General features: G+C 50.5%; 3 protein-coding genes across 6 annotated transcripts; 1 reads left to right on the forward strand and 2 right to left on the reverse strand.

Moving 5' to 3' along the window:
* The first annotated feature begins 26540 nt into the window (after positions 1-26540).
* CTBP2 (C-terminal binding protein 2) lies at positions 26541-43653 on the forward strand. The gene is made up of 9 exons (XM_016210495.2): positions 26541-28637; positions 35719-35873; positions 36057-36201; positions 37639-37845; positions 39025-39239; positions 39691-39821; positions 40070-40197; positions 40596-40713; positions 42086-43653. Exons 1-9 carry the CDS (start codon positions 27002-27004, stop codon positions 42264-42266), a joined length of 2916 nt encoding a protein of 971 aa, XP_016065981.2. The 5' UTR covers positions 26541-27001; the 3' UTR covers positions 42267-43653.
* A 15-nt stretch (positions 43654-43668) lies between these two features.
* Positions 43669-84638, reverse strand: ZRANB1 (zinc finger RANBP2-type containing 1). 4 transcript variants are annotated; one of them, XM_087824036.1, is made up of 11 exons: positions 74862-74876; positions 70788-70959; positions 68745-69595; positions 57234-57421; positions 55012-55165; positions 53460-53531; positions 52718-52916; positions 48722-48842; positions 47750-47879; positions 47424-47653; positions 43669-46597 (listed from the first exon to the last, which is right to left on the reverse strand). In XM_087824036.1, the coding sequence occupies exons 2-11, from the start codon at positions 70826-70828 to the stop codon at positions 46379-46381; spliced, it is 2205 nt and encodes a 734-aa protein (XP_087680162.1). In that variant the 5' UTR covers positions 70829-70959; positions 74862-74876; the 3' UTR covers positions 43669-46378. The 4 variants fall into 4 exon arrangements, with proteins under 4 accessions (XP_087680162.1, XP_087680163.1, XP_016065976.2 ...); XM_087824037.1 differs by lacking the exons at positions 70788-70959; positions 74862-74876 and adding an exon at positions 84557-84638; XM_016210490.2 differs by lacking the exon at positions 74862-74876 and having other exon boundaries at positions 70788-71331.
* Positions 84639-101315: 16677 nt separating this feature from the next.
* ABRAXAS2 (abraxas 2, BRISC complex subunit) lies at positions 101316-121062 on the reverse strand. Its single transcript, XM_016210488.2, has 9 exons — positions 120916-121062; positions 118512-118602; positions 113882-113918; positions 111784-111850; positions 108283-108473; positions 107499-107618; positions 106993-107077; positions 105452-105566; positions 101316-103447 (listed from the first exon to the last, which is right to left on the reverse strand). Exons 1-9 carry the CDS (start codon positions 121060-121062, stop codon positions 102978-102980), a joined length of 1323 nt encoding a protein of 440 aa, XP_016065974.2. The 3' UTR covers positions 101316-102977.
* Between the last annotated feature and the right edge of the window lie 834 nt (positions 121063-121896).

Below are 121896 nucleotides of genomic sequence, written 5' to 3' on the forward strand. Positions count from 1 at the left end.
CATGTGAATTCTGTGTGTGTTGCCACGGGGCCCTGGTTCCTGCCAGCCGGTGAATTGGTGAGACCTCTGGGTGTTCTCTGAAATGGTCTGGTAGAGCCACAGTGTCTGTAGAGAACAGGTTCCCGACCCAGGGCAGGGGGACAGTTCTATGTATTCTTAGTACAGACCTTTTGTCACCAACTCAGAGCTGTTTCCCATGTTCAGAGCATTTGATGTTCTCGAGTTGTGGTTACCTGTGGGAGTTTTAGATAACCATTAGAGAATATTCTCTGCTCATTAGGTAGTGAAACCAGTGAGGTAGGGAGACTCGTGAAACGAAAACCCTAAATATGCAAAACTTGGCCAAGGCGTAAGAAGGGAACAAAACCAGCTTTGAGCTAAGTAACCAAACCAGAAAGGTTTCATTCTCAGCCTTCCTGTGACCTTGACCACAAACCTCGGCCTGTGTCCCCACTTCCTCACCCCCGGGCGAGGAGGGGCCAGACTGGGAAATAACAGGCTGGATACTGGACCCTCTGAGTGGCGGGAAACCAGCCTGACTTTTGCTTCCAATTCTCCTGAAGAAATTAAACGGGATTCGGAGCATCTACTTTGAATATAATCAGATAGAAAACGAGGCAGACTCGCGCATGGATTGTGCTGCTGCTGTTTTTTAACGTAACTGAAATTCTTGATTCTAAGTGGGGGTGCTTGTCCCTTGGGAGTTAGAGCTGTTACCCTTTGAAGAATGATCTGTGGCTGTGGCACTGTTCTCTTCGAGATGCCCTGCCCCCAAGCGTGACTCCAAAGTGGTTTTTTTCCTCCAGACGCCTGGCTTGGGGAATTTGGAAGGAGAGCTTGTCCACTGATTCCGGACACTGGCAGGGAGCGCCCCTGTTTGTGCCTGGCCCAATTCCGATGGGAAAAAGACCAGCCCATTGCTGCCCAACAGGTGTGGGGCTGGGGTGAGGAATAGTAGCCCCAGGAGTGCTGGGGCCCCAGACTCCTAGGCCGATGCCTCCCGCCCTGAAAAGCATGGCGTCTCCTCTGTCTCTCTCACTTGGCTTTCTCAGGGTTGCTCTCCATCCAATTGTCTGCTGCGCCATATAAGCTATTTATAAATTCATTACCTTGGATGAAAATAAAAAAGCAATCGGCAGCGATTTATTTTTTAATGCATTTTAAATAACTGCATTCCTACAGGAAGGTGGAGTTGGGTAATTAAATTACAGTGGGCTCTCAAGGCCAGGGTGCCGAGGTTTCAGGGTGCCTGGGAGGGCAGTGGTGCCACGCATGCAGGTGGACACCTGGGGTCCCCACCCCACGCCTGTCCTCGCAGACACCTCCGGCTTTGAGAACCCGGACACAGCTGCGGGGGAGCTGTCTGCTCCGTGCCTTTGTTTACTCTGGAAGTTTGTCCTGTGTGAGTGGATTTGTAAAACTCATTCCCAGGAACGCTGTCAGCGATACAAAACGCAGCAGTAACTCAGGTGATGGAGCTCAACCACTATCGAGTTTGCGCCATCCGTGGGTTGATAAATCGTAGAGATTAATTTGGTAAGAATCAGCAACTTTATGTGGCAGTTAATTTTTACTGCTGGCGGGGAGCCAGAGGCCTAGAGTGTTACCCCGGTTTCTGTGTGTGGAGAGGAATGTAGCAGTGTTGCCACAGCCAGCAAGGATTCTGCGTAAGGCTGCCCAGTGCGCGGGCGGGTTGGGGCGCTGTTGTGCCGTGTCCTCGCCGTCTCGCGTAGGTTCCTCACGTGACCAAAGCCAGGCTGTGAGCAAACGTTTGCACCTCGTTGGGGCGTGATGGGCCCGTGGTGGGCCTCACGGCAGGCCTCATGACGTGTGTGACACGCATGCACGTGGCTAACAGGTGAACAAATGATCGGAGGAACATGCGATTAGCTTTCCAGGTCTCTCTCTAAGGACGGTATGAGCACTGGCTCACTCTTCTGTCTTGGTTTGGCCAACGTTGGCTGCTCCGTACAGTTCGTGGAGGAGAGTCCAGGTGGGGCGGGTGCTGGTGTGGAGTACTCAGCATCGCTGCTGGAGGCGTCCAGGCCCAGCTGCCTTCCTGCAGGGGCCCGGTCTGCTTTCTGGAATCCCAGAACCGTCATCCAAGCCCAGGTGTCTGATCACTGTGCCGCCCGAGGGGCCACAGGGCAGTGCAGTTGCTCAGAGTCCCTTATATCTAGTAACAACCACAGTAGCAGGGGCTGCCTTTGTCCAGCTCCACTGTGTGCCCAGAGTGTGCCATCCACGATCCCCACAGCTCTACAAAGTGGTGACTGTCCCCATTTTACAGAAGAGCTTTAATAAAATAAATAACTACAGAAAATGTTAGATAAACAGAAGCGGAGAAGATGGTACACTGAACAGCCATGTGCCACAAGCGTTAGCCACTGGTGGTCTCTGCATGTGCACCCCCCACACTCCCCACCAGGCTGTTTAAAGCAAATCCCAACGCCATTCATTGCACTGGTAAGTATTTCAGTTTACATTCCTGAAAGATGAGCACTCCATTTAAGAGTATAGCAAAAGTATTATTGCACCTACCGGAGAGAACCATTCAGGACCTCCATGAGCCGCTCCCACGGGGCTCCCCTTTCTTGCTCAGAGGGCCCTTCTTTCTGATGATCAGAGCTGAGGGGTGTGGGCACCTGCAGAGGCTAGTGGGTGACGGGAGCAGGAGGCACCGCCTGGGTCAGGGTCCAGCTCTGCCCCCGCTGTGCCTCCTTCCCCCCAGTCATTTCCTGCTCTGGGCCTCGGCTTTGTCATTTTAAATGATGCTGAACCGTCCCTGTCTCCTGACTGTTGGGAAGGGCGGTTAGTACATGCAGTGCTCTTAGAACACAGCCCGGGACTCTCACACTTGGGTGCATTGTTATTGCAGCAGCTGCCACTCCCGCTAGTGCCACTGAGGGTTGTAGTGGCCATGAGGGGCCGATGACCTCACAGGTGTGCCGGGACCGGGTGTGCAGCCTTGTCATTGCCTGGGCTTTGCTTGTATAGACTCCATTCTCCGCCCCCACGCCTCATGTCCCCTGGTGGCTGAGTCCCAGGCTACCCTAGTAAGGATGGGGGAGGGGTCCTCTAGCAGAGCAGAGGAGAACTGGTGTTCGGTTTCCAGCAGGGCCTGTGCCTTGGAGCTGGGGGCAGGGAGGAGAGGGAACCCCCCCCTCCTTGTTTCTTCCCCGGGCTGCCCCCGAAGCAGAAACCACCCCAAAGGAGTGTGTGGGTGCCCCTCACTCCGCGCCCGGAGCTTCCTCCCGGAACGGTGTGGGTGCCCGCGGCTCCACCAGAGGGGGCACTTCCACTGACAGTCCCGCCAGGAAGTGTTTGCGCAGAGCTTGGCCTGCCCAGGAGATGGAAGGAAGATGTTGGCTTTAGCGATTCGCTTGGTCCTAGGAACATCCCTAGGCTGTGAGCGCCAAGGCCGCAGCTGAAAGCTTTGTGCTCAGGAAGCATGATACCAGGGCAGTTCGCCTCCTCAGGGGACCCTTGAGGGTTCAGGATTGCAAGGACCACGGGGAGCTGGCTCTAAGGGGCTGGCTGCGGGGTGACCTCGGGCACACCTGGGCCAGGCTGGAAGATTCTAAAACAGGACAAAACACTGACAGGTGTGAGGAGGCTGCATTCCCCCCCCCACGCCCTTTCACCAAGCGCCCCTGGCCCAGACTCCCTGTCCTCTAGGGTGGGTGTGGGGAGTGTCTCTCAGGGGAGTGGCCGTTCCCTGGCTGTGAGACACTCCTTCGTCCATCTGAAGTCTCCCCTTGGCTCCTGGCGTTCCTCGGTCACAGCTCTGCCCACACAGAATGCCCGCAGTCTTGCCCTGCGCGTAATTACAGCAGAGGTCGGAGCTCCAGAACTTTCCTTTCCAGGCCCGAGCACCACCACTTCCTTCCACAGCAGCTTCAAGTTGGTCCCTTGCTCAGAACCAGAGTTGCAGGTGAGCTGTTAGACAGACAGACACACACACACACACACACACACACACACAGTGGGGGAGGGGCATCACAGCCAGCCCCGGCGAGTTACAAAAATTATATTTCCATTTAAAAGCCACTTGAGACCTTTTCTTTAAAAACAAAACTTGAACTCAGATAATTCAAATGACTTGCTCGATGGTGTCTCCCGAGACGGGGTAGTGAGGGGCGACGGTCTGTGAGTGGAGGTGGGAAGCCGGGAGGCAGGGTGGCCGCGGCCCACTTGTTTTCCCTCGTGGATTCCCTCAGCGGTGCCGGGGGAGGGTAAAAATAGCTCTCAGCGCCTGGAAATAAACGTCCGTGTGGAATGCGTGTGCTCCTCGGCTGCTGGCTGCCGCATATGTTCAGACTCCGTGTTGATCACTCTTGAAGAGTGACTTGGGTTCGTGGTTCCCAGCAGCCGAGTGCTCTGCAGTTATGGGGGGGGGGGGGGCGGCAGTGGGCATGTTCACGGGGTGACAGCCTCTGGGTGGATCCTGAACCCCATCTCACCCTGCACAGACTCCCTGACCCACCCTTTCCTGGCTCTCTGGCTCCCAGTGAGCCCCGTCGAGCAGGGCCGTGGGCAGGGCTGGCGGGTTCCTCTCCAGCCCCTGTAAGCCTTTTGCAGGGTTTGATTCGGCGCTGGTGCCTGGGACGGCTGCTCTGGGGCAGCGTTACCGTGACGTAGGGTCTGGGCTGTGGACGGCTCGCTGGGCAGTGTGCTGGCTGCGGGCTGAGGCCTTTTCCGGGACAGCTGGGAATCAGGGTGGGCCCAGGATGGCCGATCTTGGGGCCAAGCTAAGTCTCATCTAAACCATGTGACTTTTCGAACTCATGCAGCCTGTTTTCTCCATTTCTCACTACGGTTGTCCACATGCCTGAATTTGTATTTTTATTTTTATTTTTTAAATGAAATCACATGCCTCCTACTCTTTGTAGGACAGGAGCAGCAACAACCCCCCCCCCCCCCATCCTGAAACGGCAGCATTTTCTACTTAAGCCTGGACTTTTTTATTATTATTATTACCTTGGTGTCAACAACTGCATTAGGATAGTTACTCAACGCAATATGCCAGACGGTGCGCAGAAACCTGCCTTCCCCAGTGTCAGAAAGACGTCCTGCGGGACATAGGAGACCCTGGGCCCGTGGAATGTGGACATGGGTGGTGGTGGTGTCTCCAAGATCTTGGCCTGCTCAAACCTTCCATCTTTCAAGTGCACCGTGTGGCTGTGCGTTTTAATAAGGGTATAGTTACGACGCATACCCCAGATGCGTCATTAACACCCCCTCCCGGTGCCCGTGGTTGGTGAGGAAGAAGCAGAATTAGAGGGAAGGGGTGGCGTTAGCACAAGGGGTGCCCCAGAGGAGCCCTAGACTGCCCTGTGCACACGGTGGTCCCAGGGGCAGCTCTGTCCGTCGGAGAACTTCCTGTAACATCTCTCACTTGCCCATGCTCTGTAAAGGGGGCGCCTTTGGGAAGATTGGAAACTGGAAATTCCTGGCTGCTTTCCCACCCGGTCTTGACAGAGAAAGGGGCTCATTCTCCAGGCATGGGTGACGCCCGCACCCTGCTTCAGGTGACAGCCGGGAGTTCCGGCCCCATGGTCAGGCTTCTGTAAAGCTCTGTGGCTGTCCATGAAGAACAAACTCGGTCCAGACGGCCTGAGTTTTGTGGGGCTCTGATGAGAAGCCTGGAGCAGCCCCGGGGGGGGCGAAGAGCACAGGGCCTGATACCCGCCGCCACCCGCGTGTGGGGGCTGGCTCATCTGGAGACCCCTGGGGGGCTTGTGGACCGGAGGCCCGCCAGACCCCGCCAGGCCCCAGGCCTGTGGCCTGTGTCAGAGCCGTGACAAAGACCAGGCCAGCCTGTCGCCTGAGGGAACAGGATGCGTTCCTGCAGAACTAAAAGGTATGTTGGATCTTGGACAAATCAGGCCCAACGGGCTTCAGAAAAGGCCAGGGTTTTGTCAACAAATGAACTTGGCCCTATTTTAAGCCGCGCGTGTTATGTACCAGGACTTCCTGTTTTTCCAAAGAAACCACTTTTTCGGTTTTTGTGATGATGGATTTATTGAAACATTTGCTGTTCAAGTGACCCCAGTTGTTTTCCAACCAGAAAGTAGAACTGGAGGTTTTGTGACCTGGCGAGGCCCCACGTGTGCGCAGGAGCAGGGACGTTGTCCACGGGCTGCTCATTCAGGGACATTCCGGCCCGTGGGCTGATGGGCGAATGAACAGAGAGCTAATTGCCCGCCGGGGTCCCAGACCGATTTCATAGCTCAGCCTGGCTTGTGTGAGGGAGGCAGGGCTGCTTGGAGGACAATTGAAAGGGTTTTTGTTGTTCTCTGGGCTAAGTCAAGCCATGTGCGGCTCTTTCTAGGAGCACCGGTCTGGCCAATCAGCTGCGTAAATCCCACCCACTTCCTGCCGACCTTTCGACACCAACAGATGTTTTTTCTTACAAGTGTCATTAGGCCCCTCTGCTCGCTGACCTCATCAGATTGTACTGGGGCCATTTTCATAACTTTTGTGTCTAAAAACCCGTTTAACCCTCCCGAGTTTCCCTCCGAGCCTAAGGTCTCCCGCCCCCTGTGTCTGCCCATCTCTCTTGTTGCCCCCGGGACCCGGGGGTGCGGGGGCTGAGCCCTCCCAGATCTGGTGTCCACAGAGCCGCAGGAACCCACAGCCGGAAGCTGCCTGTGCCTGGTGAACAGAGGGAAGCTGGAGACTCCCCAGCACCTCCCATGAGGGAACCTTCGAGAACCTGCAGGCATTGCATGTGGACATGTGCCAGGATCGTGGCTCACCGAATGCTGGGGGCCCTGGGTGCGACTGGGAGGTGGGTCCCTAGTAGGCACGGCTCAGGGCGCCTGTGTGACCTGGACATGCCATTGCCCAGAGTGGGGCTGGGAGTGATCGAGTGGGAGGTCCTCAGCCTGTGGGAGTTTCTGGAGCCGACTCTCCTGGTCCAGGAGAGCAGCCCGCCATCCGGCCGGAGGCCGTGCGTTCCGGGGCGGGCGGGCGGGCGGGCGGGTGGCAGTGCCGCAGCTTCCCACGCAGAGCGCAGCCGGGAGCGCGGCGGGCACTGGAGGGAACCAGTTCTGAGCCAGCGCCTGCCTCTGGGTTGGGATGTTAGCTGAAGGATCTGGACTCCCTCCTGGCTCGCTCTCTTGAAAAGGTGGGGCTGCACCTCTTTCCTCCGAGCACCCGGGAGGCCGGGGACTTGCCTGGGGCCTCACCCAGAACGGGTTCGATACCTGAGCTGGGCGATCGCGCTGGTCGTGTTCTCCGCGTTTAGACACCTTCCTCACTGGATCCGGGGCCACCTGTGCCGGTGCCGGCCGGGTTAGTGCTCAGCACCTGCCCGGCCTGCCCGCTGCGCTGCACAAGCACTAGTTGTTAGTGACATGTGTGGGTAAGAACATTCCAGACACTCAGGAGCCCTGCCCAGTGGTCCCCTCCTCAGGGAGCCCTGCCAGTGGCCCCCGACGTTCCTACCTGGACTTCGTTTTCTTAGTGAGATCGCGACTCACTTTCCCTCCCTTTGTTTTGCTGACCTGCCTCCTAGGTTACCAGTGTGAGTCTTCCCTCTCTCAGGTCTGGCGAGCTCCACCTTTGGGGGGGGGTGTTAGTTGGGGTTCAGGGACTGTGGGTGTGGCTGGCACATTTTCCACCTGGCCGGGGTGGCTGGGGATGGCGGGGGAGTCCTCGGGGGTGAGCAGAAGCAGGCGAGGAGTAACCTGCAGTTGTTGAGTCTCCAGTGCTCAGTCCGTGAGGGCAGCAGTTTGGATTTGGTAACTTCTCAAGGTCTCAGAATGTTCCAGAAATGCCATGATTCCAAGAAGCCATCGAGGGCCACACAAGCATGTGTGCATCTGCGCGCACACGTTCGGTTTTGGGTGCACGCACCCACAGCTACACCCCGGGCGCCTTCTGCCCCTTGGCTTCCCGGCAGGGTTGCTGGCCTCTCGGCTCCCATCTGTCATGTGGGTTCACGTCGCAGGAAGGGCTGTTTATCTGAAACTCTGAGCGGGCCACCTTTCATGTTACCTGCTGCCTTTTTTCTCTGACTCGGAGGGCTCAGCGTTGATCGTCGCTGCAGTTCAGGGGCCACGTCTGAGAGTAAGAAACCAAGTTTATCCAGCGGGTCTCCAGGCGGAGGGCGGCCTAGAGGGCCCTGTTCTTACCGTGTGGCCTGGTCCCTGGTAGCTTAGATCTCTGTAACGTCCCCGGATTTATGGGCGTGCTTGGGTCCGAGGGAGGACCCCAGGTGCCTTCATTTAGTCTGCGTGTTGAGACAGCCCTGGAATGTATTTAAGTGTCAGGGGTAAGTGAACATCACCTCGGAGGGTCCTTCCTCCAGGCCTGTGGGGATGCTTGATGTTCGGGGAATAGTTTCCTGGGAGTTTACAGAGCCAGATGCATCACAGGCCTGGTGTCCCTGGGTGGCTGAGGACTCACGGCATTTTCGCGGCTCATGTTAGCATCCTCTGTCCTGTAGGTGATGCAGACTCCGTGCCAGTGTTACAGATGGATTCTCACTTATGTCTCTTCTGTTCAGCTGGACCATCTCAGTGGCCAGAGTGAAGCTGACAGGTTGGGTCAGTGGCCCCCTTTTCAAAATTCACGTTACGGCACTTACCCTGCTTTTACGAAAGACCCGCGTTAGTACCTGCTTTTGCTGATGAAAGAAACCTGAAGAGGGTTTTTGCTTTTACCAAAAAAGGTTAAAAAGTGAAGATAGCATTTGTATTGTGAGCCTTTGTGACATCGGCGCCCGAGCAGCGAGGGCCACCCTGCCTTGTGAGTGTCAGTTTGGGCTTACGTGCCGCTCGGTATGGTTTGGTTGGTAGGTTACTTTGGGATGTGGGAATGCTCGAGATTTTTTCCACGTAGATTAATCGTTGCCTCTGCTTTACTCCCTGCGTGCATACGGGAGTTTTCGTGGGAACGCTGTACTTCAGACAGCGGGACCCTCTGTTCGTTGTCTTTCCATACCCTGTGCCATCCTCACATACTGTCCCGTCCGGGGACCTGAACGGTGTCCGTGTACCCTGACTCCTCGGGGCCTCCTTCCCACCTGCTCCTGTCTGCGGGGGCTCCCATGTGTGCGGTATCCCAATAAATAAGCTCAGCAGGTTTTTCAATGGCCATCACCTCGTCGGGAGTTCATTAGGGTTTCGTATAAAATTTGGTCTTTGGGTGTTAGCACACGGTGAGCTGTAATATCCAGCAGGTGGTGTAGTCACACACACCCCATCCATCCCACCCATGCCCCAGTGTTTGCCCTGTCCCCCAAGGACCCGGCTCATCGTGACCAGGGTTCCCGCCACCTCTCCCGTTCCAACAGCCTCTGACACCAAGCAGTAATTTAGCTGTAGCTCGGAAAACGGGTGAAGTCATTCAGAAGACTGATTAGCCCCAGGAACACCCTGGAACAGGAGAACACATTCAGTGACTCCCGTCTTCTCGAATTGATGAGCTAAGACGACTCTGTGTGACACCGGGCGTCACCCACCTCTCCCCCATGTGACTGGTTGCAGTCGTGGGTACACACCAAGCCTGCCTTCCCCCTGGGTTTGCCTGATGCTCTGTCCTCCGTATTAAAACCGAGTTCAGCCAAAGGAATGGCCCCCCACAGTTTTATTTCATGTTGTCAGGTCGCTGTTAACATTAAGATTTTCCTTTTTGTGACTCAGGTTGAAAAGATAAGGTCTGGGAAGGGGGGACAGCTCTTCAGTCAGACTACAGGAGTTGGGATGTCTGGCTCCTGCCTCACATTTCCAAGAGACTCGTGCATGGGATCGGGATGAACCCGCGCTCTGTCCTGCGTGTCCCTTTGTGCAAACACCTTGTTTGAAATAAAGGGGCTGCCCCAGGCACAAGGAACACTTCTGATTTGTGGCCTTAAAAAAGTTGGTCCCTCAGACGCGGGAGGGTGAGCCGAGCTGTGCGGGGCGGGCAGGGCTCTCCTGGCTGCGCCAGGCTGGGCTGCGGGTTTTGGACAGTTGCTCCAGGAGTGTCTGGTTTGGACCTCGCCTGGTTGCTCTGATCCTCCGGCACTGAATTTCGGACCAAGGCTGGGTCCCTGCTGCGTCAGGCAGGTGGGTGGGTTTGGAGTGAGCTCTTCTGTTTGCGTGTGAGGTAATCATTGCAGACACCTGCTTTCTAAAAACGGACAGAGAGCCCCAGCCATCCATCATTTTGCCTGATAACTTTATCTCGACCACACCAGCTTGAAGGCCCTCTCCCGGCAGCCTCTAAGCCCAGGCCCGGCCTGTAGGCTTCCCTCAGCCTCTCCCCGGCCCACCAGGTGGCCCACATGCCTCACCGGCTTGTCTGCCCTGAAGTGGGCTGTGAACAGAGTACCCGCCTCCAAGAGGTCAAAGTGAGTCCCACCTGTGTGGTTTAGAACAAGGTGGGGAGGGACTTGTGATGTCAGAGCAGAAAGGGCAAAGAGAGGCTTATCCAGGGGGGCTTCCTGGAGAAGGCAGAATCGGAGCTCAGGTGGGACACAGATCTCCACATGTGGGTCCTTTCAAAGGCATCACCTGCCAAGTCAGTCCTAGAGCAAGCCATATCCTTGGTAGCATCTGTTGCTATGGCAGCCTTGGCTTTGCATGTTGGTGAGTGACGGAACATGTGTCCCCTGCTTCAGCACTGGTGGACTAACCCAGCCCGTCCTTTCCATCTCCGGCCTGAACCATGTGGGTGCCCTGTGGGGGTGGGGAGGCTGATGTGCCGTGTCTGTGAGTCGATTTCTTAGAACTTGGTTATCAGGAAAGACCCGAGAGGTCGGCCCTCGCTCTGCTGTGGTCAGCCTGGCCGGTGGAGGGCCCCAGCCATAACGGTGCAAGGTCCAGGTTAAAGGGCCCAGAGAAAAAGCCCTCCCTCTGGGCTGTCCCTCCCGGCCAGAATCAGCTCCTAGCGCCGTTGGGAAAATCCACTTTTTCCCACCTCCCTCTCCAAGTGAGTGTCCTAGTAGAGAGAGAGGCCGTGTAGCAAACACCCGGGGTGAGGGGACTGAGCAGTCACCAGTTAGCTAGGTGTGCATGGCGCCCTGGGAGCTGCGGTTTGTCGGGGGACTCCAGCCGGGCTTGTACCCAGTCCCACCTCAGCCCTTTCCTTGTAAATCACGTCTCTGCCAAGTTCTCATTCCTCATCCCTGTGGCTCATTCCTTGTCGGTATCTTTAAACAAGATGCCCAGGCATAATGGGAAGTCATTCTTCAGGGTGGCCTCTGCCCTTCCTGCATCAGGGACCCTGAGCCTGGGGCAGTGAGCCTCGCCGCTCCATGTCCCACCTCCAGGGCCCGGCCTCCAGCGAGCTCAGCTCTGAAATGGGACCTCAGCTGCCAGCCCGGGAGGTATATGGGGCCGCCACTGTGTTCCCTTCCTCTGGCTGGCATCTTCCTAAACCCTAAAACATGTTTTCTGTAAGGGTGATTGGAGGTGTCTGTCCCTTTTGCATCTGAGACTGAGGGGAAATGCCTGTATCATCCTGAAACCACCCCAGACATTTTCTTCCAGGGTCTCTGGTCTCTTGCTGCAGGTCCTTGTAGAGGGGCCAAGTTGGGATGGAAACAGCTGGGCGAGTACTGGCCGGGCACCCTCCTGCAGTCTCGGAGGGTGCGCAGCGCCCTCTGCCGGCCGAAGGGCCCCATGTCTGGGTGCCAGGCCTCCTGGGTGGCCCGCCCCAGGAAGGGCTGGAACAGAAGGGGGGCTCCACACAGTCGGGGAGCCAGCCGAGGCTGCAGAGAGCACGCCCTGAGTGTGGATTCTGCCTCTCGTGGTGTTGGGAGACCAGCGGGCTGGGATCTCGCAAGGGCAGCGAAGCAGCTGTGTCCCCAAGGAAGGTGGGTGCCCCGAGGAGGTAGCCGAGTATTCTGGGCATCCCTGTGGCAAGAAATCAAGAGGCAGACATGTTCAGAATCTAACATTAAGATTTCTGAAAGTTTAAGATCCTGTCCTGGCTATTTGTTTGATAACCAACTAATTCCTTGTCTTTATTAGACATTTAAATACAAGCGCAATTCATATATGTTAGAATAAGCCATATAATCCAAAGTTGCCTTAAAAATGTTAACTCTTTCCTAATCCCCACCCCACAACCCCATTCCTTAGACTACACATTTAAGTTTGGCACAAGCTCAGCAGTGGCGTCCAGAAAGCTGCCCCCTGGTGACTCCTGCCTGTTTGGCCCCCAGGCCAAGCCCTTAGTGGCCATCGGTTATCTTCATCTGTGGTTTTAACGCCGCACTGGACCACACGACAGAGGCATGTGGCCACACGATCGTATCACAGGCTGCAGGAAGCGCCCTCGGTGACCTTTGGGCCCTGGAGCGACCCGCTGTGGTAGAGGCCCTCCCGCGGCCATTTCCTGAGAACTTTCTAACATTCTGGGTGCTTTCTCCGAACGGCGTTCACTTTCCTTGCGGGGATGTGGACATTGTGCTGCGGCTTTGTGCTCTCGGTATGTGACAGCGTAACACACGATGCGCTGTCGGGGTCGAACTTTTGTCCACCTGGAACCCGAGGTTGCCCCACGCAGCCAGGCTTCCCGGCCGCTTGTCACTCGGAAGGGGAGGAAAGGGTCAGAAAACTGGGACAGGAAAAGGGAACCCGTGTTTCCGGTTCCTCGGTCTAAACAGCGTGAACGAAAGGGGCCGTTTACCCCATTTGCCTGTGTCCTTTGTGTTTCATTCTGTTTGGCTTGTATTTTTAACAGATGCTTTGTTTAAACGATATTTATTTCTAAAGCATATTTGTAAGTCAAGAGCTTTAAAAATGCGTGGGGATTCTCAGCACAGGAGGGCCTTGCTCGCTTCGGCACTGGAAGACCCACGACACAAACAGAACAACCACTTAGGAAAATCCCGAATCCCCCTGCTCAGGGCCCCTGCTCGGGACGATAGCTTGTAGCAAGGGGACACTTAGGACCCCGAGTTTCCAGTTTGACACCGGGCAGCGTGTGTCCCAGTGCTGGGAGCCCTGAGCGGGTGGGCCTCGCTGGGCCGCACTGGCCGAGAGCACGGTCTGGGCAGAAGCTGTTTCTTTGTTTGCGCCCTCCCGTGACCTCTCTGGGCCTCCCTTTTAGACCTGCTCTCTCTGTTTTCTCTGACGTGACAAGCTCTGGGTAGACTACTGGGCCCTCGCATCTCTTTCTTTGTCTCCTTCAAAGCCCCAAAGGATATTTTGGTGGGAGTTAGATGCAAAAAGTAGGATCCCAGCCCACCCTTCCTTACCTAGCACCCACACTGTAAGAAGCTCTGAGAACTCCAATTCTTTCGTAACCCACTTGTGGCAGGTTTGGACTTGGCCTGAGTAGTTGAGGTTGTTTGTTATATTCCGTGTATTAATCCGGTAGGGTGAGCATGTTCCTGTGTCCTGGTTCAGAAATGTTAGTGGTTGGTGTGGGGGTTCCCCACAATGCGGTGTAAAGGCCATACTGGCTCTTTAAATCCGCATGCAGCTGAGTTCCGCAGCGGGCCTGGTGCTGGGTGTGGAAAGGGTGGTGGACTGTGCTGATCGGACTTGAGCCGTCTGGGACAATTGTTGCATCAGGCCCCGGAGGCCAGATGATGGGGCCCACGGAGCAGATTGAGCACATGTGACCAGGGTGTGACCTTGCCACCCGGGGGCTGGGCAGCTGCTGGGCCTTCCCTGGGAAAGATAAACAGCTGTGCTCCCAGGACTTGAGTGGAGGCCAGACCGGGCTCTAGGAACCGGGGGGAAGCCTCAGTGTTTGGTTAAGGGTCCTGCAGGTCACCTCCGAGCAGGTGGTGGGAGCTGTGGGGGTGAGAGTAGCACCTTTTAGTGCTCGTTGGTGTCTGAGCATGTTTTTCACCTTGCCCAAAATAAACAAATAAACGTGCCCACAGGCTACTGAGTAAGTAACCAAGGAGCAGCGGTCGCTCCTGGGCATTTCCAGAGTTGACGTCAGTAAGCTCGTCTCCCACAAAAGTCCCGTTCCGCCAAAGTTTCCTTCAAGAGCCCGTCTAATAATTTTGTTACTGTGGTGTTAAGTCGACTAACCCCAGGCCAGGCCAGCATTTTTCTCACTGATCCCTGACCCCATGGAACGCTGGTTTTGCTGTGTCTGGATTTCAGTTGGTTCTTCAGAGCCGGTTTGCAGAACGAAGCCAGAGCACCTGCCGCAGGATTCCCCGGCCAGCTGTTCTCCTAGGGACGGAACCTGTTGTTCCTGTTTGGCTTCTGGGGCCGTGGGACAGGTTCTTTCGAGGGAGCCTGAGGACCCAAGGCTGTGTTTGGGACTAGATGAGGAGTCGGAGTTTTGGGGCAGTCGTCGTGGGTGGCCCGCATTCTCCAGGCCCTGTTAAAATGTGCCGACCCTGCAGGATGCTGGACGACACCCCGCCTGCAGGCTCCTGGCCTGTGCTCAGCGCTTTTACCACTCTGCTGGGTCCCTCATAGGTTGGTAAATGAACCTGTGACACATCGGAGAGGCTTGTGGGCAGTGGTATCGCCCCTCTAGGGGTCCCAGGCTTGGGAAGGGGGGACCCTGTGCCCCAGGCCTGCTGAGGCCTTTGCACTGCTGTTGGGTCATCTCCACCTCCCACACTAAACCTGCCCCTTGCAGGTGTAACAGGGCTACATTCTGAGGGCTCCAGGGGTTCACTTGCTCAACTGTGATGATAATAATTATGTGTTCGCGTATCGTAAAGCTTGGCTTCTCTTTATTAACATAACAGTCACGTGGGTTTCCTTAGAACTGAGGCTACCATCACGTTTAACTGGTTTTAGCAGAATTCTCATTTCGAAAGACGTCGGTGACTTTGTGTGAACTTCACTGTCTCTTTTGTGTGAGGACCGGGAACTAGAAACTTGGGAAACTTACTCAAGATACAAGAGCGCAGTTCCCGAGCCCGGTGCGGTCCTCCCCGCAGGCGGGGCAGCCGGGGGTCGTCCTCAGTCAGATTCGCTGCCCAGGGTCCAGACCTTATCGGATGAAGGGAAACCTCCAGGTTCTCCTGCCCTCGCTTCTGGGCGTTTCTGTTTTGTGTTTGATAGCCAAGCAAGTGGTTGTAAAACAAAGTGTTTTCCTTCCTTTTGTTCCCCCTTTTCTCAAATCTCAGGCTTCCCTTTGAAACCCACGCGGAACAGAGGTTTCCATACCCGTAGCCTCTTTCTGGCAGCAAACGAGGACCCGGTGTTCCGGGCCAGGCGCCTCCCCCTCAGATATGTTGAACTGACCCAGACCTTGCAGGCCCCGACCGCAGCCTCCCCAGACCTTTCTGAGGGAGAAGGCTGTGTTGTTGGTGGTTTTTTGTAAGGTTTGGTGTGGATGCACTGTTCCTACTCATGAAAAAACCTGACTTGGCTTTTGGCCTTTCTTCACCTCCCGGGCGAAGCCAGAGGGAGTGACAGTCTATGGGTGGGGCCTGTGTCCTAAGGGGGCGTCTGTCCCAAGGAAGGCACGAGCGGTTCTTGAAGCTCTGCTGTTTTGCACCAAATGTTTCCATGTGTCGAGGAGAGAAAAATTGCCTTCCTTCCTTCTGGGTTCTTTGGCCAGTCTTAATGATTAAATTGACATGAGACAAATTAACTGGGGAAAGACAAATTTTTTATTTTGTATGTACAGGAACCCCATAAAAACATGGGACCCAAGGGGAAGTCGGGCAGTTGAGGCTTATACCCCGTCCTGAACCAAGGAATGGGACAGGCCTGGGGCCTCCAAGGGGCGGAGGGTAATTCACAGAAAGAGCGAATGTTTGGTGATTAGATTCTTTTAGGCAGTTAAGGGAAAACTGAAAGTTTTCCTTCAGCCGGCTGGTTCCGCTTAGAATAACCCACATGCCCAGGTGGCACCTTGGGGGGTGCCATGGCCTCCTTTCGCACGCACATGTGTTCTCATCTGACCCTCACGGCCACGTGGGACGTAGGTGACACAATCCCTCTGCTGCAGACACGGGGCCTGCTTAGCCACAGTCGTTCTGCAGGGAGGCTCCAGAACTCAGCTGCCTCCTGCAAAGCCACCACTGCCGTGGCTGGGCGGTCTCCAGGTTCAGCAAGAGGGGGGAGCGTGGCTCAGTCCCCACTTTCTTCCCCGTGTGGGCCTTTGTTTACTTGTTCATCAGTGACTGTCGTGTCAGGGGATGAGTTCAGTGGTAGAAAGGTTCTTGATTTACGAGTGTAGAGCAGCATAAAGTAAGAGTAGAGGTTGGCACTGCCACGGGAGCCCAGGGCCAGCATGGGTGAAGGGTGCTGGTGTTCTCGGCATGGACACAGCGGAGACTGCTGCTCCCAGCTCAGCTCCGAGGACGGCTGTCCCTGTCACTGGAAGAGGGTTATGTTAATTAAGTCCTTGAAAATAGCTCGCTCCTTCAGAAGACAGAAATGTCACACTTCATACATTCTTGCTGCAAAAGAAGTGCTGCGGGAGGGGATCAAGGCGACATGAATCGATGGTCCCTGCCACGGAATCCAGGCCACACTCGGCCTGGTGGCCACCCGTGTCCAAACTTGCCGTCCAAGTGACCACCTGAAACACAGGTGGGTGCCGCAGCTGGAGGGGGCCCTGCAGAAGGACCAGCCACGGGGAGTCTCCCCGCACCCTCCAAAAAGCCAGGCACAGAAGCCAGTTGCTTTTTAAAAAAAATTTTTTTAAATAATAAGACACAGACGATTTGTGTAAGCTGATTCCTGATCTTTCCTTTGATTGCATAATCGAGATTCTACTTATCAATTTTTCAGGAAGCCATCTAATTATACAAATTAAAATTCAAAGGAAAGCAAAAAGAATGATTAGGCCTCACTCGGGGAATTGCAGGAGGAGGGTGTGAAATCCATCTCGCCTCAGACGGTAATGCTGTCGTTTTTTATCTCAGAGGCACTTCACAAATATTAACCAATTAATTCTCTCACCCCTCTGCTGAGGCTGCCAGTGTGGGGTTCTGGCTGCACCACGGGGTCCAGGAGGGGCCACGCTGCACCCCGATCAGGGCTTGGACCTGAGCAAACGGAAATCGCCTGCCAAGCTCTGGGCCAGCCTCGAGTCCAGGGGTCCTGCCCTCTGTTACTCTCCTCTCAAGTTGACCGGAATGAGCCCTCCCCCCTTGCACAATTACCCTTCCACAAAGTCCAGCAAAAGCAAAACCAGAATTTTAAAAATGCGTCCACTACATCTTCACGCACCCAGGTCTTCAGGTTGGTGGCCCGGCTTGATTTGGGGACGACCTCCATCTCAGTAATCCAACACAGTGGGCGCCTCCAGGTGTGGGGAACTCCTCAGGTTTGGAGGACTGTGGTATCTCTTGGATGTTGCATTAATTATTTAGGTTGTCAGAAATTGTGCTTTTGCCTAGCTCTTTTTTTAAAAAATCACATAATTCTTGCCATAAATCTTTGGGGTGCTTTTTCAGCCTTGTTGCCAGGAAATCGGACATTAACTACCCAGAAGTTGCCTACCTTTCCCTAGTCAGGCCCGCTTCTGACTTGTGATGGAGGAACACCGAGGGTTTTGCATAATTGACAACCATTCATCACAGTCCTCACTATCAGCCCTGGAGCCTCACTTTTGTCCCCTGTCCTCCCTCATTTGCTGGGTAACTGAGGGCATCTCTTTTTGTCTGTGTGTGTTACTGTCCAAATGTGACTGGAGCAGTGAGTTTAAAGCTAGGGCTCGGGGGGTGCAGATAACCTGTGGCCTCAGCTGGCGCGTTGGCCGAGCGGGTAGTGAGGGTCGGAGCCTCCCCGAGCACGCAGCCGCGGACTCCCCCAGCCTCGGGCACGTGGGTTTCCGTCTGGACACTCCTCCATACCCCAACCCAAGTGGGAGACCTTCTGCCTTCTGCAGTGGCGGGTAAGGGGGTTATGTTGTGCTCAGCAGCGCCCCGACCCCTGACCCCGGATGGGCAGTTTTGGGAAGTTCCGTAAACCACGCGGCGGAAGGAGGACCTTGAGAGCCTCGTGTTGAGCGCCAGGTGGGTGTCTGCATCTCAGTGCCAGTGCACCTGGGCGCAGCTCCCAGGTGGTCCTGGTGGCCTGTGAGCACTCCCTGTGGTTCTGCCCCCTGGGTCACAGAAGTACAGGGCAGGCCTAGCCGGCTGTCCCTTGGTCTTTGGCATTGATTGATTATTTCTACTCAGGTTGGTTGGTAATTGGTATTCACAGCCCTGAAGTTAAAAGCAGGAGACCCAGAAGCTGCCATCTAGTGATGTGGGGACAAAGGACCGTGGTCCTGAGTGTGTTCGTGAACACGACAGAGGCAGGAGATTGGCCAGTGGGCTCGGAGCAGCTCCATCTCCTCCCCAGCTGGGGGCGGAGGGCGAGCGCCCCCGTGGCAGGTCCCCTTGCAGAGAGCGGCAGCCGAGTCCTGAATGACCTGTTGTCCCCGTGCCCCAGGGTGTCCAGAGAGTAAGGATTCTTTTCTCCTTGTTTCAGGGTTCATAGTGGCGTAATGCCCGCAGACTCCTGCGAGTTCCCCTAAGTTCTTAGAGGACCGCTTTGCCTTTTGAATCAGAGTTGCAAAGTCCGCTAAAGAATGGCCCTTGTGGATAAACACAAAGTCAAGCGACAGCGATTGGACAGAATTTGTGAAGGTAAGAGCCAGCGCGTTGGCGGTTTCAACCAAGACGCGTAGTCCCGCCCTCGATCCTGACCCGCTCACCTGTCACCTGTCTCACCTGCTGGGAACTGGTTTCCTGGTCAGACTGTGCGCACCACACCCCACGCCCTAGCCGAGGCCCTCAGACCCTGGCTCCTCTCACCATCCGGCACCTCCGGCCTTGGCCTTTTGGTCAGGAGGCCTGACTTTTGCATAGGGTGAGGCCTGGCTTCCTCACGGTGTGGGCCAGGAGGAAAGCTGGGGAGAAGTAGGCCTCAGGGTCCTTTTTTTATTTTTTATTTTTCACTTACCTAAGATCACTTTGCATATGAAAGACGCTGCATATTAGGACCATCTTTTTTACTTCCTGAAGTTTCCGGACTTGCTCTGTTTCGAATTAAGATATTTACAGGGATGAATTACAAGATGATTCCGAAGAGCCCAGCATTGCCCTTCTGATGTGCTCACATCCCTGGTGTCCTTGAGAATGTCTGGAAGTGCTTTATTCATGAAAGGAAAAAATAAACATAATTAAAATCTAATGGAAACCTGGGGACAAAACTCTAAAATGGTGATTAAGCACCATCCTCTCCTAATTAGGGAGTGGCAGGAAGTCCAGAGCCCCGGGACCTGGGCTTTGAATGCAGCGCTCCCTGCCGGCCCTGCTGGCGGCCTCCGTGGTGCCCGCCGGGCTCAGGGTGGTTACTGGTGACCTCACCACAGGGCTTGTCACTGAGGTGATGGAGGGGAGCCCGCTGCAGACCCCTCTGAGCGCTCACACACTGGTTAGCCTGCTAACTCCGGGACAGGAGTGCGTATTCCACTAGCTGTCCACGTGGAACTGTTTGTTCTCTGAGTGGTCGTGGCCCGAGCCACACGAGGTGGAGGCATCAGAGCCGTGTTCTGCCATGTGGCTGCGCATCCCGCAAGACCTCCGTGCCACCAGAATGTAAAAGCCCAACTGTCCCCCACTTTCCTGGGGTCTGCTGCAGGGTACAGAGGTTGGGGTTTAAGCATTTTCTAAAAATCAACATTTAAAAATGTTCCAACCTGCAGACAGATTGATAGACTAGTACAGGGGACAGTGATACTCCCTTCAGCTGTCCCTCCCACTTGGTAAGCGTGCTTGTCGCTTGCTTGCTTTTTGTAGATACATAGATAGAAGTGTTCACGGGTGGGTGGGTGGGTGGACTTTCCCAGACCCTCGGAGAGAAAGCTGAACGTGCAGCAGTTTGCCCTGAAGGGCCTACGGCACAGGTCTCCTTTTAGGCTCCTTTCCTGTGTAAACCCAGCACCACACTCACCCCCAGGAACTGGGCCTTGTTCCAGTTGCATCTGATGCAGAGACTTCACATCCACCTGTTCTCAGCTCTTCCGCCTGCCTTGCAGATACCAGCCCAGGGACACGGCGCATTTGGCCACCCTGTCTCTCCTGTCTCCTTCATCTCAGATAGTTCCCTGGCCTCTTGACGTCGTGGACACCCCCAGGCCAGCTGGTCTGTGCAGCGCCCCATCGCTTAGGTTTACCTGGTTGTGTGGGAATTTTTAAGATTTACTCTTGACCTGCAGTGGAAAGGAGCTGCGATTTAGGTTACTGTTCCCCATTCCAGAAAGCTCTAGGATCAGTGCTCCAAGGCTGGTGTCAGGGATGCCCGTGAGCTCATCCCACCACCGCAAGCCCGGGATTTATCCAGTCCTAGGGGATGGGATCGGAGCCAGGAAGGGGTTTAAAGAGTTGCCGACAAAACCACTGACCATCTCTCAGACCCTCCCTTCCAAGCACGAGCCACCAACCTCCTGCCTGGTTCTTCTGACAGAAGTTTCCGTATCACCTTCATCCATGAACAGTGTCCTGAGACAGCAGCAGTTATATGTTTTTAAATTTCTCCATAGCCACTCGCAGATAAACATCACAAAAATAACTCACTCTGCTGTAACTTCTAATCCACGGCCCGAAACATTTGTTTAATAAGTGTAACTGCTGTTCCAAGATGCCTCCTGGGCGCTCTTTGTATTATAAGGTGATTGAGCAACTTTCGTGGCATAGGAAGTGCCCTTCGCCCAGGCGCCCAGGCGGTTGGAGCCGAGAGGTGGGCTCCCTGCCGCTTTGCCTGCCCAGGCCCCGCTCCGGGCTGTGCCTTCAACCCAGGACGTTGCCGCTTGGGGGTTACGCCCGGCGCAGGGTACAGCTTGCTGCTCACCAGCCAGTCTTGGGGCTCCATCCAAACCAGTTGGAATAATGGTCTTTCGAGATTACTTAAAGCCCGATGGTAATTTTTTTTTAAAGCAACCCTTCTGTTTTGATATGTGTAATCTGTTCTCTGCTCTTTCTTGATGCCTAATATCAAGCCTTTGTTCTTGTGGGAGGGTTACCATGGAGCAGACCGCTCAGAACCTCGGCAGGCTCCTTTTTGACGTGTAACTAGGTCTTGGTCCCCTCTGCTTAGTTTGTTTGCTGGCATAATGGGCCTGTTGCATCGGTGAATTGCAGCAGTCGGGGAGTTTTAACCCCTCACTGGCCCCGGGTGCCTGCTGGTCCGAGGAGAGGGCCTTTTGTCACCGGGCTGCGGAGGTGCCCAGAGAAGCCTCGGGGTGTGGGACTGCAGTGTCCCACAGTGGCTTCACTGATGGCTTTTTGTTAGAGCGTCTTATTGTGGGTTACGGTGAGATAAAACCCAACACCAGCCTTTCCCTTGGTCGTTGAGAGCATAATGTGAGAAAGTGGAGATTGCATTTTACTTCATTTTGTTCGAATGTCTCGCGCACGTGGGAAAGAAACAGCCCCGGGGGTTGTATCAGCCGACCTGGAACGGAACCAGGGGAAGACTTTTCCTGTGCGTGTAGTAAGTGCAAACGGAGCCGGTACCAACAGTCTCCACTGCTGGGCGGTTCTGACGCAGAGAATGGGAGCAGGTGAGAAAGCGGCTTGGATGGGCGGAAAGTGGGGGCCTGCTGGTGTCCGTTACGCGGCTGTAAATTCGGGGCGTCTTTCTGTACGTCAGCTTTGTCACCGGGGTGGACTGGAAGTGTTGTAGAAACTGCAGGGTGAGGTGGTAGACACTCTGCCCAGCGTCGTCTTTGGGATGAGCCTGTCGCCAGTGTGTCTCAGCGCAACCTTCGTGGCCCCAGAATGTTCAAGGGCTTCCAGGTGCCCAAGGCGGCCGCAGGGGGTGCGGGACCCTCGTGGGAGCCCACAGAGCGGATTGGCCTGTGTTGCCCAATGGGAAGGGCACGGTCTGCAGACTCAGGCCCGAGTCATTTTGGCTTTTATTTCTAAGCTATTTTGCTTCCCCTCTCTTACAAAAATCACTGCTTGTTTTGTTTTTTAGAGCACTTTGTAAAGAAACAGTGTTGGAGCTGGCCATCTATAGGTAGCCCACAACAATCATTTGTAATAAATATCTCTAAATAGTTCCAAAATGTGGATTTTTAAAATGGGATTCATAATGTTGCTATACATTATAATTATATGTTCGGATCAGGCAATTATCCACATTTCCAGTAATTATGTGATTAGTGATAATTACCTTAGCTGTGTAAATATACAATAGTCAACTAGACAAGTCTTAAAACTCTGTAGCATAAATGAATCTTCTGGAACAAAGTGCTGATGTCAGAGATCAGAGATGGGATGAAGCTTCACAGAAGTTACTTGCAAGGGGTGAAATGCATTTGCCTCACCGGGGCCCCTGCCTTCCCTGGTCACCTGGTCACGGCTTTCAGATCAGTTTGGAGGCACAGAGCCTCACTTTCTACAGAATACAGTCGGATCGAATGTTTCATTAATTCTCTGTTGGTTCGCACCTGTAAAATGCCGACTTAAGCACCCCAGGGCCCTGGGTGCCACGTCCATCCTTCAGCGACAGGTGGTATCTCGACAGCCTCCTGTCTTCCCTTGGTGCTCATATCGCGCAGACAGAGGCTGCCTCGCACCTGCCACCTGCCCGTTTGCTACTGTACAGGGCACGTGGGGGGCTCCCACCTGATGTGGATCACCCGCATGAGTTACTTCAGTGGGGGACACTGGAGGGACAGAAGGAAAGATTTAAAGACAGAAGCTGTTTTTAAGTGTAAATTCTGAAACACTTGACAGAAACAAACCAGCCGCCTGTACACACTGAAAAGTAGGAAGTGGGACTCCTGGGCCTGTTTTTGGCCATCTCTGCCGGAAGACAGTGTAACCCACTAACCTCGGCACCGTCCCCGGAGACAGTGCCTGTGGCGGCCAAGGGGTGGCCACTGTATCCTGGGCTCCATGCAGGGCACCCCGGGAGTTTCTTATTTCCGCCTTGGCTCTCGGGGCTGGCGACGAGATGCCCTAAAGTTGGCCTGGCTATACCCTGAGAAGACGACATAGCCCAGCCGTCGGGACAGACAGTGAGGCCCAGCGGCCTTCGTGTGAATCCAGCCTTTAGATTGGCCAATTTCACCATATACCCAATTTTATTTATTTTTTCTTAAGAAAAGAAGTGAGGGTTTGACCCCAGAGGTACACTTCTATTTTCCATTCTTTCCGAGGGGTTTCCCGTCATTGGTTTGACTAGAGCTCGGGGGCAGTTTGTCTGAGGACTGGCTGCTCCATGGAGGGCTCCGCGGTCACCCCTCCCTGAGGTTCCTTGCTCCTGGAACCAGCTGGATCCACTGCAGAGTTTTCAGGAATCGGTGCCTTATGTTGCACGGGAATCAAAGAATTGGCTTCGAGAGGGTGTCGCTTCTAACCCCAAGGTCACCGTTCCGATAATTGCGCCTGATCAGCTCTATCTTGGGGTTGTCTGCAAACGAACCCCCTTTTTTTTTAATTTGTTCCTGTTTTATTACCCTGTTTTATTATGTTAGCACAATGAGAAGGCTTTTATCTTTATTATTATTTTTTAAATATATTTTTTCTTGATTTCTGAAGGAGAGGGAGAGAGAGAAAAAAGCATCAGTGATGAGAGTCATTGATCGACTGCCTCCTGCACGCTCTCTACTGGGGATCAAGCCCACAACCAGGGCAGGTGCCTTGATGGGGAATCGAACTTCTATCTCCTGGATCCTAGGTCGATGCTCAACCACTGAGCCACGCTGGCTGGGCCAGAAGATGGCTTTTTACTTTATACAGCTTTCTGTAGTGAGGGTCTTTGCAGAATTGAAAGTTAAGCCTCTGAGACTCTCCTGTTTCAGAAGTTGGCCCCTCTTGCTTTATTAGGTCAACATGAGGTTTTCAGAGAAGCGGTCCTTTCCAAAGAACTCCAATGAGCCGAAAAATCTGCCCGTGTGAACAGTGTGGGTCCAGTCACAGGTGTTTTTTACCGAACATGGGAAAAGCCTGCCATCATCTTTGGCGGGCTGCAGGGCCCAGGCCACATGAGTTTGGGTGGCTGCCAGGGGGGCCGGGTTGGGAATGGGTGGATCCGGAACCCGGGCCTCCTGAGCTGGTCAGCCGCCCTGGCACCACTCCTCCAGGCCAGCTCAGAACCTGTCTCTGCTTTCCTTCCGATTACTGGGTGCACATCCTTCTGAGTAGCCCTGCTTCAGAGCTTGAACTGAGGTCTAGGATTCCGGAGGCTGGGTGAGTCACCACCAGACAGTTCTCGCTGTCACACGTCTCTGAAGGGGCCTGTCTGAGCTGAGAGTGGGGTGTCTTAGCATGATTGCCACCTGCTGTTAGGTTTTTTTATTACAAGAAGAAAGGAGAAGGAACCGGAGTCAGGGCTGATACTGAGGCTTAGGCACTGCCATCCATTAGCAAAGGCCAGGGGCCCGGGTCGGACAGGAGCTCAGGGCACCCCATCTTGAGGGCTTGGAGCAGTCGTGTCTTTAGCAGTTACTGGAGCCCCATTCAGCTCAGAATTCTGGGAAGCAGGGTGCTGGCTTTGGAGCTTGGCTGGGTCCCCTGCCCTGTGGCCCTGGGCAAGGCCCCTAGCCCTGCCCTCCCCAGCATCTGGGATGTGACGTAATCATACCTTCCTATTGAGCCAGAACACCTACCTCGGGGCCTGGCACCTAGACATCCAGTACATGTTGACTCCTCACATAAACACCCTGTGAGACAGACGCCGTTTGTGGGCACCTCTGCGGGCAGGGCTGCTACTGTGCGTCCTGCACAGCAGCCACGTTCTCTGGCCAGTGGAGGAAGGGAGGTGGCAGCGGAGTCCCCCACCTAGGGCCTAAATAAGAGGCCCGAAACTGGGAGAGGGGAGGTGAGAAGATGTGAGCTGGGGGTGCCCGGGCCCCTCCAGGCTGTGTCCTAACTGATACCCCAGGCTTGTCTCCAGGTAGACCCCTCTCGTGCTCATCCTTGGAGGGGCGGGACCGCCCGTCTCTGCGGCCCTTGGCCCCGGGAGGGGAGGAACCCTGTGAGCCGGGTCCAGGAGACAGAAGCCGTTGGAGGCTGGGCCTGCTCACCACCAGCTCCCCGCCGCCCAGCGGTGCCAGGAAGGTCTGCTGTAACCAGATAGTGCTGTTTCCATTTAGTCAGGGCTCTGTTACGTTTCCCTGCCTTTTTAGATGTATCTTCTAAGTGAACACATCCTCGGGCTGTTGGGGAGATGTGTAAATATTGTCTCGTGTGTGGCCCGGCCTTTCGGCTGTGATTGCGAGGGTGCCAGCAGCGGAATGGCAGGACTGGCGCCAGCGGCTCCCTTTGTACATGGAAACCCCGCGTTTCCCTGGGCGCTCGCCCTACCCTTTTCCTGCAGCCTCAGCGGTGGAGGGGCTCGGGAGAGAACTGGGGCCTATGTGCTGCCTGCCAGCCCGTTTTATCAGATAACTTGAGGCCTTGTTGGCATTTTGGGTCAGAAATGGGGGCCAGTGTTCAAATAACGGACTGGGTTCCCTGGGTCACGTCCCCAAACAGGACCTGGGCCAATTCCTCAACAGTCGGTCGGTGGTCACAGAGCTCCGGCTTTGGGAGACCGGCCCATTTTAGGGGAATAGTGTTGGTTTTAAAGAGATTTTGTTCCAGATTATACTATGTATTGATCTGGGAGACAGGCAGGGCACTGCCCTTTAAAACCATCTTGCGGTACCGTGTGCCTCCAGTTCCTGGAAATAGATCTGTGCCCGCTTCCCCCGTCAGGAAGTCTTCAGTATTTCTTACATCAAAAAGTGTCTGAGTGACTGGCACTGTCTGAAGATTCCAGCTGGGTCTTAGACTGAGAGACGCGGGTGAAGGCGGAACGCTCCGAGGTGTAACGGCCTCAGATGTGCGTGTTATCTCCTATTGAAGTGGAACAGCGCAGCCGTCTCGCTTCCCGACGCCCAGCTTTTGTTTGTATCGACACCTTGGTCATGGAGACCCTGCGGTGGGAGGAGCAGACCCATGTGGGGTGTTGCTTCTCGGGGACCCTGTTATAGGGAAGGTCTCTAGGCTCCTCTTTGGGGTGGTTCTTAGGCATTATTCGACCTAAGTCCTGAGTGGGCTGTGAGATCTTGATCCCTAGGACCTGGAAAATGTCCCTGAGGCCTAAGCCAGGCCTGCGGCTGGAGTTATGCTCCCCTTTCAGACAGACTGAGAGGGAGACACTTCAGAGGCAGCCGCTCCGTACCGGCCGGATTTAGCTCTTGGCCTCTGCCGCAGTCTTAGATGGTGAATTCCAGGCCGCGCACAGGTGGTTGTGTTGTGTATTCTGGTGGTTTTTCCCCCGGAGGTGGGAAGGGATGGTTTTTATGATAATGTAGAGGCTCCCTTTGGACTCAAACATGTAACTCATCGGATTCATCGCCAAGGGGGCACCTCAGGGCCAGGTTTTGGGGTTGGCGAAGCTTCGACTGCAGGCCGGGCTGTGTCTCGGGGCACCTCGTGCTCTAGGACTGCGTAAGATTTGGTCTTTTCATCCTGCCTGGCTGTTCACGTTTAATTTGTCCTTAGCTGTGTGCAGTGGATTAACATTTCATCAGGGTGGATTAAGATTGGATGGACATTAAAGCTGTCTTTTCCTATTTTCCTTCTGTCACTTTTAGGCGATCGGAGGCAGGGGTGGGGACAGGCCTCTTCATGGTGGGAGGGGCTGCTCAGCCAGAAAGCACCCTGGTGAGGCCGAGGGAGATAAGCCAGAGCCTCAGTGTGGAAATAATTCCCACTGGCAGGTTGGGAGGCCTGGACGGAGCCACAGCGGCTTCTTCAATCTGGATGTGTCACATGGAACAAAAGCTATAGGGGTTTTATTTAGCTCCTAATCCGCTGAGCGAGCCTCAGCCCAGGGCCATGTGAGCTCAGCAGGCGGGGCTGCGGACTGGGGCAGTCTCCTCTCTGGAACTGAAAAGAAAGGACCTGTCCACCACTGCTGGGGAGGGAGGCAAAGGTCCCGTGAGTACTGTGTGTTGCCCTCTAAGGTTTCGAGGATTAATAATTTAGGCTGTCCTTTGCAATAGGAAACCCGCAGTCGGTTGTTCCTGCCAGCTTGAGAGGGCTCGACACAGCCGCTCGGTTTTTTGATGTATGTAATTGAAGATTTGTACGTAGAGACCTCCTCTGCCTGGGCCGCGTTGCTCTGTGCCCATGCCCGTGCCCAGCAGGCATGTCGGCATCGGCCGTTCTCAGAGCTGGGATGCTGGCAGCTGGTACGAGGGCCCCTGGGAGATGGCTGAGGCTCCGGGCCGGAGCAGCTCCCTGACGGATGGAGGCAGAGAGGGGCCCTGGTACGAGGCCGCGCCCGACCTGTGCCGCGAGGCCTTCTACAGTGCGGTTGCTGGCAGGAAGAGCTCCGTCCCCGACTTCACCTTTTACGACAGCAGGCAGGCGGTGATGTCTGCGAGGGCTGCCCTTCTGCCGCGGGATCACTACGGCGACCCTCCTGGAGCCGCCCAGGTGCCTAGGGAGCTGCGCCACCACAGGGACCCCGGAGCTGGCCGCTCGCTGCCCGGCTATGGTGTGCTCGGCAACAGGGTGACTTGGGAGCAAGTGCAAGGCCGGGCCCCTGCCCCTCAGGACACAGCTCACCTGTACCGGGATCCCGCAGGTAAAATGATCTCTCTGGGGCAACGGACACAGAGCAGGGCGCCATCGCCCGCGCGCTATGCCGGGGAGCTGGCCCACGGCAGGTACGGGGCGGAGGCGCCCAGCTACCCCACTGGCCAGGTCTACAACGAAGTCGGTGAGAGGCCTGTGGACCCTGCCCCCCCCAGGCAGGCGGCACCCACGTGCCTGGTCGTGGACCCCGCTGGGGCTACTGCCTCTGAAGGAGGCCCAGGGGCGGCCCTGGGCACCCTAAATCGAGGCTACGGGCAGGAGAGCATTCCCTCCAAGATGACTTATGAGAATTGTGAGGCCGACCTGACCTTCCAGGGGCCCGCAGGCAAGAGGAACGCGCCGCCCGAGTTCCTGGCCCTGCTCCGGGCCGAGGGGGTGGCGGAGACCACGCTGGGGGCCCTGCTCCAGCAAGGCTTTGACTGCCCGGCCGTCCTGGCCACGATGGAGGACGCCGACATCAAGTGTGTCGCCCCCAACCTGGGCCAGGCCCGCGTCCTGAGCCGCCTGGCCAGCAACTGCAGGACCGAGATGCAGCTGCGGAGGCAGGCCCAGGGGGGGCCCCTGCCCCGGACACGCTCCAGCAGCTTCAGCCACCGCAGTGAACTCTACGGCGACCTGTCTTCTCTGGGCGCCACTGGCCTACAGCCCCAGCCTGTGGGTCCCCTGCAGGCAGCCCCCCCTCGAGCTGGAGACCCGGCTCGCCGCCCCTCCAGTGCGCCCTCCCAGCACCTTCTAGAGACAGCAGCCACTTACTCTGCCGGGGTGGCCGCCCAAGCCTCCCACTTCCCCTCCAACTCCGGGTACAGCTCTCCCACCCCTTGTGCCCTGACGGCGCGGCTGGGCCCCACGTACCCCCCGCAGGCAGGAATGGCCTTGACGAACCCGGGCCCCGGGCCCCCCCTTCACCCAGGCCCCAGAACAGCCTACTCCACGGCGTACACGGTGCCCATGGAGCTGCTGAAGCGGGAGCGGAGCATGGCCGTGTCGCCCCTGCCCAGCCCCCACGGCGGCGCCCAGCTCCTGCGGAAGCCTGGCGTCCCCCTGGAGCCGTCCACCCTGTCACCAGCCAACCAGAGCCTCCACATGCCTCACTCGCCCTACCAGAAGGTGGCCCGGCGGACGGGGGCCCCCATCATCGTATCTACCATGCTGGCTCCAGAACCAAGTAACGCACCCTCCCCGCACTCCCTTAGGGACGTTGAAGGGACAGTGGGGCAGGGGTCTGAGCACAGGACAGTGGGCCCTGGCGTGCTTGCCGCTCTCAGGCCAAGCCCGGAGAGGCCACACACACAGACACACCGCACACACGCTACACACGCAACACACACCACGGCCAGCTCCCCGCCTGGCTGGCTGACACGGGGACTCACTGGGACCACGCTGCCTTCCATCGTCTAGCCGAGCTCAGGTTGATTTGTGGGGTTGGTGCGGTGGTGAAACATGACTTTCTGGGAGAAACTCAGAAATCATTCAGAACAGACCGAAACCAGCCGCTCCTGAGGGCGGCTTTGGAGAGGGGGCTGCTGTCCGTTGCCTTCCGTAAACTGTGCGTCATTCGTCTGCCACGAGACTTGACTGTCCTGTGGAACCGCCCCTCTGAAGGGCTACACTGTATCCGCGCAAAGGGCTACACTGTATCCGCGCAAAGGGCTACACTGTATCCGGGGCGGTGTATGTTAAACAGCCAGGTGTTGAAATCCCCTAGAACTCCGTTTAAAAGCAGGGGCGGCTTGGAGGAGACCGTGGGGACCCGCTTTCTCGTAGGGAAACCATTTCCAAGCCTAGGACAGAGACGAATCCTTGGGTGGTTCTCAGCCACACGCCAGACAAGTGTAATGTGTTGCGTGGGTTTCCCTGGGCGTTGTGGGTAAGCTTCCAGGTGGACACTTAAAATTTTTATTTTTAACTCTTAAATCTTTACCATCAGCTTCAGCTGTAAATGTTTTCCTTTCTCCCCTCTGGCCTCCCCAATATAATTTTGAAAAATTGAATCCTTTCTAAATGAATTTTTTTTTTTTCTGAATATTATTAGAAGGTGAAGATAGTGGCGTGAAAATCAGGGTAAAAATCCCCCTTAAACAGCGGTGGTGGGTCCTGGGAGCCTGACCCGGCGGCCCTGAGCTCCTGCGTTAGGCTCCGCTCTCAGAGGAGAGGGTGGAACTGGTGGTGTTTTGGCCGCAAACAGACTGAAGTGCTGAGGGTCGGGGCCGGTGCAGCTCCCGGCTCTTCTCGTTTCGGGGGGAGACTGAGGGACTGGCTGGATTTTTCCGTTGTCTCTCACTATAGATTCTGGTGTTTGTCTCATGTATGGGTTTCTTTTTTTAAGTCCGATCAGACCGTTTTCTTGCCTTTTTAAAAGAAAGAACCCATGTGTGACAGGAGAGAAGTCAGATAATTTTTCCTCGGGCCTGTGCAGCCTCCCTCCCGGTCAGACATTCTTTCTTTGCAACCAACTCATTTGCATGGCGATGACATTTGTTGCTCCAGTAATTTCATCTGATAATGGCCGGGCTTGCGAAGCGGGTCTGAAAACATAGTCCTTAATTATGCGTTGCTAAGCAACGGGAGGGTCTGGTCATCATCCCAGGAAGAGGATCGCCGAAGTCCTGGAAAGGTTTTGCTGAAGGGGGACCTGCGGACTAGCCCCGTTTTCTTCTTTCCTGCTAATTTTGCTCGGCCTCCTAGCACAGTCCCTGTTCGGCTGTGGGGTGCAGGGTGCTGTTTATTTGTCGGGCAGGTGATGGTCAGCACGCTGTTTTTCGGACGAGCGGATATTGATTGTATCGTCTTCATGGCAGCGAGCCGGTGCCAAGGGAGCCGGAAGTCGGCCAGCAAATGTCTGTCAGACGCTCTGTCCTGGAGCCGTCGCTGTCCTTCTGTGTGTCGTCACGACCCTCCCCATACTCAGGCCGCCCCAGGAGCTCTCAGCCTGTGCAGAGGGCGTGTTGCGGGGCTGGTGCGGAATCAGCAGCCAGGTCTGGGTCTCTTGGGACCTGCCCTGCTCCTAGCGAGTCCTTTTGCCCCCAAGAGGACACTTACACTGAAGGGAAGCACCCCAGGCCTCAGGTCCAGAAACCTGAAGCCGGGCCGGCAGCCCCACCCCGCGGCGGAGCCCAGCCAGCTGAGCTGGAATGGGAGGCCGCAATCTAAATCTAGATCTGGCCACCGGGGTCACTGGGGGCACAACCAGCATGAGAGGCTTCACCTTGGTCTTCACCTGACTCACCTGTTTCCTCCGCATCGGGAGGGGCAGGAAGCCGAGGAGGCGGAGGCTGCTCTCCCTCTGGAGTGGAGGCATCTGTGTGTTTACGGCGGGTGCTGGCTCGTGTACCTGCCTGGTTGTAGCCGCTCGCGAGTTGGGGGTGTTCACCTGAACTACCTGCTTTGCCCTGGTTGGCTTTCTTGGTGTAAATAATGGGCTTCTGTTTGCTAGAGCGTGGGTTGGGCAGCTCAGGGTGGCCGAGTGACAGCCCAGGTGGCTCTCGCCGGCGATGCCACGGAGCCCTCCCTGTGACGAAGCAGCAGGCATAGCCTGTGCACAGCAGTGCTGAGGCCTTTTTCATACTTTTGCCCCCAAACCCAGCCAAGCACAGGCCACCGAGGGCTCAGCCAAGGAGCAGCTCCAACGCTCCGAGTTTCAGATCCTGGAACTGCAGCCCCAGCCCACTCTCTCGCTGCAGTCTCCTCTTTCCTTCCAGCCATTTCTCTGGGTGCCGCTGGATTCATGGGGTGCAGCTTTGACCCCCATCTAGTCACCAGGGATGCTGCCCAAGGACCCCTGGGCAGGGCAGGCGGTGGTTTGCAGCTCCTTACGTTGGGGCTTTGGACCCAGAGCTCGGCTCCAGAACCACCAGGCAACCGTAGACGGTGTGGTTAGGCCTGGGGGGGGGCAGGGCACTGCTTCTCTGGGACTCTCTGGGGCACTGCCCAGGTGTTTTCCTGCAGAGTGGCATTTACTTCCAAGGTCAAGAAATTCCAGCCTCATGGAACAGGAAGGGGACTCCCCCAGGGCCACCCAGTGGGACTGTCCGCCTGGCCTGGCTGTTTCCTGCAAAGCCTCCCTCCTCCCTCCCACGCTGAGCTCAGGAGAAGCTGTGTGCTTCCAGGGTGCCTACGGCTCAGCCTTTCCAAGCAAAACACCTGAAACGCATCTGGCGTCAGGAAAATCAACAGGCCTCCGTGTTGCTTTTGTGCTGGGTCACTGAGCCTGTGTTTGGAGTCAGACGTTGCTCTTTGGTTCATTGTTTTCTGAAGTCAGGGTGCCCCCTGACTCCCCCTGCCCCTGGCCTTCGCGGTCAAGGCCCTGGATATGGCTGTACCCCGCCGCTTCGGGCCCCCATGATTCCTGCCCCCTGTGGGGGCCCACGGGCTCGATCTCATTAAACCCGCGTCGCAGCTGCTGCCTGTTTCCCGGGGTGGGGGTGACCGTCTCCCACCCTCTGTGCCCGGAAGGTTGCACCTGGGTCGTTTCCTCCTACACGCTGACCTCAGAGCCTGGCCTTGGTGTTGCCCCTGGTTCTTGTAGCTGGTTTCACTGGGCTGACTTCTGAGCTCCTTGGTTCCCTCACTGGGCTCCTGGACCCACAAAGTAGTTGAATGTGAGACTCGGAAGCAAACAATCTGCTGCTGTGCCGACTTGTCAGGTTTGGGTGGGTGGGCCTTCTGCAGCTGACTGTGACTTCCTTTCGGGGGTGCCTGCCCTTCGGGAGGGATCCCCAAGTCCAAGAGGAGGTGGTGATTCTTGCCAGTTGAAGGGGGTTCTGCCTGGGGAGTTGAATGCTGTGCCCAGCAGCCGGGCAGGGGCCGGGCAGTTCTCCCTCCAGCCACAGTGCTTACAGCTGACCCCTCCACCCCGCCAGCTCCCCCGGGGCTGTTCTGTTCTGTGCTCTTTATCTGAAGGAACGAGGGGACTTTGTGATGGGTTTGCTGTTTCCCTGTGAGCCGGGCTCTGAGCCTGCAGTGCTTTAGGAGTCGTTGGATTTCAAGCAAAAGTTACAGAGGCAAAGAACAGGGAGGGGACGTCGGACCAGCTGTTGTACTTGGAAAATCGGCTTCCGGCTCCTCTGGGGCCCGAGGGCGGCACACTTGGCTGCCAGCCACCGGACAGCAAGCCTGTCAAAGGGTCCTTAAGAATCACTTTTCTTCTTGGTTTTAGGGCCACGGGAAAACTGAGCCTGCTAAAAGCCTTGGGCTTGTTCTGTCTCCATCCCGGCCTCAGTGGCAGGGCAGGATTTTGTGTTTCTGGGTCTGCCCCGGAGCCTTCGGGGGGAGGGCTTGCTGTCTGTTCCTCGGGGCACCCATGGCCTTGGTCCCCCTAATCCCAGGAGACCAGCCCGGGCTCCCGGTGGCAAGTCCTGGGTCCCAGCAGGACCTTGGTGAGACTCACCTGCAGGGAGGGGCAGGGTGGTTCCTGGCTGCTCTGGTTCTTGGGACAGCCAGGCCTCTGCCCTGCTGGCTGCTGCTTCCTGTGCTTCGCAAGAGTGGGGGTGTCCTCAGCCTGTCAGGGACTCTTCCAAGGGCTTCCGTGGCCCCACTGTACCCAAACAATTCACCGCCTCCATCCCCCTAGACCGCACCAAAGTCCCCGCTGGGCGTGAGGACCCTCTAAACCCATGTGTAGGGGGTCAGGGTAGGCGAGTCTGGCGTTAGTGGGCTGACTGTGGGTCCCAGGGTCCCTTTGAAGTCCCGTCAGTCCTGCAGGAGCCGGGAACACGGCCGGTCAGTGGGCTTGCGGCGTCTGCCTCAGCCAGGTCCCTCTGGCATCTTCCTTCTCATCTTTATTTCATTTCGTTTTTCTCAAACATCCCCTGTGTTGGCTCTGGCCAAGCAGCAGTGGGTTCCCTTGACTGGCTGAGCCCTGGCTTTGCAGGCAGGGTCCTCTCAGCCAGCAGCCTGGGGGCCCCCTTTAGTCCTCAGTAAGTTCGTACTTGATTAGCTGTAGTCTGGCCGAGTCCTCCACACAGGCTTGGAGGAGCTGCCCTGGAAGAAGGGTGTGGGGGTGTCATCTGAGCCCCTTGGTAAAAGGAAGTGCGGCTGGTATGTGTTCCAGCCGGAAGGGGCAACTGAGGTGGTCCCCAGCCCATGCATAGGATACCGATCACCATCCCTCCGGGGACTGTCCCCCAAGCTGAGAGTCGTTAGCCTCACCTGGAGGGGAAGCCAGCGGGACCCCACACCTTGGGACCAGCTGTTCCCAGCCCAGCGGCCGCATCCCTCCTGTGTTCCAAGACCACCCACGTGAGGCCGGGCCTTTGGGGAAGTAACATTTTACCATAAATAGAAGCAGAACCTGGGTCCTTGGCTGCTCTGCGGCAGAATGTGCTCAGTTTGGTGACCTCCTTTGTGGCTTGTTCCTGCTGGTCAGCCTGGACGGCCTTTCATGCTGTGTTTGAGTGGGTGCTGGTCCGCCTGCCCCTGGTGGGAGGAGAGCACCTGCTCCCCGGAGCATCCGGTGCTTCTCCAGGGCAGAGGGACTGACCAGGCCACAGGAGGCTCCCTGGGTGGAGGCCAGACGCTCAAAACCAGGAGCCACCTGGGAAGGCAGCGGCCAGTGTGCGTGTCTAAAGGAACGATTGCAAGCCAGTGACAAGTGGTCCTTGGTTTTAAGTTCTGTTGGGAAAAGGAGACGTTTCTGTCCCTTCTCTCCGTTTGAGGTTCCCATGTGGTGTGGACTCTGCGAGGTCCAGGCCGGGGAGCAGCTCCCAGGCGGCTCCAAGGAGCCAGGTAAACGCGCAGTGAGTGCTTGTGTTTCTGGAGGCGCAGAGGTTCTGCTGCCCTGGACACGCGGTTCCCACCAGTCTAGACTCTGTTTCCTCTTGGCCGGCTCTCTGTCCACCTGTTACCTGAGCTACAAAGCAGGCGGCCTGAGAGCCTCTTGCTGGGTGACCGTGACTCATTCAGACCCATGTTTTACTTAAGAAGCTAACCTACTTATCAAGGCCTTCCTTCCAGTAGCCATGTCCCAACTGAGCCTCCAGCTGACTTTGCAGAGAATACGAAAATCAGAGCTGGGGAGTGGCTTAAACCAGGCTCGCTGAGGGCACACCCAGCCTCCTGGGGGGCCTCTTAGTGTGGGTCACCCCAGTAGCCCATCCCCTGGGTGCTCAGTGGGCCTGGCAAGGCCAGATTTCCCCCAGTGGCTTGACTGACATGTACCATGCAGTGGGCATTAGTATACCCACAGCTCAGGAGAAGAGCCTGACCTTGGGAGACCAGACTGCTGGCTTGAATTTGACTGGATCACAGTGCGTAGGTGGACGGGGCCCTCTTGGGCTGGGGGGAGGGGCATGTGGCTCCTGTCCCTTTCTTCATACAAGCAGACCTGGGCGGTGGCCCAACTAAGCTTTATCTTATCCCCAGTGCTGGGGGTCTCTTGTGGCCCCCTAAGAGCTTGGTCCTCAGCAGCCCTCCACTGGGCTCCCCATAGCTCATGCAGGACACATGACTCCCGCCCACTCCCATCTGTCCCCGCTCAGCATCCTTCCCCACCAAGCCCCTCTGAGCAGCACACCTTCACCCCGTGCATCTCCGTTTCCTGCCTTACGTCCAGTATCGGAGGCTGGGGCCTCAGTTGGGAAGCCCGTGGTGTCGTGGACCAGCCCCAGCTGCCTTCTTGCCTGGCCTGGACAAGGGCACAACCTGAGTTTCACCAAAGAGAAAGGTGACCCAAGTCGGGAGGGAGGCGATCGCTAGGCAACCTGGAGTTTGTTTCCTGGGTAACGGGATGCATACACTGACGCTGTGGATGGATGGACATCTTGTGGTGCCAGCCCCTCAGCCTCTCCAGATGCCTGCCTGGTGCCCGCTGTTGTTGTGTGGTTGCTTTCTAATTAACAACTTGGATTTCTTATCATGATTGTGAACTCAGCAAACATGATCCGATTAACCTTCTTTCCAGTGCCCCAGGAAGTCACGTTGGAGTGCTCCTCCCCTTGCGGGAGGGACCCCCTTAGCCGAGTGAGCTCATCTGTCCACAGGTCTAGGACCACGTGCCCCATGGGAGCTGGACCCTGGGCATTGTGCCTGGGAGGGAGGAAGAACCTGGTGGGAGGGAGGAAGAACCTGGTAGGGAGCCCCCGTCCCGCCGGGCGCAGGGATGTTGGGGCCCATCTACACTCTGGAATCTGCTTTGGGCCTCGGGATCCTGTGGAGGCAGGTGGAAGAGCCCTCAGCACTGGTCACATTGATCACATCGTGTGGGACAGGCCACATTGCCCGCCCACCAAGCCCTCCCCGGCTCCTCGCAGGTATCCGCCCTCAGATCATGAACGGCCCCCTGCACCCCCGCCCCCTGGTGGCACTGCTGGATGGCAGAGACTGCACTGTGGAGATGCCCATCCTGAAGGACCTGGCCACTGTGGCTTTCTGTGATGCACAGTCCACACAGGAGATCCACGAGAAGGTGGGTTTCCTCCCACTCCCGCCTCAGGTCTCCCGTCCTGTCCCTCTCATCTCCCCCCAAACATCGCCCCCCCCCCCCCCCGTGTGACCCGAGTCACCCGCAGGCTCCTCGTTGGGAGCAGCTGGCGCGCTCAGACCGGGCTCGGCCTGCTGCGGGCTCAGCCCTCGCTCCCCGCCCCGGCAGGTGCTGAACGAGGCCGTGGGCGCCATGATGTACCACACCATCACCCTCACCAGGGAGGACCTGGAGAAGTTCAAGGCCCTGCGCGTGATCGTGCGGATAGGCAGCGGCTACGACAACGTCGACATCAAGGCTGCCGGCGAGCTGGGTGAGCGCACGGCCCCGGGGCCGTCCCCGCGCCGAGCCCGGGCGGCCGCTCCGAGCGAGCGTTCCCGCTGGACCCGGTGCCTGTGCCGGCCGGGCAGCGCTGCCCGTCGCGGGAGGGGCCCTGCCCTGCAGAAAGGAGCACGGGCCTGGTCACCTGCCAGTGTTTCCCCGGCCAGGACCCCTCGCCCTGGAAGACCCGTGCTGGGTGCGCAGCTCGGGACTCGGGGGGAGGCCCTGCTGCTGGCTCTCCTTCAGCCCCGGTGAAGCCGTCTTTCCCGGGGACCCGCCCGGGCTCAGGGCCGCGGGGCCAGGCGCGGTGGGGCCTGAGTGGTGCGTCTGGCCCGATCCCTCACGGTGCTGCTGGGTGTTCTGCTGAGCGTTCGGTTGTCCAGGAGTGTGGCCGGTGAAGCCGGAGGAGACACGAGGCGGCTCATTCCCCCGTAGATGCCGTCCCTCCGCTCGCCCATCTGGGAAGTGAGCTGTGGCAGATGGTTTTTCTGGGTCCCCGCTGGCCGGGCTCCATGGGACAGTTTGGCCGTGCACAGAGGAGAAGGTGTTACATCGGACTGTGGACCCCTCACTGGGCCTGGGAGGTGCTGGCTCCCACCTGCCCGAGCGCCTGCTTCTGGCCTTCAGGTCTCTAAGTCCCTCTGTTGCAACAAAGGAACTTGGGAGGCTGGGAGCCTTCAGAGGCGTGTCTGATAGAAACTAGAATGTTCTGTTTTCCTTGGCACCAAGAGGAATATTGTTTGGAAACAGACGTTCTGTGCTCTCAGTACAGCTGAAACCCCAGGTTCGAGAGCAGCAGGTTAGTTTCCCGCACCGAGCGAGGTTGTCCTCAAGTGCTTTCCCTTCACACACCGGCCCATTCCCGCTGCACGCCTGCGCCTCGGAGCAGCTCCTGGCCTTGCGTCCTCTGAGATGACAGGCTTCCAGCTCCTTGCGGGAAGCCTGCCGGCCTAGGTCTCATTAACTGTCCCTTTTCCGTCGCAGTGGCCAGGCGGGCGGGTGGGAAGATGTGCTCATTGGTGCTTTCAGGCTTCCTGTCCCAGGGCGTCGGTCACTGAGACCCTGGACCTCCAGGCAGCCCTCCCGGTGTAGTAGAAAGGGCAGTCCTGTTTCCTGTCCCCTGGAGCCACGGTTGCCATGGCACTCTGCTCCCATCCCTCAGCTTGAGTAGCTAAAGCTGGGCTTCTTACAGCTGGCCCAGCCCTGTGTCCCTAGGTGCCCCTCCTGTGGTCCCTAATTGGCATTGAGAAGGGGCCCTTTGAGCTCGGCCTCCATGCTTCCCTGGCAGCTCTGCCCCTCAGAGAGCTGCCTGACTGGCCTCTGAGCCCCCACCCCAGGGCCCCAGCCTCTGCCGTGGCCCTAGGGCTGCATCTAGGCCTGCTAGGCGGCAGGGAGGGGGGTTCTCACCCCAGGCCCGTGTCCTTTTCAGGGATCGCTGTGTGCAACATCCCGTCGGCAGCGGTGGAAGAGACGGCCGACTCCACCATCTGCCACATCCTGAACCTGTACCGGAGGAACACGTGGCTGTACCAGGCGCTGAGGGAAGGCACACGAGTGCAGAGTGTCGAGCAGATCCGGGAGGTCGCCTCGGGAGCTGCCCGCATTCGCGGGGAGACGCTGGGCCTCATCGGCTTCGGTACGTGCATCTGCTCTGCCCCATCCCCCTCCTCTGGGGTGGCCCTTCCCTGGGAGCTGGGGGCCCTGCAGTGCCTGTGACAGGAGCTTGCTGTCCACCAGAGGAGGGCCAGCACCCCACCGTGGGGTGGGGTCAGGGAGCTCACCCGGAAGGAGGGTCTGGGCTGCTTCTGGAAGAACGGATCTGAAGTGGCCGGTAGAGGGCTCGGCGGGAGTGGACTGACACCAGGTGGCTGCCTTGTAGGACTGGGAGCAGGCAGAACAAGCATGTGGGGGTGCTGGGCCTGCCTTTCAGAAGGTTCCCAGGCTGACCTTCAGCCCTTAGCTCTGAGCTCTGTCCAGGTACCTGAGGGTCAGGGCCTCGGGTGCCTGGGGTCCAGCTGGGACGAGGTGGGAGGAGCCTGCACACCTTCCAGCTCCAGGTCTGAGTGTTAGGGGCGCTCGCTCTCAGGAAGTCTTGCTCCGTTTTCCCGGAGTGGACAGGCGCCCGGCCTGGAAGGAGGGCGTGCAGGTGTGCTGAGGGCTGCGGCGCCCTCTGCTGGGCCCTCGCGTTTCCTGATGCCCTGGGAGCCAGGCAGCGGTCATGTCCTCTTGGGTGGTGTCAGTTTGTAACCTGCTGGAGGCCCAGGCTGGAGGCTGGAGGGGCAGGAGGCTCCACCTGGGGGTCAGGGCCCGGCCTACACACCTGGGAGTTCCCGTGCCCCCTCCCCTAAACCAGAGTGGTTTTCCATGGCGATGGGCACTCAGGCGGGACTGCGGGAGTTAGTCTGATCACCTGGCTCCTTCCATGTGCAAACCCGGTGGGGGTCAGGCAGAATGTCCTGTTAGACGCTGAGAGCAATAAGGAAGCAAAGCCCAGGGTAAGAAGCCCGCTGTGTGGACAGCAGGGAAATGGGCGTGGGAGAGACTAGCAGCCGGGGCTGGGGCTGGGGCGGAGTACGTGGAGTGGCACCCTCTCCCGGGGAGCTGGCCCCAGTGAGACCTGGAGAGCAGCGCTGGTCTCGGGCACCAAGCCTCGGGCTCACAGTCCTTCTGGCAGCAGCTTCTGGTTGGTCCAGTTGCCCAGAGAGATGGCAGAGCTGGGTCTGGGGCGCCATGCAAACTCCCCCACACACACCGGGAGCCGGGGCAGCAGGAGGGGCCTCGGACTCGCTCACCTGGATACTCTCTTTCTGCGCAGGTCGCACTGGGCAGGCGGTCGCTGTTCGAGCCAAGGCCTTTGGATTCAGCGTCATCTTTTATGACCCCTACTTGCAGGATGGGATAGAGCGGTCCCTGGGCGTGCAGAGGGTCTACACCCTACAGGACTTACTCTATCAGAGTGACTGCGTCTCCTTGCACTGTAACCTCAACGAGCATAACCACCACCTCATCAATGACTTTACCATAAAGCAGGTAATTTGCGACAGACGCCCTTGGACCTGGCAACTTCTCTCAGAACAAAGACGGGATGGGAAATGGTGTACGGACACACAAAGTGAGCAGGCAAGAAAGCCCCCGAGATGGATCGGTGGGAAGCCTAGTGAGGTCTCCTCCATGGGGTGGGCCCTGCTGAGCAGGGAGGGCCCAGAGCTGGCCCAGGACCCGGCAGGGCCTGCCCTGTGTAGGCCTGGCCTCCGAGAAGAGACAGGCCCAGCCTTCCCACCTGTGTGCCTCTCTTGGATCAGCGGAAACTGGCCTGGCCTCCAGCTGTCCCCGAGACTCCGCACTCGCCCCCAATCTGCCGCACACGCGTTAACAGCCAGACCTGCAGAACTCCCGGGCTGCTGCTACCTTCTTCAGCCTCCGCACGAGCGCCTCCTGCTGCCTCGGCCTCCTGTTGACCAGCTTTTCCTTCCCCCCACAGATGAGGCAAGGGGCGTTCCTGGTGAACGCGGCCCGCGGCGGGCTGGTGGACGAGAAAGCCTTGGCCCAGGCTCTCAAGGAGGGCAGGATACGAGGGGCGGCCCTCGACGTGCACGAATCGGAGCCGTTCAGGTGGGTCTGGCTGGCGGCCACACGGTTTGTAGCCCGAGCTCCCGGCTTCACACCTGACCCCACACTGTCTGGGGCACTTAACCGGACAAACACGTCCTGGGTAGGAAACAAGACAAAGTTCTCTCTCTTGTAAAGGGGCCAGAAGATCCCCCAAAGGTAATCAGGAAAGGGCGAGGCAGGAAAGTGGGGGGTGGGTTAGGTCTGCAGACATAAGGCTCCATCTCATTACTGTTTGTACATTCATCCAGCTTTGCTCAGGGGCCCTTGAAAGACGCACCGAATCTCATCTGTACGCCCCACACAGCCTGGTATAGTGAACAAGCCTCACTAGAGATGAGGGAAGCCGCGGCCACCGAGATCCGCCGGGCAATCACAGGTGAGCCCCTCAGCGCCCAGAGCAGCCGCCCCTCGTCCTGGTGACAGGCGCGCAGAGGGGTAACAGGCGTGGGGGTTATGGGTCTAGCTATGGGCGGACATCGGTCTTCAGGTTGGTTGGGTTTTTAATGCGCTGTACCCTGTGCATGTCCCCAACTGGATCCCAGAGGAAGGGGCCAGTGCAGCCTGCAAACCAGGAGGGCGACCGTCCCCGCAGGAGCAGGAGGCTGAAGTCGTGTTGAGCTCAGTGCTGGGCTCTGAAACACTCCACGTTCCAGTCAGGTTTCTCTCCTTGCAAATGGTGGAGGCCGTGTCCCCAGAAGCAGCTACTGAGTCTAGTATTGAACTCACTGCCACCTTAGAAAATACATACGATTAACTTGAATCCTCTTACTCCAGGTCGCATCCCTGAAAGCCTAAGAAACTGTGTGAACAAGGAATTCTTCGTCACAACAGCTCCCTGGTCAGTAATAGACCAGCAGGCGATTCATCCAGAGCTCAATGGTGCCACTTACAGGTGGGGAGGGGACCGAGGAGCGGGGAGGGGGTGGGCACCTGGGAGCTCGCCCAGCCTGGGCTGAAGAAAGCTCCTCCCTCTCTGGGAGGCCCGCACACTGTCCGAGTTCTTCCTGTGCCTTCAGGGTCCCGCCTAGAATTGAGTTCCTGTCCTAAGAGGGCAGGTGGGGGTGCGTCGCCCAGTGGGTCCGAGCATCGCGAGGAAACACCCTTCATTGTGAAGCCTCTTCAAAGCTGGGCCTCTAGTGGAAACCACTGAGCCTGTTGAGACCGGTGCACTAGCCCAGGGAGAGAGCGGTCAGCAGTGTGGCTGAGTCGATGCAGGAGACACGAGCGGGGGTTTCTCTTCCCCCAGCGCTACTGGGTTCCAGGCAAATAGACCCTCCCCCATCGGGGAGCAGCTACGGCCTTAAGCCCCGGAAGGAAATGGACACTCAAGGACGGCCTGACCGTTCTGCCCTGGGGGCCTGGCCTCCACGCAGTCATTACTTTACACCAAGGGTGGGCAAAGTCCGCCCTGCCAAGACCACCACAGGCAGGACTCGAAATTCAATAAATCTAGGAGCTTTTTTTCATAGCTAATTTTTAAGTTGATAATTTTGTATGGCCCTCAAATGTTATAAATAGCCAAATGGCCCTTGGCAGAAAAAAGGTTCCCCACCCCCTGCTTTTAAACAGACCAGGGCGCCTTGGCCTCCTGGAACACAGCTGTGCTCACGGGATCCTAGCCAAGCCCTCGGCCCGGCCGCCCCGTGTCAGCACTGAAAAGCCGTGGAACACGCCACCCCTTTTACCGCCCTCGTAAAGGGTTTGGTAACAATAGTTCTCAGTCGCCTGCCTCGTGTGACACACTGGGTCTCACTGCACGAGAACCTTGTGGTCTGCAGGTGGCTACAGGCCACCTGTCCTCCCACGCAGCAAACCGCCTCCAGTTGCAAGTCAGGCCCCTCCAGGTGTCCTCGGGGCGGGCGCCAGCTCACATTCCCCGCTGCCCTGCCGCTCGCGCCAGGCCGGGAGCACACCCCGCAGCTGCCTAGGAGGCCACGTCTAGGCCAAGAGGACTCAGCTCTCTGCTGGGAAGTCATTAAACCTGGCAACAGAACTAACGGCTGCTTTGTACAAAATGTTTCCCGGATGTGGGACAGCCCACAGACAGCGTCAGCAGGGGCTACTCCGACGGCCTGAGCTACAGAATTAGCAGCCCAGTGTTTTGATAGGTTTTATTGTTCATGAATTATGTTTACACAGGTTCCTCCTTGCTTCGGGGGTAGGATGACAGATTAGCCCATAAAAGACCAGAAGTAGGTACAGCCAAGAGCGTGGCACCTCCTACCCTGGACTTACCTGGCCCCTTCCTTCTCTCTGCTCCGTAGATACCCGCCGGGCATCGTGGGCGTGGCCCCGGGCGGGCTTCCTGCTGCCATGGAAGGGATCATCCCCGGAGGCATCCCGGTGACTCACAACCTCCCCACAGTGGCACACCCTTCCCAAGCGCCCTCTCCCAACCAGCCCACAAAACACGGGGACAATCGAGAGCACCCCAACGAGCAATAGCAGAGGATGACAAAGGGTCGGATGAACCTGGGACCAAGGACAGTGGAAAACAGATGAACTAAGAGAGGAACGTGGCGTCTTTTTAACTGGCCTGGACAAGCGCACCATGGACACTGCAGTGCTAAGACTACGAGAGCACGAGGCCGAAAACGTGGGAGGGAAGATGCCTCTCGCGGAGGCCCGGAGACACGGACGTGATTTATTAACGACCAACTTCTGTTATTGTGTGTTAAGTTTTTCATCTGTGCATCAAATCACAAAGAATAAATAGATCTTTTTCCTTTATCAGTCCCTTGGGCACAGCAGGTCCTGAACACCTTGCTATAGAATGTTGCGTCGAGAGTCCCAAACGTCAAAATAAAAAATATTGAGAGGCAATCCCCATCCTGTGACTCTAGTCCCTTTGGTCCACGGGGCTGGTTACCTCTTTTGCTAATAGGAAGATTACCGCAAAAACGGGGAGAGAACTGTGTGCCTGTGTAAACTGCAAGCACAGGATGGAAGACAGTCCGGCTCCTGTACAGAGAAGCCTCCCATCTGAACTGCCTACTGGGCGGGCGAGTTGGTTGTGAGTTAAGTGATACCCTCAAATGATGCAAAAAAAGAAAAAAAAAGTATTACGTTTCACAAGCTGTTTGTACTCAAATATATTTTCTCAGTTCAGATCCTCAGCTATTTTATTGAGTGGAAGTCTTGAGCTGAAAGGCTCGAGAATGATGTCGCATTTCCTTATGTCTCAGGAAACACTTTTTATGGTAACTTGTCAGATTGTCTATGAACAAACCCACTTTTTTAGACATTGATAAATTCTTTTCTTCACGTGATATTTTATACAAGAACACTTCAGGTGTGTTATTAGATGTGACTGATTTTAACAAATCCAATTAGATTTGTATCCACTAGTTACATGTTATACTCATAGTCTTTTGTGAATCATCGCCTTTGTTTGGAAGATGGCCTATTTTGAGCCTTTGTATAGGTACATTCCTGTTTTTGTGACAAAAACCTTTAAAACTGTCCCAAACAGAAAAATAATGGCTATCAGAAATGTTCTGTTTTAGTGTGAGTTACCGTTACTGTATTTGTTTATTGTAAAGGTGGACATTTAGCGTTCAGTGCAGTTTTCAATAAAAAGTAATAAAAAGTTCTGTTCTGAAATTCACGTACATCTCACCAACGTAAAAGTTCTCTGAGATGTTTATGGGCAGCTGCATTTCCAATCAGCCAATTTTCAGAAACAGTACTTCTCGGTCTGCCTGTTCCGTAACCAGACGCAAGAGTGCGGACAGTGACCTCGCAAATAGCGTTTAGTTGAAAAGTCAAAACCGCACACGTGTAGTCATCGAATCACGCCATTCTTAATAAGACGAAACCAGTGAGAACTAAGTCAAGAAACAAAATTGGTCAAGAGAGTTTTGATTTTAATTGACCCAAAAGCAAAATCACCTGGCTCGAGCATTAATGCAGGAAGGAAGGTGAACCTCAAAATTCTTCCTTTAAAACGGTATTTACAAAAAAATATTACAAAATAATTAACATCAGCCGTTTCTGTATGTTAAGAATTCGCAGTTGGCTTGCTCTCCCTTGTTAAATTAAGCCCCTTAGTACTCGCTAGGTATCGCCACGTGAATCAAATCCAACAACTCCAGGCGCCACTCCTTTCACCCTTCCCTACCCATTTAAAAAAAAGACTGTCGTGGCATCTAAACCCATCAACCTGGCACATTTCAAGGTAGTCGTCCCATCGCAGCTCTGCCATGAAAGGTCACACCGAAGCCTCCTCACAGGACAGGAACGGAGCACTCGGTCCAGGAGTAGAACATGGTCCACAATCGTCTTCGTGACCATTTCTGAAACAGGCCATCGATGCAGGCTGACAGGTGCAGGAGATGGAGGCCCAGCCGCCCAGGAACAGCTGACCTCCCCGAACAGACCAGTCAGACCAGTGAGCGCGAGCCGACCAGAAAGTCAGCGCACCTGGGTTCCAGTTAGAACAGAACACACTGCTCGCCCTGGGAAAACCACCGTGCACGTAAGGCCACACAGGTAAGGTGTTGCTGTCCCGTCAGCCAGAAGACACACGTCTGTCACCCAGCCACATACTCGTACCCTTTGGGGAAGGACTACATACTCTCTCAGGAAAACAAATATGGCTGTTTAATAGTTCAAGAGCTTAACATAACATTGATTCACCCAACCTGCTGTGAGACCACTTCCGCCCCACCTGCGTCGGGCCTGGGATCCTGGAATCTACAATTCTTCCCACAGGGAAGGGCTGCACCTGCTAAGCTGTGGTCAGGGTCACGGGTCAATAAATAGAGGCACCTCGGGGGGGACGACACTCAGAGACCACAGCACACAGGCTAACACCGGGCCTGGGACCCTCTGGACAGCACTGACCGCAGTGTGGACGTAGTGACCAGATGCTCTAACCTCAGACATCTCTTTGGCTTCGATTGGGAGGGTAGTTTTTGCTTACAGCAACTACAACAGAAGTTTCGAGAGGCTCCACGCCAAGTAGTCAGAATGGCAGCCTGCTAAAAATTGATTACTGACCAAAATGAAAGCAAACCACAGCAAATGTGTAAAAAGTGTTAGCCACTTGGAACGGTAACAGTCACCATTCTTATACTGAAGCCTGTTTCTACGGAGTCCGGCTGCACGCAGAGCGGCTCTCTTGTCCTGGGCACACCTGATGCGTATGCAGAGGGGGAGAAAGAACTGGACACAGGACAGCTGCTGGGCATTCTTCTGCGTTTAGTACCCAAACCCAACCCCAAGGCTGTGCACATTTCAATGCCATCTCAAAAGAACTTAGAAGAAAACCAGAAGCAAACATTTGAAGGTGTTTGTCCATCAGAGGGAAGTGTGTGTGTGTATCCTGGGGCTTCTTTCCAAGTTCTCTGCCACGTCAACAGTCTACAAAGTGCTCATCAGGACACGAACTCTGTGCTCCTGAGACAGGTGTGAAATCTTTGACCCACCTTGAATGTTTACCTGAAGTGGTAAAATAATACTTCTTATAAAAAGTCTTTCTTACCGAAGAGTATACTTTTAACTTTAAATAAGAATGGCCACAATTAACCAACATGCAAAAATTCTCAACTACCCACTGAGAAATTCATTAATACAATGCACTTACCACCTTACTGCATTTTAAATCTTTATTCTGTGCTGAACTGACATCCCAGTTAGCCCCGGCAAAGGCATGCCTTGCTAGCACGGTTTGCTTAGCAGAGCTGATGACAAAAGACACCAGAATCCCACGGGGCCGTGTGGAAAGCAGCGCTGCCCAGAGTCCAGTGAGCGGAGGCCCCAGCTCCGTCTCGAGCACACCCTGACTGCATCCGGGAAGAGCCGCTCACGCAGGGGCTGTTGCCCAGAGTCTGGCAAAAGAACCCTGGTTTTAAGGGCTCTCCTCTTTTCCAAACAAATAAATACCTAAACACTGAAAGGGGCGTGTCAGAAACAACAAAATAATAGAAACCAAAACAAGGGAACGGACTGTCTACATGAAGTTCACTCAATAAAAATTCTTCCCTTCCTTGCAGCTTGTTCCTTAAAGATCTGATTTTATTGGGCACAACAGGAACTAAAATGTTAATAAAATAAGCTTGTTTTTATTTTTATGTTTTGCTGTGGACAATTTGTACAAAAAGTTCCTAATTCTCTAGAGCTCTGGTGAGACTCAATGTAAAGTGTGTCTGTAAGATGGAAACAGAAAGCCAGGTTCTACTTAAAAATATCTCAGAGGAACAAAGCCGTCTGCCGTGAGCTTTGGGAGGTGCCCATGCTGGGAGAGCTTCTCAGTGACAGGAAGATGCTGGTACAACTTTTCCTATTACACCACTTCTCACACAACCACATGCGGTACATTTACAGACAGAGTTACGATGAGAGGAAGGAGTTCTGTCTTAATGAAATTAGTTTACAAACTGGAGTCCAAACGAAGCTGGGTCCTCGGCAGACGCCACCTCCACGGGGTGCGGCTCAGACCCCTCCGGGCGGGCAGGCCCTGCGGGCTCGCTGGGTCCAGGCCATGCACTCTGCTTGGAGCACCACGCGCTGCGAGGCTGCCAGAGCCCATCCTTGTCTCCTGCTCGGTGGCCTGTTCATTCGTCTTCATCATCTTCATCTTCCTCCCCATCAGACAGGGACGTACAAGGCCGGATGTGCCGGTAGCGGTCAAGCCACTTCTCAACCATCTGGGTGACCAGGGGGTGGTTTCGCCGCCGGGAGCTTTTCTGCATGGCCACGAGGACGCCCCCCTCGGTCACGCAGCAGTCCAGCCACTCCCGGAGCAGTTTTTCCTGCTGTTCCTCGTTACCGAGCTTTTAGAGCAAACGCAACAACAGATCAGACTTAGCAGGATGACTTAATAGACCCACAGCTGGTGTGATTACCAACAAAGAGGCCAAAGCAACAAACTTCTAACAGTTTCAACCTCGCTGTTTTATAATTAACCCAGTTTCCTGTGTCAAACAGAAAAACATCAGGGAAATTTGCACAAACACCTCGAGGGACAAGCAGCCTAATAATCCTCTGTCTAACACAACAGCAAAGGCATGTGTTCTCTAATAAACTAATGCTGGCAGAAGCGGCTAAGAACAGCCACGGCCTTAAACACAAGGCTAATAAGTCTGCTCAGAAACTCACGTACATTGAATAAAAGAGCAATAATGTGTAAGAGCTCCCTGGATCTGCACGGTCCCCTACCTGGAGTCCTGCTCACGCCACTGCCCTGGTCCCTAGTCTCAACCAAGCTGCCAGGGCTCCTCCGCTGGGCAGACTGGCCGCTGGAGTCCCCGCTTTCCCGGAGTAAAGCTAGAGCTTTACGAGGCCGTGGGGAACCCCACCCCTCAGTTTTGTGCCCCCTTCCCACCTCCTCCGGGTTCTGCAAGAGTCACCCCTTCCAGCTCCCGATCCGTGTTGCCTCCTGAGTGCCGCGTCCCCTCCGTCTCCCGCCCCCCCCACGCCGTCTTTTTACTTTTCCTCCCGGCGCTCGGCACCATCTGAGGGCAGGGGTTTCGTCCTCCCTGCTGTGTCCCCCACAACCCATCCTCACTGCAGCTCTGACCGGCATGGGAAAGCGACAATCGCAACCGGAGTCCAAACCGGACGGCCCGGGCACCTGGGGGCCGGCGGGCGAGCGCTCACCTCCTGGGCGGAGAGGAAGTGCACATGCAGCAGCTTCCGCTCGCTGTCCACCAGGGGCAGGAAGGTGATGGTGACGTCGTCGTCGGTGTTCAGGTTGGCACCCGCGCCCCGGCCTCCGTAGCCATCATTCTCCATGGCAACCAGCGCGGAGAAGTGGCCCCTGGTATAGCCCAGAGCAATGGGGCTTTTCCAACAAAAACTCTGTTCCCACAACAAAGGCAAATACACACCTGGGAAGAGGGAGATCCGTCAGACACGCAGGGCGGGCTGCAAAGTGCGTCAACCACCCACCGCAGACCCAGACACGCCCTTGGTTAACGGCTCACCTTGAAACCGAGTGTACCCTAAAGTCTCTCCCCGGAAGCTTTTATAATACTTCACTCCGTAAACGATAATCGGGCGTCTGAGGATATGTGCAAGTACAAAAATGTGCGTCTGCTCCAGACTCGCTCCCGGCTGCAGAGAACAGAAGGAAGGAGTGATTTCTCCAGAACATTCATTACCACACCCTGGGAAATGCACAAAACAACACTACCCTCCTCCGGTGCACTACCGCGAGGCATTTAAAGAAAAACCAAAACCCAACACTGTCAAACTAGTGTTTGACTCTTCAAATAGCCAAGTCCGACCAAGCGGAAAGAAACCTGCCGTCCTGCAGGAGCCAATCTAAAACCAACAGATCTGGGCCAATACTGATCTCGGAACCAGGGGTTCAGACAGTGAGGGATGCTCGATTCGTGACTGCCCCTGGTTAAGTTCCCTGTGAAAGCACTGCCTGAGGTCCTCCTGCAGCAAAAAGATGGGCTCTGTTATTTCCTACAAACTAAACGGCAGCATCACCTAATTCAAGACGACAAAACAGGTCTACCTTCCCTGGCACGATTCTGACCACACATTTCCAGGAGGCACATGTCGAGATGTAAAGCGGCCCCCCCGGCCCCCGCCCGCGCGCACAGCAGCTTGTTCCCGTTGATCAGAAATCACTGGTCTGTGGCACCTTCTCCTTGGCCTCTGTCACACGGTGAGCGCCACACCCCTGGGGGGCCTTATGAAGACCTTGGCTCATCTCAGCGCAGGCAGCTCAGCTCGAGAGTGCCCACCACTAGCTCAGTGCCCGTGGGGAAGTCTCCCCTCAGACCGAACGGGAGCTGACCTGTCGGCAGGTAAAATGGGCACAAAGCCACCCTTCTCTCCCTGTTCCGCAGAGGACTGGCTACGGTCACACGGGTGATGTAAACTGAGGGGTCAGCCACACGGCTCACTCTGCTCACAGGAGCAGCAGCCCCGAGCAGTCTCACCTGGCTGGCGAGGGACAGAATAAATGCCCAGTCTTCTTGCCACTGCTCCTCCCTCAAGGAAAAGTGTAAACCGAAGCTCTGCGAGTACCACGACTCCCAATCTTTCCAACGGGTATAAAACCTAAAAGCAAGACAGTAAAAATAAGCCACCTAGAACAGAACGTTTAATGTTCCAATCATTTATTAAATGTAGTCTTTAAGCAATTTGTGTGAAAAGATTAATAATTTTATTAATTTTGCCTGGCTTACAATATATTTTTCAAATTAAAAATGCTTCCACTCTGCTAGCAGCCATCTTTAACATATCCTCAGAATAATTTCTCATCAAAACTTCACACTAGTGATGAGAAGAGTTCATTTCAATGGTCTACAAATTCAAAAAAACAAATACCACTCAAAATAACCTGAGACATTGAATACAACCAAAGACACTAAGTTTCTCCATTAACGTATGGTAGTCACCCCCTGGTCATTGTGTCAACAACAGACAAAACAGCCCACGTGTTCATGAGGACACCAAAGTCACTTCCCTGAGATTTCTTGCATTAAATAAAAGTATTTCTCTATGATTATCTACAAAAACAATTCCTTCTTTATATTTAATACCCTCCTAAATACTTCAACCTAATTATGAAGATCTGAAAATCAAACTGGGTCATTGGTTGACCAAATTACTAAAAACAAAATCTACTATTGTTCTTTACATTTGCACAAAATTAAGCAAAACCAGATATAATTATGCTCAAAATTGTGACTCACTGTCTCACAAAACAAGCCAGCAAAGACCCCCGAAGTAAAGACAGGAATTTAAGCTGTAACATCACATTTCTCTCTCTCTCTTAGAGAACTAAAAACCCCTGTATTTGAATTCTAGGTAAAAGATAAAACATTCTGTCACTCTTGTTGAAAAGTTCCAGCACCAAAAAAAAAAGTTAAATGTAGCAGTTACACATTTCTTCAGTAACTCAAAGGAGGGCTCTGTAAACCGTAAACTAGTGCACTTTAGATTTTCTAAAAGGACAGAATGCTACAGAGGGTTAACTCTTGGTTGATTAGAAAACAATTTTCCTGTTCCAGGTAATCAAGGTGTTTTTCTCAGGAGCGCAAGTTTCAATGTGAAATGTTTTAAAAATAAAATATGGATATCCCTCTTTCAAAATACCGAAGAAACACGGAAGTATATTTGAATGCGCAGATGAAAAAATACAGTTCTGAAATGTTCAAGAAGAAACATCACAAAACACAGAAAGTTATTACAAACCGAAAGACATGCCGTTAGGAGTTTCTAGGTCAGTGCCCAGAATCATTTTATAAATGAGATCGCTATGTCTCCCAGAAATTTAGTGATGGAGGGGTACTCAAAACTCCTCAAAAACTGCAGAGCAAGGAAGTTAAAAAATACATACTTTAAAAATAAGCGTGTTCAAATAACCGTACCCACCACACCAAAGACCTAAATTCTGAAACTACCTGGCTCGTTAAGAACAGAAAACCAAACCAAATCCAGGAACCAGGGGAGTGTTTGGTTTAACATTCAAAAATCAACTCCAGGTTCGTGGATTGTAAGACTCGTATCATCAGCCTGATGACACTCCCCAACTTAATCTACAGAGTCGGTGCAATCTCCATCAAAGTTCCAGAGGACTTTTTTTTGCAGAAATTGATAATATGGATCCTAAAATTTATATGGAAATCTAAAGGACTCAGAAGAGCAAAAATAATATTGAAAAAAAGTACAGCCCGGCCGGGCGTGGCTCAGCGGTTGAGCATCGACCTAGGATCCAGGAGATCACGGTTCAACTCCCAGTTGGGGCCCATGCCCGGGTTGCGGGCTCGATCCCCAGTGGGGGCCGTGCAGGAGGCAGCCGATCAATGTCTCTCATCACTGATGTTCCTCTCTCTCCCCTTCTCCTTTCCTCTCTCTGAAATCAATAAAGGCATATTTTTTTAAAAGTACAAAGTTGAAAGACATCCTGATCTGGAAACTTAGCACAAAGCTACAAATCATCAACATAGTCTGATGTTGGCTAAAGACAGACATACAGATCAACAGGAAAAAAACAGTCCAGACACAAACCTTTACTTTATGGTCAAATAATTTTCAAGTGTCAGGGCAACTCAATGGGGGAAAAAACAGTCTCTTCAATCAGTGGTACTGGGACAATCAGATATCCACAGGCAAAGGAATGGTTTCATTACCTCACACCTTAAATAAACATTAGCTCCAAACAGATCATAGACTATAAATGCAAAAGCTAAACTATAATATTCTCAGACAAAAACATGGGAGTAATGTTTTAATGGACAAACGGATGGTGCAACTGGAGACTGAAATCCTAGAAAGGACCAAAAGAAACGCTAGAGATCAAAAGTCACAGACAGAAAGACTGCCTCGACGGGCCCGTCAGATTAACCCGGCCGAGGAAAGGCTCCTGGAGCTACAGGCTGTGACAACAGAAACTTCCAGCACTGAGGAGGAGGGGAATACGGGTGGGAGAAGAAAAAATTTCAAAGAACTGGGACGACAGAGGGTAAGAATTACTTCTGACTCAGCCTCAGAAACACGCACACGAGAAAGTGGAGAGAAACACCAACCTAGAGTTCATTCCCTCTCCTGTAAAATTACCCTTCAAAAGTGAAGGGTAACTAAAGACTTTCTCAGACAAACAAAAACTGAAAGAATTTGTTGCCATATACCTGCCTCACGAGTAATGCGGAAAGTTCTTTAAAAATATATATATATGTCTTTATTGATTTCAGAGAGAGGAAGGGAGAGGGAGAGAGAGGAACATCAATGATGAGAGAACTGCCTCCTGCGCGCCCCACTCTGGGGGGTCGAGCCCGCAACCTGGGCACGTGCCCTGCCTGGGAGTCGAACCACGACCTCTCCTGGGTCATAGGTCGATGCTCAACCGCTGAGCCACGCCAGCTGGACTGGACAGTTCTTTAGAGAGAAAATATATATAAATCAGAAACTCTGAGCTACATAAACAGCATCAAAGTGAGTGAAGGTAAAACACAACCATCTGTTCTGAAGGACGCACCCTTTCTTTAGCTATGATACGTCCATCAGGTCACCTAGTTCAGGCTTCCCAGCCAGGGAGCTTTTTCATGTGTCTACAAATTTTTACTATATTGCATTATGCTTTGAGCTATAATTTAGCTCGCAAGAATGTAATCATATTGCTCTCATTTTCAAATACTAGAGAGTACTTTCCTTCAATAAGTATTTACTGCATACTTACTATTTGTCAGGCTACTGAAGGCACTAGAACTTCCACAATGAAAGACGACAAAACCTCTCATGGAGCTTACAGTCTAACGGACTTCATGTAACCCCTAAATACTAACAGAAAACTTACAACTAGTAAGTAAGTGCTCAAAAGGTACCTAAAGATACTAAGGCAATAGTTATCTGGAGTAGACCACTACCATTCTTGTGTAATCATTCAATCAGGTGTAAGAGGAAAAACGCACATTTTGATACGAATGCAGGAAAAATAGTACGTTTTTTAATGACTCCGGCTACTTCCTAACTTCGACGATGCTGAGTTTAAGTTAGCCTCTTTCAGCCTCCACTTTCTCATTTATAACTAAGTGACAATGTGTGTGCAGAACCAAGAAAACAGCCCAAGTCAAACAAACGTAAAGACCAAACTACTGACTCACAAATGGGCATCGTTTCCAGTGACTGATCCTCAACGGTAAATTCACAGCTCAAGACTAGTCGTGTATTTTATTAGATGCTGTCCCGTGAAACAAAAAATGTGGTCTAAAAAGCACCTGCACCTCGAGAGGAAAAGGAACTCACAGTACAGTGTCAGCTAACCTCTCAACGCTGAATGAAAATATGAAATCTAAGCCACTTAAAACAGTATCTAGAACCAAAGCTGCTGCTTCCCCAGCTGCAGACAATACAACAGATGAGCAGTGTCCCGCCACTCCTGGGGACAGGCTGGGCAGGGCTCGGGGACTTGAACAGCAGGGCCAGCTCACCAGTGTGAACAGTCGTGCAGGCTGTCGTGCAGGGCTTTCCGCAGCACCGAGTCCTTGTCATAAATGCCCCAGGTCGCCTGCAGCACCGAGTCAAGCAGGCAGTCTCCTGCTGTCCGGTTCCAAAGGGCATAGAGCCGACTGTCCAAGCGCGTAGCCAATTCCAAGGACCAGTTTATAATTGGAGACTCCTCTTCTAACTCTGCAGGAGGGATTTAAGCGGCATGTTCATTTCCACACCGATGCAATTAAGAAAGGTCCCGGGGAGGAAAGAACCTATTCTCTAGATGGTAACAGGCTGGTGTGTAATCTACCGATAAACGCCTAAATAGAGTTGTCAATTGCAATATAAACCTTCTGAACAGCCAGAACACCTGTGGCTCTAGGATAATTTACTCAACTTTTAAATTCTTTAAAATTTATTTTCTAAAAATGTTTAATATGGAAATACACAGAGTCTGGAATAGGAAGCAGAAAAATCAGTTTAGCAACTTCTACACCTTTACTTGTTCACTCCATCACAGTTAAGAGCTGTGAATGTGCATTTCCCCCAGTTTACTGAAATACAATCAACAGAACGAGCATTTTTAACAGCACAATATGGCATTGTTCTTAAGGACTTTACATACATTTTTAAAGTAAAAATAAAACATGCTGACCATACACTAAACTGTAAACCAAGCTAAACTGCAAAACACTTACTGACATCGACGAAGGGGAAGTGACTCTCGAATCCCCGGCCTACCTTTTTGAACATCTCTGTCAAGCACCTCATCAAATAACTTTTCTTGGACTGTTGGAGGCAAGTCTTCAATATCTACAAAGAAAAAGAGCCAGATCTCTATATGCCTCAGATCACACCACCACGATGGCACTTTAAACATCTGATCATTTGTGTCAATCCTGCCTCAGTAACGATGAAGTAAAAGGGCAAGACTCTGGTATCCAAGTTCAAACAATACTAATTACATGCAGATTTTCATCAGTTCTCTCCCCCCTCTCAGCCTCCGCTCAGGCCGCTCCTCCCAGACATCAGAATCTTCCTATTGAGTTCCTGGGCTTCGCCCTTTGGCACACAGCAGTCGGTTTTTATCACTTTCCTCCAGTTCTCTAGCACCATTCAGTTCACTATTTGAGTAAAATCCATTATCCTTAAGAAAATGCTTTTAATGTTTTAAGTTATTTTCAATGCAAAATAAAAATCTAATCTAGCCCGGCCAGGTGTGGCTCAGCGGTTGAGCATCAACCTAGGATCCAGGAGATGGAGGTTCGATTCCTGGTCAGGGCACATGCCCGGGTTGTGGGCTCCATCCCCAGTGGGGGGCGTGCAGGAGGCAGCTGAGCAATGACACTCATCAGTTATGTTTCTGTCTCTCTCTCCCTCTCCTTTCCTCTGTCTGAAATCAATAAAGAAATATTAAAAAAAAAAATCTAATCATCACATAAGGTAAAAGCTTAAATACAGAGGTAGGCAAAAGCAGCTGAACTTACCAGCCATCATTACCTAAAAGATAAATCATAAATAAGGACACTAAATAATAACAATAATAAGAAATAACAAATTTAAAATACAATCAAAACAACAATACGAGAATAAACTGTTCTGAGTACTCACAACTGTAAACCCACTTTTGCCCACCCTGTAGACAGAGGGTGTATTTCAAATGCAACCTGCCTGCCTTTAAAAGGCTTGGTTCTTAGCTCCTACACTTACAAATGCTCCTGTTCACATGTGAATGTAAAAGCTCAAAACACTCAGAACCAAGATGGAATTTATTTTAGACACTTCTGGTGTCTGGTGCATTTATTAAAGGCCAGCTAACAAAACCATCTAAGACATTTCCCAACGATCACTGAACTGAAAATGGAAAGTGCTTCACAGACACAGCAGAATCAGTGGAACGAGTAAACTAAGAAATGACACGTTCAAAAGAGTGTCAGCATCTTTCATTCGAACAATCTGATTCCTAATTTCAAAGTGACAGGCATGAAAAGAAAAAAAGTAGACTGATAATATTTTTAAATAAAACCAAAGGGAAAAATAAGTGAGTTAGGCAGATTTTTATAAATATTTGAGGCCCACAAAGAAGTCCATCCCCAGCAGCTGTCCTCCTCCCAGACCCACTTAAATTCACAAGTTGCTCTTGCACTGGTCACTTTCAATATACACAGGAGCGTCAAGTAATTTAAGATGCACATATAACAGCTAAGCCATCTGCTTTCTAACAGAAACATTTCCTAGGCATAAAAAAATAATTGTAAGTGGAAATTTCTTTCCCACTGAGATCTGGAGTTACCTGCGGGCAATGTGAACGTGACCAGGTCGGTTAGGAAGTAGCACGCGAAGTCCCCCTTCCGCTGATGGAGCGAGGCAGCTACCTCTCGCCGGATCTGCTCCGTCAGCTCCGGACACACCATCGCTGGAATACACTTGGCGGCTTGCTGAGACACCTTCAACACAAAAAGAAACGATCCTCTGTGTCCCACTTATCATCAGCAGGAGCAGAAAACAGTATTTTAAAAAGAAATTACCAGCATTTCCCAGTAACTCAAGGTGGTGGTGTGTGTTTTTGAAATTTTTAAATATACTAGGAATGGGTGTAATTTCCTTACCAGTGGAAGGAAGCGTCAGTACAGCATCCCAGGAAAACAGCCATTTTAGCCTCTGACTCAGTAATTCTACTTCAAGAATTTATGCCCAAGGAGATATACAAAGATGCCCACGAAACTTATGTAAAACAGTGTTGTTCCCAAAGGTTCATCATAGGAGGGGAGGGAGAATAGTTAACAGCCCACATAAGACTAACCACCAGGCCCCCAATAAAAACATTCTTAAAACAGGGAATTCTAGCTCATGGAGGAAGAGTACAAACACTGCCCTCCAGCTCCGTTAAGAGTATTTCAAGTACCCTGACCTGTAATAAAGAAAACACAATGTTTTAAAGGGTTAGTTCCTGCTGACTTCAAATCCCTCCCAGTTTTTATAATTCTGGACTTCTGACAAAGCGCTGGGCTTCCCCGAGTGTAGAACAGTTAGGAATGAACCGCGAGCACTGGTGCAGGGAACACCACTGGTGCAGGAGAGCGCAGGCCAGGACAGGGCTAGAACTTCTCTTCAAATGACCAACAGCAACAAGTGATGCAAAGGTCCTAGTCTACATTTAAGCTGTACTCCTTTTGTGGAGCTCAAGAAATCTGTGTACAGACAATGCTGAGTCAAGGGTGAGAACACTAGAGAGGAAATGAGCCGAGTCTGGTGTGACCGTGGGCAAGCCAGTGAGCTGTCACTACAGACGCAGCCAAAAACCAGACAGACGTCCCGAAGGGAGGCTTCTCGTCACACGGGACTTGGAGCAAACCTTCCAATCAGGCACTCACAGAATAAGCTCCACAGACCATGTCAACGACATAACACATGTGGACAACTCAACTGTAACTGCTGTTAGGGAAGTAAACTGTTTCAAAACCCTGCACACCCAGCAGTCATCGGCCATGTCATCTCCAACTCCCACCTGGAAACTCGGTTCTACTAACCTTCACTGGCCACGATTACCAGTAACAATGAAATTCTCACTGCATCTGAACTCCAGGAATCCAATCTTTGAGTGACACTCAAATTATAGACAGCCAACTATTTATTACCTATTTTCAGATTACAACTGCCTATTTCACACCAGTGTTAAAATGGATCTGAAAAGTAAATTGGAAATTAGCTTATTACAAGCTACTAACCTACAGCCCCTTTCCAAAAACCTGCGAAAGTTTTTCCAAAAACAACTTGGACTGAAAACCAAACACTGAAACACTCCGAGAGAAACCTCGCAGCTGGCGAATGGCCTCCAAGCAGTCCTGCGTCCACCGCCACCGTAAGCATGGCATGTCCCTGAAGCCTGCCTCTTGCCTTCTGCCTTTTCAACCTTAGGACTCTCAAACATCTCCTTAGGCCAGTAGTTCTTAACTTAGGGTCTGTGACCTTGGGAATGGGCCATAAACTTGAATAGCAATTTTAATTAAATTTAAATCCTTCATTTTTACTAACCTCTTGCCTATATTTAAAATGCATTCATATGTTAGATTTAACATTTTGATAAGTCTATTTCAATATACAGTTTACCCTTGAACGATGCGGGTTTGAACTGTGAGGGTCCACTTATATGCGGGGTTTTTTCAATAAGTATTGTAAATATATATCTATACAATCATACCCCTTTTTTTAGCACAGCGCTTGGCACATTGTGGGTACTCAATAAATATTTGTTGGTGGAATGAATAACTGATACATCCCAGTTTTTAAGTCAAACACAATTCAAATATTGTAGCAAAATGTCCTGTTTTAAGAGCACACACCCTTAAAAATTATATACTATTGAAGTCTCTCAAGTTTAATATAACTTTTTTAAGGGGAAGAAAGAATCTAAAACATTTAAGAACTGTTTGGAGAAAAATCATAACATCAAAATTAAAAACAAAAGAAGACATTTCCACTGTGTGAAAGCACGCCTAACCAACGCCCACTCACCTCCGTGAGCAGTATGGCGAGCATGTCCTGCCTCTGGAAGCGGATGGCAAGGTGCACCAGGGTGTAGCCAACGTCGAAGGCGGAGGGGCGGTTCAGCAGGCGCACTTCGTCGGCACTGAGCTGGCGGGCAATGTCCCCCCCTGATGACTTGTAGGCTTCTATAGCAGCTAGATCACCTTCTACAACCCCTGGAACAAGCATCGAGATAGAAAAGAATTTAATTCCATTTTTCTTCAAAAAGCGTCAGCCTATAGCGTTCACTTTAAACTCTAAATGTTTCTCTGTGCTTTCTGGATCCTGGGCATCACTTAAATGCCCGACAGAATCTAAATTAGTGTATCCCCCCTTTAACTTCTTTCCAGAACGCGAACTGCCCTATCAGGCACAGGTACAGGCACTTACCTTCACATCACTGCTGGCTCCGTGCTCTCGTAGGGGTACAGGACTTATCAGAACTCTAACTGGATCAGAGGCAAGAAATGCAGTGTGGAAACCAGACTTCACAGAGGCTCTAAGCTCCTGTTCTGGTCCTGACTGCAGAAGCCAAGGACACAGAGACGTGCTTCCCTCTGGCACTGGGCACTTTTGCCCTTTATGCTACATTTTTATAAAAAAATTTAATGTTTTTTATTGATTTCAAAGACAGGAAGGGAGAAGAAGAGAGAGCTAGAAACATCAATGATGAGAGTGTCATGGATCAGCCGCCTCCTGCACGTCCATAGTGGGATCGAGCCCGAAACTCGGGCATGTGCCCTGACCGGGAATCACATCAGGACCTCCTGGTTCACAGGTTATTGCTCAACCGCTGAGCCACGCTGACCGGCCTATGCTGCATTTTTAAAGCTGAATCAAAACAAATGCTGAGCCTTCCACTCTGCAGTAGCTTTGAAACAATTTAGAGCAATTAAAACCATTTTCAATGTTAAGTGAAAGTTAGCAATATTTTGATTTCAGAATCTCTCATAGCCAAGACTTTCTTACACCCATTCAGAATTATTAACATGGTAAAACTTGACCAGATGATTCTGAACAAAACTGTGCTAAAACAAAACATTAAAAAGCAGGTGGAGAGATAAAACAAGTATTATCTTTTCCAAATCCACAAAGAACTTTCCATTCCCACTGAGTCGAGTTATTAATCTTAACACAAATCAACATTAGGTGAAGACACGGAGCTGTTGGTGAGCTTCACGTACCACAAAGAGTGTTAAAAACAAAACAAAACACCAAGAGTGTAGGACCAATCAAATAATTTTAAGTGCTTCCCAAGTTACATCAGTAAAAATTTGTTTGTTGGGTAAAATACTAACACTAATAAAAAAGATTCTTAGTGTATTTTTTAAGTGTTTTCCTTGCTCTCTTGAATTAGGCATTAGATAAATATGAGCTATTCCTTGGAGTCTGAGATTGGTACAATGCAACAATTTCCCCGTTATTAAAAGTAAGAAAACTTTAAAATGGCTGCTCAGCCCCACGGCACTGGATGCCCGTGACGCCAGGGCCCCACGCTAGGCAACGTGAGAACCCAAAGAGGAAAAACGTGATTCCTAAAGGCAAACAGTCCTTCTCATCACACTCGTAAGCCATGAAACCAGCAGCAAATGCTTTCAAACTCTGGGGTTAAAAGTCCTTCCTGGAAATCTAGATTCTGTCCCCAGAAAAGTGACCCCCTGCTCCAGCCACACGTTTCAGGCCAAGTCCGTGGCGTCAAGCCAGTGCCTTCTAAAGGGGAGATTCACGTTCCTCACCATAAACGCCGAGTACAGCTGGAACCCCGCCCCCAATACAGGAAAAACGCAAATTTAAGTATAGATACAAAATAATACTTAAAAGCATTTTATTATCTAATGTTTTGGGAGTATTAACCATAATTAAAAACGCACAGCTCAGTTACTGGTGAGTTTCCAGCTAGAGGCGAGTGGGTTTGCTAAGGCCCCACCTCCCGAGCGTCTGGGAGCCGCCCGCGCCTCTGGCCCCACCTCCCCACGCACGTCTCGGGAGAGCTGCAGGGGGACGGTTTCCTGACAGGTGGGGTTCACTGTACGCCTGGGGTTCGAGATGGTCTGGCCCAAAGTTTTAGCTACCACGTGTTTTCTACTGGGGGGGGCATTACACGCAGAACAACGGACAGAGCGCCTTAGGGCTCTCTGGGTAGCTCTGCGCTTCCACCACCGTCTGGGTCAGGCACGAAAGGAGAGGGAGGTGGGGAGCTGGCAGGTGGCGGGACACAGCGAGCGAGCGTCAGCGGCGAACCTCAGTTAACGCGGGAGAACAGGAGAGGCCAGGGAAGTCCCGGCAGACGAGACGGAGACGTCTGCCCGCTCTCCCGGCTGCCGACGCCCGCATGCCTCTGAGTGACGGGAGCGCGGTTCTCCAGCCAATGCTTCTCCACGAACCGCCCGCGCACAGCCGCGCCGCGAAGGCCACGGGAGGCGGCCGCGGGCTCCGAGATCACGGAGACGGCGAGCCCGCAGCTGCACCCTGCGCGCAGAGCCGACCGGTGACACACGGCTGGCTGAGTGGCGGTTACAGGCAAAGAAAGTGTTAGTGTACTTCCAAAACCATGAAGACCTGAGAGTAAGTGAAAGATCCTACGTTATGTATTACATTACATACCCTAAGCCTGTAAAAAACACAGCAGAAACGGGCATCATTGTTGCGCAGGCCGGGCCAGAGCTTAACATAAAGGGTGGGCAAAAGCAGGTTTACCGTGTGAGTATGGGGAACAGTTTATTCTTGTGTTATTATTTCTTAATTACTGTATTTTCAATATGAACAGCGGTAAGTCTGCTTTTGCCACACCCTGTGTTTTGAAGCCACAGGTCAGGCCTCACTGGGGACTTCACAGCTACTATGGAACTCCGTTGGTCAGAACAGGGAGCTGGCTTAGAGATGTTTAGAAAACAGACTTATTTTTTTTCCCCCATATATGGCACAGTTTTCAAAGTTTTGCCTTATTTTCTTTTATGACATAAAATCATGATGATAGTTAACTAACTTTGAAAAGAATGCCAAATGGTTAAAAAAAAAAGCCAGGACTTACCTGAGCCCACCTGGGCAGCCCAACACTACCCTGGAGTTCCATGGCAGCTGTGACCGCACAGCATGCTTACGCTGTGGCTCAGGGCGCACCCGGAGTCAGCTGCACACTTTCAGGAGCCCTTAAAGAGAAAAGTTAGCTTTCAGTGGCCATGCTCGGAACGCCCTGCACCGTGGTCAGCGGAGGGAGCGTCTGGGTCCTCTTTTCCTACCTAGGTTTAACTCCGGGCACTGGTTTTGCATATTAAAAGGAAACGGCACCACCCTGTAATACCTTTTCTTTATACTCCTAACCATTTGGCTATAGTTCAATCATGAACTTGGTTTAGTTACAGCATCTCTTTCAATACTTAAATATGAGCTGCTTTTTAAATAAAATGACCAGTATTTTTAAGTGTATCTTCAAGTAGACACAAGTTCTGTGGCAATCCCAAAAATAGTTTGAGCAGATAAAAACAAATCACCTGTAGATGTGTTTTTCACATTAAAGTTAAAATCTACCATTTCTATTCCTAGGAGAGTGCTGGAAAACAATAACCTTTTCAAAAAGCCAAGAGATGAAAATCACAACCAGAAATAAATCCTTAAATTTAGTCTAATCTATACTGTATCAAAGATGAGCTTCTATTCAACTCATTCAATAAACTCACTCCATTATGAAAAGATCCTTTTTAGAAAAATAAGACACAATGACAGGGAAGTCAAAATAGTCTCTAATTAAGGCTTGTAAATGTTCTATTATTAATCATGAGAACTTGCCAAACACAGCTTGTCCTCTGGAGATCTTACCTCTTTATCTTTGATCAGACTGTTAACAACCCACCTGCTGTGGAACTATAAACTCCCCAAGTCATGGAAAACGGTACCTGAGCCGCTGGGTCCCTTCCTAGGAAAGATGTCCCTGCGCAGGAGGAACTAGTGCTGACGGCACACGGAAGGACTCAAAGGAACGTCTCACCTGTTAGCTTTGGGAAGGGACCGGACGTGAGGATACGTTAATGGGTCAGAGAAGATGAACCCAAGTTAAAAATACAAAGGTCACTTAAAATATTGCTGAGAGCCAACTGAGGGGGTGCTGGGGTTCTTGCAACCCAGGGCTCTAGTCCTTTAAAAGATGGTCCATCAGTCCCCAAGTTCCTCTGGCCTCAAGTAAAAACGTCTTGTGCGGCGCTGCCAGCTACCCCAGCTGAATCGGAAGGCAAACTTTAGATGTTTAGAAGTGTACTATTTTGGGGAGGCCTGGAGGGACAGAAGAGTCTAGCCCTCTCTCTTCCCAGTGAGAAAACTAGAGGGTAAAGAAAATTTAAAGGCAGGTGTGTGGGGGGGGGTCAATAAAAGGAAAACCTCTCATGACAGAGCATCACTTTATTCTGTTCATATTAAATCCATTAACTCTTCTTCCAGCCAAAATACTCTGACAGAATTAAGACAGGGAATCATCAAATTGGAAGAATGTTTAAAAGCACCTTGATGAGGTCCCCAGGCATAAGCACAATACCAGCAAGTCCGTATAATTCGCCACTGTGAGAGGAGGTCCCACAGCTTCCGTAAACTCACGGCCTCACAGTATCCAAACAAGCCGAGTGGTAGATTTTCCCCAGAAGTTTCAGGTCTGTCCATCTAACCACCCACGAGACGACATGTCTAAAAGTGAACTTCACTGTTTCCAACGTTTACTATCCAGCCAAAGAGTCCAAACCAGGAACCTGGGCAGTCTTTCCTGATGCCGCTCCTCAGCCCCAACATCAATTCTGTCGAGTCTCGTGGACCCTGCTTTGAAGGCTCCGTCCGTCTCCCCCTGGTCCAGCCTGCACGCTCTCCCCGGATTAATGTGATCTCTGCCTAAAGGGTCTGCTGGCTGCCTCCACTGCTGCCCCCCAAACTGACCAGGCCACAGCCCGCTGAGGGCCGGCTGACTGCACAGGCTCGGGAGCACGCGCAGTGAACATCTGCGTGCACAAGTGACAGCGGTCAGTCAGGGAAAGCGCAGAAACTAAGAGTTCTGAAAAGCAATGGGAGGGCGGCCTTAGCAAGTTTTTAAATATCTAGCCCGGCCGGGAGTGGCTCGGCGGTTGAGCGTTGACCTGGGATCCAGACGATCGGGTTCGTATTCCCAGTCAGGGCACAAGCCTGGGTTGCGGGCTCGGCAGCCGATCAATGGCTCTCTCATCACTAACGTTTCTCTCTCTCTCCCTTCTCCTTTCCTCTCTCTGAAATCAATAAAGATGTATTCAAAAAAAAAATGACACAAGGACATTATTCAGAGATATTAGAAATGCTGTTCAAATAATATCGGGTATGTAGCATTCCTTCCCCCCCCAAAAAACATAAAATGTTTAAATTTTTTGTAACCATATCCAAGTTGAAGATCATTCTGTAAAATAAATGGCCTAGACTGTGAAAATACTCATGTCTTGAAAGAGTAAATAAGAAAATGACAAAGCTACCTGAGGCAACTAGGAAACTAAAACGATAAAACAGCGAAGAAACATGTATAATCCTTGACTGAACGGGCTGCCGCAGTAGCTGTCAGTGTAACTATTGGTGAAAATGAACACGGACCTTGAATATTAAATTTTTCTTGCTAACTATAGCGTATGGTTTGTGGATAAAATGTCTTTGTTTTGAGGACAGACATGCTGAAGTACTTAGAGGCAAAATGTCAAGACACCTGCAGCTGGCTCTCAGAGGGCTCAGGCCGCCTGGGAAGGGAGGGAGCGGACGGGGCAGAGCAGCGACAAACCCAGGCCGCAGGCCCGCGGTGCTGTGTGCCGTGCTTGTCACTTTCCCACAGGTTTGAAGCTTCTCGGAATAAAAGGTTGGTGGGAAAAGTGGTCGTCTCTCAGAGCAGGGCTGAAGGTGGAGAAAACACACTTGCTTTTCTTATAAACTCTTCTATCTATACTGCTTGACTTTCAGCCACGTGCATACTTCAGTAAATGTTTAAAATCGAAGTTATTTTGTGGTAAACAGTAAAGCCCGCCACAGTCTACCCATCTTTTCATATTTATTATTTAAATGATGCATCTGGATTTCATAATTCAAAGTGTTCGTGTAATACAGTGCTTTCAAAAAGCGAAAGCCTTTACTATAGAATGACGCATGTTCAAACGTCAGTATCACACAACCAGGAATCACCCGTCACACTCCCTTCCTCAGCACCAGGAGACACACCATTAGCTGGCAGGCCTGTGTGGGCCATCATTTCTTTGTTTTTTTTATATATGTCCTTATTGATTTCAGAGAGAGGAAAGGAGAGGGAGAGAGAGAGAGAAACATCAGTGATGAGAGGGTCATTGATCGGCTGCCTCCTGCACGCCCACCCCCAACTGGGGATCGAGCCCGCAACCCAGGCCTGTGCCCTGACTGGGAATCGAACCCCGATCGCCTGGATCCTAGGCCGACGCTCAACCGCTAAGCCACACCTGGCCGGGCTCATCTTTTCTAAGAGCCAGGAGCTGTGTCTCAGACAGATGACAGGCAACCAGAAGACTGCTAGCCTTTCATTTCTGCCACCGCCGTCCAACTGCCTTGACACACCCATTCCTGGAAGCGTCTTGTTAGCTCAGGAGCCTCAGCACTTTCAAAAGCCAAACTGAACTGGCCTCGGGAAAGAAAGTGTGTGGGTAATTCCCTCGATCCAAATCCTTATACTGCTGAGAATTACCACAATCCATTTAAAAATCATGACATAAAATGCTATCTTATATCTAGAGTTACAAAATCACATGAGGAAATCCTCAGAAACCAAAAAGTATCTGAAGATAATACTCCTTTCATGATGCTAAAAATAACTCTATTACCTGTAACATCAACTACCTTGGCCAGGAAGGAGATCCATCAGCAAGGGTGGCTATGGACTGAAAAGACCTGAGTTTGCTGTTTTTCTGTTTTTAATCCTCACTTGAGGATATGTTTTTATTGATTTCAGATGTGAGAAACGTCAACAGGTTGCCTCCCATCCACACCCCGACTGGGGAATGGACCCCCCAACCTTTTTTGGTGTACCAGACGACAATCCAACCGAGCCACCTGTCCAGGGCAAGACCTGAGTTTTTATAGCTACACACACATCCCAGGTAAGAGTATCACACACAGTTAACCAAGGACATACAAGGCATGGCCAGCACGCTAGCACTTTGCTTTCCTTTTATGGATGCAGTGCCCAAGATTTGCTGCAGGAGTCTGTGTATATTTTGGATTCTACTAAAAGCTTTTTATAGAATATTTTAACTCAAACCATTTTTGTTTTTAAAAAAATGTTATTTAAAAATCTAATCATTTTAAATATCTAAGACTCAAGACCTTTCCTCAGGCTCTGCCTTTATTCATAAGTAAAGCAACATGTTAAGGGAAAAGGGGCACTAAACAGAAGAGTATCTTTCAGGAGGACACCCAGCTAAGTTCACAATCAAACAAAATGGCCATTAGCATCTTAGAATAAATCCAGCACTTAAAAAAATAACGGTAACTTAGCCAGATGGGTCCTGGAAGTATCAGGGAGAACACTTTGTAAAATATACAACTGTCTAACCACCACGCTGTACACCTGAAACTAACACAAAATAATACTGAATGTAAACTGTCATTAACTTAAATCCATCAGAACAGTGAACAACTGCATTAGCTTTCTCTCTAAATTCCCAAAAGATGACCTCCAAAAATTAAATATTAGAACACAGATCTGCTATGGGGCTAGCAACTCAGAAATGGTAATTACTACAAAGCAGTTCCATAGGGCAGAAAAAATGCTAAAGATGGAAAATTGGTTGTACAAACAGCTGTGATATACCAACTTGAAAACAGGCAAACACAAGCAAAGAAAACAGGCCAAATACTACAGAAATGCCACACGAAAAAATCAAGTTCAAATATCGTGGCCTACCCATGGAACGCTGGGAAACACGGACTGGCTCGGGCATAGCCATCGGCTTCATGGAGGCACATTCATCTAGCTGACTTGGGGAAAAGACAGGACTGAAAACATTAATATCCACAGGTATCAAATGTTATTACCAAGTTCAAGTAACAGCACTCCTTTCACTTATGTGAAACTCACACCCAGCAGCCCTATAGAAGGTCCTGGCTCAGACTGGGGAGGCTCTCGTCCCTTCTGCCTTCTCAACACCCAACCTTCCTCATTGCTGTGTTACCAGCTACAAAGCTGGCCTGAGGGTGAGTTTTTGTTTTCCAATTTCATATTTCTCACATTTGATACTTAGTGTAAGCTTTATAATAAGTATCTCAGTGTATATAATTTGGAGATTTTATTTAGTATATGTGCTGCCAAAGCAAGTGTTGAAATGATTTTTTTTTAATGCATAACATCCACAAGCCGTAATACAACATACCTAATGAAACCTGGAGAACGTAAGGCAGGTAGAAAAGGAGATTAATTTTCAATAAATGTGGACTTGTGTTAATTAACCCAACAAAATATAAACACAGAAAAACATCTTTTACCATATTGAGAGATCAGGACATGACCACCTAATAAAAACAGGGCCGTAATCTTCCATACAACAGTTTGAAACCAAATTGTGTAGTGAGCAGTAAAAAACACTTCCAGATAGAAAAGACAGAACCCACATTCCCAAGAACCAAGTACAACCAATCCTTGTCCCTAAGAACCTAGAAACTCTGCCGGGGGGGGGGGGGGGGGGGGGGGGGGGGGGGGCAGGAACTTAAAGTCAAAGGAACTGATTTGTAAATAAAAGAAGACCAGGTGCAATATTGGTGCCCCTGGTAGGAGTTTCTGTTCCACCTTTAAAATGAACTCACAGCTCTTAGAACTTGAAGAGGTACACGGATGGTTGTTCAAAAGAAGAATATGTGGAAAGAAAAGCTAGCAGCCAGAAGACCAGCAGTCACGAGGACAAGACAAGGTACTGCCGACTGGGCTAGCTTGCGTCTCAAGGAGAGAAAGCATTTCGAAGCAGGAGCTCTCATCCCGAGGCCCACTAACTTGAAACAATGAGCCTGTTCCTAAAGAATTCTGACCCAAAGGGGGTTAAGAATCATGGCCGCGTAGCTCATTTCCATCTACAGCCCACGTGCACTGTAACACCACCTTGTAGCAAACACCCGCACATACACTACTGCCTGCAGATGGTTTTGAAAGGGTCCTGGAAGGCGTACAGCTAAATTAAAAGACGATCGTGCCTAGGTGCAGAAGGTCACATCAGGTCAGATTCCATGTATATGGAATCTCCATAACAGGCAAATCCAGAGACAGAAAGCAGACTGCTGGTTGTGGGGGGATATGAAGTAACTGCTTAATGGGACAGGGTTTCCTTCTGGGGTGGTGGAAGTATTTCAGAACCAGATAAAGGTGGTGCTGGTACAACACTGTGAATGCACCAAATGCCACTGAACTGTTCCCTTTCAAAATGAATTTTGTTCTGTGAACTTGACCTCAGTTAAAAAATTAATAAATAAAAACCTTCTGTATGTCCTTATAAAAAGAAAAAAAGACAACCACCCCCTAAGTGTTACCCCAATTTAGGAAGGAGAGCGGGAACGTGGGATGAAATGAAACAACACAGAGAGGAGGTGGCTGAGGGCACGCTCATCTCGAGCCCTCAGGACAGGTGTCGAGTGGAACCTAGTTACTAAGAGCCTCCTGGGTTTGGTATTCAGAGGGCCCACCCATCTACTGAGACATTCTTTTTTCATGGCAAAACTAAAATAGAAAACTCCGACGTTTTCTGAAATTTCCTCTTAGGACTTGCATGTTCATATAGTCACGCCCTCCATATTCTTGGGGCTATACTCAGCGGGATAAACAAAATAAATTAATACCGGGGCCCGGCTGGAGTGGCTCAGTGGATTGAGAGTCGTCCTGTGTACCAAGAGGTCATTGGTTCGATTCCCAGTCAGAGCACAGGCCCAGGCTGTGGGCTCAATCCTCAGTAGAGGGATGTGCAGGAGGCAACTGATCAATGACTCCCTCTCATCATTGATGTCTCTCTCCCTCTCCATTCCCCTCTCTCTAAAAATCAATAAAATGTATATTTTTTTAAAAAAGAAATACTGGGGAAAAACATATAGGGTGTCCCAAAAAACATTTTAACAGCTGATAACTCAATTTTCACTCCTTTTCAGGTTTAACTGATTTGAAATAATGGGTGAAGCCAGACTAAGCTTTGAACAAAGAAAATTTATCCTAAAGTGGCACCAGACATTTTTTATGGGGACACATAAAAGATAAAGTTTACGGCACAAAACTGGCAACAGTTGATGCACTGAAGGCACACAAATACCAAACGGAATGATCCTTGATGTCTGTGATTCCAGTATTTCCCGTTATCAGCAAGGCCTGGACCAGAACGGTCAACAGTTTGAAACGCGTTGACAAAAAAAATTACTCATTTTCTTAGATTCTTTTAAATTTTGAAAATGAACTGAATGCTAATAAACATTGATTTTATAATCATTCAAAGTGTGTATACATATTTTGGGGACACCCCGTATATACAGCTAAGCCATGTTTAAAGCTTAACTACTGCTCCACAAGGCATTTACCTTTAGTAGGCACTCAACACTTCCTTTACAAAACTGAATGTCACAGTAAGCACCACATCCAAATAATCAGAATCAAATTCAAATAACTAACCTATTTAAAAATAAAAAAATAAAAAGCAGAGAAATACGGGCCCTCACCAAAAAAGTTGTGGGTTCAATCCCCAGTCGGGGTGCACACAGCAGACAACTGATCAATGTTCCTCTCTCACATCAATGTTTCTTTCGCTCTCTAAAAATCAACAAACGTATCCTCAGGTGAGAATCAAAAAAAGAAAAAGAAAATATGGAAGAGTCAAATAACCGCTTTTGTGAATTACATCACCAACGATTAACTCACAACATGCCTGTCCTTCCACAGCTGAGCGAGTGGCTGGGACCAATACCCAGAACTTCCTCAGAAAAGCACTAGACCACAAAACAGGCAGAGCACAGCCGACTATGGAGTCAGCTGGCCTTGAGCAACCAGTTTCATAAAGTGTGCACGTATTTACTACGTGGCATTCCTGTTAATTAACGTCAGTATTTTCAAGGTCAAGATTATGTTTGTCCGACTTCTTGGAGTCACACATTTTTGTGATATTTTTAACATCTGACTAAAGCTCCCACCATCACAAGGTGCTCGCCCTGTTTACAAACCCGCAGCAGCAGCTGACGTCCCTCAGTCACATCTTGTTAGCAGTTTTAAACCCAGGCATGTATTTTACTACTGACGTGTATAAATCTTTGCTTTAACTTAGAAGTTTTCCTCCCTACTGATGAAGACACACACACAACGAAATGGAGGCAACTTAGGATGAAGCTGTAACAAGACCTGACTCTTTTGAGTGCACACTGAGAGTGTGTGATCACGCTGAGTGAACTAAGTGCTAAGTAACACTGACCTTGCTTGTCTTGGGTGTTATTTTCACTGTTTTTCCCCATCCCATTCAATAAAATGCAGACACTTACCCACACAGGCATTGAGGAAGAGCCAATCAGTCTTTTTCATCCTGTTTTTAATTTGCTTTAGTTTTTTAAAGTCCACTTCAAGTTCCTCCTTGCTGCCTACAGCACCCGCCAGTTCAATCCTCTGAAAATCCATCTTCATCTCCGAGTCCCGTTTCGTAGAAGGAGGTGATCTTCTTTGGCTGTTACTACTGCTGCAGCTTCCCCTCCATCGAGCTCTGTCTTGCTCGTTTATTATTGAGGAAGCCTCTTCAGTCTCCGCCAACTCAATGGCTTCAATATTATTAGGTCTGGGATGATCGCAAACAACACATTTCTTAGCCTTGGCCCAGTTTTCATATGTGCAAATAGAGCAAGTCCAATGCTGGGTCCTCGTGTTCAGTTTATTCCGGTCGTTGTACTCCTCACAAGGATCAACAGAAAAAGCAACTGGTCTTGAGCCAGACCCTGAGGATTGAGGAGACTCTGTGGGACTCCTGGTCCTACGCTGGGATAAGCACTGGGTACACCTGATTGCTCGCGGCCAGTTCAAGTACGTGCACATGTGGCACGACCATTTGTTTGCATTTTCCACGCTGTACGAAGACTTAACCCTTGGCCTCGCACTCGAGTCTGGGCATATCAAAGGACTACTTCCGCCTTCAGTGCTGGAAGGGTCCCAATCTCGACCAACGTCGCTTGAACCACTTTTAAATGGATCTTCTGTGATAATAGTTCCACTAGGTCTTGGGGCGCGACACATGGTGCACTTGATTGCAGACGGCCAGTTTTCATACGTGCAATATTCACAGGCCCACTTAATTCCACGTTCTGACATCGTGCACTTCTTGAAGTGAGTTATGTCAAGCAGGAAGCTATAAATAATTAGGACATGGTTATTAAAACACTGACTACGTAATTCCACCTCTGAAAATACGCCCCCAAAATAACAGTATGCTTTCACTTACAAAATGTAAATTTTTCAAAAGATGCATTAAGATTTCATATTGAACTACCCTTATTTTTTTTCCTTTCACAGACACTGGAGATAAATTCCCAAAGAAAAACCTCAGATCTCCTGGGAGTCAATGCCAACTGTGTTCCAGAATGCGAGAGAGGTCTGCTGCACCGCGGAAGGGGCTTAAAGCAGGGAAGCCGCTAACAGAAACCCTTCACTTCAGCCAGTCATCACCATCAATGTAGAAAAAGAGCCAACATTTAAAAGACTCAACGGGAAGGAAAAGAACACATGCTAAATGTCTTAAACACACAACCATTCTAGATTATGAACAGCACAGGCGAGCCTGCCGTCGAGGACAGCGTCATGACGCTCGACGTACTGGAGAATTTAGATCAAGTCCATCCGATCGTTCCCGCTCAGAGACAAGCAGCCCGACAGTGCTAACCACCCACTGCTCTGAACAAGCGCGGGGGAGAAAGGAAGGTGCCGAGGAGTAATCCTTACACTTTAACACAGTGACACCGAGAGAAAGGCCGCCAGCCAGCGCATACATCCTCGCAGGCTAGTTCTGGCCAAAGCTGCAAATCACCTCTACCTGGGACAACAGGATCGATGGACAGTCCCTGAGATCGCTACTAGCGCATCCCTCCACTGCAGCTGTGAATATTCAGACTCACAATAGGCAATATTTAAAATATACTCAATATTCAATTTATATTAAAAACATGGTCACTATTTAAGTTTCCTGGGGTTCTACACTGGGCTTACTAACACTAATGAAGACATTATTTAATAACAAGTAATTTATAAATGAAACAACTTACACGGCAAATTCAATGATGACTTTAATGGTCTGAATTTAGGCACTGGTAACTAAAGCCAGCCTCTCCGTTTCCTTAAATCCCTTCTCAGCTGAATTAATATCGCCTCCACCTATCTTTAAGCAGAAAAGTAAAAGAAATCCTAGACAGAGGAAAGCGGCCCCTCGGGGATGATACGTGTGTCCCTGCGCCCAGCCGCACTCCATCTGCAGCGTGAACTGTTAAGGGGACAAACTCACGGTCGGAAAAGCTGCTACTTAACAGCTAAAATAAAAATCACTTAACTAAGATTTTGGTTTCCATGGTAGGACCTCCACTTTGCACATGATTAGAATAAAAGTTTGGTTTATAAATCAAGACCAAACACAAGATTCAGTCTTCATGCTGGTTCAGAGTCTGCCTTCCTCAGGAGATCCTGCAAAACGTGTAAGTCGTCTGACTGTGAATAGCTCTATCCCTGTAAAGGAAACCAAGACTGAATTTCACTTGGACCCTGCTACTTTATCCAAAAATATTTTTTAAAGGCTGTATTTTAATCAATTCTCTATTTTAATCCTACTCATTTATTTAAATAATGTACTATATTTAGTATTTTAATATAACACAGCAATAAAAGTAGCTGACTGGGCTGCTGAAATTACACAATGGAAAGGCATTTCTCTATGAAACCTTAAACACGTGTGCACGAATAAGCACGTTACTATTAACTTAGTAGTGCTAAGTCAGCTCCCACCTGCGCTGCTCGTTATTACTGAAGGGGGAAGGCTGCTATAGACCAAGTAAGTTAAAACAAACAAACAAAAATTTGTTTATACTTAGTTTTTTGTTGGTTTTTAGAAATATATATCTTTACTGATTTCAGAGAGAGGAGGGAGTGGGGGAGAGAGAGACATCAATGATGGGAGAGTCACTGATCTGCCCCCTCTGCATGCCCCTGACCGGGGAGCGACCAAAATCTGCTGGATCCTAGGTCGATGATCCACTGCTGAACCACGCCGGGCGGGCTGTATTTAGTTTTAAGTCTTTTTCTTCTTCAACAACTATGATTTTTTCCTGACCCAGCTAACTTATATTAACCTTCTTAGAGTTTTAAATTTAGTTTGCACACTGATTACACACAATGTGAAAAGTGTATTGACGGTCAGGGAACTATAATCATGAGAGCATCCCTAAAATGGACAAATCGAGATTTAATGGCAGTTTTCATATTAATTAGGCAGTTTCTTCCTTTAGTTTCTCAGGAATAAAATAAACTGCTGCTCATGCTACTGGAAATTAAAGTGAACAAGTAGAAACTTGCAATGACAAGAGCAAATGACCTAAGAAACATATCCATGGCTACTATAAGTAATTTCAATATTTACAATATTCACATTCAAAAATCCAAGCGTCCTTTGACTATATCTCACTGTGATGTCTGTAGGCTCAACTAAACAGAGCCTTACATTATCTTAGCTAACCTCCAGGGAACAAGTGTGCCAGCATAACATATTCAAATGTCCATGTCTGACAAAACACAAAAGAGTATGGCACAGAAAATGAGGAATCCCTGTCACATGTGTCTAGTAAATAGCTGATCCCTCCCCAAAATCCAAGGACGGGATCTCAAAACCAAGCTCACAGGGTTAAGGCAGGGCATTCTATTAGATAATGATGTACACAGTATCCTCGATGGGAAACTGGAACTTTGTAGCAGTACTGCTTTGTGGTGACGGAAAGCTAAAATCCACTGGGGAGGACTACTTGAGAGAGCCATTTATACGGGTGGTAATCAGTAAATGGAACGTAAGAGTAAAGACGACAACAGCTCAACTATGTGGTTTTGCATTATTGAGATGAAATTAGCACTAAGTACACTTTTTCTTCCAGATGTCAAACATCGCTAAAAGGACATAAAATCTGTTTTTTAACCCTCACCCGAGGACATTTTTTCCATTGTTTTTCAGAGAGTGGAAGTGGGGGAGAGAGAGACACATCAATTGGTTGCCTCCTGAACTCACCCTGACGGGGGCCAGGGACTGAGCCTGCAACCCAGATATGTGCCCTTGGCCAAAATCGAACCCGAGACCCTTTAGTCCACTGGCCGACACTCTAACCACTGAGCCAAACCAGCCAGGGCCATAAAATCATCTTTAATAGCAACCAGCTCTATTAGTATTGCACACTGGGAAAAAAAAAACACAACACACACACAAACACGTTACTAGGTATCTTTTAAATTAAGATATATTCATATGCCAGAGTAAATTTAATTTACAAGTCTGATCTTACATTAACACAGATTCCCAATTCTATCCAATGAATCATACTTCAATTAATTGGTACAATAAAGCAACAGTAAAATCTGCACAATCTGTACCTTATTTAAGGGGAACCGACACAACTGCTACTCTTAAAAAACATACTATTCCAACAGCTCCCATCCTGTAAAGCAAAGCCGAGTCCATGTGTGCATCAAGCTCTGCCGCAAACAGACGGAATGACGTCTCCAAGCACACCAACCATTTTCCAGGATTAAATTCCCAACTGCTTTGGATTATATCCCTCCCAGCTCAAATAATAATAAAAGCACAAAGTATTATGGGCATACGGATTAATGGGTGGGGGAACGGGAGGGGCTAGTCACTGAACATCTTTTATATTGTCATGCTTAATAATGAATTAATTAGACCATATTTGTGAAGCATTACTAAACACTGTATAAGATATATACCTATACTGAAGTCTATTCCCCAAAGTAGTAGCTGTACTACAAGTTCCCCCCACCGCCTACTAAAACCCGGAGAGAACTGGAGAAGTGAAGGACCCTCAAGTGCAAACTCCAACAGATACAAGCTGAAAGAGCTCAGCTGCCAGTTCCACAGGGCAAGTTATCCAAAGAAAGGACTATTATCAGTCCTTAAGGTTCTAAACTAGCTTTACTAATATAAGTCTATATTTAGTAATATGAATATTAATATAATTGTTGATGTAAGTATTAATGCAATTCTGTAGAGATTTATAAATGCTCGAAAAGCACCTCAGGGGAATATAGATGAAGCTAAAAACTAAAAGAATATTCCAAACATGTTGAATTTTCAGGTTCTGTTAAAACATTAAAAGGTAATTCATTCTGAATTATAATATTTATATAAATATAAAGTACTACTTAACTCTTAAGCCAAAATCCCAGCCATTTCCTCTTTTCTCTGCAGCATCTTTCTACATCACTGCCTTCCTAACAAGTCAACAGAAAAAACAACTGGTCTCAACCGAGGCCCTGAAGACGGATGATATGGTGAACCCTCCATCTACAATCTGACCTCCCTTCAGGCCCCAACGGCTTATCACATCCTATACTAAACCCTTATCTTCCTCTCACAACAAACCCCCATCCTGACCTCTCGTTTCCATTAAGAAGACCATGAACCCCCCTGCCCCCAGCTTAAACTCACAATCATCCTGAACTCTGCCTCCTCCCCACAGGCCGTCTCTAGCAGCCTCTGTCCAATCAGCTCTTCCCATTCCAACAGCAGGCCACCCAGTCCCGGCCAGGTTAGAATCCAGTAATAGCCACCTAAGCGCCTTCCCTCCTAAATCCACCCAGGCCATGGTTCTCAGAATCATTCTAACAGGCGCTCTTTCTGAAGCTCTTCAGAAGCAGCCTGAATTCAACTCCTCTCCCCCAACACACACACACAGCCCAAACAGAACATACACACCCCAGACACGCGCACCACCCTCAACAGCATCCACATGAGGCCATACCTGAGAAACACATACTACTTCTGGTGAATCCTACCCACCCCGTAAGGCTCCGTTCAAGTCTCATCTCTCATGAAGTTTTTTTCAAGTCACTTCAAGTCCAAGCAACCACTGACACTTGACACTCACTGTATGCCCTCCTGGAGCAAGCTGAGTTCTGAAAACTGTTTTCCCTGTATCATTCTCTCCCCTCAGTTTTCAATCAGGTAGCCAAGCTTTCAAAAACTTTGGCTCAGGGGTTCCAGTGGCATGAAATGTGAGCCAGCCCCGAGTTTAGGAAAACCCATTGAAGAGGCCACACTGAGCGACCTGAAAAAAGGAGTGGAGCTTTGAGTATCTCAGTCAAAAGAAATTCTAAAGGATGGGATCCACTCCCGTGTAAACCTCAGTAGAAAGCCAGAGGCACTCATGATGTGGTTAACTATGCAAGCCCTGTAATGTAAAGAGCACAAGCATAAAAACTTTTACAATCATGAAATATCCTCTGAAAGTACTAAATCTATGCAAAATTATGTGTATATAATCAAGAATGAGGCCCTAACCGGTTTGCCAGTGGTTAGAGCATCGGCCTGTGGACGGAAGGGTCCGGGTTCTATTCCCATCAAGGGCACATACCTCGGTTGCAGGCTGGATCCCGGGCCAGATCTCGGCACATACAGGAGGCAACCAATCAGATGTGTCTCTCTATGTTTCCTCTCTCCCCGCCTCCACTCTCTCTGAAAAGCAATGGAAAAAACATCCTTGGGTGAGGGTTTAGAAAAACAAACTAACAAGAAATTGTTAATTAAAAAAAAATTTGAGAACTTCCTCCTGTACAGAGGTGACTGTCATCTGTATTTAACAAGTAGATCTGAACTAAACAAGCATGCTAAAAGCCCCTTCTCAGGAAGCTGCCCACAAGCTGAACAAAGTAAAGTTAGTTAAAATAACAAAGGCCAAGGTCACATCATGGTGACCTTGAAACAAAAGCATAAAGAAAATTAAGCTTATGCTGTAATAGGTCAACACTGTATTTTTTAAAAAGCTGTGATAAAAGTTACAATTCTAATGGTTTGTTCTTTGAAACCACTAGACAATGACCAACCCATTGATTAGAAAACCTACAGACACAATTAATTTAGTGTCAAATCTCGCAGGAAACCATCTTCTGGTCATTTTGGGAAGAATCCTACATCTTCACATGCTAGGGCTTTACCTGTAATTTTGCCAACTTCCTTTACTTCAACTCCCTCAACCTCTCCAGTTCTTAGGTAGTAACAACAAAGGAAGGAGGAGTAATCCATCCGTCCATCCGTCCATAGTACAGATCTTGAGCTCCTGTAGAACCTATCTTAGCACGGTTCCTTTACAGTTTTGGAGACAGGTCCATCACACATCCCCAAATTATAATCCCAAACAAAACTAATTTTATGTAACAACTTAGTTACCAAAGATCTACTATGCACTCAGAAATGTTGAGAAATAAGCCCTGGCCGGTGTGTCTCAGTTGGCTGGGCGTCATCCTGTGCACTGCAAGTCTGCCAGTTCGATTCCTGGTCAGGGCACATGGCGGGGTTGCAGGCTCGATCCTCAGCGGGGGGGTGCAGGAGGCAGCTGATCAATGTTGCTTTCTCTATCTCCCTCTCCCCCGTTCCTGTCCTCTCTATGAAATCAATAAAAACGTATTTAACTTTAAAAAAGTGAAATAACCCATTCCATTATTAAAATAATAGATTTATTAAAAGTAATAATAAAATCTATCAGGAAGGTAACAAATGCTGTCCCAGACTGAAAATTAAGGCGTAGAAGCAGTATACCGTATATTGTTAAGACTGCTAGCTGGAATGCTGTTTGAAAAGCAATGTTAAAACGTTCGGAAAACTTAAAAACATAGCTTCTTGCCCAGCTGGGCATGGCTCAGTGGTTGAGTATTGACCTAGGATCCAGGAGATCGTGGTTCAATTCCTGGTCAGGGCACATGCAGGGTTGTGGGCTCGATTCCTAGTCAGGGGCGTGCAGGAGGCAGCTGATCAATGAGGACTCTCATCAATGATGTTTCTCGCGCCCTCTCCCTTCCTCTCTCTAAAGTCAATAAAGATATATTTAAAAGAAAAAAAAGAATATAACTTCTTTCACCAACTCATGCGTACAGTTCACAAAAGAGAGGAAGTATGTCAAAATATGAACCAAAGTTTCTTTCACCCTAAACTTGCACAGGTGAATCACACTTCAGAAAACTAAAACAGACTTAAACTGACGTGATAAACATCTCTCTTTGCAATGTCTCTCATAAACACAGATACAAAAATCCTCAACAAAATACTAGTAAACCTAACCCCACAATGTATAAAAAGAATTATACACCACAACCAAGTAGAGTTTATCCCAGATATGCAAGGCTCATTAATGTTCAAATATTAATAATGTAATCCATCATATCAGCAAGCTACCAAAAACAAACACAAAAAACTCACACATGACCACATGCAGAAAAGGCATTTGACAAAATCCAACACTCATTCATGATTTAAAAAAACAAACAAAAAACTCTCAGCAAACTAGGAATACAGGGGAACTTCCTCAACTTGATAAAGTGCATATACAAAAAAAACTACACCTATCATCATACTTAACGGTGAGAAACTAGAAACTTTCCCTCTAAGGCAAGGATGTCCCCTCTCACTACTCCTTTTCAACATTAAACTGGAAATTCTAGCTAATACTATAAGACAAGAAAATAAAAATTTTAAAAATTCCTAGAGCTAATAGGTGATTACAAGGTTACAGGGTACAAGGTTAATATACAAAAGTTAATTACCTTCCTATATACCAGCAATGGAATTTGAAATTAAAAACAGGGGTGGCTCAGTGGTTGAGCATCCACCTATGAACCAGGAGATCATGGTTCGATTCCTAGTCAGGGCACATGCCCATGCTGCATGCGTGCAGGAGGCAGCCGATCAATGACTCTCTCACTATTGATGTTTCTATCTTGCTCTCCCTCTCCCTTCCTCTCTCTGAAATCAATAAAACATATTTTTAAGAAAAAACATCAATATCGAGAAAAACAAAGACTTTACTGTTCCAATTAAAGGGACTTACTAAAACCATGGTAATTGACTGCAACACATTATCTGAGATTTTCTGTCTTTATAGAAAACATTAATGGGACAACTGACAAAATCTGAGTAAGATCTGTAGAAACTCATTCTTATTAAGGGTTACATAACAGTATTATACAATGTTAATTTCCTGATTTTGATCATTGTATTGTGGTTATGTAAGAGAAAGCCCTTGTTCTCACGAAATACACACTGAAATACTAAGGAATATCAAGTCTGCAAACAACTTTCAGACAGTTCTAGGGGAAAATGTGTGTGTGTGTGTGTGTGTGTGTACATGTGTGTATACAGACACAAATATATATACACACACATCCACATCACACAATAAATCTAACAATTTACAAAATGCTTTCAAAGCCTTACAGAGAAGCTAGAGGAATCCTGAGAAATGTGAAGCAAGCTACAACGCACGGACCTGAAACCAAATCCTCTAATGGCTTCCCAATCCACTCAGAATAAAATTAAAATTCTCTAGTCTTCCTTGTAAATCTTTATATAAAAGTAGGTTTCATTCTGTTCCTTATGCAGCAAATTCATTCTCACCTTGAGAGTTGTCTCCTCTGCCTAGAATGCTCTTTCCACAGATTCTGACACGGCCAGCTGTCACTGGGACCTAGGTTTAAACAGCACCTCCTCAGAAAGACTCTCCCTGACCACTCCAGTCGTCCTGCACTACATCACCACCTGGCTTTTCTTCCTTTGCTCTTCTTATTTCCTCCTTGACTGTCTCTCCACACGACAATGTAAAAACAAGTAACAGACTGTCTTGTTCACAGGGTTATCTCAACATCTAGTAGGCATTTTCTCAAATGCTTAAAGCTGACCAGGTCATAACTAAATGTTTTAACTTCAGTAACCTTTGTAACAGGTTTTTGTAAAGTACTTTTTGAAAATCCTAAACAACCTCAGATCACATAGTAGGTACCCAATAATTATTAACTTACTTTGCTGAATGGAAGTCTATAAAATATATGGACTCCGATTTTCAACTTAATACAACAAATACCCCCAACATATGCACACACGGGGGGGGGGGCTCTTCCCTCTTCCCATCTGTAAAGATGATCCATACTAAGGACCACTCCTCCTTTCTCATTTCCAGCCCCTTGACAGTACTAGCTGTGGGGGGAAATGAGGATCAGGGACTGGAGAAGGGCAAGGCCACCACAGCCAGGTGCCAGCAGTGCTTTTCCAACTTCACCCACCTACATTAGCCACCTGTGTGGGTCCTTAAACATGACATGCCACCTCGCTCTCCAGGCCTTCACTCATGGTTGCTTCCACACAGGATGCTCTCCCACTCTATTTCTTAGCACATGCTAGCCTGGATTGCAATTTATCTTTTTATGCCTTTATTCTACTTCCCTATTAGGTTTTCAAGACATCTGAGAAATGGGTCTGAACCCTAAACCCTGTATCTGTACAGACTATACGTCATACATTCAGCACAGAAAAGATGCACACCTAGTCTGACCAAATATTTTTGGTCATAGAGGCATTCGAGGATATGCAGTTTGTACTCTTCTAAGTATTGGGGTTTCTGGGACTTTGATGACTAACGAGACAAAATATTTGAAATTATGGCTGTCTCTAAAAAATTGTGGGGGGAGGGTCTGTATGTTTATACCTCATACTGCATTAAAAACAATTTAGAATTCTTACAGACCTACATATAAGAGCTGAAATTCTTAGAAACAGATGCGCATCTCCTTGACCATGGATTTGGCAATGGCTTCTTAGAGATGACAACAAAAGCATCACTGACTAAAGAAGACAGATAAACTGGAGGACATGAAAATTAAAACCTTTTGTGCTTCAAACGCCACCATCAAGAAAGTGAAAAAACAACCCACAGAACAGGAGAAAATATTTGCAAATCATTTACCTGACTTGTATCCAGAATATATAGAGAACTCTTACAACTCAACAATAAAAAGATAAGTAACCCAACTGAAATCTGGGCACAGGATTAGAACAGACTCTTCTCTAAATATATATACAAATAGCCAATAAGAACATGAAAAGATGCTCAATACCATAAAGAAAACCCAAATAAAAACTAGGAGATACCACCTCACTGCAACAGCTACAATAAAAAAGACTCACAATAGCATGTAGATGCAGAGAAATGGGCCCCTCACTCACTGCTGGTAGAAATGTAAAACAGCGCAACCCCGTTGGAACACAGTCTGGCAGTTCCTCAAAGGTTAAACATAGTGACCACACGACCCAGCAAAATGAAAACATATGTCCACACACACTTGTACACGAATTTCATAATAGACAAAAAGTGGAAACCACTGACATGTCCATCCATCAATAAAAAGATAAACATACAATGGAGTATTAACTATCGGGCCATAAAAAGGAATGAAGCACTGATACATGCCACAAAAGGAATACTCCCCGATAACATTACGCCAAGTCATCAAAGCCAGACATAAAAGGTCCATAAGTTGTACGACTCCACATATAGGAAGTGTACAGAAAAGGCAAATCTAGAGACAGAAAGTAGGTTCGTGGTTGCCAGGAGCTCGGGCAGAGGAAGAGATGACTGCTGATGGGCACAGGGTCTCTTTAAGGGGATGACACTGTTCTGCACAGTGGTGCTGCTCGCACAACTCTGTGAATACACTAAAAACCAATGAAGTGCATACTTTAAAAGGGTAAATTTCATGGTATATGAAATAAGCCTCAATGAAGCTGTTATTTTTAAACAATATGAAAAAGTAGAAAGATGCTGTGGGGCCCAGAACGGAGCCCCACAACGTGCCTCACTCAGCGGCATGCAGATTACTGGGAGCTAAAAGCATTTTAGCTTCAGGCTCAAGAGAAATGTCTGCTCCCCGCCCCCTTAGCTACCTAGAAGATTTGAATCAGAGGTCTTGCCCATAAGAAATTATCAGAGGTAGCTTCTCTGGACCTATGCATGGGGCTGGGCAAACTTCTACTTACCAGAGTCGGCTCCTCATCCCGCAGCGACCTTCTGAAGGCCCTGCAGCACCCTGCTCAGCCCAGCTCAGGATGTGAGAGGCCTCAGCCACCCCTTCTACCTCTGGACCTCTCATGCATGTGGGGTTCCCATGCAAATGAGATTATGTCTGACTTTCTATTGTCAACCTGCCTCCAGCTGATTTGCTTGTTTGGCCAGTCAAAAGAACCAGAGGGAGGAAGGAAACTTCCCCCTTCCCCACAATACACAACTGATTCCCAGTAATGCCTTATCTGCTCAAATATTTAATGTTTTTAAATTGATTTGAGAGAGGAAAGGAGAGTAAGAGAGAAACATTGATGACAAAAACATCAATGAGAGAGAAAAATATTGATCGGCCGCCTCCTGCACACCCCCTACTGGGGATCAGGCCAGGAACCGGGCATGTGCCCTGACCAGGAATCAACTGGCGACCTCTCAGCACACAGGACAACGCCCAACCAACTGAACCACACTGGGCAGAGCCAAATATTTTTTACTTATGGGAATTCAATCCACATAAAAATCTGACTTGCCAAAGGATGAAAAAAAAATTTATGTTGTGTTGGTTGAGGAGGAGGTGGGACAGTTTGCCCTCAATACATGAACTATAAAAATACAGAAAATTAGTTTTTTCATTACTAAAAAGTTCAATTTCACTGGGCAGCTGAAAAATCATCAACTTTCTATTCAATTTACCAGAACAACCTCCATTTTAAAATTCAAACTGATGGCTCTTGTCAAAAATTTCAAAATACCTCCTGGCCGGGCATGGTTCAGCAACTGAGCATGGACCTAGGATCCAGGAGATCGAGGTTCGATTCCCAGACAGGGCACATGCCCGGGTTGCGGGCTCAATCCTCAGGCAGGGGTGTGGAGGAGGCAGCCGCTCCATGACGACTCTCTCATCACTGATGTTTCTATATCTCTTCCTTCTCCCTTCCTCTCTCAGAAATCAATAAAAAGATATATATAAAAAAAATTTTTTCACAATACCACCCTCCCAGAAAGCACGGAATGCTAACTGATCCTGATTTCTCAAGAGGTAAAATTACTGGTGTAATTCTACAAAAGTACTGTTTACAAATGCAAGTAATATATGTAAAAATGTCTTAGCATTTCTGGAAAGTTTATTAACAGACTAATTTTAGCTTCAATTGTGATAAAAAGGTTTCTGAAGCTTAAAAAGTTATGTAAACTACTTCCTAAAAATCAGTCAATTTCAAGGGAAAAAATAGTTTGATGAACTGGAGGAAGAGCACAAGTTTCCAGCAGATGCATCCAGACGGTCTACTGCTGAGACTCTGTATCCATAAAATGTATCCATAAAATGCCAGGCCTTTTACTCACACACAACAGAAACACACACACCTGTTTTCCGACTACATCAGCATCCACCCATGGGCTCCGTAATTACATGTATCACCCATGTACACAAAAGCACCCCGGACCAGCTTGTTTGTGTTTTCCTCACAGTGCTGACAGGTAGCAGTGAATCACATATTCTCCTGCGTCTCATCTGCCTTGTGATCAATGACACATGCTGCCAACTTCTGAGGCTCAGGATGTAAACTGAGACTAGGTTATCTGCTCTTTCCCGTGAGGCTAAATGTTAGCCACCCACTACAACTGTGGAATGCCCACCCTGAGTGTCACTGGTGTCAAACTCAGGGAAGTTACTGCCCTAGACTCAAATATGAAGTAAACTACGGAACTGTGGCACTTATTTTTATTTGAGTAAGACACAACCATTATCAAAATGTTGAGCGTCCTCTATAGAAAGAAAACTGTGCTGATAATGGATATAAACACAATGACCCTCCCCAAGATTTTTAGAGACAGCAGTAATTTCAAATATTTTGTCTCATTAATCATCAAATTCCCAGAAACCCCAATACATCTGAGTACAAACTGCATATCCTCGAATGCCTCTATAACCAAAAATATTTGGTGAGACTAGGTGTGCATCTTTTCTGTGCTGAATGTATGACACACGGTCTCTGTAGACACAGGGTTTAAGGATCATACCCATTTCTCAGGTCGTAAAAATCTAATAAGGGCCCTGGCTGGTTTGGCTCAGTGGTTAGAGCGTCAGCCCACAGACTGAGGGTCCGGGTTCGATTCCAGCCAAGGGCACATACCTCGGTTGCAGGATCGATCCCCAGCCCCAATTGGGTGCATGTGGGAGGCAACCAATTGATTTCTCTCTCCTATCAATGTCTCTCTCTCCTTTCCACTCTCTCTGAAAAACAACGGAAGAAATATCCTCAGGTGAGAATGAAAAAAATAAAAATCTAATAGGGAAGCAGAACAAAGACATAAAAAGATAAACTGAAATCCAGGCCTGCACGTGCTGAGGAGGAAAAGAGGAGAGTCCTACACAAGAGAGGGGTGAATGGGTCCCTTGGGGTTGAGTAGCCAGAAAAGTCCCGGGAGACAGGGATCAGCTGAGCCCAGAGTAAGGAATACCCAGGGGTACAAGCAGGAGAGGGCTTAGGGCAGAGAGACGGGCATGAAGAAAGGCCAGCCGGGGACTGTACAGCAGCAAGTGACTTCACGGGCTGGACCTAAGGGTTCACAGAGGGAACAGTCAGGTCTGAACAATGGGTCAGGGCCAGACCAGAGAAGCCTGCCCACCATGCCAAGGGTAAACCTGACTCTGCGTGTAACACGGAGCGTTCTGGGAGTTTTTATGACGTGAGGAAGCGAGAATGTTAAGATGTGTGAGACCATATTTACCCAAAGCCTGAGCAGAACACAAACATTCCAAAGGAAACAGCACAACACTGGGGAAAACAGGTTCAAGGCCCAGGTAGAGAGGCCCTGACTGGAGGGGCGGAGCATGAGCAGCAATCCTCAGAAACACCAGCGCGCCGCGAGTGAGTTCCAGGGGTCCCCTCGCAGCTCCCCTTACTGAAAGTTTCCACTTATGATCAAAGCAAAGCAAGTAGAAAGCATGTTAAACAGCTCTCACTGCGTCAATTACACATAAGGAGACAACGCACCCCAACTGCTGACAGCTAGACTGTGACCCCAAACCAGCCGACCCTCCGGCTCCAGGTGGGACCCGCCGGGACCCTCATCACTAGGAGCTTCGAGCCCGTGTGAACCTGGGCGCCTTCTTCAAGGGCAAGCAGATGGGCGTCCCGATGCGCTGATCAAGTGCTGGAACACCCCGAAACAGAAATCCCTCACGGCAACAGGACCCCCCAAGATTAAGGTATGACTGTCCTCAGTCCCCGAAACAGGCGTGTTATGAAATTTTAGTGTGAGGAGGTGACTGACCACATAGCTTGTTACAAGATCCAAAAATCAAGGAAAACAAGGTTCCAAATTTCCTTAAAATCACCTCACTTAACAATAACGAGGAGAGACCCAGCTCTGCTTCTCACAAACGCAGCTTAGGCGCCTTTCCCAGGACCCACGGCACCGGCCAGGATCAGAGCTCCCTGCTCCCTGGCCTACGGTTTGTGCACTGAGTCACCCGCGTTTTACCCAAAGGGGTCCCCGGAGGTCGCCCAGTGACAGTCAGCCTGGGGGGCTCCCGGGCGGGCCGGCCCCGCCCCACGCAGCGCGCCGGGGCTGCGCCCCTCGAGCCCCGACCCGGCGCGGACCCTGCAGGCGATCGCGGGGCGCCCCGCCCGCACCCAGCCCTCCCGACGGGCTCTCGGACGCGGCGTCGCGGAGGGAGGGCCGGTCGCGCCTCCCGCCGGCCCGGCCCGCGCGTCACGCGAGTTCGCTGCGGCCCTTTCGTCTGCGCAGGGCCCGCGGGAGCTGCCCCGGACCCGCCGCCGCCCCGCAGCCGCCCGCAGCCGCCCGCCGTCCTCCAGACAACCGGGCGGCGGCCGTGCGGGCGGGGGACGCGCCGGGGGACCCGAGGCCGAGTTTGGAGACCAGCGGCGACCGGCGACGGCGAACCCGGCGCTCCAGGGCCTAGCAGGGCGCCCCGCGCCCCCCCGCGCATCCCCCGGGCCCCCGCGCCCCCGCCCGGGGCGGCGGAGCGCGCGCGGGGGGAGGGGCGCCCGGCGGAAGAGAGGCGGCGCGTCCCGCCGCAGCCGATCGACGGTCGGTAAACAAGCGCGGCGGGCCCGCCCTCCCAGCCCGCCGGCCCCGCACCCGGCAGCCAGGTCCCGAGCGCGGCGGCCAGGCCAGGCCCGTCCCGCCTCCCGCCTGCTGGGGCGCGGGCGGGAGGCCTCAGGCCGCGGGGTGCGCGGGCCCGCCCGAGGCCCGGTTACCTGGCGGCGGCTCCTCCAGCTCCTGCTGCTCCTGCCCGTGCGAACCTCGGCGCCCGGCGGCGACTCCCCGCGCAGCCCGCGGCGCCCCCCGCGCCGCCCCGCTCCGCCTCCCCGCGCCGCCGCCGCCCCCTCAGTCAGGACATGGTCCCCGCGGGCCCGCGCGCGGCTCCCGACCGCCGGAGGCGGGGACAGAGGGGCGCAGAGCGGGCGGCGGGGCGCCGGGGGGAGGGGCGGCGAAGCGGGGGCACGACCTCGGGCGCTGCGGGATCGTAATGGCGGCGGTGCGGGGCCCGGGAGCCAAATAAACCCCACGGCGAGCAGCACAACGTCAAGGCAGGACCCCGCCGCTCGCCGCGCTGTCATTGGCCCCGAGGCCGCCGCCGGCGCAGCCAATGGGCGGCCGCTTCTTTCCGGGCGCAGGAGGCGGGCCCGGAGCAGTGACGTCACGTCGGCGCCCGGCCCTGATTGTGAGGCGGCCTGCGAGCTGCGGCTGCGGACCGCGGGCGGCGTGCGGGAGACGCCGGGAGCGTGGGGAGCGTGGGGAGCGTCGGGAGTGCGGGGCGGGGGCCTGGAGCGTTGGGAGGGCGGGGCCTGGAGGGGCGGGGCGGGGCGTCGGGAGGGCGGGGCGGGGCCGGGAGGGTGGGCAGGGGGCGGGGCCGGGGAGCGTCGGGAGGGCGGGGCCGGGAGGGGCGGGGCCTGGAGCGTCGGGGGCGGGGCGGGATCGGGAGGGTGGGCAGGGGGCGGGGCCGGGGAGCGTCGGGAGGGCGGGGGGGCCTGGAGCGTCGGGAGGGCGGGGCCGCGAGGGGCGGGGCCTGGAGGGGCGGGGGCGGGGCGGGATCGGGAGCGTCAGGGGCGGGGCGGGGCACGCCGACGGCGCAGCCCGGAGGGCGCCTTCTCTGCCCCAGACTCACCTGGGTGACGTCAGCCTCCGAGTCTCACGTCTCTAGTGACCAATTACTAGCACAGTCCGCTTCACTCTTTCTCAATTTCAAACACCAGGGAGAGAAATGTTTAAGTTTTTGAAATAGCTTAATTTTTCTATATTTGTTTACATATCTATCTTTTTTACAATGTCTGTTTTTTACCTTCCAGGCGGAGTGTGTATATTTATAATGTGTATTACGTGTATATGTACATATATGCGTGATGAAAAACCATGGAGTTACGTTCCAATTGTATCTCAATAAAGATTTTTTAAAAAAAGCTCTTTTGTACTCTTTCCTAACTTGGAGATGGTTACCTTTCTGTAAACTGTAAATTTAAAGCAGAGAATAAATTAATTCCCAGAGCGCAAATTCTAAAGGGAATATGTTATCTGGTGGAGTATTTTGTATGTTTCTTTCATTTCTGTAAATATGGCCAGAGAGTCCGTCATTTGGCCATTTGCTAAAACCCCACTGGTATGCCAAATTTTTCCACCCGGAGAGCTTTGTCTTTTCCCAGTGGGATGTCCCCTTGCATTTTTCATACCTCAAATTTTATTTCAAGAATCTGAAAGGCATTAATACATATCAACTCTTTAAAAGTCATAAAGTTTTTTAAAAGTTACCTATTAAAGAACTATAGCAATGTCAAAGGGCATTTAGCAGTTGTACTGGAGACCTCAACTTCAATGGGAAGACTGTTTAATTGGATTTTTAAAACTTGGAGACTTTTTAGTAAAACTATTCATAGTATTATTGAGTCTCTCTGCATAAACATGTCAGGGTGTGTACACAGCTTCACTATGGGCACTGTAATATCTTTTTATATATATATATATATATTATTGATTTCAGAGGAAGGGAGAGGGAAAAACATCAATAAGTCATTGATTGGCTGCCTCCTGCGCGCCCCCTACTGGGCATCCAGCCCAAAAGCCCAGCATGTGCCCTGACTGGGAATTGAACCACCATCTCCTGGATCCTGGGTCAGTGCTCAACCTCTGAGCCATGTTGGCCGGGCAAGAGTAATACCTTATGTAGCTTCCCCTCACCAACAACCTCTTTCATAATTGCTGATATATTGTATCCTTGCAGCTGTTCCTGTGATAGAAATTTTCAGTAATCCCCATCTTCCCATAGCAACATTATTTGCTCAAGAACTCAATAAATCCAGTTTAAATTGTAACAGTCACTTGCCTATAAAACTTAACACACATTCTAACACATAATTAACACAATTGTAGATACAATTAAATACCACCTTATTATGTAAGAATAATGGTTCAACCAACATTTCACTTTGAAAATATTTTAAGAGTTTCCGAGCACTTCAGCTTCTCTTCCCGGACCTCAGCTACAAAGCGCCTCACCTGTAAGTTAACGAGAACCACGGAATCAGGTGTTTGCGTTTAGTTTGGGTTGAAGTTGATTTTGGTAAGAGCATTTTGCCCGGGTAAGGCTTCTTCCCTTCCCTCAATTCCACACGCCTAGAGTCAGTCCCCGTGCGAGGGAACAAGAAGCTTAAGCGTGCGCTTGGGGAGCCTACAGGGCAGGAAAGGGCCCGACGGAAATAACCAGGACTGTAGTATGAGGCGCAACGTGCGAAGTACATTCAAATGAAAACTATCTTGTAATCAAGAGGAAGAGCAAATCCCAAAATGACTTGGCTTAAGCTGAGAAGGCGCCGATACCAGTCCAGTGGCTCTCAGCCCTGGCTACGCGTTAGAATTACCGGAGGAACTTTTCAAAATACCAAGATCAGGACCCCACCGCAGACCTACCGAAACCATCCCAGGAGGAGAGCCTGGGCCCGCTACGTTTAAACTCACTCCCCAGGTGCCTGTAATACGCAGCCAACTCCTGACAGGCCCAGCCCCGCAGCTGGCAGATGTGGATGCTAATGCCTAGAGACTTTAAGAGGCTCACAAAAGCCAGGCCGTCTAGGTCCGGGATGAGAAAACAAAGCTCTTGATTTCCCAGTCAAGTCTTCTTTCCATTGCACCATATTTGAGAGAAAAAAAAATAAGTCAGTGAATACAGCAGGTAGCATTTCATTTGGATGTACTAAGGAGCTGACTTGTGCTGTTCGTCAGAGATTAAATTATTACGCTTACGTTATTTCTGAGAAAGATCTGAGTTCTGAGAAATATTTGGGAAAACAGTACCCACTGGTTTTTTTGCTTTTGGTTTTTTGGGGGGTTTCCTGGTTCCTTTTCTTAGGACCCTTGTACTAAACTGTAGGGACAATATAGTTTTGTTGACAATTAGTTTCATTTGGCTTTTATTTCAGGCGTTTCCTAAACTACTTGTAGGAGGTGGAATTCCACTTTACGTTTCCTGCCTTACTGCGAGGGTCTCGAATGCCTCGCGGTGGGTCCCTGTACTTAATCCCAGAAAGCTACGGGGAGGTTTTGAGCTGGAAAGCGCTCGAGCTATACCTGAACCTGGAGTGTCTGTGGGACAAGCCAGGGCAGAATTAGAAACAGGGACAGAGAAGTCAATTAAAGAGGCAAGGACCTAAAACCAAAGCAGCTGTGGGAATGGAGAGGCGAGACGTGAAACAGGGCGACAGGTGCCTGAGTCTGCGGCAGAAGACAGGCTCGCAAGTCGGGGAGGCCTAGATGAGAGTGGTGAGATTAACCACCGGACACCCGAAGAGGAGCTGGGCAGGAGAGGTTCACTCTGGCGGGGGTGGGGGTAATCCTGCGTTGGGAGGCGGGGTGCCACCACCAGGGAAATGCTGCCTCAAGTGTGACCATCTGGAGCTGGGGCCAAACTTCAGGGAGTCCTCCGTGTGGAAGTTGCCACTGAAGTCGCAGGAGCTGGGAAACTACCTGAGCAGGAAAGACTGGTCAAAACTCGGAGGGAGGAAGGGGTTTGGGAAGCCCAGGGGGTGAGCCTCAAGCCCGTGGTAACAAACAGTTCAGACTCTCCAGCCTCGGGAATTAGAACAGAGGAAAGGTCACCGGATTTGACAAACAAGAGGCCTAGTGACCTTCCGCAGAACAGTCTTCAGTCGGACGGTGGGGAGAGGAGCCAGATGTCCAAAGCTGGAGGCATGGGTGGGCCCCAGGGCAGCGACGCGAGGAAAGGCAGGCAGGGGCCCGGAGGGACCCAGGGAGCAGCGGGTAAAGAATGCCCTGCCGAGCGCTTTCGTAAACAGGAGAGAAGGTGGAGAGGAAAACACAGGACTGAAGTCCAGGAGGGAGGTCACCCGGAGCCCGGGGGTTTGTCTCAGAAACAGGAGCTAGGAAGGCAGGAAACAGCTGCAGAGAGACTGCCGGGAAGAGAGGCCACGGAGGGGCGGAGGGACGCCCTGTCCTTTCCTCCCGGGAGCACCGGCACAGGTCACCTGCTGAGGGCGGGAAGGAAGCTGCAGGAGAAGAGGGGGCCTTGGGACGGGGTGGTGGGGAAGCAGGCCAGGCGGCCTGCAGAGCAAGCAGCCGGGGCCCAGGGTCGGGAGGCCAGGCGCAGAGGTGCCCTAGCAGAGGGCGTTTTCCAGACAAGAGAAGCTACAGGAACACATAAAATGTCCCCTACTTGCTGGGTACGATCAACATGATTCCTTGGTAGAAAATGCTCTTGACAGAAGAAAATGCAATCGAGTAAAAATGCTGCCCGATCCACTCTCGTGCAATGAGCGACGCTGGCTGTGGAACATGGGCTCATCCCGTGACCCTTCTGGGCGCCAACCACAAACCTGCCGGGACAAAATCTCTCACCAAAGGGCAGCGTGTGCGTGGTGGGCATCGGACAGAGTGAGGCTTCCTTGGCTTACCCAGGTCCTGGCCTGTGCTAGGACTAGTCTCATCTCCATGGGTAGGAGTCTACGCTCATGGAGACAAAATCACCCTGCATTTAGATGGAGACATTTTCATAAGCCGTTGACGAGGTATCCTGGTGAGCTAGACGCGCTGAGTCATGAGAAAAGCACTGAAGTTTTATCGAGTCCTTTTAGGAAGTCTGGAGACATCCAGTGTCTAAAACGACTTCCCTTGTGTGATCCTCTGGACAGAGAGAGGTTTTGTAAGAGGCGGCATGTGCGAGGGGATGACCGTGGACTTTGGAGTCAAACAGCCCCGAGTTTAAACTCTGCTCAGCCACACAGCTCCCTCGGAGTTTCTTGGGCCGACGGTTGAAGATTCGAAGAGATAAGAGGCAGAGAGGCCTGGCAAGAGTCATAAGCACTGGCAAGTGTCGGTTTCCTTACTTGGTGTTTCACGTAATTCAGACATTTACTGAGGAGTTGCCCATGTCGGGCACTGGGCTGAGCTGGCTCTGCAGAGCCAAACGAGGCTGGCTGTGCAAGAGGCCAACGGTCAGTGGGGTGGCTCTCACCTGGGTTCCCTTCCCTCCAGGGGCCTGAACTCAGATGGGAAGAAAATACACCTTTATTTCCACCAATCTTTAACTGAAATGTGACATTTACTTCAATTACCAATGGAGTAAAAACAAAACAAAAACAAAACACAGTATTAGCAGACCTGTGGCTTTGGCACCAACAGGAAGCACAGGCTTCTTAGGACAAGGCTGTAGATCTGAGAGTACGGTCTTTGCTCACCATGACGGCAGAACCCCAGTGGCCACGAGACCTGCCACTAGCTTGTCACTTATGTGTAACCTCATTTATTTTATGCATTAAAAAAATTACTCCAGCCCTAACTGGTTTTGCTCAGTGGTTAGGACATTGACCTGCAGGCTGAAGGGTCCCGTGTTCGAACCCAGCCAAGGGCACATGGCTCCGTTGCAGGCTCAATCCCCCACCCCAGTCGGGGTGTGTGTGGGAGGCAACCAATCGCCGTTTCCCTCTCTCCCTTCCACTCTCTCTGAAAAGCAATGAGAAAAATATTCTCTGGTGAAGATGAAAAACAATTATTCCAAAGTGGCCATGACACAGAAGGAGGCTGAGACCCTAATCTAGTCAGTGGAAAGCTGAATGCTACTCATTTCTCAGGACAGAAAGGCAAACTCCATATAAATAATCAGATCACCAATGTTCCAATGAAGGGCTCAGAGTAGGAGCCAAGCAACCCCCTTGGCAAGTAGAAGAGGGAAGTCAGGGCAAAGAGCACAAGTGGGACGTCTGTGTTTCACAAAGAGAAAGAAAGAGACAGACAGTGGGACAGGTGAGTGACTCGGGGAGAAAAGATGGGTCTCACTTAGGAAACCCTGAAAAAGTGAAGTGCAGGGCCAATATCCCATCAACCCCAAATACACTTTGTCTAAATAACCCCACGTGAACAGCCTCAGAGGGGGTACTTTCCCAGCTTACTGTTCTTATAAACACACCTCTTCCCACTTCTGTGCTGATAAGGAGACACCTCCACCACCAGCCCCAACACGCGTGTTTTCAAACGGACCCGGAGGAAGGCATCTCCCGTCCACTCCAGCCCCTCGGCTCCGTCAGGCCCACCGTGAGCATGTTGGTGAAGCGCCGTCATTGGCAGGACCTTGACATCTGCTTTCAAGTTTAGCGCCACGTTGGGAACCGAGGTGGCGAGAGAGAAAAGGTTCATCAGGTGCACACGTCGAGGTCTGTCTCTGTGTCCTGCCGGCCCGTGAGGCCAAGGCCCCTATAACAAAAGCCCAGAGCGACACCTCTGACAGATGGTCCCAGCGTACATTGAGTTCTGCAAGTTCATGACAAACTGGATGGGGGGAGCCCAGAGGCACAATCGAAGGGCTTCCTTGGCTGAGTATCCCCTCCTCCCCTCGAGGGCTCGCGTCTCCACAGACGCTCGTGTTGGGGGCACTCCTATGCCTGGCCACGAGGTGGGACACGACAGCCCCGCGTCCATGTCTGAGGACGCTGGTGACGTGACCAAGCTCCCACCTCTCGTTTCCCATTCAGGCAGCAGGGTTTTCTGGAGCAATCTCTTTTGGGGTCACGGAGAGGGACAGCGGGGGGGACCCGCCCATCCAGAAGGAACAGGGTGTTCAGGGAGTGAGTCATTGCTGTTCAGTCGCAGACTGAGAGAGGTCCTCACCTTTTTCTTTTTCAATTTAATTTTTTCCATTACCGTTATCCCCACTATGCCTTCTACCACCTCCGCCACCCCCTCCACCCTCACAATGGCCACACCGTTGTCCGCGTCCATGTGTGAGTTTCTCCACCGCCCGGCCCCGCCCCCGCCCCCGCCCCCGAGCTGTCAGTCTGCTCCCTAGGAGCCTGTCGCCACTTTGCTTGGCGGTTCAGTACCAGTAAAACCTCGTGGTCAGGGCCGCGGGGCTCGGGGAAGAGTGTGCTGCCTTGGGGGAGGCCACTTTCTGGCTGGGTTCACTCTGCACCTCTCGGGGTGGCCCCTGAATTTGACTGAATGATGGAGCAGCTTAGGCCACAGGCTCGGAGCCAAGCTGACCGAGTTCTAGTCTGGCTCCACCGGTTAGAAGACCTGCGCCGGCTCATGCAGTCACTTAAGCTCGTGCTTTGCCTAACTGCCCACTGGAGCTAATAACAGCGGCTGCCTCCTAGTCTGCGCTGCTGGCTAAATGAGGAAACCGTGTGCAGCACGTGCCTGACCCCCCGAGGGCTGGACAGATGTCAGCCATGGTCGTTATCCCGAGCACGCCACCCGCGGGCTAACCAGACCTGCCGGAATCACACACGCCAGGGACTGAACGGGCAAGAACGCGCAGGTCAGACCTGCTGGGCAGCCGAGGACGCTGCTCTCCTCCAGGTGCAGGAGGTCAGAGGGGAGGCTGGGGTCAGCTGGGGACCAAAGGGCTTAAAGAGCCAACAGACCAGGGCCATGCAGGTGACCCTGATGGGGGGCAAGGCTCCTAGACACCGGGCGAGTCCAGTTCCCTCCCGGGCATCTGGGGGTGGAGGCACCGGGGGGAAGTGGCTGCCTGTCCAGGCCCCTCAGGCAGCCGGTGGCCGGGCTGGGGCTTGCACCTGTGGTCAGGCGCTCAGAGCCCACAGTCTCCCCTTTGCCACAGGGGCTCCGTGCGGCCACAAGGCCATATGGAAGTCAAGGAGGGGGCCTCATGTCCTTCAAAGCATTTTTTTTACACCCCAAAGGTGGAAGAACACATTTCCTGCCAACATAAACATTTTCCTTTACAAGAAAGCAAATTTCATGATGCTCAGATTTCGGAGTCCAAGCGGGAGCCTTAGCCAGCCTCGGGACAGAGAGCCCAGTGGTTGACAGGCTGGGCTGGGCCTTTTAGAGGACGGTCCCCCTGCCATCGGGGTGACGCGTTCTCGGCTGTGCTTTGGGGTCCCTCACTCCAGGAGGATCAGCATCGGCCTGTTGTTTTGAAAGGGACACGTGGGCATCCAGTGACCATAATTTCCTTTACTGCAGACATGTGTTGATGAGTATGCGAGTGCCAGGGGGCAGCTGCTAAAACTGGGCAGGGTTTCTGCCCATTTTTTGTGCAGGGAGGAGTGGGTGGTTCTTGGGCTGCCAGAGACGAAGGCTCAGGGGAGCAGCTCCCCACTCCTCCCTCCCACCTCCATGGGGGTGGGGGTGGGGCAGCCCCAGGAAGGGGCCTTGGGCCAACTGCCCAGGGTGGAGGGTTAAGAGGACACACACTGGTCCCCAAGCCAAGATTTCTCCCATGTGGCCTCAACCAAGTGGGCCTCGAGGTCATCTCCAGGGTGTGGAAGATGCCACCTGTGTGATGCATGTTAAGTGCCCGGGGCATGGCCAGCAGTGGGCATTCCGGGAGGGACAGCAGCTGAGCTCACCCAGACCTGGACCTGCCCCTGCCCTCGGGCCTGCCCTGGTTTGAGGCCTCAGTGCTGGCTGGCTGGCTGCCACAGTGTATTCTAAAGAGGGACTGTTGTGTCAGGCCACAGCTCACTGTGGCCAAGGCAGGAAGCAGAGCCTGTTTGTCACCCTGCCATAACCAGCCCAACCGCTCCTCCTGGGCTCAGTGTCCCCAAATGATGAGAGCTGGACAGGGTGCCCTAGGGCCCCTCCCATCTCACCAGCCACATACTTGAGTGACTGTGCTGGCTCAAACTGGCCACCTCGACCCCAGTGGTTACCCAGTGAGGTCTTACACCAGACCTGGGGCCCCAGTCCCACTCAAGACAAGGCAGATGAGAGCCCAGCCACAGGCCTGGGTGTTGGCATGTTGCTAACACTCCCAAGGATTAGAGTATAGCTGGGACAGAAAGCTACTGATGGGAGAAACATCCCGGCATGGAATTGATAGTTTAGCCTCACAAACCCAAGGCCAGGGTCTTCAGGTGGGAACCCAGCACAGCTGAGCCAAAGGGTCTCCACCCATGAGGCCCCCCCTCAGCACAGGGCCAAGTCCCAGGCTGCTCCACACAGCAGGGCTGGTGGAACAACAGCTTCTACCTAGTAAAGCTGAGCCCTTGCCTGCCCTGTGACCAGCACGTCATTCTAAGATATTCGTGTACCTGAAAGAATCACAAACATGTGATGTACATGGACCAACACAGGGTGGGAATGTCCTGGCCCACATTCCCGGCACCTCAAACTCCACCCACAGCTGAACAATTGCTGTGCTCAAGAACCTGGATGGATCTTAGAATCATAATGTTGAGTGAAAGAAGTGAACATGTTTTTAAACAGACTGAACTAATTCACGGGGAGCGTCTCAGTCAGCTTGGGCTGCTGAACCAGACCACCACAGAGGGGAGGCTCGTACACAAGACACACGTCCTCATGGGCTGGAGGCTGGAGTCCGAGGTCAGCGTGCCTGGCGGTCAGGACCGAGGCCCCACATGCTGGCTTGCAGATACCACCCCCCACCGTGTCCTCTTGTGAGTCTCCCCTTATAAGGGCCCTAATCCCATCATGAGGGCTCCACCCTCACCACCTATTCTAACCTAATTACCTACCCAAGTTCCCCTCCAAACACCACAGCACTGGGGGTGGGGGCTCAGCCTAAGAATGTTGGGAGGACACCAACAGCCAGCGCGTCCCAGTGAGAGGTCCGAGGGTGCGTAATGACAGGGGACAGGGAGGGGCATTCTGTGGCCCAGGTATGTTCTACTATACGTATGTTTGTTTTGTGAAAATTTAACAAAGCACAAGTTTATGATGTTTTCTTTTCTGCATGTGTTATACCTCGATAAAAATGTACTCAAACAGCCCCGGCTGTTGTGGCTCGTGCGCTGAGAGGTGGAGGGCTTAACTCCTGGTCAGAGCATATCGCCTGGGTAGCAGGCTCCGTGCGGGCAGGGTGTGCAGGAGGCCGTCGGTCAACGTTTAGCCCTCAAGTCGAAGTTTCTGTGTCCCTTTTCCTTCCTCCATATAAAAAAAATCGATGAAAAAAATATTTTTAAAAATATACGCAAACAAAAAAGGAAAAAGAGACACAGAGGAAGAGAAGACGCCACACCCCCCAGCTGAGGAAATGGGCTGACAATTGGTTCCACCAGGTCTCCAGGCGCCTGGAGCAAGATTCCCCAGGAGCTCCAGCCGGCCGGATCTGGTAGGGCAGATGGCCAGAGGAGGGGCCGAGGTCTCTCCTGCCATCCCCTCCTCCTGAGGGCTTGGATGCTACTCAGATTCTGTGCCCTCTCCCCAGGTGGGTGGAAATTTGAGTGCCAGCCTCCAGATAAAGAATGGGGCTTAATCTGATCCTCCACCTGGGTACCTCCGAGTGGGCAGGCCTGGGGGTGAGCAGGTGGAATGAGTTCACGGGCTGCAGAGACGGGCTGACCTCCACCTGGATCAGGCTGGAGCAGGGTGTGTGTTGGCCAGGGGAGGGGGGTGGATTGCCTAGCATGCTAGTTAGGAAAGGGGCTGTGGAGACTGCAGCTGCCCAGGCGAGATCTCCTGTCGCCTGCCGGGCTCTGGCCTGTTGGCATCAGTGGTGCCAGGACCACAGGAAGGGCATGCAGGCTGAGCCCAGGACAGCCAGGCTTCCTGAGCAGGGTGCCAGGCCCCTGGGGGCTCAGAGCGAGGGCTCCAGCCTGCTCTTTGTTTCAGTCTGGGACAAACGGTGCCCAAGATGCTCTCTGCTGGGCTAATATGCTCTGGGTCTGCAACGGTCTGGAGCAGACACAGTGGGAAAGGAGACAGGAAGCCTGGAATGATTCTACACAGGCTTTGTAACCCGGGCCCGCACAGCACTGCCCTGGCCTCAGCTCCCCCGGGGACACAGGGCTGCCTGGCACAGTAGCTGCTGGCAGCGTGGCGCATGCTCTTCAGGTCTAGATTCAAGTGAGTGAAAACTGAACAATCTTTAAACCTCAGTTTCCGGTGGTGCCCGCCCATGGTAAGTGCTCAGCAGCCACACATGGGTGGAGGACTTTCACCACCACAGAGGGTTCTAGCGCACAGTGCTGGGCCCGACCCACCCGCGGTCTCAGGACCACTTTTATTAGTGAGGACTCCCTCTTCCAACCAAAGCCCCATGCAGTCAAGACAAAGTGAGGAAGTGGGGACTCGAGCCCCGAGGATCTTCACTTCCCATGATGGGCCCAGCTCCTCCATGGGCCGCACCTGTGGAGAAGCTGCCACGGCGCCTTCTCACCTGTTATCTATGAAGCTGTGTCCGGGACGGAGGGAGTTTCCAGACAACAGTAGCCACAGTTTTCAGTGTTTGCTTTCTCCCAGGCTTTGTTTAAGGGCCTTCAGTTCTCGATCTCACTCAACCCAGAGTAGGGAGAGGTGTTACTGTCCTCGACCTACAGGTGAGGCTCAGAGAGATTAACTTGCCCCAGGGCACACAGTTAAGGAATTCACACCCCAGGTGATTCTAACTCCAGAGGTGGCCAGGAAGCCCTGAGGCCTCCGCTCCACCGTGGGGTCTCTGTCTCCACGGCACAGGGAGCGAGTTTGTGTTGTAGGCCCCAGTGCTGCCCTCGGAGAGGGAGCTCGAGAGAGAAGCTGGGGCTGAATCCTTCCAGCTGGACTAGGACTGATGGCCTGGACAGGTGGGTGGGGGCAGAGATAGTGCCCCTCTCGGAAAGGAGAACAAAAAGGTCCCTCTATGGAACACCCTGTGGCGGATGAGATGGACCCGATGGCTTGGAGAACCCTATTGGCTTAAGACATCCCCTGGAGGCCAGGACTGCTCTATTCACACCACCACCACCGTGGGGACATCTCTCGCACTGTGGCTCTTCTTTAACTCAACCCAGGTGTGCCCATTTTTTCTCGTCCGTACAGCCCACAGGTGTATAGTTCAGCGTAGTTTTACTGGCACTGTTGGCTCAGGATGCTACCAGGCTTTGCCAGTTTCTCCCATCCCTGCACAGTCACCATCCTTTACATGTCGTTTGGATCCTGACTTCCGTCTAGACTAGTGGCAGGGTGACCAACCATCTTGAGGAGTTTCTAGGACGTAGGAATTTCAATGCTAAACCAGAAAGTCCCTGCAAACCCTACTTGGTGGCTACTCTCCAGGAAACTCACCCTCACTCTCTAGATGCTGGGGACCCCATGGGACTCCTTTGCCTGGAGGCACTTTGGGAAATGTCACCAGAGGAAGACAATGGGAGCTTCGTTTGGTGCACAGGCTGGATGTGCCAGAAACACCCAGGCACTGGGGAGCGGCAACCTCTCCCTACGTGAGACAGGAGGAAAAGGGTGGGACTGCAGGCCCCTGAGCAAGAGCCCTGGCTTAGGACGGAGGCCAGTGCTGTCCGATGGCAGAGCCCTTGCTGGGCTCCTGCTCTGACAGGCTTCAGGGAGTGACCACTGACCTCAGGTGGCGAGTGACAAAGAGAAAGCCCTCGGGGAGACTGAATCCCCAGCCGAGTGGAAGACTTTACGTCTCCCCTCTGGAAGGGAATCTGCTCTGGATTTTGACCAAAAGAAACAAACTACCATAGCATTCATCTCAATAACCAGAGCATGGCCCGCCGGCCTGGCTCAGCGGCTGAGCATCGACCTGGGATCCAGGAGATAGGGGTTCAATTCCCGGTCAGGGCACAGGCCTGGGCTGCGGGCTCCATCCCCAGCAGGGGCCGTGCAAGAAGCAGCCGATCAATGACTCTCTGATCATTGATGTTTCACCTCTCTCCCTCTCCCTTCCTCTCTCTGAAATAAATATATTAAAAAACAAAAACAAAAAACATAACAATGAATCACGCTCAAAAGGAGGAATGCACAACTCGGAAACGGAGACAAACACAGCTAAACCCGGAATGCATGCTGGTAACCAGCTCAAACCCAACACCACAGGTGACTGTGACCTTGGTTACCATCAAAGTACCTTCCTGCTCTCACAGCACGCCAGGCGAGTGCCGGTGCAGACACCTTCGTAGAAATCAGAATATACTCACAACGTTTTAAAGGGGAAAAACCTTTGCCAATTTTAGCTCTCTAAGGTTTACTCACACTTGTTTGCCCAAGTCACAATTTTCCAGAACAGCCAAAGGATGGAGTCTGAGACAACGGCTGTTGGTAAAAGGCAGACGGTGTTGAGTGATGGACCATCTCCTTCCCGCGCATTCCCAGTCCCGCTGCCACACCGGGCTCTGGGTCAAACACGGTTGGCAGACCCCATCCTGGCCCTGGAGGAAACCCAATCAGTGGAAGAAACGATACTCACGGGGTGGCTTTCCGGGCTCCTCCAGGGCCCTCCGGGGGCTGCGTGTGACTCTCCAGATGATGGTCTTGGCGTTTCAGGGCACTTCACCTAGGACGACATTAGAAAAAGTCTGGCCAGATGCAAGGCAACTGCTTCTGTGGTGCTCTGCAGGTTACTAAGTATTCTTGCTTCTCAGCAATTCCCTCAACCACCCTGCAGGACACGCAGCCTCACCCTGAAGCTCACTTTACAGATAAGAAAGTGGAGTCCAGAGAGGCTAAGAGACTTCTCGAGACCACACAGCCAGGGCGGAGCTGGCCCCGAGCGCACGCCTGGCGCTCACTCGGTTGGCCTCCGCCCGATGCTGAGCGCATCCCTGCCCCTGCGAACCGCACTGTGGCCCCGGCAGGCCAGGCAAGAAGTCGTTGGCCAAGGTTTTCAGCACAAGAGCAGTTCAAAGAAGTCAGACTTCTTACTAGTAACCTCTCCAGACGACAGTCTTCGTCTTGAGTCTTCAGGAGCGAGCATATCGATGAGGCCGTTTTATTTGGGTCCCTCTCCTTTCATTCAACGTTCAAGCAGCAAGTGTGCACTGAGCCCGCTCTACACCAAGCCTGGTGGTGCCAGGAATCCGGAGATGCCTCAGTCCCCGCCCCCCCCCCCGAGGGCGCCACATCCTACTGAGGAGCCAGGCCTATTAGCCACAGCTAAGTCAGGATGTGTGCAGGGCACCGGACAGAGGCTTGGGCAAGGCACGGGGGCTGCACCATCCTCCCGGGTGAGTCAGAGAGGTGGTGACGTTTCAGCTGGACTCTGAACAATGACCAGGGTCAGGACGGACTGAGGAGACGGAGAACTCTCTTAAGAACTCGAGTTGCGTAAAATCTCCCTCTCAACTTCCCGCCTCACGTGAGCCAGGCATCTGCCCTGGCCCTTTCACTCCTCGAGAGGGGTTACTTACAGTCCCTTGAATGCCTCCCCCATTTTCCCAAAACTGCCTGGAAGGTCTCCTGGACGATCCACGTTTCAGTGCAGCTAAACCACATCTGCTTCCAATCGGTCAAGATTAATGACTGGTGGTCCCGGCTCTGCCGCACAGCGCCCACAGCCGGCTGGCCACAGCCAACGTGCGAGCAGCCATGCGTGTGCTTGGAAACCAGACACTGCCCAGACCCGCCTGTGTGTGGGCTGGACTAGCAGGGCCCACGCCCCCAACCCTAACCCAACCTAGGGCTCCCGAGCAGGACGGGGACCCGCACCTTGCAGAGCGTTACCTGCCAGGTCAAGGAAATCATCCTTACGTTGCAAGCCTCCAAAAATCCATTTTGCAGTGAGAGAAATGTCATCAATAATTGCTCCAGTTCCGAACCACTTTCGCTCTCAGAAGGCGTCTCTCGCGAGTGCTTCATGGATTCCGAACTAAGAAAAGTTGACTTGGCTCTAGATTAGGGGGAAAAAAAAATCAGTGTCAACACAAAGCAAAACTTAAGTACAGGATTTCATCTGGAAATGGGACAAGGAAATGCAGGGAAGTCAGCAGCACCAGGGCTGGTCTTACATTGGCTACAAACCTAAAACACTGAAGTGTGGTGGGAAGACAGAGAATCAAGGTGGTGCGTGTGGATAACCCATGTAGCTGCCGGCCCGCCGGCGCTGAGGTCTCTCATTACACAACACACTGCAGAAAAATTAGAAAGCAAACGGTGACCAAAAAAATCGCCCATATTGCCGCGACCTAGGGACAACACTGTGAACACCTTGGTGACTATCCTTCCAGGTAGGGTTCTATAAACAGCAAAATTACATAAAGCTTTTCCCCAAAAAAAGTCAGGTCGCACCTTACATGCTACGTGGAATGAATCATCCCTCCCTCCCTTCCTTCCTTCTTCCCTTCCTCCCTCCCTCCCTCCCTTCCTTCTTCCCTTCATTCCTCCCTCCCTCTGGTATGGAGAAACCATTGTTCATGTCGAGAAATCTTTTCGACTCAGTATTTTGAGTGGCTGCAGCCTATTTCTTCGGCGAGTGTAACAAAATCTAGCCCTTCCGCTATCGTTAGCGTTGTTTCCAGTTTTTTGCACTGTCGTGAACTTTCTCTTGCGTGGAGAGGTGGCCACTTCGAAGCACTGCGTTCTGGGTCACGGGTGGCATCTGGCTTTCGAGGGGACACCTCCCTGTGGATGTTCCGAGGCCTCAGCGCTAGAAGCAGCCCCTGCTCCAGCCTCCGGGGCTCAGAGGAGCCTGAGTGACCCAGTTTGGATGCACTCGACGTCCCGACTCTCCTGCCTTATTCGGGAACCACAGAAAGCATTGCAGAAAGGAAGCCGGTCGAGCTACGCCCAGAACTTTCCCCATCTGTTTGCCATAAAGTTGAAGAGTAAACATTCTCTGTAATTCATGAGCAGCACGTTTGCAGGGCCCGCTGCCTGCCTTCGGGCTCCCTGTCTGGCAGAACTAAGGTCTGTTGTGGGAAAAGAAGAGGCAGGACCTTGTAAAAAGAAGGAAGATCTTTCAGTCACTGACATGAAACCGCAGTCACGGCAAACCAGGCCCAGAACAGTCCGTAACCATTATGTCTTTCTATTGTGTTTTTACATTACATCCCCTGAGACCATTGCCTTAAAATATAGATTCACAGTCTGTCCATTTAAATCTTTTTTTAAAGCACAGTGCCCCCCCACCCCCACCCCGTGTCTGGAATTTTAAAATCTACATCCTCGGGGTCTGGATGTTTGGGGATGAGATTTCCATTTTTATGTTTTGATCCTGCTCCGACAAAGCCAATCACAACAAGTCATTAAGCACGTCCTGGCTTCCAAGCTAAGAGGATCCAGCCTCCTTCTTCCAAAGAGACGAAGCTTGGAACCTTAAACGGCTACAATCCACATTTTAAAATCCTGCTGCGAACAGACCATCACCTTGGGTTTTGGAAGAGCTACATCACTCAGCTGGAATGGCTCCCAGGGAAGCCAGGCTGCACGTGAGCCAGCAGACCTTCCACGGCGATTCCGACATTCCTAAGAACTCCCACATCTCAATCGTTAGGCGACGCAGGCTAAGGGGTCTTCAACAAGACAAGTTCTTACACGAAAGGAGCCTTTTGGGAACTTCCTAAGGTTCAGTTTTTTCCTCCATCGATACCCAGCTCTCCCAGCAACTTGATGCTCAACACATTCTCCTTGAAACCAGCAGAGACACTTTAGTAAGTTGTGTTCTTGGATTTTCCCTGAAACCATTCTCACAAGAAAAATCTATGTGGAGATGAGTTTTTATCCCCCTTAGAAAACTGTAGTAAGTCTACTAAGAACTGCCAGGATGGGTAAACCAAGGGAAGACCATGTCAGGTGCTGAAACAAACATTAAGACAGTGGTGCCATGATTAAATAAGCTTTTATTGTCACATTTAACTGCTTTGTCAGATACACACTGTAGGTTTTCAGTATGGCATAAAATAAAAACATATTCCTGGATGTCAAAACATGAACAGAGGTGGCAATGGCACTTAAAAAATTAAATTAAATTCTCAACGCCGCTGATGCCGCTGGTAGGGAGCTGATAAAACCAGATACACCTGTGACATTTCAAACCAAAGGGCAGCGGGTGGAGGCCACAAAACCAGGAGGCAGTGTAACACAGACCGAGAAGGGACACCGGGAGAAGGGGGTTTCAGCATGTTTCAGTCCACACTGTCTAACTCAGCACTGGAACTGGAGCTCACCGAGTCAGCATCACTCCTACACGAGACTACTTGTCAACACCTGGACTTTAAGCCTCTCTGACCCCTTCCTTACTCTCCCAGGTCCTGACTGGTCCAAAGGAAGGGCAGTTCTGCCCCAGAGCGTCAAGTTCCTGGGCTGACCTCGTCATCAACGGTGGGTCTTGTCAATCCCAGACCAGGAGCCTGAAATGCTCATGAATGTCTTTAGTGGTTTCACACATTCTGGGCAAAAGTAGAAAACAAGCAGAAATTAAATAAAAACATAGGTGCATCCCAACAGGAAGTCTACACCTTCCACAATCATCTTCAGGATGGCAGCTGAAAAAAAAAGGATGGTTATTCAGACTTAAAATAAATCTTTATTCACCAAGGTTCTCAAACAGCTCATTGAATGTTGTTCCTTCACAAATGAAACTAGCTCTGGGATTTATCAGACAACCTAAGTGAGTCACGTCCCTTCTGTGTGACACGGCTGAGTGTACTGTGTCCAGAGTCTGTGGCCATGAAACTCGGGCCTGCAACAGACTCCTTCCTCGGCCCACTGCTGTGTCCTTCATTCAGACTCCAGAACAGAGACGTCAATGTGGCTAGTGCAACACAGCAGTCACTGTGATTCCACAAGAGAAAAGCAAGTAGTTTATTTTATGACACACTTATTTGGGTGATTACTTACTGGTAATTAGTATTTCTACATTTTTTAAAGGCAACCATTTTAAGTGACAATACGTATCAGGCTAGTAGAAAAAGTTAAACAAAGCCCTCTCTTTCAATCTTACAAAGTCATGCAGACAAGAGAAGGTACATCCGATTTGTTCCAATCAGGCTGCTTGGAATTATCAAAATTTCTTTCCTGGCAAAGATGAGTTTGGCTCGTCATAGAAAGAAGGTTCTCTGAAGGCTGCTGCTGAACTCGCTTCCCTTTGAGAAAGTAAATTTCAAGGCATGATAGTGCAAGAGGTAAGCTTTGATTTACAGAACATTATAGACTAATTGTGCTTAGTCTCTGATTTCCAATTCATTTAAAGAACAGAAACTATGCTGATAAGTTTCTTTTTGCCTAAATTTACCAGTATATCCATGAATCGCACCAGAATTAGGACAATTTGATTATCTTAATGATTCTGTCTTGACACCTGCCCACGGCGCCTGTGGGCGAGGCCCTGTGGATGCGAGGCCCCTGCCAGTTCTGTGCCCAGGACTCCCTTGGGAGCCCAGGACTCTAAGAAAGTAGTTCTCCCTCCAGACTGAGTCCTCAAAACAATCTCTCAATATGTGATTAAGAAAACAGTGCTAAGTGGAGAGCTCTTTCGTTCCATTAAATCTGGGAGGTCTGCGTGTTCCGGGAGCCCCCGTCAGGGTGTGTCAGGGGCCGGGGATCCCTGGACTGTGAGTGTTCGCTGTGAGAGGGCTGTGTGGGGTCCATCAGATTCTCACACTCGCTGTCATCTGACTCCTCCACACTGTCTCCAGCTGCTCTCTGGGAGGGAGGAAGGTCTGCTCCACTTCCAGGGTACTTCAGTCCGGCACTGCTAGAGGCGTAACTGGAAGAGCCCACGGCTTGCGGTCGAGGCATAAAGACACTTGTTTCCATGCGAGAATGGCTCAGAGTACTTTCTTGATTGTTTGGGTGGAAATCAGAATAAGGGGGAGGGGGATCAGAGGCCTCTGCATCTCCCAGTGAACTTCTACCTTCAGCGGCAAACCCAGAATAGGGCGTCCGAGGGCTGAGCGCCGGCTCCAGACTTTCAGATGGCACCTGTCTGCTTACCATCGCCTGCTGCAACCCTGGGAAAAAAAAGGAAGAAACTGTAACACTGTCTATTTTCCCAGCTGTGCATCTCAGTGCATCAAGCTCAACCTGAACATTCTAGAAAATAGCAACAAAGCAGTGAAACTGATTATTACTGTTAATTGTTCTACATTTGCATAGTACTTCATAATTTACAAAATACTTTTCTACACATTAACTCATTGAAACTTCAAAACAGCCCTCTGAAGTACTCTCATCACTGTTGATATTGTTTCTATGACACAGGCAAAAAGCCAGAGTTCAAAAGGTGAAGTGACTTCACGAAAGAAACAGCTAGAAGTGGGCATGACACTCCCAGTGCAGGTCTTTAACCCAAATCCTAGGGCCCTCACCTGCTGACCGTGATCAAGACTGGGGGACAGAGGCTAAGAAAATAGCCCTTACCACCTCGGCAGTCATCTGAATGTGAGTTTTTTCCTTGACAAACCTCACATCAAAAAAACATATATATATATTTTTTAATTGATTTTTAGAGGAAGGGGGAAAGAGAGAGAAACAAACATCAATTTGCTGTTCCACTTATTTCATGCATTCAGTGGCTGATTCTTGTATATGCCCTGGAACCACAACCTTGGCGTATATAGCGGATGCTGCTCTAACCAACGGAGCCACCCGCCCAGAGCCAAGCTCACATCTTTACAACCACCTGTCACAATACACGGATATACCACCTTCTCCCTAAACGTCGAAGGGCCAGTTTTTCCAGGTATTAGGCCATAATTTTTCTACGTTTTAATGAATGCTCTGAAACAGCCCCATATCTGAGTCTATAGCCTTTAAGTTTTTTAAAGTACATTTTTATATTATGAAAACGATACTTTCACAAAATTTAGAAAAAAAGAAAATTAAAATTGCCCACAATTCTATCACCCAGGTAACGCTTAGAATTTTGGTGAAAAGACCACAAGATTTGGGTTAAAAAAATGTAAACCTTAGGTGTCAGCCCCCCCCCCATTTCCTGAGCTCCGCTCTTGTGCAGTTTGCGTGTTTTGTGTGTATGTTTCACACACAGCAAAGGCCACATTTACGTCACCTCACACCCTATGTTCTTGCTTAAGGTCATATACTGGGCTTTACCCCGTGTCATTAAAATTCACTTCGCTGGCTGTCCAATGGTCCAGTGCACAGACAGACATACCAACGTTTATTCACTGTTCTACTGCTGCTGGTTCAACCATCTGAATGGGTGTCTCCGGAGTTTAGAATTACAAAGTTGTGGTTAACATTCTTGCGCGCAGATCCCTGTCTGCCTTTCTGACTACCCCTAGAAAACTAACAGTAGACATGAACCAGTCATTTACTTGGAAATATGTTACATTTTAATTGGCTTGCAAATATTTTATTAAATTAGAAAAGGTTAGCCACACCCTTCTCTCTTACACGTGATATCGTATGCCACACATTTTACAAATCTTACTGACAAACGTTAAATCTGGTGGCTTTACAGCAAGCATGTCTGTCACTAGGCTGGGATTAAGAGATTCTTGGGCCTAATTCCCAATCGACCAGCTGGTTCTTTAGCGTAAAGGTATCCATCGTCCACGGCTACCAATAAACAAACTTTTATAGCCTTTGCTGTGACCCTGACTACGAGCCAAATGTCAACTTAAAAGCATTTTAAGTGGTGCCTGGATGCGGCTGCAGTGAGCATAGGGCGTGCTGGGCGGGCCAGGGTTCCTTCACGCCCATTGCAGGCAGGCTGCGGCAGCCAACACGTGCACAGGTCAGCCAGTCTCCCCTCAGGACTATCTAACTTGTGGCAGCCGTTCTACCTGGGGTCCCGTTCCTTCCAGCATCAGACTCGAGAAGGTACCACGGAAACAGTGCTTCTCTTCTGAAAAACCTCGAAGGAAGGGGGCGCCTGCTCCCAAACAGCCCTGGGGCTTAGTGCGAGCAGGGGCGCCTAGGTGGCTCACTGCACCGTTGCACGGAGGGACCGGGCACTCCGGCGCCGGCAGTGGAGGTAACGCGACACTCACTTCTTTCTTGCTCCCTCTCGTTTCTCCTCTGAGTGACTTGTCTTCGCAGTTTGTTCACTTCCGCCTCACAAGACTCAACAACGCGCTCGCTCTTCTCCACGTCTGCACACACTGCCTGGGGGGAAACGGCAACGAGCAGTCAGCGTCCATCCGCGCACGAGGCACCGTGAGCGCAGCTTCACGGCCGCCCAGGAGCCCAGGCGCCTTCACACGGAAGGCAGAGCAACCCAGGAGGCCCCAGAGACCAGCACCCCCAGTCACTGACTGTTAAGATTACTATGCTGTTTAGCTTATAAATTCTTGAAAAATAAGGGTAAGCTGGGAAAGATTTATATTTTTCCTAGATTATTCATTTTTATTGAAATGAAAACAGGCTTTCTGACTCCAGTCAAAGGATGAACAAAAGACGGGAGTAAGATGCTTTCAACTTTTATTTATAACCAACAATCACAAATCAGAGGACATGAAAAAAGATTCACTTAACAGAAAATATTCATAATTAGGGAGAGCTGAAATAGGAAATAGGTTAACAAGAGACAACATTTGAGGTGCATCTGTGTAATTAAACATCCCCACCAGGCACTCTGTGTGATACTGGTGCTTTCAGGGCGGCCCTCACGCAACTGGCACCGACATGCAGAGCAGCCACAGTGCTGATGTCTAAAAACAGCCTGGTCATAAATTCAGGACAAAGCTGCTTTTCACCGCATGTTCCCTCCACAGCAGAAATACCAGAGTGCACAGAAAGTAGGCCAGTGACCAGCGAGCCTGTATAAGGCTCCCTCTGCTGCCAGGGGTACCGTGATCCTAACTGGGACCCTGACATGGGACGCTGCCTGCTGGGTGCGGTCGTTTTGCCCGGCTGAACTCGGTCTGCTTCCTCTTCCTCAGTGGCTTTCCTGGGCTTCTTTCCCAAAGTGGGGCTTCCCAGTCCTGGGAGGGCTCTGTCAGCTCCACCACCTTCCTCCTTGGCCTCAAAGCCTCTTTTGTTCTTAGGTTTTAGAGAAAATTACTCCTAAGAACGCATCAGGGGTGATAAAAGAACATGGGAAACTACTGTTAGCACCTAGGTCAGTGTTTGGCTTGTAGGAGTTGTTTCCATAAATATTTGTTGCATGAATGACTAGGAATGAACAGGTTCCACTGTGATCCTCTCACCCAATGGCGCCACCGGGGCAGAGTGAGGGAGTGAGAGGAGGAGGCAGGCTGTCCTGAGTTTGGTGGTGTTTCTACCCAGCGTACACCTGATGAGATAGCTGGGTTCTCAGCAACCTTGCTTTAAATACGGACACATTTCCCTAGAAAACTCTGCTATAAATGGTTCACAGCGCTGAAAGTAACGATACTAATACTGTGCTCGAGTCTCCAGAGCAGGCATGGAGAGGAGGCTACTTTGATACTACTGATACTACTTTGGGAAAGTACATTCTGACGTGTGGACCACAACTCACGTCTCAGTTGGAAGAGTATTAAAAATTAAAGTAAAACTAAAAGCATTTGGGTAATACAAGTAAGATTAAACTAGGAAATAAATCAGTTACCTGCACTTTCTCCTGAAGTGCATTATAAACCTGATAGATCGCCCTGATGTCTTTCATTACTCCATCCTTGTCGAAGAAGTCAGTCCTAGAAAACAAAGGTGTCACAGAGATTACAGCTGCTACGAGCATGCAAGGCACTTGCCTATCCCTCTCTACCTTCACCTAGTCTTAAATGCTGCAACGCCAAGGTGACAGGTCCCAGCAATGGTGTCACATTACTAGATTATAGAAGAAAAATACTCTAGAGGAAACTTTATATCAATTACAAAAACAATTGTGGCAAATGATAAAAAGGTAATGGTAAAAGTAAATTATCTTTCCAATAAGAATAACATTTTGATATGTAGTGGTGGTGGTCAAGACTAGAAAATTACCTCACTGCATTTTTCAGTTTCAATCATATCAAACGTGATTGCATATTTCTCCATAAACTGTTTTTATCTCCATAAACCTTTTAAATCTTGACAGAAGAGAAGGAAGACCTTGCCCTTGACCTGCCCACTTACCCGTGCTCTTTAATAACTTTGGCATAACTCTGAGAAGTGTTTGGCACTGAAGACACTTTATACTCCTGCTGGCTGGTGTTGCCCAGGTTGGGAATAGCGAGGGATATCCTCTGATTATACCTGTGGGGAGATTGAGAGATCCCATCAACAGCACTGCTGACTGAAGAATGGGACTGGCAGGTGCCGAGGAGGACGTGAGTGCTCAAGAAATACTACTGAACATTCATGTAACCTTGCAAATGGCTATTTAACACTAATCATGTTCACTGCTGTCAATGAAACTCACTCTACTACATGTGAATTTCCAGAGAGAAACCTTTCTATTGTTTACAACAGATACCAGGATTTATGATCATTTTTCTTTTTTTTGCTTAAAATGTTCACAATGCAACACCCTCGTTAGCCAGCAGGTGGGTCAATTTTACAGTCTGTCTTTGAAACCTGTGCTTCACAATTACAATCAGACTTCCCGAGCAATGAAACCGTATTTCCACATAGCGGGTTATGGCGAATAAATGATGATATCCAGCTATTTAGTCCATAAGAATTTAGGCATAAATAACATGTCTTTCTGATGCTTCTTGATTCAAAAACAATTTTAATTTCTACAACTAACTGAGAGAAAAACGTCTTCTCTAAGTACAAAGACAACTAGCTAAAGGAGAATTATGAAAGGGTTTCTTTGAAGATGCTATAAAATGCACGTTTCAAAGTCACAAATATCCATGACGTACAGCAGCACCTTTTTGATGTCCACGTGGGGCTGGCGGGACACTTTCCTTACCTCCGATTCGGTCTGAAGAGGACATACTCTAAAGCGTGCGTGGAGCTGTTGGCGGTGGAGATGAAGCTGAAGAGGAGGAAGACAAGGTCAGGCACCCCCAGGACACGGGTCAGCTGCTTATGGAGGACCTGCTCTCTGTAGGACATCTGCTGCTGTGTGTTTCGCCGGAACCTGTACCACCCGATGACTTTCTACAACAGAAAACAGGAGGAAATCTTACTAATTTAGCTCTGAATGTGTCCACACAAACACCTGTACACAAACGTTCAACGCAAAATGAAAACGACCCAGCTGTCCATCCACAGGGTAAACAAACTGTGTTACAGCTACACACTGGATGTCTACTCAGTAATAAAAACAAACTGATATATACAACACAGATAAATTCCAAAATAATTATGCCAAGTGAAAGAAGCCAGACCAAAAAAATAAAACCATAGGATTCTATTCATGTAAAATTCTAGAAAATGAAAACCAATCTCTAGTGACATGAAACAGATGCAGCAGATCAGTGATGGACTGGGGTGGAGGTGGGGTGGGAAGGAGGGATCAGAAAAGGGCCCAAGGAGGTTTGCAGTAACAGACATGGCATTAGCTTCTGATGATAATGGTTTCATAGGTGTATACACGTATCAAAATGTACCAAAGTGCTTACTGTAAGTATGTGCAGTTTACTGTATGGCAATTATACCTCAGTGCAATGATTCTTACAGTTTAGCTTTGTCAGCTCTAACGATCGGTTAACTAAGCTGGCCAAGCGAATTAAACTAATATGTTCTCTGGAAGACTAGTTCTCCTAATGTGAGCTGCAGGACATTTGGAAGACAGGTGAGCTATGGGACACCTGGGAGCTTGCTAACATGGTCCTGGGCCCCACCCAAACCTGCAGAATCTGAACCTCTGCAGGTAGAGCCAGGATTCTGAATTTCAGATAAGTTTCTTGCTGTCGAGACAATAAATTTAATTTAATTCGTTATTAGAAGAATAAACTTCATATAGCTTCTTTCTTTGAAATAAACTCTCAGTGAAAATCCTGTTTTAAGATATAAAGGTAGTTTAAAATGCTGTCATATGAAAGTTAACAGTAAGTCTAGATTAAATCTTGCCACTTTCATGTTAGAAGCAAGTGAACCATGCTTTGCTGAGCCCCTGTGCCGGGCCCCCAGCCAATGATGTTACGGATATTTTAATTAATTATGGTAACAACCCTGGGAGGTGAGTACTATTTCTCTGCTGAGTTCATACCACTGCAAAGAACTCCAGGAAACAAACAGAGCCCACCTCAAGTAGTACCACTAAGCACAAAGTATGACTTCAAATGTTATTAAAGCAATTAGTTCTGATATTCTTTAAATAAAAAGAAAACCCAACCCAGCTGGGCATGGCTGAGTGGTTGAGCATCGGCCTAGGATCCAGGAGAGATCGAGGTTCGATTCCCAGTCAGGGCACAGGCCTGGGTTTTGGGCTCGATCCCCAGCAGCGGGTGTGCACGAGGCAGCTGATCAATGACTCTCATCATTGATGTTTCTATATCTCTCCCTCTCCCTTCCTCTCTCTGAAATCAATAAAGTTATATTAAAAAAAGAAAGAAAGAAAGAAAGAAAGAAAGAAAGAAAGAAAGAAAGAAAGAAAGAAAGAAAGAAAGAAAGAAAGAAAGAAAGAAAACCCACCCACTTCCAAAGCATAAATCTCATAGAGATGCTCTGTCTGAAGTCACGGAGCTAGTGAGCAAGGGCCATTGTCTGGACCCTGTCCTTTCCCACTGCACCTATTAACTTCAAAATTCCACATCAGTCACACAAGGTGGTCACAAAAAAGTAAAAAATAAAAATAAAAATAAAAAATAGGGATGACAGTAACAGCACTTGACCTGAGGCTGCTGCAGGGATTTGTGTCACTGCCTGGAAGTCTCAGCACGTGGCCTGGCCCAGAGCCGAAGTGGTCAGTGATACCAGTTTTCGTATCTTCATGCCTAGATGCTAGAACTTACTTGGGCCAGATTCCTAGAGGCGACACTGTGTATCTAAAACTGTATTGCAACACCCTCCTCCTAAATGTCTGTATCAACTTACATTCCCACCGACTACAGCACCGGTGCCCCACAGCCCTGCCAGCGCTGGATGCTAGCGATCCTTTCATGCGCTGCCAATCTGATGGGCAAAAAATAGTGTCACGCTGTTTCTTTTTTCCCCTATCTTCACTGGAGGATGTCAACTGATTTTAGAGAGGAAGGGAGAGAAACATCAATGTGAGAGAAACACTGATCTGCTGCCTCCCATAAGTGCCTCACCGGGCACCTAACCCAAAACCTGGGCATGCGCTCTGGGAGTCGAACCCCCAACCTTTTGGTGTACGGGACAACGCTCCAAATAACCGAGCCGCCCGGCGAGGGCTGTGTCACACTGTTTCAATTTGCGTTTCCTCAGAGGTTAGCCATCTTTCCATTTATTTCTTGGCCATTTGTGGGGGTTTTCTTTTGTGAATTTCCTCCTGATAATCTTTATTCCTTTTTCTCACTTTAAGTTTTTTCATCTGTTTAAAAGAAAATACTCTGGAACTTTTAGTACATAGCGAGCGCTCTAGAAAACTGTGCTCCAGTAAGAATTGTCATGGAAGAAATTTTAGTTCTAGAAAGTATGAGTCACTGTCTCGATACGAAACTAAGTGGAATGCAGAGGGACAGAGAGGTTCCGGAACGTGTGCCTCTGGGAAGTCACCGAAGGCGGGAGCTGGCCCACGATGCCTTGCAGCTGCCACTCCCTTGGGGGGGGATGCGACTGGGTCAGGCTCTGCGGACACAGCACCTCCTGAGCCTGTTGTCACTCACAGAGCCATCTGTCCTTTCTTCCGACCTGTCCCCACACCTCCCACTCTCCTGCTCCCTTACCTGCCTCAGAGGCACTGGGACCAGGCTGGTCACAGACAACGCGCTGCCCCACCTCCTAGGCTCGTTCGTCCTCAGACGCCTCAGGGACCAGGTCCCACACGTGGTTTTATCCACAGGCAGTCTTTTAAAAAAGCTTTCTGCAATACATGTTTCTAAACAAAGGCACTCTGTTCTCTGTTTAACAAGTTGAAAAGTTTTTATTGGTGCTTTTTCCCTGAAGTGGTGGTTTAATCTAATTTTTCTGGAATTTATATACCAAGGTAAAAATTATAAAATTAATATATGCGTATTAAATATTCACAAAATTATTTTTTAAACTATAATGTAGAAAGACAACACCATCCAGACTCAACTATTATTGATTTTTGGATTATAGTTCACTTTTTCTGATTTTTACATAATAGAGTCACACTATAAATATCTAAACTTCTTTCTATTGACACATTGTAAACACTGTCTCGAATCTGTAACTTCCCTTTAAAATTTACTCAAGGTAACAGACCTCACATATATTAACATCCAGCTCACTGTTCATTCCACACCCTCTGGTTTTAAGCTTCGCTGATGATATAAGGAGTGATTTCCAAATCAGAATGGCAACAAATGCAGCGTACCTTTCTCCGATCTTTGAGAATCCTGTCCAAACTCTCTTCGTTCACTTTGCTTGCATAGTCATAAAAACTGTTATTTTTACAAGAGAAAAACACATTGTGTTAAAACCACATGGTGCTGTGACATGGATATGCTCAGCTACATGTGTCTATGGGTCATCTACCCCAAATCTATCTTGGTAATAAAGATAGAACTGTCTTCAGTAGATATGTAAAGAGAAATCAATCGAAATGCTTTACCGATGTGAGGTATCTTCTGCATCAAAGACTACTCAAGAGGCTGCTACATTCAAGAGGTATTACTTCCACATGTGGGAGGTGCTGATAGCAACTAAGTATAAAATATATGGTTTCAAGTGGCTGTGACATCTTTTCCTTGTTTCTAAGTATCAATTACTTATAAAAAGGAAAGAATGTAGGGCTCACTTTCTGATAAATGAGGAAGGGAAATGAACACTTGTTGATGCTTAACCAGAAACTCAGCTGCACGCTTTCTCATGTTGTTTTACTTCATTCTTGCCTCAATACTGGGAGGTATTAGTTTAGCCCAACAAGTCAACAAGTTTTACTCCTGTTTTGGTAGATACAGATGCTGAAGCTAAGTGATTTGCCCCAGATCACAAAGCTGGGAGCTGGAGAGCTGGGGTTGTGAAGCTGGGTCTGGCTAGCTTCAAATCAAATTCACCTGCCCTTAAAACAGACCAGCCTGCCCAGGATCCTGGGCTGAGCAGCACAGCACAATGACTTGTGGGCTTTTCTACCACCGGTCTCGGTTTTAGGAATGCGGTCCTTCTGCCCCTCCTCCCACCACAACAAGCCCAGGCCTCATAAAGTAGGAAGTCGTTCAAGATCTAGTAAAAACCCTGAACTGGGAGTCAGGAGAGTTCAGCTCCAGCTCAGTGCTGCTTCTCACTATATGATCTTGAGCATGTCTCTTAAGCTATCTGCCCCCATTTCCTTTTCTGCAAAATAGAGCTTGGCGTAGACAGATGATCTCTAAGGTTCCTTTCAGCTCTAAGGACTACAAGTCTATGATCTACACTGAGGGAAATTCTTGTTCTGCTCTGCATTTGCTGACAGTGTTTTAAGGAATTCCTCAGAGGGCAAGGCAGGGACACCAGAACAGCTCTAGACAGTCAGGACTGCACTGGCACTTGCATGGACCAGACAGAGGCACCATGTGGACAGGGCTGGAATAATTTCATCTGCTCTGAGATTCTTCTCAAATGAACTGCTGGTTGCTTGTCTTGCTTCCCACCCCTCTCAGTTCCGCATAAATCTAGAACAGATGAGCTCCTTGGCTCTTCTGAGGCCTTGTCCACAGGTAGCCATCTCCCATGAAGACAAAACTGAGAGAAGGGGTGTGTGTGTGTGTTGGGGGGGGGGGGAGGTGAACACCATATAAGTCCCTAGGGGCTCTCGGTGCAAGGGGGCTGGTGTCTGGGCCAGTTGAGAACAGAGCCTGGTCAGGGTGAGAGCTGCAGGGAGGGCACAGCAGGACAGCTAGGTGCAAGGAGCTGGCAGGCATTTCAGGAAGGAAGTGTGACCAGAAACCCTGTACTGAACAGTGTGAGCAGCACTGCCTGGCTTCTGGAAAGGTAAGAGAATAGGCCTCGGGGAATTTAAGAAACAGAGATAACATCTGCATACAGCCACAGGTAGAAGAATTGGGAGCTCAGAAAGAAGGCAGAGGTCTGGGTGGGGCTTGAGGAGCAGAAGTCTGGTGTGTGGAAAGTACTGGCCTTTTTCTCCCTTACCCTTAAATTATTTTATCTGTATGTGATCCTGATTAACTTCCGTTTCTATGTTTGAGGAGCTCTTTTTAGGGAGGCTGGTGGGAAGGCTTCCATTCTAAATCATTGAGGCCAAGATTCATACTTGGCCTCAAGTATGAGAGGTTAACAAGACTTACACTTCTCCTTTCCCCAGCCTAACACAGAGACACACACGCACGCACGCGGTACTCCATAAATAAGTGAATTTGCATGCCCTCAATTATACTTGTGACTTTCTAGCCATAATCAGCTACAGGCATAAATTCACTAGTTTTTAATCTATTAGTCTTTTAGTAAGAGCTAAAGCTACAAAGGGTGAGGCTTACCTAAAAAGTTTTGAGCAAGGCTGATGGTTATGGATTTCTGTAATTAAAGAGAGAAAATACATCTTAATCATGTAAAATACAGGCAACTATAAAATAGCCCAGGGTATATATATATTTTAAATCTCAGACAATAAGGATAGTTTCTTGCCCAGCTGGGTGGCTCAGTTGGCTAAGTGTCCTACTGTACACTGAAAAGGCTGCAGGTTTGATTTTTGGTCAGGGCACATACCTAGGTTGCGGGTTCGATCCCTAGTTGGGGCATGTACACTGGGAGGCAACCAACCGATGTTTCTCTCTCTCTCTCCCCCTTCCTCTCTAAAACCAATGAAAAAAATAGCCTCAGGAGAGGGGTAAAAAATAACAAATCAGATACTTTTCCTCTTTAAAACAGGTGCCATGTGTACACTGGGAAGCACTGTATGTTCCTAACATTTCAACTTGGGGACAGCTCAGAACCATGTAACAGGAGGACAGCAGCCCTGTCTCCCTGTCCATGTGTGGTGAGCACACACCAGAAAGCTTTCACTGGGGAGCAGGAAGCCCCAGTGCACCTTACTCAGTCTCACCTGGGTAAAGCATAAGGGGAAATGGAACCACTGGCTGGAGCATTTAATCAGGTGGCTGAGAGTCCTGAGGACAGCTTGGGGAGAGGGCCTTAACCTCTCTACCATCAATTACCTGCTAACAAATCATGACAATGTGGGCCAGGTGTTCTGAAGGGGAAGGGAGAAAACTCGAAGTCTGTTAACCCTTTTAAAAATGGCAGCACCAAGGGAAACTGTTATTAAAAAGGCAGATGTAAAAAGACTGCTGTGATTAACTGAAGGGAACAGTTTCTTCAGGCTCATGGGGGGCTTGGGTCTGGTTTGCTTTATAAGACCATGAGACTAATCAGCCATTCAATCCTACTAATATAATAACATTCTCCTGGACAGCGACTCTCCCTGCTTTTTAAAATGTCACAGCCCAGAGTTATAGGCTGCAATTTTAACTCAGTTAAAAAGAATCCACAACCCTAAAAGACATGGGGCTATTGGCTCCATCCTGCTGTTACTGCTGCCAAAACACAGGCACGATGCTTCCACAGGAAAGAAAAGTTCATCTGCCCAGCAGGCTGCTGACGTAGTGATACAAATAAGAAAACCTCATCTAGAGCATGCCCTTCTTTTATCACCATAGGGATACAGTGTACCTTCCCGTTATTTCAGAGATACTTTAGTAAAGCAATTAGAATGTGAAAAATCTGTAGCAAAAACATTACCCCAGGGAAAAGGGGAAAAAAAAGCATCTTCTATTTGACAGAAAGAGTATTTTAAGAAAATCCCTAGCCCAGGCGGGCGTGGCTCAGCGGTTGAGCATTGACCTATGATCCCGGAGATCTCGGTTCGATTCCTGGTCAGGGCACATGCCCAGGGTTGCGGGCTCGATCCCCAGTGGGGGATATGGGGTTGGTGGTGCAGGAGTCAGCCAATCAATTACTCTCTCATCATTGATGTTTCTATCTCCCTCTCCCTGAAATCAATAAAGACATATTTTTAAAAGAAAATCCCTAGAGTAAATGCTGAACTGAGTCCACCTCCTGTCATCAATCTTCCCAGCAGACTTCTTTTATGATTTACAACCCGGATTAGAAGTACACTGAGATGGGCTCTAGGTATCGTGTGGTATTTCCTAAAGAAGATAAAGCTTTCTCTTATAAGACTTTTTGCAATACCCAGCTAAGCGCTCCATGGAGAAAAAGGTGATGGTCTCCAACATGATAAAGCTGCAGATGGGAATGAAATTGGGGCACATCAGCTGGTAGGTGGACCTTTGGCAGGGCAGCCTTGCCAGGGACCCTAAACTTCCACACGTCTCCAGAGCATCCACACGGTAGACTCCTTGTCACGTGTGCACGGCATCTCTGCACACGTCCCTACAAACCCTCACTGGGAGGTGTTGCTCCTGCTGATCTTCCCAGCTCTGCTTCTCCTCTCCTCCCCCCTCCGTTCTTTCCAGTGGCCGCCACTATGCCGTCTCATTAACTAAGGAAACGTTTCTCTGTCTAGAATGCCTCTGCTTCAAGTGAGTTAGCACAGCTTAAAATTAATATGTATTCCAAACAAGACAGATACTTCATGTTCCAAATGTCATATTCTATATAAAGTCCCCCTTATTGTATAGAGTCAGGTAAAGATGTCTGTGCATGGATGCACACATTTTCAGCAAATAACCTATTTGGTCTGTTTATTTTACTTAAAACATCTCACTCTGGAGGTTAGGCTATGCCAGGACTTCTTCACACATTGCTACGGAAACTACCCAGGGCACTTGCTTCATGTTTGGCCTTTCAATCCAGGTTTTCCATAGTCCCTGGTTTACACTTTCTAATGTGGACGTTACTCATTCACTTTGAAAGTACAGTTGACGTACAGTATTGTATCAGTTTCAGGTTTACTACATAGTGGTTCAACATTTATATACCTTACAAAGTGATCACAACAAATCTAGTAACCATCTCTCACAGTACATGGTTATTATGATATTAATGACTATATTCCCTATGCTGTACATTTCATCCCCATGACTTATTTTATAACTGGAAGCTTGCATTTCTCCATCCCCTCCCCCTTTTCTGCCCATCCCTCCACTGAGCCATGCTGGCTGGGCATACTTCCAATTTTTGAAGACCCTCCATACTGTTTTCCATAATATACATTCCAACCTACAGCGCACGAGGGTTCTCTTTCCCCACATCCTCACCAACATTTGCTCTTTGTTGTCTTTTTGATAACAGCCATTCTTACAGGTGTGACGTGATATTTTTGTGGTTTTGATTTGCATTTTCCTAATAATTAGTGAGCATCTTTTTATGTGTCTGATGGCATCTGTATGTCGTCTTTGGAGAAAATGTCTACTCAGATCCTCTGCCCAATTTTTAACTGGATTTTTGGGTTTTTTGTTTTTTTGTAATGTTGAATTGTTATGAGTTCTCTATATATTTTGGATACTAACCCCTATTGTCTATAGCATTAACGAATATCTTCTCTTTATTCAAAGTAGGTTGACTTTTCGTTTTATTGATAACTCCCTTTGCTGTTCAAAACCTTTATTTTGATGTAGTCCCATTTGTTTATATTTTTTCATTTGTTGCCCTTGCCTGAGGAGACACATCCAAAAAGATATTGGTAAGAGTGATGTCAAAGAGTTTACTGCCTATGTTTTCTTCTGAGAGTTTTACGGTTTCGGGTCTTAGATTTAAGCCTTTAATCCATAATATGTACTTATTTTTAAAAGAAAAAGATAGCAATACATTCAAGATAATACTGCAAACACTCTGCCCGTGATCCATAATCATTTCAAATAATGAACTGAATATAAGCAATGAATTAAAGGTAGTACAGCAAAAGATGGTTGTCATGGCACTGTATTAATCAGGACTCTGTTGACTGGTACTCCTCCATTCCTACAATACAAGGGAACTGGTATTTACTGCAAGAACCAGAAGATTTATGAATCAAAGAATCACTACCTTATGATATAGAATTTGAATTACTTTACCATTTATTTTTATTTTTAAAAATATATCTTTATTGATTTCAGAGAGAGGAAAGGAGAGGGGGAGAGACAGAAACATCAATGATGAGAGAGAGTCACTGATCGGCCGCCTTCTGCACACTCCCGACTGGGGATTGAGCCCACAACCCAGGAATCGAACCCTGATCACCTAGATCCTAGGTCTGATCCTCAACCGCTGAGCCACGCCCGGCCGGGCACCATTCTTTTTTTTAATCTTCACCCGAGGATATATTTTTATGGGTGTGAGAGAGGAAGGGAGAGAAAGGGAACCATCAACTGGCTGCCTCCGAACACGCCCCGTTCACAGGACTTCCTGTCTCTTTCTTGCAGCACCATCTCGCCCCGCCTGGCGCTCCTGTGCTCATCCTCCCACACTCTTGGAGGCAGGAATGTATCTGGCTATTCCTCTCATTGCCTCGCACATGCCTCACACTTTGACAAACGGTGCCTGCATAAAGGAATAAAATGGCCTTGCTTTTTCTGAGCGTCAGGATATGCTGTTTGGTCATACTGAGGTGCAGCTAACAGGACTATGACCCTTATTTACGAAAAGGAGACTAACTCAAGGACAGTGGGTGCATCTACAAATACTCCATCTACAGCAAGAATCTCCCCCAAACTGACGGACTTATTTCGCAAAAGGTTGTACGACTTAGCAAATATCTCACGAAAACAAGTGTGAACTACGCCAGACCCTTCTGAAAGGACCTGCATAGCACATCCTTTCATTGTAGGAGGTGATATTGGCAACGAGGGCAGCCTGTTTTGCAGTCATAAGGTTCACCGTGGTTTTGAAGAGACTATTGAGTACAATAGCACCTAGAAACTCAAAGCCAGATCAGTTAGTGGGTAAGGGACAGCATTATAGAACACCGACATCTACAGCTGCGCACTACACGTTTACACCGACTATAAGACATTTCACATTGTCTATAAGTGCAAGTAACTGGCATTGCAATTTTAGCAGTTGTCTACGTACTTTTGTAATCTTTTAGATTAAAATCAGCTAGGGGCCAAAGAACAAACAGTGTATCTACAAAAAAAGTGTTTCTGAGGTCAGTGATAAACTTACCAATGACTTGCAGAAATTCTGTGTTGCTGATTTGTGAGTCACTGATGCTAAAGGTTTCCTCTTGTCTTACTTCTCCCAGCAAAAATCCTTCCTAAAAGTAGCAAAAGAAAATAGTTGTATACTAAAAATAAAGATGACTTTTATTGGAATTAAGAGAAATTTACGATATAATAGTTTTAACAATAATCCAAATAAGCTTGGCATTCAAACTGCTATTCTATAAACCAACAAGAGTAAAGCAATCTGAGATTATCTATTAACTTGATTGTCTGGAAAAAGGGTTCCATACAAGAAGAAGCGTATTTTAATCCCTTCAAGTCTCCCTGGTTTTTCTGGAGTAAAACTGAGTAGAGTGAATTCATCACCTAAACCTACTGGGCAGAATAACCAATGTTGGGGTGGGTGGAGGTGGAAGAAGGAATGGGGGTAAATGGTGATGGAAAAATAAAGAAACAATTAAAGAAAATAAATAACCAATGTCAAAAGGCCCAGGAAGCAGAAGGACCCCAAGCTTGTTTTTCTGAAACAGCACACGGCTTATTTCATTGTGTGAAAAGCACTGCTCATGATAAAAGGATAAAGCAGCTAGCACGATGCACAACTAGCTGCTCTCAGATAAGCTGGCCCAGGATTCTAGGGACTCAGCAGATAAACGTGTAACAGGCCTGTGAAAGTGCTTCTTAATTAATCAATTAATTTTTGTTAACCCTCATCCCAGGATGAGGGGGAGAGAGGAGAGAGAAACATCCATGTGAGAGACACCAATCAGTTGCCTCCCTAATGTGCCCCAACAGTCGCCCTAACTTATGTACTGTCTGTAGCTGCTTTCTCCCTACAACAGCAGAGTGCAGTAGTTGCTGCAGAGACCACAGGGCTCCCAAAGCCTAAAGTATTTACTGTGTGGCCATTTATAGAAAACGCTTGCTAACCCCAGCTGATTTCTTGCCTGGATGAAACAAGGATGTCCTACAAAAAGCAAATTCTTGGTTTGTTCTGTTTTGTTAGTTTAAAATATGTAAAACTGAAATAATTTTATTCCACATATATAACTGTGGCAAGGTTAATACAAACAGGTATGGTCATATCCAATACAGTCACTGGTGAAAACTTCCATGAAGTCTACCCACCATACCTGGCGCGGCGCAGATAGGAAAGAGGCGTCTCTGAAGTTAAATTAGCAACGATCCGAGTAACGTGGCCATCTCGCCGCCGTCTGCAGAAAACCCTCGTCCCCTTTTCAACAGGCAGCTGCTGACTCACAACCACCCTGTCCTACCCGTGAACTGTGCTGCTCCTAGGCCCTCCCAAAGGGAGGTCAGGAAGCGCCGCCGACACAGTATCTAACTCTTCCGCGGACACCGGGAGCGCCGCGGGGGCAGCTGGCTACAGTAGCAAAGGCCTCGGGGGACACTCCCGCTGCGCGTGACTTCACCCTTCAACTCTACCGTGGGCACGGGAGACGTGAAAGGCGCATTAATCCAGCGCCACCCAATTCGCTAATGGACTCGCCTCTCTGTCCGTTTTTATTAACGGAAGCCACGGCCGCTGGCACCCACCCGAGCCCGGGGCCTCCTTCCGCGGCGTATCGTTTTGCTTTGTAACGACACGCACAGAGACCCCCCCCCCCCCCCCGCTTATTTCCCGAATTTGAATAATCCACTCTTAGCGTCATGTAAGAGAACTCAGTTTGGTGGGCAAATGAAACACGTCCTTAAAGATTAAAAACAAAACAAAACAACAAAAACCACCACCATCTAGTTTCACAGAGAATTTCCACGCAGAGCTCCGCGCCACGAAAAGACCGTCTTGTCACATAAAGACGCCGAGGCTGACCGGCTCCGCTCGCTCCGTGGCCGCGCCCCGTCACTTCCCCGTTTCACGGCGACTCCGCCAGGCACCTACGGCGGCGGCTTCTAGGCAAGAAGCCCCACCCGGGCCGTCCCGCCGCCACCCCCGTGCTCCACGGAGGCGAGGACGCGCGGTCACAGCCAACAGGTACCAGCAGCGACAGCCGTGGCTTCGGCCCCGGCCGGCCGCCCCCCGCGACCCCCGGGGAGCCGAGCGGGCGGGGCGGGGCCGACCCCGGGCTCCTCCCCGACCCCGGGCCCCCCGCGCGAGTCGGGAAGCCGGACGCTCAGGGAGGGGCGGGCGCCCGGGACACCGCCGGCGGCCGGCCGGGCCAGCTCGGCTACACCGGAGGCCGCTGCCCCAGGGCGGCCGGGCGGCCCCGAGCGAGGGGGCCCATCCCCGGGGGCCAAGGAGCCCCGGCAGGGGCGGGGGCAGCCGGGGTCGCCAGCTCCTCGGGCCGGCCCGGGAGCCCGGGGACGAGCCGCAGGTGGTCCCGGCGGGGCCCGAGACGGAGGCCCGAGGCCCCAGCGGCCGGGGCGGGGGGCCCGGCACCTACGTGGTCGGCGTTGCTGTTGGCGCTGTGGAAACACACAGCGCTGAAGGTGTAGCCCGAAATGGAAGCCGCCATGATGGAAAGCTCCAGCTCCCCCATCATGCCCCGCGCGGGGCACGCGGCCTTCCGGCCGGCCCCGCCCCAGGGCATGCTGGGAAGTGGAGTCTTCCGCGGAGGAGGCCGGGAGGCGGGGGCTGCAGGGGCGACCGGCGCAGGTGCGCTCGGTCGGAACCACGCGCGGGCCGCGTCCGCCCGTGGGTCTCGCGCCCAGCGCACCGCGAGACGTTGCCTCTTCTGTATAGACCTTGAGAGTCGCGCAAACCATTTTTTATTTTTGCGAATAAAATGATTAAAGTCCACGCTCCTGGTTGAGCGGAGGGAGGCGGTCCAGGCGGTGGCACGGTGTGGGGCCCGATATAGAAGGGGCGCGACGTGATCTCAGTTTCCGTGTGAGCGCCTGGCCGCAGGGTCGAGGGTGCGGTGCCCCGGGCGGGGGAGAAGGTGGTAGAGCAACCCAGAGGCGGCATGGCCGTGGCCCCGGGGGCTGAGAAGTGACATGGGGGTGGCAGGGGAGGTGGAAAGAAGAGGTTGGATTCTGGGTACAAGGGAACACATTTAATGACAAATAACGGAAAGAGGATAACAACAGACAAAAAATAAAAGTGAAAATAAACGATAGCAAAGTTAGGAAAAGGAACTCGGGGAAGGCCCGGCCGGTGTGTCCCAGCGGTGGAGCGTGGTCCCGGAGCCCGGTGGTGGCAGCGGGATTCCCGGGCAGGGCACGTGCTGCGGCTGCAGCTCCGTCCCCAGCAGGGGGCGCAGGAGGCAGCCGACCGGCGCTGTTTCCCTCTCCCTTCCTCTCCCTCTAAAGATCAATAAAAACTTTTTTTTTTTTAAAGGAAACTCAGGGAAGGAACTAACCTTCCTAATCATTATTCTTCAATGTGTTATATCTTTCCGGTTCAAAACTGGGCCCTTGCTGTC

Source organism: Miniopterus natalensis, chromosome 14 (assembly GCF_054644295.1).
Source record: "Miniopterus natalensis isolate mMinNat1 chromosome 14, mMinNat1.hap1, whole genome shotgun sequence".
Classification (NCBI taxonomy): domain Eukaryota; kingdom Metazoa; phylum Chordata; class Mammalia; order Chiroptera; family Miniopteridae; genus Miniopterus; species Miniopterus natalensis.

Coding starts and splice junctions, on each gene's coding strand:
- CTBP2 (XM_016210495.2), top strand. CDS start 27,002: ATGCCCGTGCCCAGCAGGCATGTCGGCATCGGCCGTTCTCAGAGCTGG. Junction 37,846..39,024: donor GCTGGGCCTCATCGGCTTCG/GTACGTGCATCT, acceptor CTTTCTGCGCAG/GTCGCACTGGGCAGGCGGTC. Junction 39,240..39,690: donor ATGACTTTACCATAAAGCAG/GTAATTTGCGAC, acceptor TTCCCCCCACAG/ATGAGGCAAGGGGCGTTCCT.
- ZRANB1 (XM_087824036.1), bottom strand. CDS start 70,828: ATGTGCAAAGTGGAGGTCCTACCATGGAAACCAAAATCTTA. Junction 69,596..70,787: donor CCATGGAAACCAAAATCTTA/GTTAAGTGATTT, acceptor AATTATTTATAG/CTTCCTGCTTGACATAACTC. Junction 46,598..47,423: donor ACTTCCTCTCCGCCCAGGAG/GTGAGCGCTCGC, acceptor TTGCTCTAAAAG/CTCGGTAACGAGGAACAGCA.
- ABRAXAS2 (XM_016210488.2), bottom strand. CDS start 121,062: ATGCCCTGGGGCGGGGCCGGCCGGAAGGCCGCGTGCCCCGCGCGGGGC. Junction 107,078..107,498: donor AAAGTTATTAAAGAGCACGG/GTAAGTGGGCAG, acceptor TTTGTTTTCTAG/GACTGACTTCTTCGACAAGG. Junction 103,448..105,451: donor CGAGAGGGAGCAAGAAAGAA/GTGAGTGTCGCG, acceptor TTTTTTTCCCAG/GGTTGCAGCAGGCGATGGTA.